This window comes from Panthera pardus, unplaced genomic scaffold (genome assembly GCF_024362965.1).
Source record: "Panthera pardus isolate Hobbes unplaced genomic scaffold, ASM2436296v1 HiC_scaffold_13, whole genome shotgun sequence".
Taxonomy (NCBI): Eukaryota; Metazoa; Chordata; class Mammalia; order Carnivora; family Felidae; genus Panthera; species Panthera pardus.
This window is the reverse complement of record NW_026526688.1, coordinates 53,641,003-53,785,181: the sequence shown is the minus strand read 5'-3', so window position 1 is coordinate 53,785,181 and position 144,179 is coordinate 53,641,003. Positions and strand designations below refer to the sequence as shown.

General features: G+C 35.6%; 1 protein-coding gene across 2 annotated transcripts; it reads left to right on the top strand.

Moving 5' to 3' along the window:
- Window positions 1-33,300: 33,300 nt before the first annotated feature.
- Window positions 33,301-110,344, top strand: ADAM29 (ADAM metallopeptidase domain 29). 2 transcript variants are annotated; one of them, XM_019440960.2, is made up of 3 exons: window positions 33,329-33,385; window positions 50,963-51,068; window positions 107,508-110,344. In XM_019440960.2, exon 3 carries the CDS (start codon window positions 107,634-107,636, stop codon window positions 110,313-110,315), a length of 2,682 nt encoding a protein of 893 aa, XP_019296505.2. In that variant the 5' UTR covers window positions 33,329-33,385; window positions 50,963-51,068; window positions 107,508-107,633; the 3' UTR covers window positions 110,316-110,344. The 2 variants fall into 2 exon arrangements, with proteins under 2 accessions (XP_019296506.2, XP_019296505.2); XM_019440961.2 differs by lacking the exon at window positions 50,963-51,068 and having other exon boundaries at window positions 33,301-33,385.
- Window positions 110,345-144,179: the final 33,835 nt, after the last annotated feature.

Genomic DNA, 144,179 nt, shown 5'->3' with positions numbered 1-144,179 from the left:
TCAACAAATGTGAGTGGCCAGACAACATACACATGAGGACTTCTGAAAATGTTTGGTAAAACCAGCTATAGATGAGCGCCTTAGGCAGCAGAAGGTAGGGATGGGGTGTGGGGGGGATTCTGTTGACTCATCTGCCAAGTTCTACGCCTGTAATTGCAAGGCCTAAAAATCCCATAGCCCCCAAATTTCTCTTCAAGTTTGGTATCTTGTACCTGCTAGATCCCTGAGCATTATTCTAAACTCTGATGAGCAATGAAGGACTTGCCTGGGTATCATTGAGTTTCCCCTAGAAAATGCTGTTCCCACAGGTCTAGTTTATGTATTGTCTAGGAATTCATCTTGGTTTTTGTTTTGTTTTGTTTTGTTTTTTGCTTGTTTGCTTGTTTTTAATGTTTATTTATTTTTGGGAGACAGAGAAAAAGACAGAGTGTGAGCAAGCAAAGGGCAGAGAAGGAGACACAGAATCTGAAGCAGGCTCCAGGCTGCATACATCCTGACATGGGGCTCGAAATCACAAACTGTGAGATCATGACCTGAGCTGAAGTTGGATGCTTAATGGACTGAGACACCCAGGCACCCCTCATCTTTGTTGATTTATTATTTCACACATATTTATGATTACTCAATTTAGCATAGAAATAGTACTAGATGAGGGGTGTTATTGCAATTAATCATAGACATATGTGGCAATTTATCAATGGTTGAGCAACAGACTAAGAAACAATATTTCAGGATAGAATTGTTGGATAACTGTTATATTGTGACAAATACTTAGTAAAATCACTGCTTGCCATAATATAGAAACTGGACCAAGGTATCACTAGACCTGTAGCTCTTGGGAAAATTGACTCCAAAAATTAAAAGCATTAGTATAGTTGGCATTATTATTATTATTATTGTTATTCCTTTATAGTAAGATAAAGGACTAAAAAGAGATTTAAGGCAAGAAAGGCATAGTAAGATTTTTCTGTTAATACAAGTGACTCAAACCTGAAGCAAAGGTTTTACTTTCCCTTTTAATTCTATTATTTTAGATTGCCTCAAAATAGCCACAATTAAGTGATAGTAAAAGGTGTGGGGGAGAAACATCAAGACTTAAGACAAATTTGAATAGTATTTCTAAGACAAGACTTTGGTATGGTTCCTGGTACCTACAGCTGGCTAGAAGGAAAACCTACCCAGGTTGTAGATAATTTTATTGCCAAAGAAACCAAATCCCTGGCATAAAAAACTTTTGATATTTGTAAAAATGTCATTCCTTAAACTTGCCTAAGCAGAAAGCAGATTGCCAAAACTCTACAGCTGTCATGGAGGGTATAACACTAATACCCCCTTACCTATGTCTAGGCAGGAACGAAGTAGGAAAAACTATGCAGACTGCAGCCCAGGTTTATAAAGAATAATGTTCTGAGTTGTTAGTTTCAGGGACCAGAATCAGGGTCTAATCAAGTAACTTCTACCACGGCCAGAGCAGGATTTGATGACGCTCCTTCACAGGATTATATCTTTGGTGTGTTTTTACCATTCTTCTCTTCTCTGAATCTTTAGGTGTTTTTAATATGAATGTCTTGTTCCTGTCTTTAACTGTAAAATGGTCAGGCATATATTATCATCTTCTAGTTTATAAGACATAAGACCACAACAGTGTATCTGACAGCAAGATCCTGGATTTTGAGGAGAGGTCTCTGAGACCTTGGGGACTGTCTGAGCCAATATTTAGAAGCAGTCTGAGTGGAGGAAAACAAGGTCCACATGTCTACATAGGTGAGAAATAGAGTTCTATGGTGTTAAGCCACCAAAACTGAAGATTTCTTACAGTGTTACCCTAAATTGGTGATTCTCAAATTTGTGTTCATTTTCAGCTCCTAGAAGGCCTTTTTAGATATTCTTTTTTCCTAATCACTCCTCCTGTTAAATTTTGACATCTTAGATATACTCTGTATCTGCTTGTGTACTATACGTATATCTGTGCTTTATACATAGAGTAGGATTCACCCACCCTCTACCCACCAAGAACCAATTTTTGTCCCCTTGGGGGTGCTATTGCCCCAGTTGAGAATGCACCTCTCTTATTCAAATTCCTCACCTATCCCCTCATACTAATCATTTCAGCCTTGCTTCAATTCCTTGAACATACCAAACTCTTCTGAACTTTAAGAACTCTTTTGCTTACTTTTTTTTTTTCTGTGAGCACACTTCATTTCAATCTTTCCATTGCTGATTTCCTCTAATTTTTCAAAACATTTCCTAACATTTCCTTAAATATACTTCCACAGAGAAACCTGATTATAAAGTGGTTCTACCATTGTAATTCTGTACTCTTATTGTCTTTCACAGCACTTTTGACGATTTATAATAATATATTTGACTGTTTTGTCACTTAATGTTTGTCTCACTCACTATAGTGAGATATGGAAACTGAAGAGACCCTATGAAGAACTGCTCTTTTGCCCTTCTTCGTGCTTCTATTCTTGTTAGGACCTACACCCCTGCCTTACACACCCCTTATAGTACTGATAATGTATGTTCTCCTTATAAAAGGTCAAGGAGTTAGTGATTCCTTTGGAGTCTTCCACCACAATCTAAAGAGTGACTGGATGAGGTCATCATGTATGCTTTCCAAGACCATCGACTCCAGACCCTTGATGCCAAGATCCATGGCTCCAGGACATAAATGACTTATGGAGGACACCTGAGCCCTTGCCCTAATTTTGACCAGTTTCTGGATGCCTGAGAAGACATGTACACTGTACAATCCTCAATAAAAACCCTAGACCTCAAGCAAAGATACCCTTCTCTCTCATTTCCTTTCTGAGTCCCCCAGACACTCCAGCTTTTATACTCTATCACTTACACTACTCTATAAATTCTGTTCTCACTTTCTCTTGTTTTGCAATTGAATTCTACCCTGCACAGAGCTGAGAACCCTTTAGACTGGTCCTGCAGGACCCCCTCTGGGTCCTTGGACCCAGCCAGCCTACATCAATACGACATTCCATATATTCTCAGAACCTAGTGTTGAAATAAAATGTCTATGCTCAAGGTGGAGCCACTCCTGTCCAGTATACCATATCTTCAAATTGAAGCCTTGGTAAGTTTTATCCCCTTGTGAATGCTCCACTTGACCAGATATGCAGTATATACAGCCAGCCAATCCCCAACTTCCAAATACCTGTAATGATTTCCTTGTTCTAAATAAGGTCAGATATGCAAGCTCAGACAAACAATTTAAGCCAAATACTCTTTCCTTATTCCCTGATTGACCTGCTGGCCTTATAAGGAAATCCCCAACCTCCTACACAATCATGCTTTTTCTGCATTGCTGCTTCCAACACTACAAAACTCACTCTTGCCCAAACATTTTTGGGAAGAGTGCTCCCCTGCTTTGAAAGATCAGTATTCCCCCAATCCATGGATTGTTTTTTCTTGAATAAGAGACACCAAATTCATCACACAATTGCCTTATTTTTGTCATTTGACATTAGCCAATAAATACTGAAGAGTGGGTATAAAAAAGTATAAGTGAAACAAGGAGGAAAGGAAGGAAGGAAGGAAGGAAAGAAGGAAGGAAGGAAGGGAGGAGTCAACAGTAATCAATTCCATTCTTCTTTTTTTAACCTTCTTTTCCCCTGTACTTCCTCTTTTGTCCTCTAGAGTTCAAAGTTCATATCTAGTATGGGGAAGAAAAATAATTTTCCTTCCACCCTGCTGAGTTCATGGCTGAGACCTCTTGTAATAAAAGATTAGTTAACAAGAGGGAAAAAAAAACCCACAGAAGTTTATTAACCTGCATACCTCATGTATACATAAGAGATACCCAGGGAAACTGAGTAACTCTCTGAGATGGCCCAAGCCACCACCTTAAATACCATTTTCAACTAAACAAAAGAAACAAAAGTGTGTGTGTTTTGGAACAGTTATGGGAAGTTATTGGGAAAAGCACAATAAACAAGAGGAAGGTTTGTTAGCAGTTAGGTCAGTGCTTTCTCCATGGATAGAGTTTTAGGTGATTTGCACTCATCCTTCTCTTTCTGGTACAGAAAGGGAGACATTTTTAAACATAGAGATTTCTTTTATAAATGTAATTTTCCCTTATAAAAGGACAACTCCTACTCTTCTTTTCAGAGTTTCTCCTGTCTCTGTGTTTCCTTAAAAATAATCCTTGTGCCAAAAAGACATATTTGGGGTGGCATATCATGCTACCTTTCACAACTTATGGTAGTTTGTTGCTATGTGGCATGAACTTATGATTTAATAGATCTAACAATAATGAATGCATGCTGGATGCTTTTAATCACATGGCCATTTGATGCTTCACAATCAGGTACTCAGTTTCTATCTATTATGGCCCCAAATCCAGAAGTTGTACTGAAAGTAGTATACAGTTCCCTACTGAAGATGAGAAGGCCTCACAGTGCTCTGTGCTGTGACTCTATTATTGGAGCATTCCAAGGACTCTAAACAATGCGTGTGTGTGTGTGTGTGTGTGTGTGTGTGTGTGTTCCTGTAACGAGGTTCAGAATATTATAGCATGTGGGCCAAATCTAAGTCAGGGCCTGTTTTTGTAATTAAAGTTTTATTGGAACACAGCCATACTCATATGCTTATGTATCATCTATGGCTACATTTGCACTACAAATATGCAGCTGAATGGTTATACTATAATAGCAGGGGTGAACAGTTGCACTACATCAGCAGAGTTTAGTACTTGCAAAAGAGACGCTATGGCTCTCAAAGCCTAAAATATTTACCCTCTGGCCACTTTCAGAAACAGTTTGCTGACTCCTGCTCTACAACATTATTGGATCTGCTAGATTATACGACCCAAGTGGTAGAGCTGTTTGTACTGCAGCCTACACCTGCTGCTGAGCCTTTTTCTGCTCTGGGCCCCACTTGAAACTGGCAGCCTTGTAAGTCACCTGATAAATGAATCAGAAAAGTACTGTGACTCTTTCTTAGTGGTAGAAAGTTCCAATACCCTGACACATACAGGTCATTGGACCTTTAAAATTTCATGAATGTGGCAGGCCCTTTGTTTTAGCAAGGCCTTAACTTAACAAGGCATGTGGAGTACTTGATACTTCTGCTTACTAAGTCCTCAACAAAGAATCAGACAGATGTTCTGTAGAATGCCCAGACAATCAAGACCCCTTCAGACTATAAATTGACACAGTAGAGCAGAGTGAAGACAGTTCTTGGGCAAGGTCATGTACTATTTACTCTTCATTTCAGTGAATGCTTTTGATTTTCTCTCCGGACTGGGAATGAAATGTGTTTACTAAATTAACAGTTATTGTATTAATTTTCTGTTGCTGCTATAACTAATGACCATAAATTTAGTGGCTTAAGATAACCCAAATTTATCATCTCACCTTTCTGTAGATGATCAGTCCAACACAGATCTCACTGGGCTTAAGATTAATGGCAGGTGAAGGCATTCCTTTCTGGAGGCCCTTGAGAAGTTTCCTTTACTTTGTTTGCCTTTTCCAGTCTCTAGATTCTGCCCACTTTGTGGGGGCACATGGCCTCCTCCCTCTATTTTTAGAGCCAGTAATGTTAAACTAAGTCTTCTCACACTACCATCTCTCTGTTTCTCTTCCTCTTTACTCTTCTACTTTTTTTTTTTTTTTACATTTATTCATTTTTGAGAGAGAGAGAGACACAGAGTGCAAATGAGGGAGGGGCAGAGAGAGAGAGGGAGACACAGAATCCGAAGCAGAATCCAGGCTCTGAGTTATCAGCACAGAACCTGATGTGGGGCTCGAACCCACAAACCGTGAGATCATGACCTGACCCAAAGTCAGATGCCCAACTGACTGAGCCACCCAGGTGCTCCTTTACTCTTCTAGTTTTAAGGACTCTTTGGGCCCACTTGAATAATCCAGGATAATCTCCCCATTTTAAGATCTGCTGTTTAGCAACCTTAATTCGATCTGCAACCTTAATTCTCCTTTGCTTGAAACCTTGCATATTCCCAAGTTCTGGGGTTCAGGGCATACATCTTTGTGGGGACTTCACTATGCATACCACATCTACATACCAAGTGCAGAATCTGTGTGGTTCTATTCTAGAAGATATGCCAAATCTGGCACAGCAGCTATGAGAATGGGTCTGTCACTTAACTATGTGCAATTTCGGTGTCATCTGCCATGAGCTATCTGAATTTTCTTGCAGGTTACTATTAGTGAATTCAATAAGGATATAAAGGAGGATAGCAAAACTTATATATTTTTTTAAGTCTTTAAGTTTGGTGAAAACTTCTACCATTTGACTGGAAATTCAATGGCGTTTCTGATTTCTTTCAACCTCCATTAATGAAGTTTCCAAAAAGGAGGTATATCTGCTTTGTCAAGAGAGATATTTTTCTATGCAGACATTAGTGATATAGAACGTATTATTAACAATATACATTGTAGTAGGGAAGAATCCAAATTGGGCCTCAAGATTTCTGTCCTTTGGTGTATGCATCTTTGCATCATTCTCTTCCCTTGGGTAGGGAATCTTATTGGTTGACTTTGAATTAATCAAAAGGGAGATTATCTGGGTGGGGGACTGAGACTCTTCCAAAGAGACTGAAAGTATTGGAAGGTTCATGACAATCTCTGTGAATTAAAAGCAATGCCTGACCTACAGCAAGCAAGGAAAAGGGATCTCAGTCCTACAACCAAAGGGGACTAAATTCTGCAACACCTGGATTACATTGGACAAAGACCCCTAAATCTGGACGAGAACTGATTCCTGACAAACACCTTGACTTCAGTCTGATGAAACCCTGAACAGAGGACTCAGATAATCTGTGTAACACAGAAACATTGGGAAAACATAAAATTGTGTTAAGAAATGAAGTTTGTCATACTCTGTTATGCAGAATTAGCAAACTAATGCACATTTTACACATTTAGCCAGTGTTAATTTTCCTGCTAATGAACTAAGCAAAGTGTTATAAAAAGTTTCCACTAAAATTAAACAAAATTAGTCTGGCACTCTGTAAGTTATTAAGAATGTGTGTGTGTGTGTGTGTGTGTGTGTGTGTGTGTGTGATTTTAATTACTTTTTTATTAATCTTTTTAATTCATACAATTGCTATAGTCTAAATGTTTGTATCCCCTTCTCAAATTCATTTTTTCAAATCCTAACCCCAAAGATAATTAACAGGGAAGGTCTTTGGGAGGTGCTTAAGTCATGAGGATAGAACACTCATGAAGGGAACTAGTGCCTTATTAAAACGGCTCCAGCGGGATTCCTAGACCACTCCATGTGATGACGCAGTGAGAAGGTGTTGACTATGAACCAAGAAGGTCCTCACCAGAATGTGAATATGTTGGCTCCTTAATCCTGGACTTCTAGCCTCCAACTATGAGAAATACATTTCTGTTTATGAACTACCCAATCTAAGGTATTTTGTTATAGCAACTTGATATAATGATCATAATCAACATGATTGTGACATTTCTTAGTGGTCTTTATGAGCATATGAAATACTTGATTTCTATTTTCATATACTTTATTTTATTCATATATGTCAGAAGTAATAATGTTTAAAGATCTATTTTATATTTTAATTACCAACATTTTCCTGCATAATGAGTGCAATTGAGTGTGTGTGTATGTGTGTTTCTGCTATATCCAGCTATGAGTCAGATAAAATTGCCTACTTGTTTCAAGAAAAATATTTTGCTTTTTCATTTGTTATAGACATAGTTTAAGGAAAACTTGGGGGCTGCCTGGGTGGCTCAGTCAGTTAAGCGTCGGACTTCAAATCAGGTCATGATCTCACGGTTTATGAGTTCGAGCCCGGTGCTGGGATCTGTGCTGACAGCTCAGAGCCTGGATCCTGTTTCAGATTCTGTGTCTCTTTCTCTGTCTGCCCCTCCCCTGCTCGCATTTTATATCTCTCACTCTCTCTTTCTCAAAAATAAATAATAAAAATGTTTTAAACAAAAAGAAAACTTGGTATTATTTTATTTGTTCTAATTTTATAAGTAGGTATACAATATTCTACTTATATCAATTTATATATATAATTTTCAATCCTACAGTCTACTTATATATCTTTTTTGTTTTATTTTGTTTGCTTTTCCATAAACCTTTACTTTTAGATTATCTTTTATCTTTAAAAATTCTATGGCCAATAACTAGTCTGAAAGGAACATTTAATGCATACACTTTGTTCATTGACTTTACCCCCTACATCTCCTGTCTGGTGATTATAGGAATAATAACTGTTTAGAGTGACTTACCAAGGTAACACAACTAGTCAGTGGGAGAACCAGATGGCCTTAAACATAATCCATTACTTTTAGACCATATCAGTGGCTATTTTTTACATATATTTATAGGAATAAATCAAATGACAGAAAACTTCACTTATCTGTCCATGAAAGTCAGTCAGTATGCTATATAAAATAAAATGACCTTTGGAAATTGCAATGCTGATGCAAAACATAGCAAAATAAAACAAAATAAAACAAGGATTTTGAGTTTCCAGGTAAGGTCAATCAATCAGAAATCATGTAAAATACCTGAGGTGTCCTAGAAACTCAGAAGTATTAAATATTAATTATATGGAATATCCCTTATAGCTTCTAAAATAATCTTTTTTTTTAAATTGACTTATTTATTTTGAGTGAGCACAAGTGAAGGAGAACCAGACACAGAAAGAGAGAGAGAGAGAGAGAGAGAGAGAGAGAATCTCAAGCAGGCTCCATGCTGTCAATTCAGAGCCTGATTTGGGTCTTGATTTTACGAACCATTAGGTCTTGACCTGAGCTGAAATCAAGAGTTTAATACTTAACCAACTGAGCCACGCTGGTGCCCTGGAGTATCCCTTATAACTTCTAATTCATTATCTTACACATTTGCTCTATGCTGATTTTTTTCACTTTATTGAGAATGATAGAATGCATCGGTGCTTTTTCTTCTCCAAAATACAACTAGACAGAAATACAGATATCAGCAAGAATGTTTACAATATAAAAATTGGTTTTGCTTTGTATCGGTAAAAAAATTCCTATGAGATTTTATATATGCCATGACAGCCAGTGCAGAATTGAACTGGAAGTGATTGAAGGAGAAGACATTCACAGTAGAAAACACATATTTTATGAAGGCATAGATAGGTTTATAAAGCTCAAAGAAAATAAATGCCTTTGTTAACATCTGTGAGAAACAAGGAAAATTTGGAGACTAACAAGAGATGAAATTGTTTAATTAATAGTATATACTGGAACACGTGTTTGATAATGAGTTTGAATAATTAGGCAATTTAAAGTAATCCTCATGATTATTCCTGTCTCTGTCTCAGTTCATTTTTTGTTTTGTTTTGTTTTGTTTTATTATTATTATTTTTTTTGGAGATGACTTAAATGTACATAAGGTAAACATGTCATGAATGGTGGGAGTGGGGTTTGCAGGCTGTGTGTGGCTTCCACATTATGCTCTAAGAGGCAGCTCAGCAAACTGAGAGCATGGTCTCTAGAGCCAATCTCTCTGGTTTCTAATTCTAGTTTAAGCTCCGGTTAGTGTCTGATCTTGGAAAGTTAATTAACCTCTGATTGCTCATCTATAAAATATAGATTGTAGCATCTACGTCATAAGGTTATTATACGGCAAATGAGATAACACTTTCAATGCATGTAAAATAGTGCTGGGTGCATAATAACATCCATATTAAAAAAAAGGAAAGGAAAAGAAAAAAAGAAAAGAAACAGACCCTAAATTCAATCACTTGTGCTAAGCCCAATGAGGCTTACTACCCTACCTAAATGTAGTTACATTACCCTCAGGAATGTAATCTTCACTGGTTGGTGTGGACTCTTCTAGTCAGCACCAATGAGGTAATCTGCCACTAGCCCCCTTCTGTCTGCCGTAAGTGGGTTACCTAAGTCTGAAATAATCCTTTTGTTTGTTCATGACTTCCTTCTTCAGGTTTTAAAAACCTTTCCCTTTTTGTAGCTCTTTGGAGATCTTTTCTATTTGCTAGATGGAATCCTAACCAATTTGTGAATCATTCACTCAAACCAATCAGATTTTCAAATTTACTTGGCTGAATTTTTGTTATTTAATGGATTTGGTGGCAGCGTTGGGATGTGAAGTGAACATCTGGCAACATTAAGGGGCAATGAGAAACACAAGCATGGTACCCACACAAACTCCCTTTTCAGTCCTGTCTCTCTCACCATTTCTGAGGACTGTAACTAAGTTCTTCTTAGTTCTGAGCTCTGCTCTATTTGCATCGAGCTCCTTATCCATTTGGCTTTCTAATCAGTTCTCCATTTGTTTGGAATCACTGGCTCCACATCGGGAACTTCTGGTAGTTTGGACCACAATTCCCCATTTGATCTAATAGCCCAGCCCTTGGTTCTGTCCCCAGATTCCACATTGCAAACTGCTTTCTGCAGTTCTCCATTTGTTTAGAATCAGTCTGCAATCCTCATTTGTTTAGGTCTGATGGTTCAATCTGTTCCCCAGTCCCATCTTCCACATTTAGAATTATTGGAGGTGAAGAATTTAGAGTCATTGTTAGGGCCAAAATCTGTGGGCTGCTTCTAATACTGACATTGGGAGAATAAAAACTGCAGAGTCCATAAAGTTTTAGATAAATATGATTAAACCTCTTTCTAAATTGCCTCAATATCCATTAAAGCCTGAGTCTACACAAGGTCTCACTCTAATAACACAAGATCTAATTGCCTAGGGGCTAATCATTCCCTGTACCAGCTCCTGTAATAGACCCATCTTGCCAGTTGAGAAACCTAAAGTGAAGGGAAAGTAACTTCTCCAGGACTTGAGAGTTACTAACAACATAGTTATTCTCCATTTCCCAATTGTTCCAAACCTAAACACCCCTTTGTCTCAAATTCCACTGGACTCACAATGCTTAATTGTTGTGGTTCTTTGTTCAGCCTTTTTAGCATCACTTAGGCCTCCACAGGCAATATCTGTTTTTACCCGGAACAATTAATGATATACCTGGATAGTCAAACCTCAAGGGTTCACAGAGGACTCTATTTCTTCCAAGTACTCCACCTAGATTTAAACACCCTCCAATTCCCTGGGAAATAGACCCTTCTGCAATATGTAGACAACCTCTTGCTGTGCTGTTACCAAAGAGACATTCATAAAAGATTGCAATCATTTGCTGCAATAGTTAGGTGAAGAGGGACATAAGATCTTTAAGGAAAAATTATAATTATCTCCAGATACTGTTCATTACTTAGGTCATGATCTAAGCACTGAGTGAATCCAGCTATCCAAAAAGGATTAAACTAATCTAAAGTTTTCCTAGACCCACAACTAAGTGACAGCTCTTCTATTCTTGGCTAGTTTTTGCAGAGCATGGGTTCCTATCTTTTTGTTCATTGGCTTCTCCACTCTATGAACTTACTAAAATTTCAGTCCCTGAACTCTTTCCTTGGGAACATGAACATGCCTTCAGTCTTTGTAAGAACTGCTGGCTCAAGGGCTACCTTACTATTCAAAACCTTTCACCTTATTTATGTGTGAGAGAGATAACCAAGCCCTTGGAAGACTCACATGAGAACATGGTAATAAATACAGGCTTGCTGTCTATAACAGCATATAACTTGATTCAGTTTCTCCTGCCTATCCCAGTTGTCTTAAGGCCGTAGCCACAAAGTTAGTAGAAGCCTCAGCAGATTTAATCTTAGGAAATGGCATTTAGAAACCACAAACTGTTCAAACTCATAACTCTGAATTGACTCAACATTTCTCTGCAAGCTGACTAACCTCCTATGAGATCCTTTTACCACCTAATCTGCCTTTCAATATTACAAAATTCTTAATTCTGCTATGTTACTACCTCTACCTGACATAAGCAGGCCCAATAATTGTGAGGTGCTAACATCCAATTTTGTGATTCCATGTCTTGATTTACAAGGCACTCCTTTAATTTACCTGAATTTGATCCTGATTTTTGGTAAGTCATACTGAGACATGGGAAAGAAAATTTGTAAGCTAGTTATGCTATTACTACCCAATATGAACTACTTGAAAAAAGAAACTTTCCACAAGCTAAGTCAGCCTAGCAAGCAGAGCTTCAGGCCCTTACCAGAGCACACCAGTAATCAAAAGGATAAACTGTTACTATCTATATTGATACCTGGTATGCCTTTTGGGTCATCCATGATTTGGGGATTTTATGGAAACAGAGGGGTTTTATTATGTCCTCTGGGACCCCAGTAAAAATGGACAAGTAAATGATATTCTTACTGCCAATGTCTTACCTTCTGAAGTTGCTGTCATCAAAACTGGGGTTCACACTAAAAGGACTAAATCTGAGTATCAGGGGAATGCCCTAGCTGACTTTTATTCAAAGGCAGCAACAATAGAATCCATAAAGGTTGTGGCACATGTGGATAAAGTCCTCTCTTCTTCTGCAAAAAATGACTTCTTACTGTCAGACTTCTGCCATCCTGACATCCTTGCAACATGGTGACAGTCTGCTCTTGAATTAGATAAATTAAGATGGACAAAGAATGATTGTAAATTAGATAAACAGTTGGGGTTATGGAGAATCCAAGATGGCCACTTTGTTCTTCCTAGCTCTCTGGCAAAACCTATCTTTTGGTTTTCGCATTCTTCTACACACTATGGTGCATTCAAGATGACTCAAATTATGAACAGACGATGGTGGGGACATTTCTATAAAATTGCTAAGACAGTCTACTATCAACCTAACCAGTCAGGTCCACAATCCTAAAAAATCTATTTTTGTCCGTGGAGACCTCAGACCTCCCTCAAGGGTGGTTGAGCACTTGCAGTTAGACTTAATTTAACTGCCACTTAGGATAGGTTATAATATATTCTTACTGTGCATGTTTTCCTTTGCCATAAGGCTGATGCCCTCACAGTGGCAAAGAAACTGTTAGAAAATGTGTGTCTCACTTGAGGTATACCTTTCATAATCTCCAACGATTAAGGTATGCACTTCACTGGGAAAATCATATGAGCCTTAGCAAAAGCTTTAGAAACTTCTTGGAATTAACATTGTCCCTATCACCCTCAATCATCAGGCAAGGTCAGAAGAACTAATGGGATCCTCAAACTTAAAGTTTGTAAACTTGCTGGGGCAGCTGGGTGGCTCAGTAGTTTAAGCATCTGACTCTTGGTTTCAGCTCAGATCATGATCTCACAGTTCATGAGTTCAAGCCCTGTGTAGGGCTCCTTGCTGACAGCACAGACCCCACTTGGGATTCTCTTTCTGTCTGTCTCTCTCTTTCTCACTCTCTCTCAAAATAAATAAATAAACTTAAAAAAATCTCTAAACTTGCTGGAATTACTAGACTCCTTTGGCCTAAGGTACTGCCTCTGGTTTTTATGACTATTTTCGGTGTCCCCTTTGGAAAACATAAACTCCTTCCACATGAGATAGTCACTGGTAGAACAATGTTTATTGGTATACAATTTTCTGCTTATCTTTGGTGTCTCATGCTTGTATGACTAGCTACTGTGAGTCTTTAACATCCTCTGCTAAAGCCTATCATTAACAGTTTAAAGGAGCTTCCTGGGGACGTCTGGGTGGCTCAGTTGGTTAAGTGCCTGACTTCATCTCAGGTCATGATCTTGCAGTCTGTGAGTTCGAGCCCACGTTGGGCTGTGTTGGCAACTCAGAGCCTGGAGAATGCTTCAGATTCTGTGTCTCCCTCTCTCTGTTTCTCCCCCACTTTCTCTCTCTCTCTCTCAAAAATAAATAAACATGAAAAAACATTTATTTTTAAAAGGTTTCCTGGATCCCAATTCAAAGACTCTTGTTGGTCACAGATGGAGCCTAGCAATTGGGTATTCTGGAAACAGTCCTTGAGCCCCTGTAGAAGGAACCTTGCCAAGTGCTCCTGACAAGTGACACTGCTGTAAAACTAGATGGCATTGAATCTTGGGCACACATCTTACAGCTAAAGAGTCTTCATCTGACATCCAGCTGTCTACAAAAGCTAGAGACCTTGGAACCAAACTGATGAAAAAGAGAAGTAGCTGACATCAAGGTACACTGCTTCCACCCAAGACATCGGATTCATATTTTAACTAAATGTGAAACTCTTTCTTCTCTTCTTCCCTTTAGCGTTGGTCTGGGAAGATAATGCCCTCATCCTTATTTCCCAGGCAATTGCTCAAGTGGACTACCTTCCAGTAGCTGGATTTGTCATAGAAAATTCTGATCTATCCATGATTCAAGAGATCCTCTGGTCCTCCCTGTGATCAATATTTCTTCTATTTCCAATCTCACTGCAAACTACAATTGACCCCTCTGAGAAGTTTCTTACTGAGTTTAACTTATACAACCAGAATATCCAGTACCCTGTTTTTACTTTCTCTGATTATAACTGTACATCCTAAGTTAGACACAATTACTTATGTAAATCTTAGTACATTTGCACCCCCATGTTCCCATGATTATTTAGATCAGATCTGCCCCTATTCACTAAGATATCTCACCAGCAACACCCATCTTCACAAGGTATTTGGAATGACTCTTTCTTTCAGGCTAGAGATTTTCTTCCCTTATGTGCTAAAAACCTGACTGACCTCTGGCTAGAATGAGTAAATTCAGCAATCCTTGTGAATGGATCTATTAACAGTACCTCCTTAACAGGAATGGCTCATGTCCCAGCAGGGTTTGTCTTTGTTTTTGGTGGTTATCCTTTTCCTTGGACCTATGAGTGCTTGAATAGCTGGTGCACACCCAGACCGTGGCTCTTAGGTTATCTAACTGTGCCCCTAATTTTTCACAAGTGAACTAAGACATGCCATTGGTCAAACTCCCCTGGATTTACGTTATTGAGTTAGAAAGGACCTACCACGGGGGACGACTCAAGATTTGTTTCCTTTGGCAGAGTCATACTTCCTCCTTACAAGTAAATGTAAATGAGAATATGTTCAGAAACTTCTCCTTAATACTTGAAGAGATTACAGATTATATTGCTAAGACGATAGCTGCCCAACAAAGATCCTTAGACTCTGGCCAAAGTTACTCTTGATTATCTTTTAGCCGAGTAAGGAGGAATCTGTGCTGTGGTCAACACCACCTGCTGCCCCTGGATTAACATAGGGAATGTCAAACTCAATTACAAAACATCACTAAGCATGCCATTTGGCTTAAGAAGTTGATTCCTTCAGTTGGTTAAGCATCTGACTCTTGATTTCAGTCAGTGCAGAACCTGCTTGGGATTCTCTCTCCCCATGCCCCCCCCCCCAGCCTGACCCCCTTCTCTTTGGCCCTTGCCCATGCTTGTGCTGTCTCTCTCTTAAATATATATTATAAATATATAAATATTTATAATATATATATTTAAATTATATATATTTAATGCTATTCCTTCAACAGGGGTCTTTCTTTGACTTATTTGATTTTGGTTGGTTTGGGTTTTGGAGACCATGGCTCCAAAGTGTCCACTAAACACTGGGAATTATCCTGCTTATTATAATCATAATAATGCCCTGGGGCATTGTATTCTCTCAAAAGCTTCGAATTCATGTTTGCAGCCCCTAACCACCAAGTAAATTATTTCCTTAGGACTACAACATTAGAAAAGCAAAGAGAATGACCAACTTAAAGATTGTGAACTTGAAGCCATGACCTGTGAATATCACGGGGGTTAAGTAAAAACAGCATAACCTATAGATACCACATAAAGGAACAACAGAACTATGAGAACTGCAAGATGGTAACTGAGAGTGGTGTTAATGCCTCGAATTTTGATTACATCTTTCAATTAAGCTGTGAGTTTGATCAAAAGGGGGAAATTTTAAAAACAGAAATAACATGCCCCAAATGGAGTCACCTATGCTAAGCCCATGATGACCTAATACCTAACCTAATCACAGTTACAATCTTCTCCAGGAAGTAGTCTTAACTGGTCAGTCTGGAATTTTCTGGTTAGCACTAATGAGGTAATCTGCCACCTAGTCTCCTTCTGTCCCCCTAGGTAGGTTGCCTAAACCTGAATTTTTTTTTTTCTCTTTTGCATTTATGATTTCCTTTTCCAGACTTTAAACTTTTCCTTTTCTGTAGCTCTTTGGACCTCATTTCTACATCTTGGATGGAATGCTGCCTGAGTCATTAATCATTCAATAAAGCCAACTTGATCTTCAAATTTACTCAGTTGAATTGTTGCTATTTTACACATACAAGGATGTATTAAATGAAAATAAATAAATGTGCTCCTTTTACATTTAGTATACTGCACAGTCACCACATCAACTTCCCAGAAAGGGGATGATATGACATTTTGGGAAAGGTCATAGAATTTGAAATAACTCAGCATGAAATTAGCCAAATAAATTTGTGAATTGTCATAATTATTATATAACAATAGTAAATTTTCATCAAGATGCTATAAAGAAAGGAAAAAATTTTATCAAACCTCATGGTGCTACTCAGGTTTACCATTATTTTACCCTTTCTCATAAGTGCCTCATATACACATGGATAGAGACAGTGACCTCAGTCACATTAGCAGAACAATTTATAGTCACTAGATCTAAGTGGTATAAAATAGCAGGGAAAAACAAATCCAAAAAATGAGGATGCGTACATAGTTGCTTAATCTTTAAACCAAGAATACAAATGTTGTTAATATCTTTATGTATGTCTATATTTGAAAGTTATGTCACATTCTTGATAAACCATAAAGACAAACATTGAGAGCTTTGCAAGTTTACAGGCATTTGGAAGTTAAGATAATTTCTAAAAAGTGTTTCTATTATGTAACAGTGTTTTGGTAGTAACAGTAAACTCTGCTTAGTACAAAACAAAGATTTAATCATAGCCTAAGACTATTCTCTTCATTAAATTTCCACTAATGAGCAACTGCTAAGGCAATATTTCATTCCAAAACAGGAAGTTTCTACTTTCAAATTTAAATGCTTTTAAATTAGCATTTAAATGTATCCTATAAGCTTGTATCAGGCAGAGTTATTATTCAATAGCATGATCATTGTCGTGGTAATTATTATGTAGCATTTAATGAACACTCACTGTGTATTTGGAAGCTTGCTAAATATAGTGTGTTTTATTCTGTGGATTTCTGATGACTTTTTTTTCCTATTAGAACACAGAATATATATCTCACTTCAAGCCTAACACATAGTGATGAAAGGCTAAAGGAATCTGATGGGTTTTTAATTTTTGTTTCTTAACAGTTTCATCTATTCTTTAGAATTCAAGAACTCAAGAGAAATTACTTTTTAAAATTATAACTCATTCATTGGTTGGTTTGCTATTTGCGTGTGTGAATTTTGTGGGTCTTATTCTGAAATTATGTCGTTTTCAAAAAACAAAACATTTTTAATATTTTTTATATTTTATCCAGTTATTTGATTAGTGTTCTTTTTATAAAATGCAATTTCCTGTTTTTATCTGATATATTGTTTATATTCTATAATTTTAATTCAAGCACATTCTTACTAAAAACACTGCAGTTGCTATTATTACATAACATAACTCTACAAAGCAATATTGAATATCATAATTGAAACATTATTTTTTCTATCCAAAATTGCTCTTTATTTTGGTTAGATTATCAAATATTTTGCTTGGTAATCTTTCAGTGCTTTCCTTCAGTTGCATGGCTTTGATATCAATGCATTTATTGAGACAAAACCTCATTGAAGAGTTGAAACAACCACATTCAACCACTTCCCTTGTTCCTGTGAAAGTCTATAAAAAAACAATTGAGAAATAAACAAAAAGTCATCACAGAATTAATGTCATTGAACACCAACACTGTTCAATATTAAATATTGTAGTTGGAAGTATGTTACCTTGGACATTTCTTCAAAGTGAGGAAATTTGCTAACGTCAAATCATTTGATTGGAATTATTATCTTTCAAAAGTTTTTGTTTAAAAATAAAGAAATATTTATAAATACTGCTATTTTAAATAATCTTGGTGAAACAGTGATCACATGGCTTATGAATAAAATATTTTGTGGTATGAGATGTTAGGCTATAAAACCCACAAATTTAACAGATAGTAAGTAGTTCAATAAGACATTGAATTGTGTTAACATTATTGGTCATCTTGTAACCAAAAAATATTTATCACTGCATAAGGTACATTTCTCACAATATATGTGAATAAAAATAGATAATATAAAAGTACAGGTAAAGGGCATTAAAATTTTCTATTACTAGCTATTTTGCCCTCTGATATTTGAGTGATTTCCTATATAAATTCACATGGAAGTCCATTTGCAGAAAATTTGCTGAGAGTGAAACAATGTTTGCTAAAAGCCTTAGGGTAACTTTACACATTAATAAATATTCATTTAAATTCTAATAAGCTTCAGAAATGTGAATGCTAGGGGCATCTGGGTGTTGTAGTCAGTTAAGCGTCCAACTTTGGCTCAGGGCATGATCTCACAATTGGTGGGTTTGAGCCCCGCATTGGGCTCTGTGCTGACAGCTCAGAGCCTGGAGCCTGCTTTGGATTCTGTGTCTCCCTCTCTCTCTGCCCCTTCCCTGCTCGTGCTCTGTCTCTCTCCCTCTCTCTCTCTCAAAAAGAAATAAACATTAAAAAAATTTTTAAAGTAAATGTGAATCCTATAATTTACAAAAAAAAATTATGGAGATTATATTTTATTAACAAATAATTAGCTTTGTAAATGTTATTTTTTAAATATTTATTTGTTTATTTTGAAAGAGAGTGGGGAGGGGCATAGAGAGACGGAGAAGAGAATCCCAAGCAGGCTTGAAGCAGTGTTCAAAATCATAAATCATGAGATCATGACCTGAGCCAAAATCAAGAGTCAGTCGGTCACTTAACTGACTGAACCATACAGGCGCCCCTTTTGTAAACTTTGAATAACAAATATTTCTTTATTATTTTTTAATCTTTCTTACTGTCCCCTCCCATGGTAACAGTTTGCTGAACTGCGGTATTATCGCACAACCAGGATATTAACACTGATACAACCACCCATTTTTTTTCAATTTTCTCCAGTTTTGCTTGTACCCATCTGTGTGTGTGCATGTGTGTGTATGTGTGTGTGTGTGGGGGGGGAGGGATTTAGTTTACTACAATTTTATCACGTGTGTAGGCTCATGTTAAGACACTTAACAGCTCCAGCCTCACAAAGTCTTTCATGTTGCCCTTTTATAAGCACACCCACTTCTCTTCCACCCTCTCCCACTGTTCCCCAACTGAGTATTTCAAAAATGTTATTTAAATGGTGTCATATGGGGCGCCTGGGTGGCGCAGTCGGTTAAGCGTCCGACTTCAGCCAGGTCACGATCTCGCGGTCCGTGAGTTCGAGCCCCGCGTCGGGCTCTGGGCTGATGGCTCGGAGCCTGGAGCCTGTTTCCGATTCTGTGTCTCCCTCTCTCTCTGCCCCTCCCCCCGTTCATGCTCTGTCTCTCTCTGTCCCAAAAATAAATAAAAAACGTTGACAAAAAAAATTAAAAAAAAAAATAAATGGTGTCATACAGTATGTATATTTTGTAGATTGGTTTTTTTCACTCAGCATAATTCCCTGAAGAGTCATTCAAGTGATTGTATTTACACTTTTTATTGCTGAATGGGCTTCTCTGAAACGTATGGACCAGAGCTTTTTTTTAACCATTTTGCTGAAGAAGGACATCTGGGTTGATTCCAGTTTATGGCTATTATATATAAAGCTGCATTAAAAGATAAACTGGGGCATACTAAAAATTTGAAGAGTTTTTTGTTTGTTTGTTTGTTTGTTTGTTTTTAAGAACTTGAGTGTAAATAAATTCTAGTTGGGGAGCATGAAACCAGGAGTGGTTAGGAGTGCTCCACCAAGAAGAGCAAGGGGGATGACCTCTATGGGGAGAAGGGGCAAATGCAAAGAATTATCTGATTGGCTATAGCTCAAAGACCAGTTAGCTGTTTGTGATTGGTTGTCCTTAGGTTTTGATTTTTTAACCTTGAGATATTTACAGTCTTAGATGTCAGTTTGTCTATACTGACCACCATAGTATTTGAGATACCTCAGTCTAATGGTCTTCTTGTTCAATTAATTTAATAATTAAATTCATAGTGGTATAAGCACTACGCTTGGTCACCATCAGGTTTGAGTTATTCTTGTTTCATCATGGGAGAAAACGGTCTTGCTGTCCATCTTGCTCTTTATCTTTTTTTCTGTTTCTCCCAAGCACAACGAGACCATCTGTGGTACTGCTGATGTCTGTAAACATGCATTTAAGATCCTTGAGTCTTGGGGCCCCTGGGTGGCGCAGTCGGTTAAGCGTCCGACTTCAGCCAGGTCACGATCTTGCAGTCCGTGAGTTCGAGCCCCGCGTCAGGCTCTGGGCTGATGGCTCGGAGCCTGGAGCCTGTTTCCGATTCTGTGTCTCCCTCTCTCTCTGCCCCTCCCCCGTTCATGCTCTGTCTCTCTCTGTCCCAAAAATAAATAAAAAACGTTGAAAAAAAAAATTTAAAAAAGATCCTTGAGTCTTAACACAGCACACCAGAATGACTACAATAATGACTATTAGGAGGATAACACTAGGAATACAATAATGACTATTAGGAGGATAACACTAGGAAACTTTAGGATACTCCTTAGAGCTCCCATGAACTAAACCCGCGGATATCAAATAAATCAAACAATGTACTGGAAGGAGTACCAACCTGTTTTGGCCAACTGACTTTGTTAATTTCTTTCATTTGTTAGACTACTGGAGGTGTTGTTCCAGGCACCACAGGAGGTATTTGTTATAACACAGATTCCCCCTTCAGCCAGTAAGTAATCTAAGGCAATTCTATTATCTAAAGCTACCTTAGCAAGAAAAGCTAGGACTTTTGTTGTGCAGTCAGAGCCTTTAAAGTAGATTCAACAATAATTACCAGAGTTAAGGAGCATTGTCTTCCTGTGCATTAACAGAGAGAAAAAACACGTAGTAAAAAGACAAAAGGAGTAAAGATTTAATATTGGAGATGAAGATCTTGATCCATGATCTTTGGAGAGTCATTCACCTCAAGATGCCATCTGCTTCTGGGAAAGAACCTAGGGTCAATTTTAATTTTTGGTCTCTAGCTGGTGTGAAGTTCCAGGACTCTGGAGGACCCTTGTTAATCGGGAGATGTGAATCCAAGGTTCCAGTCCCTGTAATTTGGCTGCTATCTGGATAGTGTGAAGGGCCTGGGATGGCCCCTTCTAAGAAGGTTCAAGACAGTCTTTGTAAGTAAAGATCCCAAATCAGAAAGCTGGGAGAAAATCAAAAGTGTGGTTTAGAGACTCATAGCCAGATATTTGAGGAAACTGAAAGAATTCAGCATCCAGACCTCATTTCTAGCAAATATAATTACAAAACAACAACAACAACAACAACAAAACCCTAATTTTACAAAAAAAAAAAGTCTAGTCTCATTAAACTTGGTCTGATAATTTATATAAATGCAGCAAGAATACTTATTGACCATATAGGTTCTTTTTAAATCTGCTTTGCTGGAGCTTCTCATAAGGAATTTTAGATTGGACTTTTAAAGCCTCTCCAGACTAAGAAGCCAAGCCAAAGACTTGCCATCAGACTTCACCTGTAATGTCTACAATTTGGGGTTAATTCCTTTCATCTTGAGGTCCTCAAGATGCCCTGAGGTTCCTGGGCCTACCAAGAAGTAACTCACCTGATGAGGCTGCCAGGAACCCTATAAACAAGGTACCAGTCTGTTTTTTTCCAAGAGGTTTTATTAACTCCATAAAGTCATCTGTATCTTTTTAAAACTGTATGGTTATATCTCATTTTTTGCACATCCCCAAATATGACATTCCAGTTAAAGCCTTGGTTTCCAATTGTGTCCTGTTATAAGTAGAGAAAATTCTTGTTGAACTTATGCAAATAATAATATTGTCATGAAAATAAGACAAATCAATAAGTTTCTAAATTCTGGAGGGATCAGATAGGGAGAAAAAGTAAATGTTTCAATTCTATTTCCAAAGTATACTTTGGATACCTCAGAGCCTGGAGCCTGCTTCTGATTCTGTGTCTCCCTTGCTCTCTGACCCTCCCCCACTTATGCTGTCTGTCTGTCTCAAAAATAAATAAAAATTAAAAAAAATTTAAAAAACACAACTTTTTCCTTGAAACATTGCTCGTTCCTTAATGTATTGTTTTTTCCAAATTTAAGGAAACCTTTTTCTCTTAAGCCGACTATGACTTGCAGCAATTTGGTAAGTTAGCCTTTATGTTTTTTTGTTTTGTTTTGTTTTGTTTAACATTTATTTACTTATTATGAGAGAGAGTGAGAGAGAGAGAGAGAGCAGGAGAAGGGCAGAGAGAGAAGGAGAGAGGGAATCCTAAACAGGCTCCACACTTAGCACAGTCTCAACACAGGGCTTGATCTCAATGACTGTGAGATCATAACCTGAGCCAAAATCAAGAGTCAGATGCTTAACCAACTGAGCCATCCAAGTGCCCCTCAAGGAAAAAGTTGTAAGAAAATCTATAATCATGCTTACCAGTTTATTAAGTCCCATGTTATTAATTCTTATTCCACCTGAATTCTGGTTTTCCATTTGTTCTCGAGATTCTCGCCCATTTCAGTGGCATGATCTTACAGTTATCAGAAATCTATATTCTAGAGTACTTGTCAGAATCCTTCTCATAAATCTCTCTAAATATGAAGCACTTTTGCAAAAACAATAAAAACAATAACTATCTACAAATGACAAATGGCCATGATTAAAGATCTGATGATAGTTTATTTGGTAAGGAAATGCCATTATTTCTGTAGCATATTTATAACAATTGGACCATACAAGTATTGATAAATCTCTATGAACTTCAAACAATTTCTGCAATACCTACATTAGTAATGTATTTGCATATACATATAACTTGAGGTTTAAGACTACTTCTTATTGACAATGTTTCCCATGTAATTAAATATATTAAATAAACCTAATTAATTTTAACACTTCTCTTTTACAAGGTGGAGAGACAAATTCTTTGTAATTTTCCAGGGATCATCTGGGAAATCTCAAAGTTAGTTTGAGGTCAAAAAGACCCCATTTAGAAATTGATTTTGGGTAGTTGTCAAAACATCAAAAGGTTTGAACATTTGACTAAATTGAATCACAGATCATTATGAAATAATACTTATCTATGTAACCAAAGTGACAATAGAAGATTTTAAAGGCAAATGGAAAGTTACATGAGTGTGAACAAAACTTAGTTCTTTTAATACTGAGAAAACTCAGTTTTCCCGAGTAATCAAAGACCTGATAAAGACAACAGGAAGCATAGGAAATTATTTTGCTAAAACCTAAAATCTTTGCTTTCCAGGCAGATTACCCAAAAAGTAAAGAACAACTTTTTATACCTCTTACAACAATCACATCAAGATAGTCCAAGAAAACATTGTCCTTTTAACAGAGAGAAAACAAATTCTAATTTCACATAAGTGTACTTTCAATATTGACTCATTATTTAAACACTTAAATAAACCCATTTCAATCCTAGTCAGCTTGACCATACATGAAATTCCTTTTCCAAGATTCCTTTCCCACAAATCTACAACTTCTTAAAATAATCATTCAGGTTTTTCCTGTATTTTTCCTCTTTCTCACTCTGCAGAAAAACAAAAAGCAAAATAGTTATCCTTCATTAGGCCAAATTAGTCTTTTTCCCTTAACAAAAATATGTCCTTAATACTTTTCTTTATCCAAAAAACACAATTTAATTTCCTTACCTACTTTCATATACAGCTTTCTTTTAGCCTTGCTATTCCTAGTAATTTTAATTACATGGATTGATTAGAATTCTTAATGCTTAGAAACTTTAATTTCTATTGAAAAATAAGAAGTAAGCAATTTGGACTGCTGTTACACTAGAATTCTATGGATTTGCAGGTTTATGAATGCATTTCATAATTTCTAGAAGTATATTTTTTCTCATGGTAAATTTATCCATGTGGCACAAGACATGCTTACTGATAAATGAAATATCTTTATTTTCTTTGTAATAAGACACCAAAACTAGATAAACTTGAATTCAAAAGTTTTGTTCATCATTTAACTTAATTTACTATAACTTTAAGTTTTCAGATTACCAAAAAGATTTGGGAAATTATTTTTATTTTTTAATTTTTTTAATGTTTATTTTTGAAAGAGAGAGAGACAGAATGTGAGCAGAGGAAAGACAGAGAGAGAGGAAGACAATCTAAAGCAGTCTTCAGATTCTATCTTAAATTAGATACAGTTAAAAGTTTAGAGCCTTATCTTACTGGGTTTCATCTGAATTATAAAAATTAGAGCTAAAACTGGATTAGGTAACCACACTTTTTTTCTTTTTAAAAAATTTATCTAAGAGGGTTGAAATCAAGAGTAGGACACTCAATTTACTGAGCCACCAGATGCCCCAGGCTTTTTTGGTAAAATTTTGTCACAAAGTATTTGTCATGTTCGAACCAAGTAATGTTAGAACTTTCGTTATTCTCTGCAATATTCTGTAAATATTACAGAAGGTTATTGGGCAGCATCAAACATCATCATGAGACAGTTTGAGATAGCTAGTATGTTTTAGCTTTTGAGGAGAGTTTGCTGTTTTCAATAAATCCTTTTCAAACAGAATTCAGAGCGAGCAACTTCCTTTATATATCAAGTATATCATAACTACTGAGGGCTGTTGATTTCATTTTATTTTATTTAAAAAAAATTTTTAACGTTTATTTATTTTTGAGACAGAGAGAGACAGAGCATGAACGGGGGAGGGTCAGAGAGAGAGGGAGACACAGAATCTGAAACAGGCTCCAGGCTCTGAGCTGTCAGCACAGAGCCCGACGCAGGGCTTGAACTCACGGACTGCGAGATTCTGACCTGAGCGGAAGTCGGCCGCTTAACCGACTGAGCCACCCAGGCGCCCCATGAGGGCTGTTGATTTTAATAGTCAGCTAGGACATTGTTCTGAATATAGTCTTTAAACTAAATAATTGAGTTTCTTTGGATATTACTTTATATACCAGAAGTAAATATTTACTTTTAAATGTGTTGAGATATCTAAAAAATTAGAAAAAAAAAAAAAAAAAACCTTTCCTTAATAGTGTGCTGAAATTATGAACAACCTCAAGGCCCATCTAACTGCTCTTAGTAAAGATGTTAATTAATAAAACTGTTGTAAATGGCAAGCTTATATCAGCGCTGAATAGAATCAACAGAGATTAACACAGCATTTTGTAACACACAAAATTGGCATTAACCAATAAAAACATTGTGATGTTTTGATTAAAGTCTGCTTCCTTTAGCCTAGTTAGAGCTAGCTGTTAGGTCAGTGAGAGTTTGTCCTTACCATTATGTCTCTACCACGTGACAGAATTCGTGATACATACATGGTCAATAAACACTGAATGAATTCAATGTGTATCAGACATGGATTAGCTTCCATTCAGTGGATGAGTAACTATCTTTTGGGGGAAACAAATGGCTTTTTATTTACTAATCTAATTTTGTAATTTGTTTCAGTCATAAAATGTTTGGGACTTTTTTTTAGGAAAATTAAGAGGCAACTAAAAATGTCACACAACCATATTAAGAGTATCATGCTAGGCCTTGGCTCTAAGTAACCAAGAGGTAATAAAGAAATGAAGGGGTGCCTTGGTGGCTCATTCGGTTGAGTATCTGACTCTTGATGTTGGCTTAAAATCAAGGATCAGGATCGTGGGATCGAGCCCGGCGTTGGGCTCGCCACTGAGCATGGAGTTTGCGTAAGAGCTCAAGATATGCTCTCTCTCTCTCCGTCTGCCCCTGTACCCTGCTCCTTGCATGCTCTCTCTCTAAAAGAAAAAAAAAAAAAAAAATGAAGGAAAAGGAGGACCCCTCAGTAAAGGGACCAATAAAAAAAAAAAAAAAGCCAACAGGCAGCAGCAAAAGAGAGCACCTAGAGATAAAAGAGAATTGTTAAAAATTGTTCCTTGGGAATTATAAAATAAAGTCATAATTGATGTTTAAAAAAACATTATAGTGCAAACCATAAGTTCACTTTTTTTTACCGTGTAAACTGGAACAAATCACACGGTTTTTATGTTCAAAGTACTGCCATAACTCTTTCTCCTGTATCTTTAACTTTGTCAAGGAATTTAGGATTTAACAGAACTTTGCTGGTTAGCTATGAGGACAACTACTTCCTTGCTACACAGTGACAAAAGAAGAGACTCCAGTGTCTCCAAAGTGTTTATTGGTAGTACACAGTGCTGTCTAAAAGTTTTCACTGAGTGTTCAGGCTTCTTCTGCAGCAAAATGTCAATTCAATGGGAAAGATCATAGAAAAAGAGTATGAGTGGGCAACAAAGTGGCAGATGAGTTTGAATAACTGCAAAACACTGCATTTTGGTAAAAATAATTTTTAAAATGCTCCATATTGATTGAAGGAGCTGAGCAATACAATGTGACCCAACAGAAGACGTGTGACTGTAGATCACATCCAAGAGATTCTGGCCAGAGTGAGCCATTCAACCAAAAACGGCATGACAATTGCTTCTGCATCAAAAAAATTCAATCACATGTGGTACAAAACACCAAACCCCAATCTGGCATTGTATGTGGAACTCTGATAGTTAATCAAAAGTACATATACTGATATTGAAAAAAATTAAAAGGATAGAGAAATGGAGTTGTGGAGTATATTAATGTAAGAATAGACCAACATTTGTTATTTATTTCTGGTTTAATAAAAAAAAAAAGTCTGAAAATGGGTATAATGAAAATTGATAAACTCATCAAAGATGTAGAGTAAAATGCTTTTCCTTTTTACCTCTTTCACTTCTAGTCTGCTCACAACCCTTTGTAATTGGCTTAAATTCCTGTCATTCTAATAGAGTGAATGCCGCCTTATCTTGATATTACTCACCTTCTCAGAAAAATTTGATATAGTCCCCAGATCTCCTCTTGAAGCATCTTTTTTTTTTTTTTAATATAATTTATTGTCAAATTGGCTAACATACAGCGTGTAAAGTGTGCTCTTGGTTTTGGGGGTAGATTCCTGTGGTTGAAACATCTTTAATTCTAGTGACACAAGACTTAGCTGATTTCCCTTCTTCTCCATCTCTTGCTGTATTTCCCTCTTCTATTATTTGATTTCTTCATATTGGAATTCCCCAAGATTCCTAATGAGACACCTTCTCAGCTAACCACGTAGTCTTTGTGCAATGTCATCTAGTCCTCAAGACCAAGACTTTCAAATTTATGATTTTGGGCCTGATCTCCCAACTGAGATCTGGAATCATATTTTGTCAGGCTCCTTGACATATCCTCTTAGATATAGGTTGGTCTTAAAAAAAAAAAAAAAAAAAAAAAAGCTAACAAGTCCAGAAACACAACTGTTAACTACCTTCCCCATCCCTGCCAATTGTTTCTTCTCTTGATCACCTTTCAGACAATGGCACCGTCTAATATCCCAAACTTAAAAGATATTTCTGGTTCTCTTTCTCTCGACCCCAACATAAGACCCATCAGCAAATTCAGTTAATTTTACTTTCAGTAGACTCTAAATTCTATTGCTTCTCACTATCATTACAAATAGTATGTAGTGTAACATTATCACCTAGAACATTATAATAGCTTTTTAACTGGTCTATCCACTCTCATGTAACAACAGTGTTATCTAGTCTTTCCAGAATAATGAATAATGACAGAGTGAGGGGAAAATATATCATAAAAATGATAGAGCTTCTAAAAATATAAATGAAGTAATTTCACGCTCCTTCCTAAAAGAAACAGGATAAAACCTCCAATGTTACTTACAATCAAAGTAATTCCTTTTACCATGGCCTACCAGTTCCTACCAAATCTGGCTTCTGCTTATTTCGAGGCTTACTTTGTATCTGTCCTCCTGTTCACTATACTCTAGTCAAATCACCTTTTTTTCTGTTTTCAGAATATGTTATTTCCAACACAGTGTCATATTACATGTTTTTCCTCTTGTCCCAAAAGTTCTTCATGAAGATCTTTGCATTACAGCATTACAGTATTGCATTCAGGTAATGGCTCAAATGTAATAGTGGGCTTTACTGGGCACTCAATTTTAACTAGTACAAATACTCAGTTCTGGGACATGTTATATCAAATATTTAATTAAGGGTATTATTTTTTATAGCATTTATTTCCACTTAAATTATCTTTTTATTCACTTATTTTCTACAAGTTTGTTCTCTCTGTAAGTAACTTATTTTTCTCATTCACTGTCCTGCCCCACATAACTACAACCATTTGGGCTCTTTTAGTATTTACCTAGTAAATATTGTGAATATGCTCTTCAAAAAAATAAATGGTGTTATTTAGGAAATCATACCATTCCTGAACTAACAGCTATTTCTGGTTATTTGAGAGGCATTTTTTTTAGAGAATAGTGTATATTTATATGATGATATGTTATCACAATATTAATAAGCAAATATTGAAATAAAAAGTATTATTTCAATAAGTAATTGAAATAATAGGATGCTCATTTAGAGAAATTATAGAAGACTTTCTAAAACTTAATTTAAAATAAATGTTTTAGGTTAATAATAAGGCTGTATTTTCTTGACATACGATAAAATTCAGTTTATTCAAATGTATTTAAGAAATGATTCTTCATTGAAAAGACCTATAGATTAGAAAGCATACCTGTGACATAGAACTCATTTGAATTAGAATTTGTAAATAAACACTAATGGTGACAGACATAAAATAATAAAGCTTAAATGTTTTACATTTCTCTCCATATTTTGTAAGCTCATTATATAACTCAAAAGTTTCTTTATCTTTGCTCACACATTAAAATCATTCTAGATGATGTTATTACTCTGCAATACTTTGCAAACTATTGAACTACTGCAATAAGTAAATTAAAGGTAAGGAAAGTAAAAAATAGATTATAAACTTTCAATAAATGCTACTCTTTCACATTTACATTTATAATTATTCAACTTCATTATAAAAATCTTTAACTTTTACAAATTTGTCTCTTATCACTGCAGATGAAAAACTATTCCCTGTGATGACTACTACAGTTTTCATGGTAGCAAAATTTTGGTTAATTACTTATGCTCACGAAATATCTGCTGAGACCTTCTATTACAGGGACCAAAATATTTTTGCTATTTCAAAATACATGATCACATATGTACATATGTGCACATGTAAATATGTGTGTAAAATAATTGCCAAGATACTGAGTCAGGTTAGTGCCATCAAGTCATGTTGGAGCTTATGCTTTTTCATACTCCCACTTATGTACGGGGTGAAGGCCCTGTTCTCTGTTACCTAGGAGCTGTGAGCTTTATTATTTCAGCTGTCCATGTGGAGCTGTCAATATAGGAAGGAAGTGAAAGTTATTACTTTAAATGATCCATGGTCAATACGCAAAAATGTTGTTCTTAGAAAACCTACACTTTAAGATAAAACAGAAGAAGAATTCATATATGGCTGCCCCAACAAACAAAACAGGATGATCTTTGGCCAATTAGAGTCTATAAGAGCAGTGTCTTGGCCTCAGTATTTTGATTGATCCTCAGCAATGAATGTACTCGGGACTTTACAGTTCCCTGATAGTAACCAAGCATTTCTCCTGCCAGGGAGACTTAGGCCAGGCCAGATCCTTTTATGACTGCTATGTGCAACACCTCTTCTCAGTTTAACTCCATCTCTTTCCTTCCCCAGTTGAGAGGCTCTCTAATGCTCAAATATGGTTTGAAAGTAAAAAAAAAAAAAAATTCTGAATATTAATTGTTGCCGTACAATCTTATTTCTCCATAAAGTGAAATCTGAGTTGATCTGTGAGAAATGACCCTGCTAAATAATAAACTTAAGAGTTAGCAGGTGCAAATCAATTGGGAGGAAGAGATGGAAATAGATAGAATGTAAAATTGGGTCATGGAAGTGAATTGTTGGAGTTGCTACTGAATAAGAGATGCACCGCTCATTGTAGGCCTCGTCATTCTGCTTGTGACCATTCTGGACATTTATGCTTTTATTTTTTGAAGGATTTGAATATTTTCAATACTGAGGATGACTTTCAGTTACAGGAAGACAATTGTCTTTTGTTTTTTTGTGTGTGTGTTTTTTTATTTATTAGGATAATGATAACTGAGCACTGATGCATTAATTGAATTGTGACAAAAAAAAAACTGTATTCCTCTGAAGTTTCGTCTTCCTGTAGGATACACACTGTGAATTTTTAACACAAAAATAATTTAACACAAGCACATTTTATCTAGAATTTAAATGAGGATTTGTAGGGGTGCCTGGGTGGCTCAGTCAGTTAAGCGGCCGACTTTGGCTCAGGTCATGATCTCGCAGTCCGTGAGTTCGAGCCCCGCATCGGGCTCTGTGCTGACAGCTCAGAGCCTGGAGCCTGTTTCAGATTCTGTGTCTCCCTCTCTCTGACCCTCCCCTGTTCATGCTCTGTCTCTCCCTGTCTCAAAAATAAACGTTAAAAATAATTTTTTTTAAATAAATGAGGATTTGTTTCAACTAAGTTGGTAACACAAGATGCACGTTAAAATTTTTTTTTAATGTTTATTTCTGAGGCAGAGAGAGACAGAGCATGAGCGGGGGAGGGGCAGAGAGAGAGGGAGACACAGAATCCGAAGCAGGCTCCAGGCTCTGAGCTGTCAGCACAGAGCCTGACGCAGGGCTCGAACCCACAAACTGTGAGATCATGACCTGAGCTGAAGTCAGACGTTTAACTGACTGAGCCACCCAGGTGCCCCAAGATACACATTTTAAATAAACTATACTTCTCACTATACTCAGTGTTATTCTGGGCTGTATATTATAACAAAGAAGGAACTTTGTATAAACCATATCATTTAATATCATAACAGTATTAACTAAAATGATATTTGGCCTCATAAATATCCCTTAGCTTCACAAACCAACATTGGACAAGATTTGATAATTTGAGATAGATGATCTCCCTCACACACACCCACACACACACACATTTATGTTTCCCTTTGACTTTTTATATAAATTGTGGGCTGGTCAAGTTTGAGAAGTAAAATGGCAGAATTTAGTTCCTTTGAGGACTACTTCTTAGACTTTGAATTATTTAAGAAAAAGGAAATATAAACCTATTTGGATTACTATGTGTTTAACCTGAGAATAACCTCCCCACCCAACACCACCAAATAAACCAGAGATTGACTTACAGGTTTGTAGATATTTATATATGGATACAGATGTATATAAATTCACTGGTAGGATCAGTGGGAAGAGCTTTCAGTGCCTTGCCTATGATTTTAACCTGGAATGGCATTTTCCTTTCTGATATGAATATATATTATTGAGGTTAGGATCTTAGTCAAACTCTTAGTTTTATAGTGCTATTAATTTTAAAAGTTGATTTATTATATGGCCAGATATTCTCATAATAGGACCACTGTTGACAAATTATCCACAACCAAACATGAACCACAGAATTAAAGCATAAAATTATTATTGCTAGTTCCATCTAAACAAAGCAATTGCTTTTGAAATTAGTGTTGTGAGTCATATAATAAAAGACACACGAGTTATTGTTTTGACTTATAAGCATTTTGTTCATAAAAACTGATTACAATAATTATGCAAAAATGGAAATAGGAGCTTAGCATTTAGCTTTATTTTCTAATTAACTCTATGATTTATTACATCACCCAACTCTCTTACACAGCTGGTGGTCAAGGAATTTCCAGAGAAAATGGCTTTGTTTAAGACACAGGGTTGGAGGGGTGCCTGGATGGCTCAGTCTGTTAAGCCTTTGGCTCTTGTTTTCTGCTCAGGTCATGATCTCATGGTTCGTGTGATGGAGCCTTGCATCAGGCTCATGGAGCCTACTTGGGATTCTCTGTCTGCCCCTTTGCCATTACTCATGCTCTCTCTCCTTCCCTCTCTCTCTCAAAATAAATAAGTAAACTCAAAAAAAAGACACAGTATTGAAAAACACTTTAGATTTACTTCAACCAAAATGGTAGGAAAACTGCATACAAAAACAGCTCCTGGGTTCTGATGTCATATCAGAAATGTGGAGAATTGGATAGTGTTCCCTCTTACTTTACAATAAGAAAAACACCTTGAAAAACTGCAAGTTCACAATGTTCCCATCAGATAATGAAAGCTGCAAAGGGAAAAAAAATTAAAATAAAATCAGGAATGTTGGAAGCACTCTCAGGGAGAAACAAGATCCAGGAATTTGCTTACTTGAGACATAAAATATTGAACGGAGCGTAAGCTGGTAAAAAGGATCAGCTAGAAGATTTTAACTGATTGCTAACATCCGGGTGCGGGTGAGCATGAAAGCTGTAAGCCACATGGGACAAATATGTTCACACGCCTTTATAAGCTTTTCCTCCACACACCCCAACAGATACATACAGAGATGATTGGAGATGAGATATACATATTTTTCTTTTTTCTTAAGAAAGCTTCCCTGATGGTGCTGTCTGGGGAGTGAAAAAGCATGCACTGACTAATGGTCACCTAGTCTCATCTTCTCTGTTTCCTTCTGGAAGCAAAGCCTTAATATGCAAAACCTGTTGCCTGAGGGTACAGGTGGGAACCCAATGCAGTTGTGAGAGAATAAGGCCCTTACCCAAGGGCAAAACACATACTCAGCCCAACATTAGCTCTGGAGGAGGGGCATGGACCTTTGTGAAGGCCTCACATCTGGGACTTGTGTTTATATAGTACCTAACTAGAATTGCAGCTTAACCAGAACTTTCGAGAATGACCCCCACCTCTCTAGCTCCTGACCACCACACTAACAAGATTTGAGTAAAAATAAAAGTGGAATATATTTAGGAAAGATGTGAGAGATCTGTTCGGCTGAGCAGCACAGAGTGGAGAATAAATGTGAAATTTCATGTAGGAAAAGAGTAAAGCTAGAATTGACAGTGAAACTATTAAATCCTACTTAGCAAAGGCAGAAGGCTGTCCTTAAAAATCTTTCTTGCAGACTCTTTTTTAATTCATCAATTATATGTACTTTGAACAGAAAGAGTATTAGATAAATAACTGTACTCTGTTAGCTCAGAAATAACAGAGTCAAAAATAAAGGGGGGGGGCGGGAATTAATGAAGTTTCTCCAAGGGGAAATCAAGTGACCAGTTTTCTTTTACCTCATAGGGTCCAATTTCTCTAAATAGTTAAGGAAATCTTGAAAGTTTTTGATTGATATGCCCTATGACACCTGGCATCTATCCTAACACTTACTCAACTTCTCCCTGGGAGCCAGCAACTATCATACACTGGGTACCTGTAATAACCATCAAACATTTTGTATATCCCAGCCCAACTGTTACCATCAGACCTTTAACTGAGAAACATTCTTCCCTCCTTTGTGACATCACATCCACTAACTAAATAGGGTGGTGTAGGGGATTTACTGTAAAACAGATACTCTCCTGATGGCCTACTCCTGAACCTTCCTGAGGACTCTCATAATCAGGTCATAGATAATTTAAACATTGATTTACTTGTATTCTTAATGGAAGTTGAAAGTCTAAGGAGTAATCATATCTCTGGGCATAAATTATGCTGGTTTTCCAACATATTTGGACTGAACCAAATATTCAGACCGATCCCTGCTAACATCTACTTACATCCTTCCCTCTAAAACCAGAAACAAAAAAAGCACCAAAATCAATGCAATGAAAATCTAATAGAGAGATTAGTCATTGGATACCTTGTACTTTTCCTTATAATGCTTGTATTGTCTGGGGTAAAAAAAATCCAAAGGTCAGAGATACATATTTATTCAGAATCTCAGCAGTATAAATGTAATAATCATTTCCTACTTACCTATAGTACCAAATCCAAATATTCTCTTATCTTTAGTTTACCATAAGGCTGCATATTTCATAGCTTTAAGTCTGTTTTCTGTTCTTTTAGCATCTTTTTTTTATTCAAAGAGTCATTTCTTTCCTTCCTCCTGGGAAAGCCAAAGTCCTCGACGAGGATTTCAAGAGTATTTTCAATATTTTATTTTTTATCTCATGTATCAATTATCTTTTGTTATATACTCTAAAATTCAGTTGAGCTCTGGAACCAATTCTATCTATCTATTTATTGTTTTATCTCTAGTAGGCTATACACTTTCTGAAGAGAAGTTAGTATTTTGTTAAAGTTTATTCTTTGGAACATAATGTATCCCAAAGAGAGGTATTTCTCACTCTTGAAAAATTGTAACACGTCAGAAATTTCCTAGGTTTGTAACTAAGAGATCACACAGATGATTCCTAAGTCTCACTGGAAGGCAATGTGTTCCAAGGGTGTTCATTTCCTATTGCTGCACAACGAATTAGCACAAATGTAGGTGCTTAAATCAACATACACATATGTCACAATGCCCATGGGTCAGAAGTCCAGACAAGGCTAGATGGGACCTTTGCTCATGACTTTGAGAACTGAAATCAAGACATTAGCTACATTACAGTTCTCTTCTGAAGCTTGAGGTGCTCCTCCCAGCTCATTAGGTTATTGACAGAATTTAGTTCCTTGTGGTTATCGCATTAAGGTCCTCTGCTTTTAAAAGCTGCTGCTACCCACTGGCAGCTCTAAATCCTACTTCTCTTCTTCCAAAGAAGAAGGGAAGCTTATGACTCCTTAAACACTGTTTCTTAAGTATCTAATAGATTTATTAAAACACCCATTAAAAAGTTTATTACAATATCCCTAGACATCTAGATTTAATCGTGTTTGTTAATTAAATCTTAAGATGAAAACCAGAAAATATCAGGCAGGATACATTGTAACAGATCTCAACTCACCACTAGAATATGACTACTTCCCAGAGGCAAAAATATGCCCAAGTGACAGAATTTGTTGTGGTCCCAATAGCTTCCTGGCTAGGTAAAAAGAAGAGGGTTTATATGTACAGTAATAGTAGAAAAACTTTTGGGATGGTTTATCATTTCAGAAAGCTTTAGAGAAAATAAAAGTGCTTCACCTAAGAAAGGATCCTAATTTAGAATGGTCAGCAAATTGTAGGCATTTAATAGCTCTAATGGTTTTCAATAAACTGGCTATTTTCAAGATAGAAGTCCCTTCAAAAAGATATTAAAGCAAAAGAAAATGCCCTGGTTAATCATTATGCCAAACAGCCTGTCTTCACCAAAATCTCACTTCTCTCTCTCTCTCCCTCCCTCTCTCTCTCTCTCTCTCTCTCTCTCTCTCTCTCTCACACACACACACACATACACACACAGACACACACACATCTATGCAGAAATTCAAAAAGAATATTATGAAATATTATACACTGCCATCCTTTTGTTCCAGAGTTACAAAAAGACATTTATTAATGGCTGCTTGTGACCTCAAATGAAATCTTGAAAAAATTTTACATGTCACTACCCACACATTTAGGACAAATTGCTCACTGTACTCAATCAACATTAGTGAAGAAACAGACTTCATTGCCTATTGTTGATGAGTGATGCCAAAAATGTACGATACTATTGACAAACCTGTGAGGAAATTTTAACCAAAAACAGATCATTGGGTGGTCCCCAATAACTGATATTCAGTTGGCAGTACAAAAGTTTACTGGCTATCATCCAAAAGCTAGACAAGTATGTGTTACCTTGTTAAATGGTTATCTACCTTAAGGTTAGTAGCTGGGGACATCATCCATTTTCTCCCATCACTTTTAACTCTCAAAAGAAGAGTTAAATGAATTCAAGAATGAGATAAACTAGGTGTGCCTGGGTGCCTCAGTTGGTTTAGGGTCTGACTTCGGTTCAGGTCATGATCTCATAGTGAGTTTGAGCACCTCGTGGGGCTCTGTGCTGACAGTCAGAGCCTGGAGCCTGCTTCGGATTCTGCGTCTCCCTCCATCTCTGCCCCTTTTCTGCTTGCACTTTGTCTCTCACTCTCTCTTTCAAAAAAAAAATAAAAAATAAAATAAATGAGATAAACTAGACCTTAATTTTAGGAAGCAAATCCTAACCACTTAAAGGAAATTCTGGATTTTTGTTTTCTGTTGAAGCCTATGCACTTCATTTTTAAATAAAAGAACCTGAAATAGGGTGGATTCTACATGCTGTGGTTCAGAGACTAGACAGTGAGAGCTAGACAATGCCACCAACTCTTGGCCAAAATTATTACTTAATTGGACAGAAGCAGTAGTTCAGAATAGACCCATTTTAGATATAATACTGACTTTTGAGAGTGAATATATGTAATTTTAGGAGAAGACTATAGTGCTTGCAGGCCTAGAGGTTTCTCTGGCATTTTATTTTATTTTATTTTACTTTATTTTATTTTACTTATTTTTATTTATTTATTTTTATTTATTTATTATTTTTTAAATGAAATTTATTGTCAAATTGGTTTCCATACAATACCCAGTGCTCATCCCAACAGGTGCCCTCCTCAATGCCCATCACCCACTTCCCCCTCCCTCCCACCTCCATCAACCCTCAGTTTATTCTCAGTTTCTAAGAGTCTCTTATGATTTGGCTCCCTGCCTCCCTGGTTTTTTTTTCCTTCCCCTCCCCCATGGTCTTCTGTTAAGTTTCTCAGGATCCACATAGGAGTGAAAACGTATGGTATCTGCCTTTCTCTGTATGACTTATTTCACTTAACATAACACTCCAGTTCCATCCATGTTGCTACAAAGTAGTATTCCATTGTGTATATAAACCACAATTTCTTTATCCATTCATCAGTTGATGGACATTTAGGTTCTTCCCATAGTTTGGCTATTGTTGAAAGTGCTGCTATAAACATTGGGGTACAAGTGCCGCTATGCATCAGCGCTCCTGTATCCCTTGGGTAAATTCCTAGCAGTGCTATTGCTGGGTCACAGGGTAGATCTATTTTTAATTTTTTGAGGAACCTCCACACTGTTTTCCAGAGTGGCTGCACCAGTTTGCATTCCCACCAACAGTGCAAGAGGGTTCCCATTTCTCCACATCCTCTCCAGCATCTATAGTCTCCTGATTTGTTCATTTTAGCCACTCTGATTGGCGAAAGGTGGTATCTCAGTGTGGTTTTAATTTGTATTTCCCTGATGAAGAGTGACATTGAACATCTTTTCATGTGCCTGTTGGCCATCCAGATGTCTTCTTTAGAGAAGTGTCTATTCATGTTTTCTGCCCATTTCTTCACTGGATTATTTGTTTTTCAGGTGTGAAGTTTGGTGAGTTCTTTATAGATTTTGGATACTAGCCCTTTGTCCGATATGTCATTTGCAAATATCTTTTCCCATCCATCAGTTGCCTTTTAGTTTTGTTGGTTGTTTCCTTTGCTGTGCAGAAGCTTTTTATCTTCATGAGGTCCCAATAGCTCATTTTTGCTTTTAATTCCCTTGCCTTTGGAGATGTGTCAAGTAAGAAATTGCTGTAGCTGAGGTCAGAGAGGTCTTTCCTGCTTTCTCCTCTAGGGTTTTGATGCTTTCCTGTCTCACATTCAGGTCCTTTATCCATTTTGAGTTTATTTTTGTGAATGGTGTGAGAAAGTGGTCTAGTTTCAACCTTCTGCATGTTGCTGTCCAGTTCTCCCAGCACCATTTGTTAAAGAGACTGTCTTTTTTCCATTGGATGTTCTTTCCTGCTTTGTCAAAGATGAGTTGGCCATACTTTTGTGGGTCCAGTTCTGGGGTTTCTATTTTATTCCATTGGTCTATATGTCTGTTTTTGTGCCAATACCATGCTGTCTTGATGATTACTGTTTTGTAGTAGAGGCTAAAGTCTGGGATTGTGATGCCTCCCGCTTTGGTCTTCTTCTTTAATATTACTTTGGCCATTTGGGGTCTTTTGTGGTTCCATACAAATTTTACAATTGCTTGCTCTAGCTTCGAGAAGAATGCTGGTGCAATTTTGATTGGGATTGCATTGAATGTGTAGATAGCTTTGGGTAGTATTGACATTTTGACAATATTTATTCTTCCAATCCATGAGCACAGAATGTTTTTCCATTTCTTTATATCTTCTTCAATTTCCTTCATAAGCTTTCTATAGTTTTCAGCATACAGACCTTTTACATCTTTGGTTAGATTTGTTCCTAGGTATTTTATGGTTCTTGGTGCAATTGTGAATGGGATTAGTTTCTTTATTTGTCTTTCTGTTGCTTCATTATTAGTGTATAAGAATGCAACTGATTTCTATACATTAATTTTGTATCCTGCGACTTTGCTGAATTTATGTATCAGTTCTAAAAGACTTTTGGTGGAGTCTATCGGATTTTCCATGTATAATATCATGTCATCTGTAAAGTGTGAAAGCTTGACTTCATATTTGCCAATTTTGATGCCTTTGATTTCCTTTTGTTGTCTGATTGCTGATGCTAGAACTTCCAACACTATGTTAAACAACAGCGGTGAGAGTGGACATCCCTGTTGTGTTCCTGATTCAGGGGGAAAGCTCTCAGTTTTTCCCCATTGAGAATGATATTAGCTGTGTGCTTTTCATGAATGGCTTTTATGATGTTTAAGTATGTTCCTTCTATCCCGACTTTCTTGAGGGGTTTTATTAACAAAGGATGCTGAATTTTGTCAAATGCTTTTTCTGCATCGATTGACAGGATCATATGGTTCTGTTCTTTTATTAATGTGATGTATTGCATTGATTGATTTGCTAATGTTGAACCAGCCCTGCAGCCCAGGAATGAATCCCACTTTATCATGGTGAACAATTCTTTTTGTATGCTGTGAATTTGATTTGCTAGTATCTTACTGAGAATTTTTGCATCCATATTCATCAGGGATATTGACCTGTAGTTCTCTTTTTTTGCTGGGTCTCTGTCTGGTTTGGGAATCAAAGTAATGCTGACTTCATAGAACGAGTCTGGAAGTTGTCCTTCCCTTTCTATTTTTTGGGATAGCTTGAGAAGTATAGGTATTATCTCTGCTATAAATGTCTGGTAGAGTTCCCCTGGGAAGTGATCTGGTCCTGGACTCTTATTTGTTGGGAGATTTTTGATAACTGATTCAATTTCTTTGCTGGTTATGGGTCTGTTCAAGTTTTCTATTTCTTGTTGTTTGAGTTTTGGAAGAGTGTGGGTGCTTAGGAATTTGTCCATTTCTTCCTGGTTGTCCAGTTTGTTGGCATATAACTTCTCATAGTAGTCCCTGATAATTGCTTGTATTTCTGAGGGATTGGTTGTCATAATTCCATTCTCATTCATGATTTTATCTATTTGGGTCATCTCCCTTTTCTTTTTGAGAAGCCTGGCTAGAGGTTTATCAATTTCGTTTTTCAAAAAACCAACTCTTGGTTTCATTGACCTGCTCTACAGTGTTTTTAGATTCTATGTTGTTTATTTCTGCTCGGATCTTTATTATTTCTCTTCTTCCGCTGGGTTTGGAGTATCTTTGCTGTTCTCCTTGTAGTTCCTTTAGGTGTGCTGTTAGATTTTGTATTTGGGATTTTTCTTGTTTCTTGAGATGGGCCTGGATTGCAAAGTATTTTCCTCTCAGGTCTGCCTTCACTGCATCCCAAAGCATTTGGATGGTTGTATTTTCATTTTCATTTGTTTCCATATATTTTTTAATTTCTTCTCTAATTACCTGGTTGACCCATTCATTCTTTAGTAGGGTGTTCTTTAACATCCATGCTTTTGGAGGGTTTCCAGACTTTTCTCTGTGGTTGATTTCAAGTTCATAGCATTGTGGTCTGAAAGTGTGCATGGTATGATCTCCTTTATACTTATTAAGGGCTGTTTTGTGACCCAGTATGTGACCTATCTTGGAGAATGTTGCATGTGCACTCCAGAAGAAAGTATATTCTGTTGCTTTGGGATGCAGAGTTCTAAATATATCTGTCAAGTCCATCTGATCTAATGTTATCATTCAGGGCCCTTGTTTCTTAATTGATCCTTTGTCTAGATGATCTGTCCATTGTTGTAAGTGGAATATTAAAGTTCCGTGCGATTACCACATTCTTATCAATAAGGTTGCTTATGTTTGGGATTAATTGTTTTATGTATTTGGGTGCTCCCATATTTGGCACATAGACTTTTATAATTGTTAGCTCTTCCTGATGGATAGAGCTGTAATTATTATATAATGCCCTTCTTCATCTTTTGTTACAGCCCTTAATTTAAAGTCTTGTTTGTCTTATATAACTATGGCTACTCCAGCTTTCTTTTGACTTCCAGTAGCATGATAGTTAGCTCTCCATCCCCTCACTTTCAATCTGAAGGTGTCCTCAGATCTAAAATGAGTCTCTAGTAGACAGCAAATAGATGGGTCTTGTTATTTTATCCATTCGGATACCCTATGTCTTTTGGTTGGAGCATTTAGTCCATTTACATTCAGTGTTATTATAGAAAGATATGGGTTTAGAGTCTTTGTGATGTCTGTAGGTTTCATGCTTGTAGTGATGTCTCTGGTACTTTGTGGTCCTTGCAACATTTCACTCACAGAATCCCCCTTAGGATCTCTTGTAGGCCTGGTTCAGTGGTCATGAATTCCTTCAGTTTTTGTTTGTTTGGGAAGACCTTTATCTCTCCTTCTATTCTGAATGACAGACTTGCTGGATAAAGGATTCTTGGCTGCATAATTTTTCTGTTCATCACATTGAAGATTTCCTGCCATTCCTTTCTGGCCTGCCAAGTTTCAGTAGATAGGTCTGCCACTAGTCTTATCAGTCTCCCTTTAAATGTTAGAGTGTGTTTATCCTTAGCTGCTTTCAGAATTTTCTCTTTATCCTTGTATTTTGCCAGTTTCACTATATATCATGCAGAAGATCGATTCAAGTTACATCTGAAGGGAGTTCTCTGTGCCTCTTGGATTTCAATGCCTTTTTCCTTCCCCAGATCAGGGAAGTTCTCAGCTATGATTTGTTCAAGTATACCTTCAGCCCCTTTCTCTCTCTCTCTCTTCTTCTGGAATTCCTAGGATATGTATATTGTTCCATTTGATTGCATCACTTAGTTCTCTAATTCTTCCCTCATGGTCCTGGATGTTTTTATCTCTCTTTTTCCCAGCTTCCTCTTTTTCCATAATTTTATCTTCTAATTCACCCATTCTCCCCTCTGCCTCTTCAATCCGTGCTATGGCTGCCTCCATTTTATTTTGTACCTCATCTATAGCTTTTTTTAGCTCCTCATGACTATTTCTTAGTCCCTTGATCTGTGTAGCAATAGATTCTCTGCTGTCCTCGATGCTTTTTTCAAGCCCAGAGATTAATTTTATGACTAATATTCTAAATTTTTGTTCCGTTATATTGCTTAAATAGTTTTTGATCAATTTGTTAGCTGTCGCTACTTCCTGGAGTTTCTTTTGAGGAGAATTTTTCTGTTTTGTCATTGGGTAGTCCCTGCAGTGGCTCCAAACTGCAGGGCCCTTCCCCTGTGCTGTCCATAGAAACTTGTGTTGGTGGGTGGGGCCACAGTCAGACCAATGTCTTCCCCTAGCCCACACTGGGGCCACAGTCAAACTGGTGTGTACCTTGTCTTCCCCTCTCACAGGGGCAGGACTCACTGTGGAGTGGTGTGGCCCCTGTCTGGGCTACTTGCACACTGCCAGGCTTGTGGTGCTGCTTCAATGGGACCCACAAGGTGCACAGGGACAGGAGGGGCAGGCTTATTCCCTTTTGCCTTCAGTGGTCCCCTGTGGGAGGGGCCCTGCAGCACTGGGAAGGAGGAAGACCTGTGGGAGGGATTGACCCACAGAAGCACAGCATTGGGCATTCACGCAGTGCAAGCAAGTTTGGTGACAGGAACTGGTTTCCTTTGGATGTTCTGCTGGAGGATGGGAGAGGGAAATGGTGCTTGCCAGCGCCTTTGTTCCCCTGCCGAGCTGAGCTCTGTCTTCAGTGTCTCAACAACTCTCCCTCCTGGCGTCCTCTCGACCTCCCCACTCTCTCAGAGCAGAGCTGTTGACTATAACATTCCAGATGTTAAGTCCCGCTGGCTATCAGAACACACTCCATCTGGCCCCGCCGCCTTTGCAAGCCAGACTCGGGGGCTCTGCCTTGCTTGGTGGGCTGCCCCTCCACCACCCCGGCTTCCTCCCACCAGTCCTTGTAGCACGCACAGACTCTCCACCCTTCGTACCCTCTTCCAAGGGCCTCTTGTCTACCTCTTTGGCATTTTTAATATTACTAAGAATGTTCTGGGGAACAAGGAATTATTAAATTGAGTACTTCAGCTAAAACTCCCGTATTGGTTCTTCAGACTCTTTGGATTAGGAAACAATGAGGTGAGTAGTTGCATATTGATGATGACACAATTGTTTGTTTGTTCATAAGCAAGAAATTCAGCAACAACTTAGATCCTGCTCCAGGAATATATTTGTCAAAGTGCTGTTGTAACTACCCAACTTAAGCATAATAGTAGAGAACAGTGTTTAAAGAACTATTGTTGAAAACTAGCATCTCTGGTAGTAGTACCCATCATTTTGTGTTTTTAACAAGTTTAATAAGAGACTAGTAGGCAAACTTAAGTTTGAGGATCATTGGTATACAAAAGATAACAATGTGTTTTTTTTTCCACAGAAGGCAATTATTGCCCTTTTATACTCTAGCAATATCAACAACAGTACATTGTTTTTCATGTACTAAGCTAAAAGTGAGGAAGACAATAGATCAATATTGTCAACTTAGATAAATCAAATATAAGCAATTACAAATAACTAAGTAATCAATGTCTATATCTTTAGAATCTAAAAGTGAACTTAAAAACATCAAAGAAATGTTCTAAAAAATGTAAACTGCAGGGCGCCTGGGTGGCTCGGTCGGTTAAGCGTCCGACTTTGGCTCAGGTCATGATCTCACGGTCCGTGGGTTCAAGCCCCGCATCGGGCTCTGTGCTGACAGCTCAGAGCCTGAAGCCTGTTTCAGATTCTGTGTCTCCCTCTCTCTCTGCTCCTCCCCTGTTCATGCTCTGTCTCTCTCTGTCTCAAAAATAAATAAACATTAAAAAAAAATTAAAAAAAAAATGTAAACTGCTCTGCTAGTTTTCAAGAAAATAATTTTTGGGGTATACATTATACATACTTGACATGGTCTTCTGCAATAATAGAATATCCAAAATTGTTATCTAATTAAGTAAAGATATTTCAATGGGCCATGAAATGACAGGCTGTGGAACAGGGGTTGAATAATAATTATGTATATATAGAGTGCATATCTATAGATTGATCTTAGAAAACATATAGACAAAAATATCAATAGACATTAATATATAGGATTCCCTTCAATCATAAACAAACATTGACACTTAAACATTATGTTTACATCACAGATATGTAAAAGGAGAACATTCACTGTCACATTAAAATGAATGATACTCATAGGAGATAAGAATAAAATAAAGATATATGTCACTACCAATGTGATCAGTGAAGTACAAACTTCATGTCTGAGTGTTGTATATTCAACCTGTGTAATCTATGTTAACTTAGGATCTATATTTAATCTTTGACAGGTATGAAAACTCACAAAACAAGTACTATACAAATATAATCTATGGGACAAATAACTGAATAGATACACATAATCCTGTTAATAATTGTCACTACTGGGAAGAAGTATGAGATTAAGGATAAGAAAAGAGTTTTCATTCTTTAGAAATATGAATTGTTTAAAAATGAGCATGTATCCTTGAGTTACTTTTTAAAATTTTAATGACAATTAAAATATAATTATGATTTAGATATCCAAATATATTTACATAGATACTTGGTAATGTTCCAAGAAAATATTTAGTCAATTTAAAAAGATATCTGTGTTAGGGGTGTCTGGGTGGCTCAGTAGGTTAAGCATCTGAATCTTGATTTTGGTTCAGGTCACGATGCCAGGGTCATGGAATGGAGCCCCTCATGGGGCACTATGCCCAGTGTGGAGACTATTTGGGATTCTCTCTCTCCCTCCTTCTGCCCCTTTCCCCTATTCATGTTCTCTCAAGATATCTCTGTTAAATACCATAAAAATCAATGCAATATCTGTCTTTCTGTCTGTCTCTATCACACTCTCTGAACACACACACACACACACACACACACACACACTAAATAAAATGATTTTTTCTTAATCTTCAAAACATATACAAAATAATTATATTATGAAACTTTTGTTTGAAAACCAGTTAAATTTGTCTCTAATATTTTTATAGCTTTCAATGGTATAAATGAATACAATCCAGAAATTATTTCCTATGAAAATAAGATTTATACATGAGAATTGCTCTGGAAGAACACCTATCTTTTCACAATGGGGATGATTATAAAGTTAAAAGTACAACATTGTTGAAAATGGAATTATGAAGAATAAGGGTAAAATAAGAGTAAAAAAGTGCTTAAATGAATGGTAATATGAGATCATTTTCAAACATAGGATTTTTAACTCCCAGAAGCCACTTTAAGGAGAAATGATTAATGGTCCTTAAAATTCATTTTATGTAGTGTTATATTGTTATACACTTAACTATAATACCTCTTTTTTCATATTAATATATAACAAAAGATAAAAATGTTAAATGATGCTTTTCCACAGAGTACTAAAAGATATATACAGAGCGACATCAAAAAGGAGAGTTACAGAAACAACTATTTATATAATAATTACATATATTTTCCTGCAGGAGTAGCTGTGGTGTTTTTGATAATTATTTATTAGTAACTAACACGGGCCATAGAACAACCAGGGCCATCCCTAAATGTATCTTTGTCTCATACACCAGTAGCAACTCTCTTTATGCTTAGTACACCCATTTTGTATTGCCATACTTAAATATTTCCAATGAGCTATTCTTATGTTTTTAAATGTGGAAAAATTTCTTCAGTTTTTTAATTGAAGTATAGTGGCATATAACATTATGTTAGTTTCATGTGTACAATATGATGATTCAATATTGCAAAATAACCACTGCAATAAGTCTGTCATCTGTCACCATCTGTCACCATACATAAGCAAACTAGTGTGAGTGTGTGTGTGTTTGTGTGTGTGTGTGTGTGTATGTGATGAGAACTTTTAAGAAATACTTTCTTAGCAACTTTCAAATGTGTAGTTCAGTGTTATAAAATATAACCACCATGCAGTGCATTACATCCTCATGACTATTTTATAAATGAAAGTTTGTATCTTTGGACGCACTTCATCCATTTCACCCATCCCATACCTCTGGAAACCATCAGTTTGTTGTCTTTATCTATGAGCTTTTTTGTTTGTTTTGGGAGATTTTAAATTTTTATTATTGTTAGTGTTTATTATTATTATTATTCCACATACAAATGAGAATAATATGGTTTATCTTTCTTTGTCTAACTTATTTCACCTAGCATAAAGCTGTCAAGGTCTATCCGTGTTGTTAAAAATAGCAATGTGTGTGTATGTGTATAGACCACATTTTCTTTACCCATTAATTCATTGATGGACACTTAGGCTGTTTCCATATCTTGGCTATTATAATTAATACTACAATGAACATAGGGGTGCATGAATATTTTTGAGTTAGTGTTTTTGTTTTCTTTGGATAAAAGTTCAGAAGTGGAATTGCTATATCATATGGTAATTCTATTTTTAATTTTTTTGAGGAAACTTCACATTTTTTTCTATAGTGGTCGCACCAGTTTACATTCATACCCACAATGCATAAGGGTTCCCTTCTCTCCACATCCTTGTCAACAGCTTTTTATTTCTTGTCACTTTGATAAAACCATTCTAACAGGTGTGAGGTAATATCTCTTGGTTTTGATTTCCATTTCCCTGATAATTAGTGATGTTGAGCACTTTTCCATGTACCTATTGGCCATCTGTATGTCTTCTTTGGAAAAATGTTCACTCAGGTCTTCTGCACTTTTTTAAATGTGATTGTTTTTTGCTATTGAGTTGTATGGATTCTTTATATATTTTGTATGTTAACTCCTTATCAAATATATAAAAAAATATTTCATCCCATTCCAGTTTTCCTTTTCATTTTGTCGATGTTTTCTTTTCCAGTGAAGAAGCTTCTTAGTTTGATGTGGTTCCACTTGTTATTTTCTGCTTTTGTTGCCTTTACTTTTTAGTCATATCCAAAAAAACCACTGCCGATACTATATCAAAGAACTTACAGCCTATGTTTTCCTCTAGGAGTTTTATGATTTCAAAGTATACATCCAAGTCTTAAACCCATCATGAATTATTTGTGTATGCTTAAGATATGGGCCCAGGTTCATTCTTTGGCACGTGGCCGCCAAGTTTTGCTGACATCATTTATTGAAGAAACTGTCCTTTTCTCAGCGTATATTCTTAATTCCTTAATCATAAATTAATTACCCATATATGCATGGGCTTCTGAACTCTATTCTGTTCCATTGATCTATGTGCCTATTTTTATGCCAATATCATATTGTTTTGAGTCTATGGATTTGTAAATATAGTTTGAAATCAAGGAATGTGATACCTCTAGTTTTGTTCTTTTTCAAGATTGCTCTGGCTATTTGGAGTCTTTTGTGAGAGAAGATATTTGCAAATGACATATCTGATAAAGAGTTAGCATTCAAAATATATAAAGAACTTATACAATTTAATGCTTCAAAAAACGAATAATCCAATTGAAAGCTGTTTTTAAATATATATGAACAATATTGACAAGGCTCTAGCTAGATTCGCCAAGAGTCTTGGTTCTCTATCCTGTTACATTGATCCTATATGTTTGCTTTTGTGCCAGTACCACACTGTTTTGATTACTACAGCTTTGTAATATAACTTGAAGTCTGGAATTGTGACACCTTCAGCTTTGCTTTTCTTCTTCAAAGTCACTTTGGCCATTTGGGGTCTTTTGTTGTTCCATATAAATTTTAGTGTTTTTTTGTTCTATTGTGAAAAATGCTGTTGGTATTTTGATAGGGATTACATTAAACCTGATTGCTTTTGTAGCATAAACATTTAAAAAAAATATTTGTTCCTTCAATCCATGAGTATGGAATATCTTTCCATTTCTTTGTGTCGTCTTCAATTTCTTAAGAAATAGGCAGCAGAAATGAACAGACATTTCTCCAAAGAAGACATCCAGATGGCCAACAGACAAATAAAAAGATGCTCAACATCATTTATCATCAGGGAAATGTAAGTGAGATATCACTTCACACCTGTCAGAATGGATAAAATCAAACACACACACACACACAAAACAGTACATGTTGACAAGGATGTGGAGAAAAAGAAACTCTTGTACTGTTGGTGCAGTCACTCTGGAAAACAGTATGGAGGTTCCTCAAAAAGTTAAAAATAGAACTTCCCTATGATGTAGCAATTGCACTAATTCACCCCAAAATACAAAAACAGTAATTCAAAAGGATACATATACCCTTATGTTTATAGCAACATTATTTATAATAGCAAAATTATGGAAGCAGCCCAAGTCTCCATCGATAGATGAATGGATAAAGAAGATGTGATATATACACATAATGAAATATTATTCAGCCATAAAAAGAATGAAATCTTGCCATTTGCAATGACATGGATGGAGCTAGAGAGTATAATGCTAAGCAAAGTCAGTCAGTCAGAGAAAGACAAATACCATATGATTTTACTCATATGTGGAATCTAAGAATAAACAAACAAATGAGCAAAGGAAAAAAGAGAGAGAGAACCAAGAAATGGACCCTTAGCTATAGAGAACAAACTGACGGCTACCAGAAGGGAGGTTGGTAAGAAGGGATGGGTGAAATAAGCAATGGGGATTGAGGACTACACTTGTCATGGTGCACACTGGGTGTTGTATGGAATTGTTGAATCACTATACTGTATGCCTGAAACTAAGATAACACTGTAAACTATACTGGAATTTAAAATAAAATTTAAAAAGACCCAACTTTTAGTTTAATCGATTTTTTTAGTTTCTATTTTGTATATTTATGCTCTAATCTTTGTTAATCCCTTCCTTCTGCCAACTTTGAATTTCACTTGTTCTTATCCTACTTCCATTAGATGTAAAGTTAAGTTGTTTGTGATTTTTCTAGTTTCTTGAGGCAGGCATTTATTGCTATGAATGTAACTCTCAGAATTGCTTTTGCTGCATTCCATAAGTTTTGGTATGTTTCATTTCCATTTTCATTTGTCTTAGGGTATTTTTATTTACCTTTTGACTTGATGTTGACATATATTTAGATTTTACAGTTTTGTTTGTTTGTTTTGGAACTGATTTCTACTTTCATACCACTGTGGTCAGAAAAGATATTTAATATAATTTCAGGATTCTTAAATTTATTAAGACTTGCTTTGTGGCCTAACCTGTGATATATCCTGGAGAATGTTCCAGGCTGACTTGAGAAGAATGTATATTCAGTTCTTTGGGATGGAATGTTTTGTAAATATCTGTTACATCTATCTGGTCCAACATGTTATTTGAGGCTGATATTTCCTTATTGATTATCTATCTGGACTACCTCTCCATTGACATAAGTGAAGTATTAAAGTCCCATACTACCATTGTATTGCTGTCTTTTTCTCTTTTTAGTCCTGTTAACATTTATGTATGTAGGTGCTTCTGTGTTGGATGCATAAATGTATACAAATGTAATATCGTCTTGTTGGATTGACAGCTTTATCATTATATAATATCCTTCTTTGTCTCTTATTACAGTTTCGTTTCAAAGTCTATTTTGTCTGATGTAAGTATAGCTACCCCAGCATTCTTTTGGTTTTCATTTGCATCGAAGATATTTTTCCATACCTTCACTTTCAGTCTGTGTGTGTCCTTAAATCTGATGTGAGATTTTTGTAGACAGCATATAGATATAGACAGGTCTTTTTTTTTTTTTTCCAGCCATTAAGCTGCACTATGTCTTTTGATTGCAGAATTTAGTCCATATACATTTAAAGTAATTATTGATAGGTATACACTTACTTTTTGTTCATTGTTTTCTGAATGTATTGTAGTTTCTCTCTGTTTCTTTCTTCTTGTTCTCTTCATTTGTGGTTTTATGGACTTCTTTAGTGGTATGCTAAGATTCCTTTCATTTTATCTTTGTGTGACTGCTATAGGTTTTATGTCATCATCATGAGGATTATGTACAACATTTATTACAGTCCATTTTAAATTGATAACAATTTAAGTTTGAATGAATTCTAAAGCTTTACATTTTTACTCTCTCCAACACTTTAGGTTTTTGATGTCACATTTTGCATTTTTTATCTTGTGGATGCCTTAACTCATTATTGTAGTTATAGTTATTTTTGCGACTTTTATCTTTTAACCTTTATATTAGCTTTATATGTAATTAATTTACTACCTTTACTATATATTTACCTTTACCAATGAGATTTATACTTTCATATATTTTCTTGATACTAGTTAACATCCTTTCTTTTTTAGCTTAAAGAAGTTCCTTTAACATTAATGGTGATGAACTCCTCTAACTTTCTTGTCTGAAAATTTCTTTTATCTTCCTTTCAATTCTGAATGATAACTTTTCTAGGTAGAGTATTCTTGGCTGGAAGTTTTTTGTTTTTTGTTTTTTTTTTCCTCAGTATTTTGAATATATTGTGCCACTCCCTTTGGCTTGTAAAGTTTCTGCTGAAAAATCTGATATTAGCCTTATGACCTTTCCCTTGTTCATAAAAAATTATTTTTCCCTTACTGGTTTAAGATTCTCTCCCTGTCTTTAACTTTTGACATTTTAATTATAAGGTGCCTTGGTGTGGATCTCCTCAGGTTCATCTTATTTAGAATAGTCTGGGCTTTCTGGATGGATGTCTGTTTCCTTCTCCAGGCTAGGGAATTTTTCCATCATTATTTCTTCAGATAAGGTTGTTTTTTTCTTTTTTTGTTTTTTTTTTTTTTGTCTCTTTCTCTCTCTTTTCTCCTTTTGACATCTCTATAAGCCTTGTTGTTATCCCATAAAGTTTTCTTTCTTTCTTTCTTTCCTTTTATTTTTTCTTTTTTTTAATTTTTTTTGTGTGAAAGAACACAAAGTAAAAAAAAAAAAAAAAAACAACTACCATTTTGCCAGATGTAATGAAATTATTGGTTTAGAAAGGATTATCATTTAGTCCAAAAACTATTAGAAGAGTGATTTGTAATAAAAAAAAGACTTTTGTATGGTTCTAAAACCATTCTACAAAGAGTACTTTTGTTAGATTCTGTTTCGACAAGCTTGTTACAAAGAACATTTTGAGGATAAGTGGGAATTTGAATATGCACTGGATATTAGATGGTTTAAAAATAATAATAATTGATTTTGTTACATCTAATGTTATTTTGACTATGTAGGAAAATACTTCTTCAGAGATGCTTATAAAAGTATATGGAATGTAATGTCATATTTTCCATAATTTGCTTTAAAAAAAAGTTTTAAAAAATTTTTAGAAATTTAAAAGCCCTTGTTATATATGCAACGGTAGCATATTTAAAAATAAAAACTATAACACTCATACAAAACAAACAAGAAAATAACTTTACAGTTTAGCTCTGAAAAAAATGATGATTACATGTCATCCAAAATGGATGGAAGTTCAAGGAAATTTGTTTGTTTTTTTTTTTAAAGTGAAAAATGAATAAACTAGATAAGAAAAGAAACAATAAAAAAGAAGAGACAAAATAGTAGGTAAAAGGTACTAATTAAGGAAGTAAGATAAAAGATCTTTTATCTTAGGTACTAATTGAGGAAGTAAGATAAAAGATAAGGTAAAAGATAGTAGATAGTTTCTATAAAGTAAGAAGAGGAAACAGTCTTTGAAAGCTGATCATCTGTATCTGACCTTCTGAAACATAGAAGCAGAGGATATTGATGTACAATATACAAAAGATGATTTGTCTCATGGCACTGTGATATGTGTATAGGTAGCTAATGTTCTGAACAAAAACACAGAATAATGGCATTATTTTCACTCTTAAACGCTCTTCTTGTAAAACCCATTTGTATAGGAATCAATTCCTTTATAGTATAGCTCTCACAAGACCTTCTCATGGACCTCTGCCAGCCCAGTGAAGTAGATATTTTCCTTTATGCACAACATATGTTCCTATTCCCTTTTCCCAAATATGCTGGGTTTGTAGAGAAAATCACATAATGCTTACCCTAAAACGTGTTGTTTACATACTATACATATCTCATTTCATACCAAATGTTCTTATCTATTCCTCATAGAGTGGTGCAACCCTCCTCAGCTCTCCTCCCACCGCTTCCCTAAGATATCTCTTTGATCCTATCTTGAGACACTTTCAAGAAAAGAAGTTATCAAGATAATCATGAGGTAACATTTTATGAAATAGTTTCCAAATTTTTCTTCCCCAAATTTTTTTTCCTCCAGTCCTCCAATGAATTGTCAATTTAAATCACAGAAGTTACTTAGAAAGTACTCTGTTTTACATTCATTGTTTATATCTGGAGTCAAGCCAGTTTCATTTTCCAACCTGGTAGAATTTTGGTAGAATCTAACCCAGTCTTGTGCAAACAATATATATATTTTTTCTGTATCGTATAAAACATTTTTAAAAATTTTTTTTAAATGTTTATTTATTATTGAGAGAGAGAGACAGAGCATGACTGGGGGAGGGGCAGAGAGAAAGGGAGACACAAAATCAGAAGAAGGCTCCAGACTCCAAGCTGTCAGCACAGAGCCTGACGTGGGGTTGGAACTCACAAACCGTGAGATCATGACCTGAGCTGAAGTCAGACATTTAACTGACTGAGCCACCCAGGTGCCCCTCTTATGAAACTTTTCTTGATGTAAGATATTTTTTTAACAATAATGTATTTTCTCTATGTAAGTTTTAGAGCATGAAATCATTTATATACTTCAGGTTAAAAGGAAGATTATTATAAATCTTTAATCCAATATGGTAAATAAATACCTTTTCTGCATATTTTGAGAATAATACTCTTAGTTAATTGAAATCGTTCTTTTGGTTTTATTAGTCACATTGTAAAGTGCTTAAGTATTCTGTATTTAAATAAAAATAAAAATAATAATAATAATAATAATAATAATAATAATAATTTTAAGAAATAAAATGGTAAAGTACATCGGTCATTTCTACGAACCAAAAATATACAATGTGATTCATTTTTGATGGAGCAACTTCTAGTCAAACCATAAAGAAAACAGTGTGAGAATTTTAGTATTGTATTTTCCTGCTGATGTTTTGAGTATTTTAGAATATTGAAGTCTAAAGTTGTTTTCAAATAAATAGTAAATGGATATGTTTTTGAAAAAATAATTGAAGAAATATGTTACCCTGTTATAGTATTTAAGTAGGATCCATGATCTAAAATGAATTGGTAAATGCTAAAATGAAAGCATTAAATGTAAAAAAAAATGTCTTTTGTAACAATAAAATTATATGTTTTAAAATTAGTTGATTGCTTATATTTCTCTCTAAAATGCTTGCCCCAGGATGATATTTTTTCTGTAAAAAATATGTAAAATTTATTAGTTGTACCCAGACATAATATGAGATATTTATTAATTTTTCCTAATTATATTTAATTTTAAAATAGAAAATGTAAATTCTCTACATAGTGCATGTAAAATTGCAGATAATTTTACAAATAGCAGAGATAAAATGAGATTTTGAATGTACATGTATAAATAACATTTACATAGTATTTGGTGCTTCATTTTATGAGTGTAATCATTAGAGACATATATATGTGATATCTAAAATAACCTTAGTTATAATTTTGAAATAAACTAAGCAAATACTTAAATATAATACAGTGCTTTTTAATTAAAAAAATTTCTTTTTAATCTTTATTTATTTTTGAGAGAGATAGAGACAGAGCATGAGCAGGGGAGGGACAGAGAGAGAAGGAGACACAGAATCTGAAGCAGACTCCAGGCTCTGAGCTGTCAGCACAAAGCCCCATGTGGGGCCTGAAACCACAAAACCAAGTTCATGACCTGAGCTGAAATTAGATGCCCACTGACTGGGCCACCCAGGCGCCCCAAATATAATACAGTTTTTAAATTAGATTTACATCTAATTTGGATATGCACATAGCATGATTCTGTTATTTGGCAAGAAATAGTATTCCATATCATATATTATAACTTATGTGATACTAATATATTTTCTTGGGATATTTTATATGTATTGAACATTTAATAAAGGTTTGTTAATAAAGGTTCCACACATTGAAGGCATGTTATTAACTGTTATAGTGGATATATATGGAAATAATTCCTATGTGTGTGCTTGTGTGCATGCTCCCCTGTGGTCAAATTTTAAAAGAGCTTCTAAGCTACAAGAGTCAAAGGAAGGTTTCAATAAAAGGATTTTAATTTTCACATGGAGTTCTAAATATACAATAAAAATAGAAATAAATAAATCCACTAGATAGCCAGACTCAAGCAGTTATGGTAACAATTAATTTGAATATGAGACCCAAATGGGATCACTCTATTAATTGTCCAACTAATACATTAACCCATGATTCTTCTTTCTAACCTTTAGGACCTTGATTTGGTAGAAGTGAATGTAAGTATCAAATTCCTTAAATATTTCAAAATGTGAAGACAAATTCAAACCATATATAAACTTTAAATAAAGAACTGAAATGTAACTGTCACCAGGGAATATTAATAAACACAATGTAAATAAAACACAATGTTTCCATTTAAGTCTGTTAACAGTGGTAGCTAATTAGTTGAAATGTCCCTACAGATCAGATCATAAGCAGCTTAAGTTCTAAAAATTTCATGGCAGACTTGTGGCTTTGTTTCTAGCATATTAAGAACCTAAAAGTTGTCACACACGATTTTTCAACAAGAAAAAAGATTAAAAAAAGATAAACAAACTGAAATCAGTGACTTTTTTGGGAGCCATCAGAGAGTTGTAGTCACAGAACAAATTGTCATCTGAACTCCACAGGCAAATATAGGGGGTCACACCTAGGATCTGCTTACTTGGAGCAGAAGTTACTTAAGCCATAAACTGGTAGGAACATTTTAAGAGTAATTTTGATGAATTCTAGGGCCTTATTTTGAGAGAGACAGAGAAAGTGCGAGCAGGGGAGGGGCAGATAAAGAGGGAGAATCTCAAGCAAGCTCTGCACTGTCAAAGCCTCAATGGGAAAAAAAAAAATATTTGAACAGTCTCATCAAAGCAAATACAAATAGCAAACAACCAGAGGAAAATATTCTCAACAACTCTTGTCATTAGGAAGTTGCAGATTGGGGTGCCTGAGTGGCTCAGTCGGTTAAGCGTCCGACTTTGGCTTGGGTCATGATCTCAGGGTTTGTGAGTTCCAGCCCCACATCGGGCTCTGTGCTGACAGCTCGGGGCCTGGAGCCCCCTTCAGATTCTGTGTCTCCCCCTGTCTGCCCCTCTGCACTCTGTCTCTCACATTGTCTCAAAAATAAATAAACATTGAAAAAAAAAAAAAAAAAGGAAGTTGCAGATGAAAACAAAAAAAATACTGTTACATACATCTAAGAATGGGTAAAATCCAGGGGCACCTGGGTGGCTCAGTCTGTTAAGCATCCGACTCTTGATTTCAGCTAGGTCATGATCTCATGGTTTGTGAATCCAAGCCTTGTATCAGGCTCTGTGCTGACAGTATGGATCCTGCTTGTGATTCTCTCTCTTCCTGTTTCTATGTCCCTCCCATACTCTCTCACTCTTTCTGTCTCTCAAAAAGTAAACAAACAAACAAACAAACAAACAAAGGTAAAATCCAAAAACTGACACTATCAGTTGCTGGTAAGAATGCAGAGCAAGAGGAACTCTCATTAATTACTGGTAAAGGACAATGGCACAAACACTTTGAAAGGTATTTTGTAAGTTTCTTACAAAACTAAATATAATTTTGCCATAAAATCCAGCAATCATACTCCTGAGTGTTTATGCAAACAATCTGAAAATTTGTCGGTATAATTACCATCACATGAATGTGGCAAACAGATTTATTCTTAATCACCAAAAACTAGAAATGACCTTCAATATGTAAATGAATAAACAAACTGTGTTATATCACTATAAGGGATATCATTCAGTAATTAAAATAAACAAGCAAAAACTATTAAGCAATGAAAAGACATGGATGAACCTTAAGTACATACTGCTAAGTGAATGAAGTCAGTCTGAAAAGTTTACATAGTATTTGACTTCGTTTAAATGAGATTCTGGAGAAGGCAGGAAAAAGACAATAAGAAGACTAGTGGGTGGTAGGAATTTGTGGCAAGTGCATTGTTCCCCATGTCTTAGATGTGGGCCGTGCAAAGGGACATACTGCCAAAGAGTATAGTATAAAAAAGGGGAAGGAGTAACTTTACAGTGAAGAAATTGGACAAATGCTATCAAGACAGTTGATCAAAGTCAACATCAATTGTAATAAGTCATGTTAATAGTAGGTACCCTTTACATGATATGATGAAATGGTATGCTATTTTCGTGGCTGTCCTCACAAAAATGCATACTCTCGGTCTAATTATGAAAAGAATCAGATAAGCCTTAATTCAGGGATATTCTACAAAACACCTGACCAGAAATACACGAAAGTTTTTGTCATCAAAAACAATCCCACCGGGGCCCCTGGGTGACTCCGTTGCTTAAGTGTCTGACTTTAGCTCAGGTCATGATCTCACAGTTAGTCAGTTCCAGTTCTGAGCTGTCAGTGCAGAGCCTGCTTTGGATTTTCTCTCTCCCTCTCTCTCTCTGTCCCTCCCCCACTCTCTCTTTCTCAAAACAAATAAATAAACTTAGAAAAAAAAGTCCCACAGACAAAAGACCCTAAGAAGGCATGGGGGTTTATTGTAATGTGGAATCCTGGATAGAATCTTGGAACTAAAAATAGACATTAGATAAAAATGCTAAAGTCTGAAAAAAGCATAGACTTTGTTTAATAACCTGTCATTATTGGTTCATTAACCATGTAAATATACCATATAATGCAAGATGTTATAGGGAAAAAATGGGCATGGGAGTATATGGGAACTCTCTGCACCGTATTTGCAATTTTTCTGTAAATCTAAACCTTGCCTAAAAAAAGTTGATATTAAAAAAATGATTAAAATATCATGGCAATCTTGCGCCTTTCATATATTTATGCCTCCAATGCTACTAAATATAGAATTAATGAAATGGCTCTTCTGTTAAAGATAGGAAGAAAGAAAACACCTTACAAGGAAGTGACTTTATGCAGTTTTCTTTTTTAAACTATTCAATACAAATGTTCTCTGACAGAATTTGTTTTACATTATTAAATCTGAAAGTGTTTTCATACCTCTTATACTAATGCCAAAATTAAGGAGCCAGAAAAGGTATCCATTTCAAAGGAAAAAGGAAGTGGTTATCTAGTTTCTTATGCAAAAGCTTGTGTTCCCGAAAAACAGAAGTGAATCAGACAGAAGATAAAATGTTAGATTAAAATTGATGACAAAAATTACTTTGAAAGACTTAGAAAAAAATCTAGAAATTCATGATGTGTGTTTTCTGTTTTTCTTGCTTGCTGGGAGACAAATGAAAGCAAAGTTACCATACACATGTTTCTAAAGATATGGGATCACACAAAGAAACACTGTTTCAAACACTCTAAACACTCAGCTTCCCTCCAAACCCATTTATTTAGAAAATTGTTTCCTGTTCGGTGTAGAAGAAAATATATTTTGTTGTTAAAAAGAATAAACTGAAAATTAAAGAAACCATTTGTTGTCTTTAAAAATAATAATAACTATCATTTATTAAATACATAGGGTATGGAAGGCATTGCCCTAAATATTTAAGCTGGGATATCCCATGTAACCATCAAAACCTTAGTAGGGCATAGACATTACTATTTTATTTCATTCTTATTTTACAAAAAAAGAAACCAAATGTATGATCATTTACCTACATATCTAGTATGTATGAGTGCTGGTATTAGAATTTAGGAATAATGCTTCAGACTGATGCCTACTTTGCCCTCTAGTCATAAGTCAACAAGACAACTTAGCCTACAGAAAAACTTTTCCTCAATCCGGGAGGACATGATATTTGTAAATATTTATGCATCCACCTAAAAATATAAAACGACCTAAAGATAACAGACCTAAAGATAGAGCAGACATATATAGCAGACTTAAAGATTGAAAAAGACAGCAAAGAATAAGAGTTGGAATTATTAAAAGATAAGATCGAGAAGCCTTTAGTAGGCTCACTAAGAAAAAGAACGTAAATAAAGTCAGAAATGAAACAGGAAATGTTACAACTGATACCACAGAAATACAAAAGATCATAAGGGACTACTCTAAACAATTATGCACTAACAAGTTGGACAACCTAGAAGAAATTGATAAATTCTTAGAAACATGCACTCTCCCAAGCCTGAATCATGAAGAAACAGAAAATCAGCATATACCAATAGTAGTAAGGAGATTGAATCAGTAATCAAAAACCTCCCAACAACAGTGCAGAAACAGATCATTTCACTGATGAATTCCGCCAAACATTTAAAGAGTTAATACCAATCCTTCTCACACTCTTCCAAAAAATAGGGCAAAAGGGAACATATCCCGTGAAACCAAAACTAGATAAGGACACTACAAGAAACCAAACCAAAACAAAACAAAACTACAGGCCAAAATCCCTGGTGAACATAGATGCAAAAGTCTTCAACAAAATATTAATAAACTAAATTCAACAATACATTGGAAGAATCATACACCATGATCAAGTGGACTTAATTCTTATGATGCAAGGATGGTTCAACACACACAAATCAATCAATATTATACACCACATTGAAAAAAATGAAGGATAAAAATCATACAATTAACTTAGATGAAGAAAAGGAATGTGAAAAAGTTTAATATTCATTCATTATAAAAACTCAACAAACTGGGTATAGAGGAAAAATACCTCAACATAATAAAGACCATATATAACAAGCCCATAGCGAGCATCAAACTTGGTGAAAAACTGAACACTTTTCCTCTAAAATCAGGAACAAGACAGATATGTCCATTTTGCCGCTTTTATTCAACATAATGTTAGAAGCAATTAGGCATAAAAAAGACATAAAATGAATCCAACTGAGAGAGGAGGATGTAAAACTGTCACTATTTACAAATAACCTGATTTTATATATAGAAAAGCCTAAAGACTCCATCAAAAAACTGTTAGAATAAATGAATTCAGTAACATTGCAAGATAGAAAGTCAAGATATAAAAATCAGTTGCATTTCTATCCACTATCAATGAACTATCAGAAAAAGAAATTAACAATCCCATTTGTAATTTTATCACAAAGTATAAAATACCCAGGAATAAATTTAATTAAAACGGTGAGACACTTATGCTCTAAAAACCAGAACACAATAATGAAAGAAATTGAAGAGGACACAAATAAAAAAAGAGATATCATGCTCATGGATTGGAAGAATTAATATCATCAGAATGTCCATACTACCCAAAGCAACCTATAGATTCACTGCAATCCCAAGCAGAATTCCAATGGCATTTTTTACAGGTATGGAAAACAATCCTAAAATTTGTATAGAAACACGAAGACCCCAAATAGTGAAAACAGTCTTAAGAAAAACCATAGCTGGAGGTATTACGTTCCTGATTTCAAACTGTATTACAAAGCCTTAGTATTCAAAAGTTTATGCTATTGTCATAAAAACAGACACATAAATCAGTGGAACAGAATAGAGAGACCAGAAATAAGCCCAAGCATAGATGCGAAGTTAATTTGTGACAAGGGTCCCAAGAATACACTGGTGAAAGGATAGTCTATTTAATAAACAGTGCTGGAGAAACTGGGCAGGCAGCTGCAAAAGAGTGAAACTGGACCATATCCTGTCTTATACCAAACACTAAAACAACTCAAATTGGACTGAATTCTTAAAGATTAAAGACTTAAAGATTAAACACTTGACTCTAAGACCTTAAACCATAAAACTCCTAGAAGAAATAATAGAGGGTAAGATCCTACACATTGGTTTTGGCAGTGATTTTGGGGTGTGTGTGGGGGGGGGGGTTGACACTAAAAGCAAAACCAAACAAAAGAAGAATAAACAAATGGGACTATATTACAGTAAACAGCAAAAGAAACCAACGAAATGAAAAGATTACCTACTGAATGGTATAAAATATTTACAAATCATGTATCTGATAAGGGGTTAATATGCAAAATATATGAAGAACTCACGAAGCTCAATATGTAAATATCCAAGTAGTTCAATTAAAAAATGGGTAGAGGAACTGAATGCATGCCTTTCCAAAGAACACATACAGATAACTAACAGGTACTTGACAAGGTGTCCAACATCAGTAATCATAAGGGAAATACATATAAAAACAACAGTGAGATATTATTACCTCATAACCTGTTAGAATGGCTATTATCCAAAAGATGAGAAATAAAAAGCACTGGCAATGATGTGGAGAGAAAAGGGACCCCTTGTATGTTGTTGGTGAGAATGTAAACTGATGCAACCACTATGGAAAACAGTATGAAATTTTCTCAAAAAATTAAAAATAGAATGACAATATGATCCAGTAATTCCACTATTGGGTATTTATCTGAAGAAAACAAAATCACTATCTTGATAAGAAATATTCACTTTCATGTTCATTGCAGCATTATTTACAATAGTTAATATATGGAAACAACTTAAAGTGCCCATCCATGGATGAATGGATAAAGAAAATATGATTATATATATTTTTAACTACAATATTTATTAAAATATTGTAGGTAAATATATAATTATTAAAAAAATACAAAAAGATCACATTTACCCTTTACCTAGTTTCCAGAAACAGTAACTTCTTACAAAAACTATAGAACAATGGCACAAACAAAATATTGATGCTGATATAATCCATGATTTTATTCAGATTTCTTCAGTTTTATTTGTACTCATTCATGTGTGTAGATGTATTTAATTCTATCAATTTTATCATATGTGCAGATTTGTATATTCATTATCAGAGTCAATAAATAGAGTCAAGATGATGGATAAGAGGTTCCTGACTTTCCCTCCTCCTCCTGACTGATGCTAAATATGCAGCCGCACATGAATCAATTCTGTTTGATAGAAATCTGGAAACTAGTGGAATCATTCTAACATATTGGGTAACTGAGAAAACACCCACATTGAAATGGGTAAGAAAGGTTGAGATACACTCTAAACCTGACCCCAGCACAGTGCCTTACAGTTGGAAGGGAATATTAACTTCCAATTTTTTTCTTTGTAGTGAAGGGTTTGGATCACACGTTTATACTCCAATTTCTAAGGCTTTGAAGGAATGGATGGGCCTCCATTACCTACCTGTGATAGCTGTGATAAGGCTCAGCATTCACAATTCCCATAGGACCAAACTATCCAAAGAAGAAGTTTTTGAATGGTGTGCAAACAATTCTCACACCTATAACCTGTTCTTAGTGTAGAAAGAACAGGCAAAACCACTCATCACCCCTTTCTCTGTGGAAGGAATCTGTCTACTTTCATAGCTTCTGCCTAAGGATCTGCCTTCTAATTAGCCTTTACCTATTTGGGTGCTGACTGGAATCTTCCTGGGAGCATGAAAACGCTAATAAGCACTTCGCCTATAATCTCTCTCCAGCTTCTTCCAACAATAAAACAAAGTCACCAGCTTCTCCCCAAAAGGATGTCCACACAACCAGCACCCCAACTTTAATGGCTGCCATCCAAAGGACAGGCTCCCAAATCAGCTAGCTCCCACCACCGACAGGTCTTGAATTCAGTACCTGTGGGACTCTAGCAAACAAAGAAGCAGTGTTTAAATGGGAGTATGTGTACTTCCTGCAGATAAACACTGAGCTCAGAGAAGAGGAGGGAGATAAAAACACCCATCTCCCAGTTTCTCTCTGGAAGAGACATGGTGCATACTTTTTCATCTGTTGCCTGAAGCTCTGGCTTCCAATAAGCCTACATGTGAGAGCTTACTGGGATCCTTCTAGGAACATGAAAGAGCTGGTGGGCATCCAAACCAAGTTTCCAGCTGCTCCCTAGCAGAAGCTTTTTACACACCTAGCACCCCAAATGTTGGGGCTGTCAAACAAGAAACTGGTTCCTCAATCCCCTAGCTCTGGTAGCTGATGGAACTTGGCATATTAAAGAGGCAGTCTGTATGGGTGCACAAGCATTCCCAGTAACTATGGCCTCTGGCTCAGCATAGAATGAGGAAGCAAAGCCACACAGCCCTTGATTTCTCCCTGATAGGGTTAGGCTGCATAGCTAACATCAAGAATTTCTCAGCTGCTGACTAAAGGTCAGGATCCCAATTAGTTTGTATCAGAGAGCTAAAGGCAGGCAATTAGTTGCTGTACAGGAACGCAAACAGGTATGTGGATATTTCCCAAACCTTTGGGACAGTAACAGGTATTAGCACTCCCTAATCTACCGAGAGCCGCAAAGAACAGACACAGCATCTTGGACAAACACAAAGGTTGGAGAGACAACCGAGAGCGTAGGCTGGCTGATTGACGAGGTTCATCTCCTACAGAAGCCACTCTGTCAAGGCTGGGAGAGGTGGCTATTTTATGTAATGGGTAAAAACCAATGCAGAGAGTGTCAAGGAAAATCAAGAATCAGGGAAACATGTTCCAAACAAAAGAACAAAATAAATCTTCAGAAACTGACCATAAAGAAGCAGAGATGAGTGCTTTACCCAAAAGAGAGTTCAAAATAACATACATATAAACATAATAAATAACATACCGATGATCACTGAGATAAGGAGAGCAGTATATAAGTCAAATGAGAATTTCACCAAGAGACAGAGAATATTTTTTTTTTTTAATGTTTGAAAGTCTTTATTCATCATTGCAAAAAGTGCCCATTATTTTACATTTTAAAAGTGTTATTTTAAATTAAAAAAAACCTTATAGTTATAATTGTAGACACGTGATCATAGAGATAAATATTATACATCTTGCTAATTATGACATATAAGAGGCAAAATCTTATTTTTTTTTTTAATTTTCCTCTTTAGTTTATTTGCTTTCGAGAAAGACAATGATTATTAAGCAGTTTTACAGATTTTTTTTTTTTTTTGCTTTTTAATTTTTTAACGTTTATTTATTTATTTATTTATTTATTTTTTTTTTAATATATGAAATTTACTGTCAAATTGGTTTCCATACAACACCCAGTGCTCATCCCAAAAGGTGCCCTCCTCAATACCCATCACCCACCCTGCCCTCCCTCCCACCCTGCCCTCCCTCCCCCCCCCCATCAACCCTCAGTTTGTTCTCAGTTTTTAACAGTCTCTAATGCTTTGGCTCTCTCCCACTCTAACCTCTTTTTTTTTTTTTTTTTTTTTTCCTTCCCCTCCCCCATGGGTTTCTGTTATGTTTCTCAGGATCCACATAAGAGTGAAACCATATGGTATCTGTCTTTCTCGAGACAGAGAATATTAAAAAGTACCAGAGATCATAGAGTTGAAGAATATAATTACTGAAGTGAAAAATTGAGGAGAAGTGTCCCACAGCTAACTAGGTCAAATGGAAGAAAAGACCAGTGAATTTAAAGATAAGAGAATAGAAGTCATACAATCAGAAAATCAAAAAGAAAAGAAGAATGAAAAATAGCGATGACAGCTTAAGGGACTTATGGGACATAATACATGCTTTACAGGTTTAACAGGAAGAGAAGAGAGAGGGAAAGGGTGCAGAAAGCTTATGCAAAGAAATAATGGCTAAAAACTTCCCCAAACTGTACAGACATCCAAATGCAGGAAGACCAAACAATATCAAAAAGGAGAATCTAGAGACTTGTAGAAACACAGACTATAATTAAATTGTCAAAAGTTAAAGACAATCTTAAAAGTAGCAAGAAAAAAAGTGGCTTGCTATGTACAAAGGAACCCCATAAGATGAGTACCAGTGGATTTTTCAGCAAAAACCTAGCAAGTGAGAGGCAATGGGATGCTATATTCAAAATGCTCGGGGTGGGGGTGGGGAATGCCAAAAGAATATTTTACCCAGCAAAGTTGTCCTTCAGAATTGAAAGAAAGCTAGATACTTTCCCCAAAACAAGCTGAAGGAGTTCATCACCAATATGCCAGCCTTACAACAAATGGAGTAAAGGGAGTTCTTTAAGCTGAAACTAAAAGGATGTTAATTAAGAATATTAGGTGAATATATAGTTAAATTTAGAAAACACTAACATTGGAATAGACGTATGGAAATCACTTATAATTTATAAAAAGTTTAAAAGACAAAAGCATGAAATTACAATAGCTACAAAATTTGTTAATAGAGACATAATATAAAAAGATATAAATTGTGATATCAAAAACATTAATGAGGAAGAAAATAAAAATGTAGAGTTTTGTAGGCAATTAAGTTGTTACCAGCTTAAAATAGGCTGTTATAAGATGTTTTATGTAAGCATCCTAATACTTTAAAATAAAAAGCTCTATACATACACAAAAGATAAAGAGAACTGTATCAAAGCATACATGAAAAAAATCATCTAATCATAAAGAAATCAAGGAAGAGAGGAAGAAAGGAAAAAATAATACTACAAACCAGCCAGAAAGCAATTAACAAAATGATAGCAGTAAATCCACACCTATTAATAATTATTTTAAAAGTAAATGGACTAAATTCCCCAATCAAAATACACAGAGTGATTGAATGGTTAAAAAAATAAAAAGCAAGATCCAATTATAGCTACCTACAAGAGACTCACTTAAGCTTTAAGGACACACATAGACTAAAGTGAAAAGATGCGAAAAATATTCAATGAAAATGCAAACAAAAAGAGAGCAGAGGTGGCTATACTTATCCAGACAAAATAGAATTTAAGTCAAACTGTAATAAGAGACAGAGAAGGTTATTACATAATGATAAAAGTGTCAATTCTAACAATTACAAATATGTATACATCCAACATCTGAGAAGCTAAACAAATAAAGGATATATTAAAAGATTTGAAGGGTGGGGCACCTGGGTGGCTCAGTCGGTTAAGCGGCCGACTTCGGCTCAGGTTATGATCTCACGGTCCGTGCGTTCGAGCCCCGCGTCGGGCTCTGTGCTGACAGCTCAGAGCCTGAAGCCTATTTCGGATTCTGTGTCTCCCTCTCTCTGACCCTCCCGTGTTCATGCTCTGTCTCTCCCTGTCTCAAAAATAAATAAAACGTTAAAAAAAAATAAAAAATAAAAAAGATTTGAAGGGAGAAATACACAACAATACATAATAGGGGACTATAATACTTAACTTTTGATAATGGATAGATGATTCAGACAGAGAATCAACAAGGAAATAGTGGACTTGACTATGTGTTAGACTAGATTAACCTAACAGACACACAGAATATTTCATCCAGTAGCAGCAGAATACATATTCTTCTGAAGTAGACACAAAACATACTCCAAGGTAGGTTGTATGTTAGGCCACAAGTCTTAACAAATTTAAGATTGAAGTCATACCAAATATCTTTTCTGACCACAACGGTATGAAATTAGAAATAGGCAAGAGGAAAATTGAAAAATTTACAAATACATGGAGATTAGACAACATATTCCTGAATAAACAATGGGTCAAGGATGAAGTTAGTAGGGAAATTTAAAAATCCTAAGACACGAAAACAGAAACATAACATACTAAAATGGGATGCAACAAAGGAGTTCTAAGAGGGAAGTGTGTAGCATCAAATATATACATTAAATAAATAAATCTCAAATAAATCTCAAATAATCTAAAAAACCACAAGGAACTAGAGAAAGAAGAACAAACTAAGTCTAAAGTCAGCAGAACTAAGGAAATAACAAATAACAGAGTGGAAATAAATGAAGTAGGAGGGTGATAGAAAAGATTACCGGAACGAGGAACTGTTATTTTTTTTTCAAACATAAACCAAATTGATGACCCTTTAGCAAGACTAACAGAAAAAAAGAGAAGACTCAAATAAAATCATAAATAAAAGAGAAGACATTACAACTGAAATAACAGAAATACTGAGAATCATAAAAAAATACCCTACTATGTACAATTATACACCAACATTTTGGACACCCTAGAAGAAATGAGTAAATTTTTAGAAACATACAACCTACCAACACAGAATCATGAAGCAGTATAAGATCAAAACAGACCAATTCCAAGGAGGGAGATTGAATCAGTAATCAAAAACCTCCTAACAAAGAGAAGCCCAGCAGCAGATTGCTCCCCTGGTGAATTTTACCAAATATTTAAAGAAGAATTAATATCATTCCTTCTCAAATCATTCCCCAAAATTGGAGAGGATGGAACACTGTCAAACTCATTTTACAAGGGCAGCATTACCCTAATATCAAAGCCAGAAAGGGACATTGCAAGCAAAGAGGATTATAGGCCAACTTTCCTGATGAACATAGATGCAAAACTTCTCAGCAAAATATTAGCAAATAGAAGTGAACAATACATTAAAACGATCATACACCCAATCAGAATTTATTCCTGGGGGGAGAGCGGATGCAAGGATGGTTCAACATATACAAATCAATAAAACTGATATATTACATTAACAAAACGAAGGATGAGAATCATATAGTCATCTCAATAGATGTAGAAAATTATTTAACAGAATTTAACACCATTTCATGACAAAACTCTCAATAAGTTGCACATGGATGGGATGTACTTCAACATAATAAAAGTCATATAAGCCAAATCCACAACACGCTCAATAATAAAAAGCTAAAAGTTTTCCCTCTAAGATCAGGAAGAAAACAACAATGTCGCCCTTGCCATTTCCATTTGACATTGTACTACAAGTCCTAGCTAGAGCAATGAGGCAAGACAAAAAAGCAAAATGCATCCAAAGTGGAAACGAAGAAGTAAAATTGTCTGTTTGCAGATGACATAACATTATATACATAAAACCATAAAGACAGCACCAAAAAACTGTTGCAGCTAATAAACTAGTTGAGTAAAGTTAGTTGAAGGATACAAAATCAATACAAAAAATCAGTTGTATTTCTATACACTACTATAAATGATCAGAAAGAGAAATTAAGAAAATAATCTGACTTATAATAGCACCTGCCAAAATAAGCTATCAGGAATAAAATTAACCAAGGGGGTGAAAGATGTGTACACTGACAATTATACACATTGATGAAGAAGACACAAATAAATGGGAAGATATTCTGTGTTTATGATTTGAATGAATTAGTATTTTTCAATTCCAAAACAGCCAAAGTGATCTACAGATTCAGCTTAGCTCCTATCAGAATTTCAATGGCACTTTTTACAGAAATAGAAAGAAAACAAAAATTCATTTGAAGCTAAAAGACCCCAAATAGATAAAGCAATCTCAAGAAAAAGCAAGAAAAAGCAAATCTCAAGAACAAAGCAAGAAGCATCATACTTCCGTATTTGATATATGTTACAACATAAGTGGACCTTTACAAAATTTTCCTTATCGAAAAAAAGGAAACTTTGTGCACAGTTTGTGGGAATGTAAACTTGTGCAGCCACTGTGGAAAAGAGTATGAAGTTTCCTCAGAAATTCTAAAAAAGAATACTATACGATCCAGTAATTCCACAGCTGAGTATTTATCCAAAGAAAATGAAAACATTAATTTGAAAAGATACATGCACGCTTATGTTTATTGCAGCATTATTTACAAGAGCCAAGATATAGAATTAAGCCAAGTCCATCAATAAACTAATAGACTAATAAGTGAGGTATATACATTCAATGGAATATTACTCAGCCATGAAAAAAGAATGAGATCTGCAACAACATTTACAACAGCATGGATGGAACTAGGGGTATTATGCTAAATGAACTATTTCAGAGAAAAACAAATGCCATATGATTTCATCTATATGTGTAATCTAAAAAACAAAACAAATGAGGAAAGAAGCAAATAAGCAAGCAAACAAAAAAGTAGACTCTTAAAAGCAGGGAACAAACTGGTGGTGGCCAGAGGGGAGGTGAGTAGGGGCATAGGTAAAATGGATAAAGGAGATGAAGACATACAAACATCCAGTTATTAAAAAAGGAAATCACTGGGACTCCTAGTAAATCACTCCACTGGGTGGCTCAGTCGGCTGGGCATCCGACTTTGGCTCAGGTCATGATCTTGCAATTTGTGAGTTTGAGCCCCATGTCCGGCTCTGTGTTGACACCTCGGAGCATGGAACCTGCTTCGGATTCTGTGTCTCCCTCCCTCTCTGCCCCTCCCCTGCTCATGCTCTGTCTCTCTCTCTCTCAAAAATAAATAAATGTTAAAAAAAAGAGTAAATCACAGAGATGAATAATACAGCACAGGTAATACAGTCAATAATATTGTAATGATAATGGTCGATGGCTCCACTTATTAGAGGTCAACACTGAGTAATGTACAGAATTGGTGAATCATGTTGTATACCTGAAAGTACTATAACACTGTATTTTATAGTTCAATAAAAAATAAAAAATTACAATAACAACATTTTTTGCTTAGTGAAATAAGCTAAGACACAAAAGGACAAATATTTATGATTCCATTTATATGAAGAACTCAGAATAGCCAAATCATAGAGACAAAGTAGACTGTTACCCTAAGTTGGGACCGGGGAAAAGGGAAGTTACTATTATTATTATTTTTTTAACATCTATTTATTTTTGAGAGAGAGAAACAGAACACAAGCAGGGGAGAGGCAGAGAGAGAGGGAGACACAGAATACGAAGCAGGCTCCAGGCTCCAGACTCCGAGTTGTCAGCACAGAGCTCCATGCAGGCCTTCAACTCATGAACTGCGAGATCATGACCCAAGCCAAAGTCAGATATTTAACCAACTGAACTACTCAGGCGTCCCAGGGGAAGTTACTTATTTAGTGGGTACTGAGTCTATGTTGGAGATTATGAAAAGATTTTGGATGTAGGTAGTGGTGATGGTTATACAACATTGTGAAAGTAATTAATGCCACCAGATTGTGTACTTACAGATGGCTAAAAATGATATTATGTTATGTATAGTTTACCGTACTAAAAAATACAGATAAAAAGCAGAAAATCGTTCCATGACCTGTACTCATTTCTCATGTTGCCTTTTTATAACCACACCAGACTTTCTCTCCCTCCATCACTGCCCCATCCCTCCCCTCCTACCCCAGTCCCTAAACACTGGAAACCACAAATCTGCTCTCTATTTCTAGAATTTTGTCATTTCAAAAATACTAAAGATGTGGAATCATACAGCATGAAGCCTCTGGTATTGGCTTTTTTCACTCAGCATAATTCCTTGCAGATACTTTCAAGTTGTGTGAATTGTTAATTGATAGTCTTGTTCTTTTATTGCCAAATAGTATTGTGGAGTTATATATATCACATTTTGTTTAACAATTCATCCTTGAAAGACATCTGGACCTTTCTGATTTTTTGCTCTAATAAAAAATAGCTTGTATGAACATTCCTGTATAGGTGCTTATATGAATATGTTTTTATTTCTCTGGGATAAATGCCCAAGAGCGAAATTTCTGGGTCATATAGTAATTGTATGTTTAGTTTCAAAAGAAACTGCATTTTTTTTTTCCAGAGTGGCTGCACCATTTTCCATTTCCACTAGCAATATATAAGACAGTTTCTCCACATTCTCTCAAGCATTTGCTGTTATTACTTTTTATTTTCACCATTCAATGAGAACCTGATGAATATTTTGGGATTCTCCTGTTCCCTTGACCATAGAATCTCCTTTTGCACCCCTCTGCTTGCTTTTGCACAGAGGTGAGGCAACAGTGCACAGGTCTTAACAGCCATTGGTGATTTTCCTACCTTGTTATACAGGGATGTATATGGGATATTTTGTCACTTAGTTTTGTTTTTTTTTTTTATAGATATTTATCATGGCTTTTGGAGTTTACTATCCTAGCTGCTCTGTTTTTACAAGGAAGTTAGGGGAGATAATCTTATCCTATGCCTCTACCATATTCCAAGAGTTATTTATATGGAGCTGCATCTAAATGCCATGAAAGTCATTGAAACTGCACTACATTCTTATACGTGCACATATGCAACCCTTTGTGATGGTCTAATCTGAAGATTTCACCTGACTTTTACTTGCATGGATTGAGAGTTTTGCTCATTTATAATCCCGGAGACTTTCAAATGATTTTTGTTATATTTTTCTCAATCATAAATTATCTCCCTAGTAATCAGAGCACATCTTTGAAAAATAATTTTAAAATAAACAGGTAAGATGATGTATCTTCTGAAATGTTACATATTTCAGAAATCTTCCTGTTAACTTGGTCCACAAATGAATGAAATTCTTGGTTCTCAACATTTTTCGGTGTAATAGTCCCCACAATTCTCAATTGAATTGGGAATTTGAAATTCTAGAGAACACTAAGGTCAGCATTATTTTATTTTTCTTTATACATTCTGTCCTTTTTAGAGATCTTGAAAATCTAGATTTTTAAGGAATATTTTAACTTTGGCAATTTAACATTTTCCATACCAATTTTTCTTAAAGGACCTGTAGGTTATAGTGAAACATATTTTTATGAATCACCATGGGTCTTTTGTCAGCTCAGTAGAATTTTAATTACCTTTTTCAGAGTTGCTTAGTTTCAGATGTGATATTTTCTTTCTTAGAAATTTCTACTTGAGTTTTAGTTTTATCTCTATTTCTCCCATATTTCCCATTTTCTTTCTTTGCATTTTATTTCCACTTTAAAAAAAATGTGCATTACTATAGTTAAAACATTTGCTTGGCTTTTTCCAGAATAATTCTAATTGTAATTTCAACTGTTGCAAATTTTAATTCAGATATTGCGTTTCAGTTTCCTATGAACACATCTCTTCTTTTTTAGTTAATCTCTCTTTTTTCATCTATTTATATTCCATTTCATAATCTTTGGCTACAAAAAAGTAATTGATCAACTTATTTTTGTAAATGTGCTGAAAGTGGCTTCTGTAAAGAGAAACATTCTCTTCGCCTTGTAATACAGACTTTTTGGACTCCCTTATAAGGAGCAATCTATACACACATAGCATTTCCCTTTATAAAGTTTGTCTTCCACATCATACTATCTACTTGGGTCTGATCAAATTTGCACCTGAGAGATGCATTTGAAAAGTCTGATTAATGTGCCTCATTCTAACCCATTGCTTTTTTACTGTGGGCTGCACAACTGTTGAGATGTTTTAAAGTAATTTAGTTAAGCTTCATCTCCAGAGATTCTGACTCAGAAGTTCTGGGGTTTTATGTATTCTACAGGAGATGTTGACGCATAGATAAAATTGGAAGCCATTGTTAGAGTTCAATTTATCAGCATTTTATCTAGTGAGTCTGTTCTTTGGAAATGAGATCTTCAGCTTGGCCCACAACTAACGTTTCTGATAGTAGATGCAAAAAGATAGGCTAAAAGTGACATAAACAATACCCTATTTCCTTAGAAAGATGTACCTGCTAAGTAGAAGTAATCCTTTCAATTTACCTATTTACTATATATTAAATTACTTGAATGTATAGATAAGGAAAAATAGATGGACACATACATACATACACACATACTATAGTTTATAAATATATTTGCATATCAGAGGCTTCATAGACATGAAGAGAAAGGATTGCCGGATCTGTGGATTTTTTTTTCTTTAGTTTCCAAAGTACCTCAGCTACACCACAAGGCGTCCTTATCTGGAAAAGCCAGTTAATCTCCTGGATAAGGTCTCTATTTTGTCACCTCTCAACTGAAACAGTTTTATAACACATACATAATAGAAGTGTCTGCATGTAGTACAAGACATATCATAAGAAATGCATTGAATGCCTATTATATGCCAAGGTACCTTCCCATAGGAAATTCAGTTCATAGTGAGAGTAAAATATGTAAATAAGGAAAAAAATAAGCAAAATAAGCACATGTACACACAGTACATTTTTAAGGCGCTTTAAGATTTGGAACCACAGGGAACAATTCTTGGAAGAGGTTACAAATGGATTTCCTTTCTGTCATATTTCTTTATTCAAATGTAATATAATACAATCTAACGTTGATAACAGTTACGTCTTTTGTGAAAAACCAGACCCCAGAGAACAACGCAGGCTGAGTAATATAGCATGGAATTTGTGCAGCATTCCAAAGAATTAAAGTACATGCTTCATTATCATCAAAACTCTACATAGTAAAACAAAACAAAACAAAAACAAAAACAAAAAATAACAAAAAAAAAACCTATAAATAAAATCTTACAATTGGAGTTTATCTCTCACAATAAATATATTTTTATAAAAATTATATTTTGATTAGTGGGCAAGCACAGAATAAGTACAGGATTTAATGTTATGATTAAAAATACATTTTGTAGTGTCAATTCTCCATTTCAGAGAAGCACATTGATTTTTCAATATTAGGTATGCAAATACGTTGGGACAAAAGCCATGTCAATACTCATAGATGTATTTTTGTTGAATACCTATGTTCCCTTTGAAATGGGAGCATCAGAAATGAATGAGATATAGGCCCACCTCTTAAGGAGCTTGCTTATACTTCTTACTGAATTAAAATGTTTTCCCTTAAAATAAGCCTATTACCTTATGCATAGTTAGAAATAAGATTTTTTTTTCCCGTTTGCTACTTTCCAATACACTTGAAGATTAGGGTATCTGGGAAACAAAATAAAATTTACAAAATTTGGCAGGTTAATCTGGTTGTCCTAATACATATAGAGGGTTTTATTAAATGGGTTCAAGTGTGGCAGTCCCGTTGATTACTCCCTTCTTTGAATGTCTAATACACTATTTTGCTTCATCATCCATTCAATAATTATTAGAAATGCTGTATAGCACTTTGATAAAAAAAAAATGGACTTCTGAGTCATGATATTTGGGTTTGGTTTTCGACTGTATGAATCACATAGTTAGGTGAAGTAATGTGAAGACTTAGTTTCATCATCTGGAAGATGGGCATAGTCATAGAACTTTTAAGATTGCCTGGGAGAATCAATTCAATAACCTACATTGGACTCATTTCAAAGTTACTCTTCATCTCCCTGCTCACGTTCTCTAACTAGAGACTTGCATTCTATGTATTGTTAGTGGCACAATCACTAACCTAGTCTCTCAACCTACACCTAGGAACTCTTTAAGTCTCTGAATTCCCTACTGGGCTTACCAACTAGTTAAAATTAAATCAATTTTTAATATCGCTTGGCAATGTCTTCTCTTCTCTGTTCTTATAACTCCTCTTGTACATTTCCTCAAATGTGAATTACTGAAGAAGCCTTCATACACATTGTTTAAAATGAATGGTCTAAAATACCTATCTTAAGAGATTTGTCTTAGTCCATTTGGGCTCCTGGAACATAATTACCAGTTTAAACAACAAATATTTATTTCCCACATTTCTTGAGGCTGAGAAGTTTAATAAGGATGCCAGCAGATTCAGTGTCTAGTGAGAGCCTGCTTTCTGTTTCACAGATGGTGTCTTCCCTTAATGTTCTCACATGGTGGAAAAAAACAGCTCTCAGGGGTTTCTTTTATAAGGGCACTAATCCCATTCTTGAGGGCTCCACTTCCAATGCCTAATTACCTCCTACACACCATCACATTAGGGGCTATGATTTCAACATATGCATGTTGGGGAAACAAATAATCCATCACATTCCATACATAGCCCCCCCCCAAATTTATTCTTTCTCACGTGAAAAATACATTCATTTTATTCTAGTAGTTCCAAAAGGTTTAACTCTTTTTAGCATTAACTCTAAATTTCCAAATGTCATCTAAATATCATCTAAGTTAGATGGTGTGAGACTCAGGGCATGATTTGTCCTGAGGCAAATTTTCTCTTCAGCTGTGAATGCATGATATCAAACAAGTTATGTACTTCCAAAATACAGTGTGCTGCAGTCATAAAATATGGCATTCCCATTCCAAAATGATGAAATAAGAAAGAAGAAAGGGATCATGGATCTCAAGTAAATATAAAACCTAATAGAGGAAATTCTACTAACTTCCATTAAAACTTAAGGCTCAAAAACAATCCTCTTTGGCTAAATGTTCTGCCTTTCAGACTCAGTGGGGCAGAGATCCCATTGTGGACCCACTGGAGTGGAGAACCTGTTTTTTGGACCCACTGGACAGCATGTCACTCCCACATCCCAGTGGGGTGCTGTTCATGCGGTGGTTTTCTTGTTTTCTTTTTTCTTTTCTTTTCTTTTCTTTTCTTTTCTTTTCTTTTCTTTTCTTTTCTTTTCTTTCCTTTTCTTTTTTTACCTTTTTTTAATGTTTATTTATTTTTGAGAGAGAGAGAGAGAGAGAGACAGACCATGAATAAGGGAGACACAGAACCTAAAGCAGGCTCCAGGCTCTGAGCTGTCAGCACAGAGCCCCAAGCAGGACTCAAACCCAAGAAATTTGGAGATCATGACCTGAGCCAAAGTCAGATGCCTAACTGACTGAGCCACCATGGCGTTCCCATGAAGTGGTTTTCTGAGGTGACCTCACCCCTGCATGCTTCTGTTGTCAGGATGGGAGTTGAGCTGGATCCCCATAGCTCCCTTGGATGTTGGCCCCATCCTTTGAAACTAAGATGGACGTAGCCCTGTACCTGGGGCCTGTGTACTCTAGGTCTTTGATGGGAATGACAGCCACGATGATCTCTGAATCACCTTTGGCATCCTTCTCTTGCCTTGAAGAATAGTGTATGTTTACATGCAAATAGCTTTATGAGCCCCCAGGTGCCCCACAAATATTATAGTTCATCCACTCTACTAGTGAGAAAAAAAATTTTTTTTTCCAGTTGGGGCAATTTTAAATAATGCTGCTGTAAGCATTTTTGTAGTTGTTTTTGGTTGAGATAAGCACTTGAACTTGATGAATGCAATCCATCTCTGAATACTAAATATTTTTCTGAATTAATATAGAATTCTATACTAATAAGAATTGTTTTAAAAGTTTTCTTCTGTTACTGAATTATCTCAATTCCCTTCAGTATTATCAACTGTTGCCACATTGGTCTTTTTAGTATTGTAAGTTTTTCTCATACCTCAGGTCACCTTTAGTTATCTGTACTTACTTTTGAATGCAGGATATATAAGTTTAGTACAGATAGTTTTAAAGGGTTATTTTTGTAGACACTTATCAAATTTCTTCATTGTACAATTGCATGGTTGATATGTCAACAATAATGTACTCATAACTCTAGTGTGAGTAGAAAACCAATAGGCATAAAAAGGAAAGCTTTGACATGTTAAATCATGGAAGACTTACTCTGGGCATTATATCCACATTAGGGTGTCCTGACCTTACCATGTGGTCAGTCAGTCTTCAACCAGTTCTTTGGTTCCAACCTGTGGTATATATTCCCCCGTTCACACTGAAGTGAGCCAGTAGTTATTGGGAACACATATACAGATAGATATTTGTTTACATATCATTATTATTTCTATCTCAATTTTCACTTTTTTTCTTCCTCTTTCTGGAACTTTTAATGAGAGTGTGGTTTTGATTGCCCACTTTGACTTTGCTTTGAGTTCTGGCTATAACACTATGGCTACGTATATATTCTGTTTTTCAAAAATTTATTATTTTGGTCTTTTTTAAAATAAGTTTTTGTTTCTTTTTTAAGTAAGTTTTCATTTAAATTCTAGTTAGTTAGCATACAGGGTAGTATTAGTTTCAGGTGTACAATTTAGTGATGTAACACTTACATACAACACCCGGTGCTCATCACAAGTGCCCTCCTTAATGGTCATCACCTATTTAAACCACCCCCCCACCTTCCCTCTGGTAGCCATCAGGTTTTTTTCTCTATATTTAAGAGTCTGTTTTATGGTTTGCCTCTCTTTTTCTCCTATGATCATTTGCTTTCTTTCTTAAATTCCACATATGAGTGAAATCATATGATACTTGTCTTTCTCTGACTAACTTATTTCACTTAGCCTAATACACTCTAGCTCCATCCGTGTCATTGCAAATGGTGAGATTTCATTCTTTTTGATGGCTGAGTATATATACACCACTTCTTTATCCTTTTTTCAGTTGATGGACATTTGGGCTCTTTCCATAATTTGGCTATTGTAGATAATGCAGTTATAAACATCAAAAATCTCCCACCCCAGTGGGTCCTGAAGGTGTAACTGTAGAGACAGCTTTTAGGCAACAGGCTTGAGCAATGGAAACTTGATCAAGGCAAAAGGTCCCTCAGTGACCACCAAGCCGAATGCAAATAGGCTGATTAAGTGACCTACCTGGAAATAGCCATACGACCTAACTAACCAATGGGCTACTTACAACCAGACATAGTTACAAAAATAGGGAAAATTCCATACCTTCCCATACTCCCTCACTGCCCCCTACAACTGTGGCCCTTACCACTGCCTCCTAGTAGACAATCTCAGCCTTGCTATCCTGCCCACCTTCTCCCACATGGTGTATTTAATAAACCTCTATCTCCTTTGTTCTGCTTCCAGTGAATTCTTTCACTGCCCTCATTGCTGGCTCCCACCTGATTGGGTAGCTCCACATTTGGGGGCCCCCATCTGATCAGGAGAGATACCACAGTAACTGCCACCCCAATTTTCAAAACTCAGAACCTAAATGAAAATAGATCCTCTACCTGAGCACCTTGAAATGTTCTTGACTCTGATATTCTCTATTCTCTATTTAGAACTGGTAGTTTCTTCCTTAATGTGCCCAAGACTAACTATTGATGCTTTAGACCATTTCTTAAGGCATGTCATAATCTAGTATCACATTCTACAGCCAATTACCTTTAGACTCACCTCAACATTCTCTTCAGCATCCCCTTTGTACTAGAAGTCATTCCTCTCAACCAAATGCCTTCTCTCAACCTCTCCCAATGGATATTCAATGTCTCATTCTTCGAAAGTCATTCCATCATTCAAACTTAAGCACACATCTTTCCCTTACCAGTTTTCTGCAGCTATATTAATGGTTGCTTCTTCAGCATTTGTATATATTGCATTCAGGAATCGATTTGATCTCATTAATATATATTTACTTGTGCTTTTGTTTAATATTTTCATAAATATTTATTCAAATGTCTAAAAAGAGATTTTATTTACTGTGACATATAAGACCCAATAAGAAAAAATGCCCATAGATAAATCTCTCCAAATCCATATATGTTTTTTAAAAATGGGGAGTGCCGTGGGGCTCTGTGCTGACAGCTCAGAACCTACTTGGGATTCTCTCTCTCCCTCTCTCTCTGCCCCTCCCCTGCTCATGCTCTCTCTTTCTCTCTCTAAATAAATATACCTTTAAAAAAATGTTTTAGGGGCACCTGGGTGGCTCAGTCGATTAAAGGTCCAACTTCAGCCCAGGTCTCATGATGTCCTGTTGGTGGGTTGGAGCCCTCCTCCCGCTCTGTGCTGATAGCTCAGAGCCTGGAGCCTCCTTTGGATTCTGTATCTTCCTCTCTTTCTATGACTCCCCCACTCGTGCTCTGTCACTTTCTCTCAAAAAATAAATAAACATTAAAAAAAAGTGCTTTAAAAATATGGGGAGGGAGTGTGTGAAAATGAGTTAGGACTATAGCTTTCTTTTGATTTATGTTTGCATACTATATATTTTTCCATTCTTTCACTTTGAGTTTGCTAGTGTCTTTAGGTTTGAAGTGAATTTCTTATAGACAGCATATTGAGAGTCTTGTTTTCTATTCATTCAGCCACTTTGTCTTTTCATTATAGAATCCAGCCCATTTTCTTGTGTGTGTGTGTGTGTGTGTGTGTGTGTGTGTGTGTGTGTGTGTGTGTTTTAGTGTAATGTTTAGATTCTTTCCTCATTTTCTTTTGTGTATTTACTATCAATTTTTTTTCTCTGTAGCTACCATGAGTTTTTTTCTGAAAGATTGCCACCATCCTAGCTTACATTTTTTTCCACTGCATTTGTGTAATATTTTGATGACTACATAAAGAGTTTGCACGGCTGTAATGTCTCTCTGAGCTTACCCTTAACATTTAGATAAACTTAAGGTTTTTTCCCGCCCAATTTTAGTACTTCATAAATAATCAAATAAAATTGTGGGAAATTTACTTAAATCTAGGCATAGTTAACATCAGGCTCTGTCAGATATTTTACAATTTTGTGGCTATCAGGCTGATTACAGCAAGATATATTTGCTGATCTTCTTTGGGCTAATAATCTAGATAATTAGTCAGCTAGTGGTATGTAAATATTAATACTATTCATATAATTCTTTAGGAAAAAACTCTATAGGAGGAAAATGGTGAATTTTGAAAGGAACAGGGGAAACATGTTATAATAATAATATTGTTATTATTTTGTAATTGATAACATAGGCTTTCAAATGACAACAGAAGATATTTCTGGAAATACTGGTTTCAGAGTCTATGAAATAGAGCTTTTGTAATGAAAATAGTTGATGTAGTTTAGGGAAAACCTTCATAGAAAAGTATTTATTATTTATTAAATGTAATAACTGTTATGCCTTTCACTCATGTATTCTAATTTACTAATCAGGGACTTTCAAATTCATGTTTGTCAATATCTACTAGAAAATATATAAATTTGAAGAAAAAGGTTTATCTATTATAAAGTTTTAAAAACTAAATGCTTTGATTAGTCATTGATTATTCCTATATAAAAAAGGCAGCTTAATGTTTTAAACATGAAAGTGTAATTTATTAAGGTTTATTTTTATTTTTCAAAATAATTTTTATTTCTGTTTTATTTATATATCCATCTATTGTTTATATATTTTGTATTTATAGATAACATTGATTAATAGATTTGAAAGGGAAAACTTACAAGATTACAAGCTTTTAAATAAAATCCAAAGTTTTTTTAATGTCATTTAATTTTGATAAAGAGAGTGCATGCAGGGGCAGGGCAGAGAGAGATTGAGAGAAAGCATCCCATGCAGGCTCTGCACTGTCAGCACAGAGCCTGACTCGGGGCTCGAGATCATGAACTGTGAGATCATGACCTGAGCTAAAATCGAGTTGGACGCTTAACCGGCTGAGCCACCCAGGCATCCCAACAAAGTCCAAATTTTTAAAAGGGTATGTTTGCATTATACATCAATGTCATTGAGATAATAGCTGATATGTATGTACTTTTACTCATTTTTAAATTACTTTTCAATCTTATGTTATCATAGGTCATTGGGATTTCCCTTTCTCCAGAGTGAGACTCACAAGTAGGTTAAATCACAAGACGTTGAATCATAACCATTCATATAACTGTTACATGTACTGAATTTTGACGTTCCAATTTATATGTTGAAACCCTAATATCAGATATGATGGTACTTGGAGATAAGCCCTTGGGAGGTAATTAGGTTTAGATGAGTTCTTGAGGGTGGGATTCTCAGGATAGGATTAGTGCTTTTAAGAGAAGAGATGTGAGAGAGCTGTTTTTGATCTGTCTCTGTGAACACTCAGTGAGAAGGTGGTCTTCTGCAAGCCAGGAAGAAAGCTCTGACCATGTTGAACATGTTGGCACCTTGATCCTAGACTTCCTAGTTTCTAGAATTGTCAGCAATTGGTTTCTCTTATTTCAGTTACCCAGTCTTTGGTATTTTGCTCTAACAACCTGAGGGAAGACAGATTTTGGTACTGAGAAGTAGGAGTGCTAAAAAAAAAAATACCTCAAAATGTGGAAGCAGCTTTGGTACCAGGAAATGATTAGAATCTGGAAGAATTTTGAGAACCATGCTAGAAATGTGGACATTAAGAGAGAGCCTGAGGAGAACTCAACATACATGCATTTATCAATCAATAAAAAGCATTAAAGAGAAAGTTTCCATCTTCCTCAATAATACATAAATAATAATGTATAGTATGTTGGTTAGAAATATAGTTGTAAATGTTACAGGCCACTCTGGTGAGGTCTTACATGGAAATGAGAAACGTTATTGAAAACTGTTGGAAAGGCAATTTTGTTATAAAATGGTAAAGATCTCTATGGAATTGTGTATGTATTTTGGTGTTTACTGGAAGGTAAAACTTGGGTGATGAAATTAGATATTTATCCTACAGAGTTATAAGCATTTCTAAGCACCGAAGGAGTGACTTGGTTTCTCCTGACTACTTAAGTAAAATAAGAGAAGAGGGACTATTAAGGGAAGAAGAGATTGTTAAGCAAAAAGAAACCATTATTTAAATGTTTCAAAAATTCTCAGGACACCTGGGTGGTTCAGTGTATTAAATGTTTGACTCTTGATTTTGGCTCAGATCATGATCACATGGTCGTGGGATTGAACCCCCAAGTTGGGCTCTGCACTGAGTATGGAGCCTGCTTAGGATTCTCTCTCTCCCTCTCTCTGTTCCCCTCAAAATAAATAAACATTTGAAAAAAAATAAAATAAATATTTAAAAAATTCTCAGCCTGTACATATTGCAAAAACATGAGGTAGCATTTTCAGAAAACACTTGGAATGTGGCTGGAATATCACTTGATAAGGAGATTATGAGGTCATATAAGCAGTAACATTGCCACTTGAACTGAACAGGATTAAGAGAAAAAATGCACTTGATCTTAGCCAAAATGCCAAGAAGTGATTAAGAGAAAAAATGCATGAAGGCTGCAAGATTTCTAGATTCTGCAGGACTAAACTGTGGAACTATTTGGTGTGAACATTTTCTTTCTTGCTCTTTCTTTCTTTCTTTTTTTCTTCCTTCCTTCCTCCTCCCTCCCTCCCTCCCTCCCTCTCTCTTTTTTTTTTTTTTCTTCTTTATTTCTTTTTTAACATATGCTTTCTTCTCAACTTGCTGATGTCTACCTCTGGCTGTTCCTCACATGACATTTTATTTATGCATGTACATTCATGGTTTTTCTGTATGTCTTATTTATTTTCTTTTTATACATACAATCACATGGTATTAGGACTCACACTAAGGGCCTCATTTTAACTTAGTTAACTCCTTAAATTTTTTTTAAAAATTGTAGTTGCAGTATAGTTAACCGTGTTAAGTTAGTTTCAGGTGTACAATATAGCAATTTAACACTCCCATATATTACTTGGTGCTCTTCAAGATAAGTGTACTTTTTTTTAACTTAATTTTTTTTTTAATTTACATCCAAATTAGCATATAGTGCAACAATGATTTCAGGGGTAGATTCCTTAGTGCCCCTTACCCATTTAGCCCATCCCCCCTCCCAAAACCCCTCCAGTAACCCTCTGTTTGCTCTCCATATTTATGAGTCTCTTCTGTTTTGTCCCCTTCCCTGTTTTTATATTATTTTTGTTTCTCTTCCCTTATGTTCATCTGTTTTGTCTCTTAAAGTCCTCTTATGAGTGAAGTCATATGATTTTTGTCTTTCTCTGACTAATTTCACTTAGCATTAATACGTTCCAGTTCCATCCACGTAGTTGCAAATGGCAAGATTTCATTCTTTTTGATTGCCAAGTAATACTACATTGTATACATATACCACATCTTCTTTATCCATTCATCCATCGATGGACATTTGGGCTCTTTCCATACTTTGGCTATTCTTGATAGTACTGCTCTAAATATTGGGGTGCATGTGTCCCTTCGAAACAGCACATCTGTATCCCTTGGATAAATACCTAGTAGTGCAATTGCTGGGTCATAGGGTAGTTGTATTTTCAGTTTTGAGGAACCTCCATACTGTTTTCCAGAGTGGCTGCACCAGCTTGCATTCTCACCAACAATGCAAAAGAGATCCTCAAGATAAGTATACTCTTAATTCCCTTCTATTTCACCCATCTACCTACCCACCTCCCCTCTGGAGTCTGAGAAAGACAAAAACCATATGGTTTCACTCATATGCAGAATTTAAGAAGCAAAACAAATGAACAAAGGGACAAACCAAAATACAGACTCTTAATTAAGTTTTTAAAAGCCAAATGTTTAAATATAATCACCTTCAAAGGTACTGAGGGTTAGGACTTCAACATGTGAATTTTAAGACATATTTCAGTTTATAACAAGTTCCTTTAATTTTTAAAAACATAGTTTATGGAAAAAATATTATATGGGACAATACTAGTATTTAATCAACAAATAACATATTACATCCCACTTCCATCAGATGGTCTGCTAATTTAGTTACAAAAAGTAGTTGAAAGGGAAGAATAAATAAGGCCAAATCATGTTTTAATTTTTATTATTTTTCTCTAAACAATTTTTTTCATTTTGTTTCTGCTATTGAAAACATCATACTTAACAAAATTATTATACAGTTTTAAAAGTATATTTGAAACAGTGATATAAGTACAATGTACCCCCTTATTACCTAAATTATCAAGATTCTGTTATATGTAATTTACATATACCTTTCTTTGCTCTAAAGCATTTAAACAAATTCCACACATCAGTTTACAAGTGAACTCTGAAAAAAGTGTACATTCGTATACAACAGTAAAACTAGTATTATTTCAAACAAAATTATCAAGTGGTTCGTTGATTTGAACTAATACTGAATCAATAATCAAATTTTTCTGAGGTCATAAAAATATACCATTTGTTTATGTGCATCAGGACCCATGGTGGTCCATATATTATATTTACATTAGGTTGTATCCCTTAAGTTTCTTGTATTTTAATTCTGTCTCCCCTCCCTACTTTTGGTGTTGTTGCTGTCAATGCCATTGATTTATTGAAGAAACCAACACAGTTGTCCTATAGAATATATCATGTCCTGGGGCACCTGAGTGGTTATTCAGTTGAACATCTGACTCTTGATTTCAGCTCAGGTCATGATGCCAGAGTGGTGGGATCAAACCCTGCATAGAGCCCCACATTGGGCTCTGTGCTGAGTGTGGAGCCTGCTCAGGATTCTCTCTGTCCCTCTGCCCCACTCACTTTCTGTCTTTCTCTAAAAGAAAGAAAGAGAAAGAAAGAAAGAAAGAAAGAAAGAAAGAAAGAAAGAAAGAAAGAAAGAAAGGGAGAAAGAAAGAAAGAAAGAAAGAAAGGAAAAAGGAAGGAAGGAAGGAAGAAGGAAGGAAGGAAGGAAGGAAGAAGGGAAGAAAGAAAAGAAAGAAAGAAAATATATATATATCTCACATCCTGCATGTGCTGTTAATTTTTTCAGGTGCATTTAAAATTTTTCCTGTTCATCTGTTTTTTCCATGTAAATTGAAATTGACTCTCATTCATTGTTAATTCTAATTTTGCCAGATGGAGTGAAGGCATAACCCTTTCCATGAGGCCCGTTAGAATTCTGACATGAAGTTTTAAAAATAGTAAACAGTTACAGTTAGGGTTTCTTCCTTAGGAATCATCTCTGTCACCAACATCTGTAGTTGCAGCCCTGGTCCTGTGAGCACCACCTCAAGAAGGAGGAAATTTTAAAAGTTGAGGTGACGTAGGGGAGAAAGAAAAAAAACAGTTGTTATAATACGTGTGTCCTCCCCAACTTGGCGTGAACTGCCTAGTCATATAGCTCCTGGTGCTCTTCCAAAGTCAGTCCTAGGGGAAAAGAGTCTCCCTGCTTGTGAATTTCTCCTTTTTGCATTTCCCAGGTATGTACCTTCCATGAGACTGTATAGACCATTGCCATTTTATTTTGTACCTCTTCTAGGCATTGTCATTCCTATGAGAGCATTTCTCTGACATCACCCAAAACATTATAGGTATTTCAGGTTTCAAGATCATTTATGTACTTCAGTCATAAGGGCATCTTCAATTAATGTCTGATAGCAAGGTAATAAATGTCCATCAAATGGAAATTCTTTAGTCCAGAGTTCCAGCGATTGATCATTGTTGGGAGACACTAACAAGCTTTTGCCGTAATCCCCATTCTTAGCTCCACAAAGGGCTATCACAGAGAATTTGTTCCTACCAGCATGCCAGCTTTTATTCTGTTTGGGCTCAGGCAATTATACTGGTTCCCATTTAGCATGTCCAATTAATATTGCTTGAAGGGCAGAATTCATGCCTTCTGTTTTATAATACTAGGTAAGGGAATCATTCCGCAGTCACATGCAATGTCTATCCCCATAATACAATTAGGTTAAAAAAAAAAAAAAAAGACACAATTACTTCACATAAAGCCTGTTCACATGGCCAATTATCTTACAAACCTTACCTTAATTCCATCAATCCTTACATTCCTAACTATAGAATAGAACTTCATCAATAGATTTTGATTTTATAGTAGGAGATAGGGGAAATGCTCCTCAGCCAGACATAGTATTCCATTCCCATAAGAACTTATTTCCATACATTCAGGTAAAAGAAACACTACATGTTTACATAAAACCTACTTAAACATTCCCACTTTTGTAATGCTATCAACCCATATAATTTTTGGTTCTTTTAACCTAATCGTAGCCTGAGTCAAGGCGCATACAATGGATTTTGTACCACAGTGCATGGAGCTCCTATATCAAGGAATCCTGGGAACTTCTCTTCTCCATCCCCTGACCATTTAATCCTCTCACCAGCAAAAGGCTTTAGGTTCCCAGCTAGGGGTGGAGCCAAGAGACCCTGGCTCTTTTGTCAATCTTTATCTGGTCAATCTGTCCTACCACTATCCCAAGCAAGTGCTGGTCAGGTTTCTCATTGTAATCTCTGCCTCTGGCTTTTTAAATTTCTCCAAGCTGGGGTAAAAATAGCAGACTTGTTTGGGGACCCTTAATATTAGGGAACCTGTTACGGGCCTGTCCAACCTTTGTTAATGCTGTATTAAAACCTTTGCTTTAACCCCATCAATGTCTGCATTACTCATTGCATTATTTTGTTTTTAAATTAATGTTTGTTTATATATTTATTTGGAGAGAGGGAGAGAGAGCATGAGCACGCACGTGCACATACGCATGCAAGCTGGGGAGGAGCAGAACTTTGAGATCATGACCTGAGCCAAAATGAACTTCACCACCCAAGCCACCCAGGAACCAGGAACCCCACTCATGACATCTTTCTTTCTTTCTTTCTTTCTTTCTTTCTTTCTTTCTTTCTTTCTTTCTTTCTTCGTTTCTCTCTTTCTAATGTTTATTTTTGAGAGAGAGAGAGAGAGAGAGAGAGCAGGGGAGGGGCAGAGAGAGAAGGATACACAGAATCGGAAGCAGGCTCCAGGCTCTGAGCTGTCAGCACAGAGACCGATGTGGGCCTGGAACTCACCAACTGGGAGATCATGATCTGAGCGGAAGTGGGCCGCTTAAGGACTGAGCCACCCAGGTACCCCTCATCGCGTTTCTTAATAACTATCTAAAGGTTTCCATCCTTCTGGGGTAAGACTCCTGACTATTCCTTTTCTGTTTCCCCTTTGCTACATTCTTACCAGTATTTGCTTTATTCACTTTCGTTAGTAATAGCTGTTTTATTCCACATTGTTAAAAATAATCCCTTGACTTTCTTCTCTCCTTTCTCTTTTCTCCTGTTAATCAACCTAATGATTTTGTTGGTATCTGAAGATCCAGGAGAAGAAGCTCAGAGAGAAACTTTCATAAAGGTTTCTGAACTGCCTTTCAGTTGTGCTGTAAAGTTTCATGGGGTCTCTCTTAACCACAGCATTTATCATGGCCTGTGTAATGGGCATATTTGGTGGGTGATTATCCCAATTATCACAGAGCGTGGTACACCTGGCTTGCTACATATGAACCATATCAGCTGCTTCATCTGGAGTGTTCCACTTGGCATTTATAGGGGTAGACAGTTTCCCCTCTAAGGGTAAACAGACCTTATGGTGGCTTTTGTCCAGCCTATCAAGCTGGCTGTTTCCTTGGGAATAACCTGCTCTATACCTAGATCATGTAAAGTCATCTATGATTGTTCCATAATGAGCTGTGGATCTTGTATCAACCCAAGCATACTCTTCCATCCTGTCGCATTCAACACCGGAGAAAATCCCCCTGAATTACTCTTAAAATCCATTTTGGTAAATGTTCTGATTGCAATACACAAAATGAAACAACTCCTTCACACCATATCCCTGATTTTAATAGTTGGTTTTGCTCCCACCTGACGTGGACCATTTTCCTGATAATCAGAGGTCTTACGGATACATTCCATTGACCCTAATAATTTTTTTTCCCACAGAAGCCAGCTTTAAGGTTAGTGGCTGAAGCTTATATTAAAATCTGAATATGGTCTAGCATCCATATTTGAGCCAACACTCTCTTTTAATTTCATTTTAGCTATTATGGATACCAGTAACCAAGGGATTAAATTTTTCTCCTTTTTCTTGTTATTTTGCATTTCCTTAGGCATCTGGTGAACCAACTCCCCAGGAGTCTGATCCATCTCTAAGTTCGATTAGTAACTTTTACCTTTATGGTAATCCGTTATGGATTGCTGCACAGCTGGTGCTGTATACCCGGGGGGAGAGGGGGGACCACGTGGCCACCCAGGAATTAAAGATTCCTCATTTCTTGTCCTTTTATCTTTCTCTTCCCAAACCTCATATTTCTGTTAGCTAGGGCCATGCTAATAAACACTACCTCTCTGATATCAAATGTAAAGGAAACAAAACAGAACAAAACACTCCCCTACCATCAATACTCTATTCACAGAATAGTCTATTTCACTTCTTCTGATCACCAAATATGTGGGCTTAATTCTCACACCAAGCAACTCTGCAACGCCAACTGAGTGTTCTCCAATTTAACTTAACTCTGATGCTGTCTACCCAGAGATAGTATCAGATCCCACAGATTATGTGCTCAGTTCCACAAGACATCCCCCTCCCTACCCTCCTCATAGTCAACACCAATCTCAAGTTCTGGTTATCATGTGTGTTTTGGACCAATGGACTATAAATCAGAAATTTCCATGGACACCCCCTTGTACTTGATTTATGTGCTAAAGAAACTCACAGAACTCAGGAGAACATTTTACTTACTAGGTCATGAGTTTATTATAAAGGATATAACTCAGGAATTGTCAGATTGAAGAGCTGTGTAAGGCAAAGTATGTGGAGAATTGCATGGAGCTTCCATGTCCCTTCTGGCCATGCCACTTTTCCACCTCCATCTGACCAATAACCTGGAAACTGAGTGGTATCATTTTTATTGTATGATGTTTTGATGGGTACAAGAGAAAAATGATAAGAACTTTACATTTCAAGAAGAAAAATTCACCAAGAAAGAGAATAGGTACAGATTATAAGATAATGGAATGAGTTCCTAGAAAGATGAATGGAATAAGAAGAGTGTGGTGGGTAGAATAATTGCCTTCCCAAAATATTTGTGTCCTAAACTCTGAAGCCTGAAAATATGCTAATCTACTTAGGAAAGGAAAAGTAAGGTTGCATATGCAATCAAAATTGGTAATCAAATGATCTCAAAATAGATTATCTTGCAAAGCTACAAAACTTTCCATAATATATTTCCATTGCACTATACTTATCCCATCCTTCTTATGTTTGGCATCATATAAATCCCACTCTTCCCTATCACAAAAATGTCCTCATGTATTTATCCTTCTGGAAATCTATGATAATTTAAGTATACTTATCAGGGAGCATGATTTCTAGATCTGACAGTGTATATATATGTGATTTTACAAAGTACAGCACCATTGTTTCACCCAAATCAGAAAAGAAAGGATTATCAGCCTATATTATTCAGAATATTCTAGATATATATGCTGTCTCTACATACGATCTTCCTAGCCCTGGAAAGAAAACTACATATTCCCCCCAAAACATCCCATCCATGAATTAAAAGTATAACTTCAAAAAAAAAGGGAAGTCTGTATCCTTTTATGTAACCATATTAACAAAAAAAAAACTGATTATTGAAAATATTCTAATTATTAACTATCTGGTAAGATCATATTATCATTGCAATTAACAATCAGTAGGACTTACTGTGGTGTGTGGAATACAAAAGATTTGGCATCTAGGGACATTTTGTCCGTTGGTTTGAGTTATTTTGAAAATGATACTTATAAGCCTTAACTGATGAAGAACTGATGAAGAATTTGGTATAGAAAGATTTTTTTGACCACTACATTAAGAATTATTAGTTCCCTAGCTGCTTTCTCCAATAGTTGTACCCAGAATATTTTTAACACATAACTTCTCCTTAAGATTTAGATTATTGCTCTTCACATACATTTGAACTTCCTTATCTCTTTCCCTTATTTCATTTTAGTTTATTAATTTAGGCTTCTCCAATCTTTCAGATTAGTCACAGTAATGTTTTCTTCTGTAGCTTAAATTAGGGTAAATGTAAAATTGCATAATTACCCCATCCCTTATTGGAAATCTAGAATATATTTGACTCTAAAATCTCTGGGCAAAAAACTATATTGATATCTAGAAATGAATCTAAAATGTAGTTCAGTTAGGCATCATTTAGATCACAATAACTCATGAACTGTAAAACTGATATTTGAGCTCTTAAATATGACTTCTAAGGGTTTTGTAAATTTCCAATAATTATGTAATTAAAAGCTTTCTCAGGTTTAACCTACTAATCTATTTCTCAGGTTTTACTATTAAAAGAGCAAAAAAGATAAAATGGTTCAATTTGATCTTAATGAAAATAATAAACATAAAATATTCCATTATAATTTATAATTTATAATACTTGTTTCTATGGTTATCGTGAGTCTTTTGTAATAGCAGAGACAATTTTGTAAGGATATAGTTTCTACATAAGCGTTAGTCCCTTTAATTAAAATTCAACTACACATTTTTTGATTTATGGATTCACAAGGATTTAATACTGGTGAAATCCCAAACCTTATGGCTTTTATTATGTTGATTTATGCTCATTCACACCCAGTTTATTGACAGCTTTTATTACGAATCATTCTTGAATTTTCTTAAATTATTTTTCTGCATCATGAGAGGATTGTGTCACTTTTCTCTTTCATTTTATGAATGTGATGTTACACATATATTGATTTGCATTTGTTGAACCATACTTGCACCCCAGGGATGAACACACTGTGATCATGGTGTATATTTTCAATGTGATGTTTAATTCAATTTGCTAGTATCTTTTTGAAACTTTTTGCAACTATGTACTTCAGGGATATTGGCCTAGAGTTTTCTTTTCTTGTAGTGTCCCACCAGACCTTGATATCAAGTTTGGCCTAGTAAAACAGTTTGGGGACTATTCCCTGGTTTTCAACTTTTCTAATAGTTTGAGAAGGATTAGTATTAATTCTCCACATGTTTGCTAGAATTCACCAGTGAAAACATCTGGCCCTGGGATATTATTTGGTTGGAAGGTTTTTGATTATTGCTTTAGTAATTAGGTATTATCCTTATTTAATGGTCTGCTCAGATTTTCTATTTCTTCATAATTCAGTGTTGGTAGATTGTATGTTTCTACAAATATATCTATTTCTTCTAGGTTATATAATTGTGGGTGTAGAGTTATTCATGGTGATTTTTAAAGATCCTTAGTATTTCTGTGGTATCAGTGATATTGTCTCTTCTTTTATTTCTGATTTTATTTACTTGAATCTTCTCTCCTTATCTTTTTAATGGAAACCTCTTTATCATTATATAATAATTTTTTTGTCTGTTTTTATCAATTTTAACTTAAGGTCCATTTCTTCTGATATAAGCATAACCATCCCTGCTTTCTTTTGGTTACCATTGCTTGAAATATATTTTTCCATTCCTCCACTCTGTGCATGTGTGTCCTTAAAGCTAAAGAAGGTCTTTTGTATGCAGCATACCATTGAATCTTTTTTTTAAAAATAACTTCAGCTATTCTATTTCTTAATTAGGAACTTAATCCATTTATACTAAAGCAATTATTCATAAGTAAAGATTTACTGTTGCCATTTTATTGTCTTCTGTTTTGTAGATCCTTTGTTTCTTGCCTTCTTTCTTGCTCTCTTCCTTTGTGATTTGATAACATTTTCTAGTGGTATGATTTTACTCCTTTATCATAATCTTTTTGTGTATCTGCAGGTGTTTCCTTTGTGGTTACCATGAGGCTTACATAAAATATACTTGTAACATTCTAATTTAGACCAGATCAGGCATGTTCAGGGTGGTATGGCTGTAGACTATAACATTCTATTTTAAGCATATAATAACTTTAATAGCATACAGAAACTTTATACTTTCATGTCTGCACTACCCCTTCATATGTTAGGTTATTGATGCTACATTTTACATTTTATTTATATTATAGATTGAGCAACAAAGTATTGTTGTTATGTTTACTTTTAATATTAACAATTTTTAGATCAAAGAGTCAACACCGTGGAGAAGTAGGGGGACTTGAAGATCCCTCATTCTTCAAACACAGTAGTACTGAGACCAGAAGACAGAATTCCAGGAATCTGGGTTACAGAGTAACAGAAACATCTCCAGGGACCCACAGGAATAACTTGACAGGCCACAGACATTTTTAATCTATTCTTTTTACACCTTTTCTGTATCTCCTTCTTTTTTTTCCCCTCTCTTTCTCTCTGGATTAAACTATACAGTTTCTCTGATTCTCTGCCTGGTCAAATTTTTTTTTCTCTTCCTTTCCCTTGCCCCTATCATTTCTCTCTTTGTATGAGATAAGACTTCTTCCACCACCACCCCTTTTAAAAATGTTTTCCAGGGTTACTTTGATGAACAAATCAAAGCACACCTGATGGAAGGTCCAAACCACCACTACAAGTAAGGAGATAAAGCAACAACAATAGAGAGCACTCAATGGACTCCAAAAACACCTTTTGAAGGGCCAGGCCCTAAACTGAGTATTACCTCTTTTTACTATAGTAGTACTCACAGGAGCAGGACTGATAACAAAACAATAAAATACATACAGGACAGAAAACTAGCCAAAAATGATGAAACAGAAGAATTCTTCTCAAAAGAAGTTCAAAGAAGAAATGACAGCTAGAGAGTTGCTCAAAATAGATATGAACAATATATCTGATCAAGAATTTAGAATAATAGTCATAAGATTAATAGCTGGGTTTGAAAAAAGCATAGAAGATAGCAGGGAATCTATTGCTGCAGAGATCAAGGAACTAAGAAATAGTCACCATGAATAAGAAATGCTGTAAATGAGGCAGAAAATAAACTAGTTGCACTGACAGCAAGGATGGAGGAAACAGAACAGAGGATAAGTGAAATAGATGATAGGATTATGGACAATTATGAAGCCAAGAAAAGGAGAGATAAGAAAATACTAGACCATGAGGGAAGAATTAGAGAACTAAGTGATTCTGTGAGACATAATAATATCTGTATCAAGGAGTTCCAGAAGAAGAAGAGAGAGAGAGAAAGGGGAAGAGGGTTTACTTGAACAAATTATAGCTGAGAACCTCCCTAATCTGGGAAAGGAAGTAGACATCTAAATTCAGAAGGCACAGAGAATTCCCTTAAGATTTAACAAGAATAGGTCTTCACCATGGCATATCTTAGTGAAACTGGCAAAATACAAACATAACAAGAGAATTCTGAAAGCAGCTAGGGAAAAATTAGTCTTTTTTTAAATTTATTTATTTAAAAAAATTTTTTTAATGTTTATTTATTTTTGAGAGAGACAGAGACAGAATGTGAGTGGGTTAGGGGCAGAGAGAGAGGGAGACACAGAAGCAGAAGCAGGCTCCAGGCTCTGAGCTGTCAGCACAGAGCCCGACGTGGGGCTCGAACTCACAAGCTGTGAGATCATGACCTGAGCCAAAGTCGGATGCTCAACCGACTGAGCCACCCAGGCGCCCCGGAAAAATTAGTCTTAACCTACAAGGTTAGATACATAAGGGTAGTGGCAGACCTGTCCACTGAAACTTGTCAGGCCAGAAAGGAGTGGCAGGAAATAATCAATATGCTGAATGGGAAAAATAGACAGCAAGAATCCTTTATCCAGCAAGGCTGTCATTCAGAATAGAAGGAGAGATAGAAGCTTCCCCAGACAAACAAAAACTGAAAGTGTTCATGACCACTAAATCAGCCCTGCAAGAGAGTCTAAGGGGTCTCTGTGAGTGAAATACTGCAAAGACTACAAAGGACTAGAGACATCTCCACAAGCATGAAACCTACAGATAACACAAGGACCCTGAATCCATATCTTTCAGTAATAACTCTAAGTGTAAATGGACTAAATGCCCTAATCAAAAGGCATAGAGTATCAGAATGGATAAAAAAAAAAAAAAAAAAAAACCAAAAAAAAAAAACAAGATTCATCTATATGCTGTCTACCAGAGACCCATTTTAGACCTAAGGACACCTTCAGATTGAAAGTGAGGGGAGGCAGAGCCATCTATCGTGCTACAGGAAGTCAAAATAAAGCTGGAGTAGCCATACTTATACCAGACAAACTAGATTTTAAACTAAAGGCTGTAACAAGAGATGAAGAAGGGCATTATATCATAATTACAGGGTCTATCCATCAAGATCTAACATTTGTAAATGTTTATTCCCCCAACTTGAGAGCACCCAAGTATGTAAATCAATTAATCACAAACATAAGCAATCTATTGATAACAATACGGTAATTGCAGGGGACTTTAATACTCCATTTACAACAATGGACATATCTAGGTAGAACATCAATAAAGAAACCATGACCTTGAATGATACACTGGACCAGATAGACTTGACAGATACATTCAGAACTTTTCATCCAAAAGCAGCAGAATACACATTCTTCTCGAGTACACATGGAACATTTTTCATGATAGATCACATACTGGGTCACAAAACAGCCCTCAATATATATAACAGAATTGATATCTTACCATGCACACTTTCAGATCACAGTTTCAGAAACTTGAAATCAACGACAAGAAAAAACTTGGAAAGCCTCCAAATGCGTGGAGGTTAAAAGAATGAATGGGCCAACCAGACATTTAAGAAGAAATTTAAAAATATATGGAAGTAAATGAAAATGAAAACACAACAAATCCAGGCCTATCTCAAGAAACAAGAAAAATCCCAAATATTAAATCTAAAAGCACACTTAAAGAAACTAGAAGCAGAACAGCAAAGAAACCACAAAGCCAGGAGAAAAAGAGAGATAATAAAGGTTAGAGCAGAAATAAACATTATATAATTTTTTAAAAAGAGTAGAACAGATCAATGAATCTAAAAATTTGTTTAAAAATAAATAAATAAAATGGATAAACCCTTAGCCAAACTTCTCAAAATGAAAAGAGAGAGAATCCAAGTGGGTGAAATCATGAGTGAAAGAGGAGAGATCACAATAAACACCACAGAAATACAAACAATTATTAGAGAATACTATGAAAAATTATATGCCAACAAACTGGACAACCTGGAAGAAATGGACAAATTCCTAGACATGCACATACTACCAAAGCTCAAATGGGAAGAATCAGAAAATTTGAACAGACTTATAACCAGTAAATAAACTGAATCAATTATCAAAAATCTCCCAACAAATAAGAGTCCTGGGCCAGATGGCTTCCCAATGGAATTCTACCAGATATTTAAAGCAGAGTTAATACCTATCCTTCTCAATCTGTTCCAAAAAATAGAAATGGAAGGAAAGCTTCTGGACTCACTCTGTGAAGCCAGCATTACCTTGATTCCCAAACCAGACAGAGATCCCATATAAAAGGAGACTCACAGGCCAATATCCTTGATGAACATGGATGCAAAAATTCTCAACAAGATACCAGCAAATTAAATTGAACAGCATATAAAAAGAATTATCCGCCATGATCAAGTGGAATTCACTCCTGGGCTGTAGGACGGGTTCAATATTTGCAAATCAATCAGTGTGATACATCACATAAATAAAATAAAGGATAAGAACCATATAATCCTGTCAATAAATGCAGAAAAAGCATTTGACAAAATATAGCATCTTTTCTTTCTTTTTTTTTTTTTTAATTTATTTATTTATTTATTTATTATTTTTTTTAATATATGAAATTTACTGTCAAATTGGTTTCCATACAACACCCAGTGCTCATCCCAAAAGGTGCCCTCCTCAATACCCATCACCCACCCTGCCCTCCCTCCCACCCCCCATCAACCCTCAGTTTGTTCTCAGTTTTTAACAGTCTCTAATAGCATCTTTTCTTAATAAAAACCCTCAAGAATGTCAGGATAGAAGAAACATACCTTAACACCACAAAAGCCATGTATGAAAAGCCCATAGCTAATATCATCCTCTATGAGGAAAACCTGAGAGCTTTCCCCCTGAGATCAGGAATATGACAGGGATGTCCACTCTCACCACTGTTGTTTAAGATAGTGTTGGAAGTCCTAGCCTTAGCAATCAGAAAACAAAATGAAATAAAGGCATCAAAATTGGCAAAGAAGTCAAACTTCCACTTTGTACAGAGGATATGATACTCTACATGAAAAACCTGAAAGACTCCACCAAAAAGCTGCTAGAACTGATACAAGAATTCAGCAAAGCTGCAGGATACAAAATCAATGTATATAAACATATAAAATATCTATATGCTGAAAACTATAGAAAACTTATAAAAGAAAATGAAGAAGACCCAAATAAATGGAAAAACCTTCCATGCTCATGGATTGGAAGAACAAATATTGTTAAAATGTCAATACTACCCAAAGCAATCTACGCATTCAATGCAAACCCAATCAAAATTGTACCGGCATTCTTCTCAAAGCTAGAACAAACAATCCTAAAATTTGTATAGAGCCACAAAAGACCCTGAACAGCCAAAGTAGTGTTGGAAAAGAAAACCAAAGCAAGAGGCATCACAATCCTGGATGTTAGCCTCTACTACAAAGCTGTAATCATCAAGATAGTATGGTATTGGCACAAAAACAGACACAAAGGCCAATGGAATAGAGTAGAGAACCCAGAATTGGACCCACAAATGTATGACCAACTAATCTTTGACAAAGCAGGAAAGAGTATCCAATGGAGAAAAGACAGTCTCTTTAGCAAATGGTGCTAGGAGAACCGGACAGCAACATGCAGAAGAATGAAACTGGACCACTTTCTTACACCATACACAAAAATAAACTCAAAATGGATGAAGGACCTAAATGTGAGACATGAAACCATCAAAACCCTAGAGGAGAAAACAGGTAACAACCACTTTGACCTTAGCCGCAGTAATTTCTTACTCCACACGTCTCTGAAGGCAAGGGAAATAAAAGCAAAAATGAACTGTTGGGACCTCATCAAGATAAAAAGCTTCCACTGCAAGGAAACAATCAACAAAACTAAAAGACAACCTACAGAATGGGAGAAAATATTTGCAATGACATATCTGATAAAGGGTTAATATCCAAAATCTATAAAGAACTTACCAAACTCAACACCTGAAAAACAAATAATCCAGTGAAGAAATGGGCAGAAGACATGAAAAGACACTCTTCCAAAGAAGACATCCAGATGCTCACCATCAGGGAAACACAAATCAAAACCACATTGAGATAACACCTCTTGCCTGTCAGAGTTGCTAAAATCAATAACTCAGGAAGCAACAGACGTTGGCAAGGATGTGGAGAAACAGGAACCCTCTTGCACTGTTGGTGGGAATACAATTTGGTGCAGTTGCTCTAAAAAGCAGGGTGGAGTTTCCTCAAAAAATTAACAATATAATTACCCTACAACCCAGAAATATCACTACTAGCAATTTATACAAAGTATACAGGAGTGCTAATTCATATAAACATGTATCCCAATGTTTATAGTAGTGCTTTCAACAATAACCAAAGTATGGAAAGAGCCCAAATGTCCATCAATGATGAATGGATAAAGAAGATGTGGTTTACATATACAATGGAATACTACTTGGCAATGAGAAAGAATAAAATCTTGCCATTTGCGGCAGTGTGGATGGAACTGGAGGATATTATGCTAAGTGAAATAAGTCAGTCGGAGAAAGACAGATATCATATGCTTTCACTCACATGTGGAACTTGAGAAACTTAACAGAAGACCATGGGGAAAGAGAAGGGGAAAAATAGTTTCAAACAGAGAGGGAGGCAAACCATAAAAGACTCTGAAATACAGAAAACAAACTGAGAGTTGGTGGGGGTTGCGGGGGAGAGGGGAAAATGGGTAATGGGCATTGAGGAGGGCACTTGTTCAGATGAGCATTGGGTGTTGTACATGAGTAATGAATCATGGGAATCTACCCCCAAAGCCAAGAGCACACTGTATAAATTTTATGTTAGCTAACTTGACAATAAATTATATTTTAAAAAATAAATAAATAAATTACACAAATAAATAAAAGGCAGGAAAAGAAAAAATATTAAAAAAAACTTTAAATATAGATTTGTAAGTTATTTATGTACCATCATTACAATATTAGAGTTTATGTCTCAGACTACATATATATCACCAGTGACTTTTACACATTCCTATATTTTTGTAAGAATAATTAACATCTTTTTATTTCCACTTGAAGAACACCCTTTATCATTTGTCAGATAGTTCATGGATCTGTGTTTCAGGAGATGACCAGTTTTTGGAGATTTATTAGTTTTCTTTGTTGATGTCACGTTTATCTGATTCTTCATGAGTTAATTCCTTGCACTTGTATCTTCACACTTGAGTAAGCAATCTCTTCCTCTAGACTTCACAGATTTGCTTTGGCAGGGATAATCCTTCACCAGTCACTTTAGCTTGGGACTCTATATGCATCAGCAGATCATGTCCTTGGGCAGCCAAGGCTGGCTATTGTAGTTTTCGTTTGGGTGAGGTTATTGCCCATTCTCTGAGCCCGGGGGGCTGTTGCTGGCTGGGCTCCATAGTTGGATGGGCATGGCAACTGGGTTTTGTTTTCAGGCAGGGTACTGCTGGTTTGTTTCTCTTTCCAAGTGTGACTATAGGATTGGCTCTGTGGCTACCCCAGAATTTCTGGTCATACTTTCTGGTCAGGTGAGACTGGAAGTTATATTAAGCAGTCAGGCTAGACTTCAAATTTGCTTCTCTGTGCAAGGCCGTAGGATGGGCTCTGTGGCCACTACAGCTCATTTGCTGGGGATGTGAATGGGAACTGCCCAAAGATCCTTGTTTAGATGGGGCTACCAGCTTGGCCCTACAGATGAACAGAACTACTGATTGAGTTCTCTCTTTGGGTGCTGCCACAAGTGTAGCTGTAGAATGAACTACACAGTTGCCTGGATTCTCTGGTTAAGTTTTTTGGTCGGTGGAGTTGGGGCTCTCTCCAGCAGTAGGTGGAACTTGAAATGTATTTTACTGCCTGCGTGGGGCCATAGCACAAGATCCATATCTGGCATATCTGATGAATCAAACCAGGTAAAATTGCACACTGAGCTCTCTGGCTAGATACAGTCACTGGCTTGGCTCTACAGATGGGATGAGATGCTAACCGGCATCTCTGCTCAAGTGGAGTTGCCTAGATGAATGTATTTTGCAAAGGTCTTAGTACTGGTTGCTGTAATCCCTGCTCCCTTCTCTATTTCTATCTTATCCTCAGTGACCAAGTCCCACAGATTTCCCCAGTGATCCTTATGAGGTAAGACAAAAGTGGCTTCCTGGGAATTACCCTGCAATGCTTGTGGAGCTTGATGTACACCTTGGACTCCTTAATCCCTACTAGAGAAAATGTAGGCCCAAGTGGGCCTTCTCTGGAAAATGTGCTGGCCCAGGGTAAGGATTGCTGGCCAAGGGTCAAGGTAATTTAGTAAGAGTGTAGCCACTGCTCTTTGTTTTATAATGTGGTCTCTCTTGGTCTCTGTGTTCTAAGGGGTTGCTTCAGCCTCAGCCCTTGGTTCTGAAACTTTTGCAATGGTGTTTTGTCTTTGGATAGTTGCTAGTTGGTTTTCTTGTGAGGGGAGCCGAAGTCAGAAACAACCCATGTCTCCACTTAATAATATCAGCTCCTAAATAATAATATCAACTCCTAAAATGCATTTTCAAGATAACTTTTGTATATAGTGTGCAGTAAGGGTTTAAATTCACCTTTTTGTATGTGTACTATTGTTCTAATATCATTTTCTGAATATATAGCCTTGGCAACTTTTACTTGCCAATCAAAGATTAAATGACTATAGGGGTAGGGGCACCCGGGTGACTCAGTTGGCTGAACATCCCACTTCAGCTCAAGTCAGGATCTCATGGTTCTTGAGTACAAGCCCGCATTGATCTCACTGTTGTCAGGGTAGAGCCTGCTTCATATCTTCTGTCTTCCTCTCTCTCTGCCCCTCCCCTCCTGTGCTCCCTTTCTCAAAAGTAAATAAACCCTTAAAAATAAAACCCTAAAAAAGGATTATAGGGGTTAATATTTATCTCTACATCTTCAATTCTGTTTTATTTATCTACATGTCTATCCTCACACCTTTACCACACTTTTTTGATAGCTGCAGGTTTATATTTTCGAATCAGGAAGTGGTAATCCTCCAACCTTGTTTTTTCTCCAAATTGTTTTGACTATTTCAGGTGTTTTGTTTTTCCATGTAAATTTTAGAATTACTCAATATCTAAAAAAAATCCCTGATGAAATTTTGAAAGGGATTGAGGTGACTCTATACATTAATTGAGAATGATTTCCACCTTAATAGTAGTGAATCTACTAGCCAATGAACATAGAATATCTATTTTATTTAAATCTTCTTTTGCTTCACTCAGGAAAGATTTGTAATTTTTAGTGTACAAATCTTGATTTTTTTTTTCCTGTCTTTGTTAAATGTTTCTAAGTACTTAAATTTTTTTATGCTACTGTTACACAAATTGTGTTCTTAATGTCAATTTTTGATTGTTCATTGCTCATAGAAATGTATTTAACTTTTTTATATTGATCTTGTATCCTGTGGTATTTCTGTACTTAGTTTAAGTTTTTAGTGTGTTTCCTAGTACTTTTGGTATACAGGATCATGCCATTCACAAGAAGTTTTACTTCTTCTTTCCAATCTAAATGCCTTTTATTTCCTTTTTTGCTTAATTGCACTATGCTTGTTGCATTATGCTAAATTATTTCCATATAGTAAGTATGCTTTTTCCAGGCAAATTACATGGGAGGAGTTCTAAATTTGGGTTTTCTCATTTTTCTTTATATTTCCTGTTTTCATTGCATAATCAGTGAATTATCATAATTTTAAAAATTTTATTTTTCTCTTATCCATATTCTTTTGATTATTTTCCAATTATTTCAATGGAAATTACTCCAGATGTTGTATATGGGAAGGAAAATGGTACTCGTGCTGAAGAAAAAAGTGTTTTATATGGTATAAATCAATTTATGTTATATGTGTACAAGTAACATATTTATACATGTGTGTAAACAAACACACACACATAACTAAATGGTAATAAATAACTTGCTAATTTGCATATAAACTCAATCTGTTTATTAGCTTTTTTGCTTCAGAATTTACATTCTTGTTCTTAACATGATAGTATACTATTGTAGGATGAATTACACCACTAAAAAAGTCATACGTTGGTCCAAACTCCAAGTACGTCATAATGTGACTATATTTGGAGATCCTTTAAGGATCCTTAAAGATCCTTGAAAAGAGGCCATTAAGGTGTGCCCTAATCCAATATGACTGGTATCCTTATAAGAAAGGGAAATTTGACACAGACATTTACAGAGTGAAGGTAATGTGAAAATTCAGCCAGAAGAGAGCTTAAAGGTAGCTTGGGAGAGAAATGATCCAGAACCTTCCCTCATGCCCCTCAGCAGAATCAACCCTGCCAATACCTTGATCTCAGATTTCCAGCCTCCAGAACTGTGAGAAAATAAATTTCCATTGTTTTAGCCCCCAGTCTGTAGTACTTTAATATGGCAGCCCTGGCAGACTAACACATACTTGAATCCCAGCAGAGTAGTGTACATCTGTCTGAAAAGAATTATATTTTTGTCACTTTAATTTCTTTAATAACTAGGACAGTGATGGTTCTTCAGCCCTTAATTGAAAGTCATCAAGTGTCAGAGAAGGGATTCTCTGCTGTTCCTCTAATTCTAGATGTTCCAATTGATGTGTAGAAACTATTGTCATATCTTTAATGCTAAGAAATTTTTGTAATTGCATTGGTTTTCTTATATATTACATCTATATATTATTATACATCTATATATAATGTATATTATATATATCTCCATATATAGAGAGATATAGATATAGATATAGATATAGATATAGATATAGATATAGATACAGATATAGATAGATATAGATATGCAGGTCAGACTTAAAGAATCACAGAGTCAAGGCAACCTCTCCATGCTCTACACTTAGCTTTGAGATAACCCTCTAGGCTTTATACCATAATTTTCTGGGAAGATAGGCAATTATCAGACTTTCTGATGCAATCATTTCTTGTCCACAGCATAAAATTAGTTACTCAAGTATAATAAGACTGTGCTTAGTAACTCAAGCTTCTTAATTCATAACAACTAATTAAGTAATTGACAGAATAAACAGACATGTAAATGTTAGGTGTGACTCAGCCCAACTCAGTGCATTCATATGTATTTCTAGACAGTCGTTATTTGTAAGATATTTTGTGTGGCATAATGGTTCTGGGAAAAGGATACCTTAACTGGGAGAAATAAAAATCATGATCTTTTACTTCATGTAATATAAATTAGTTTGAGAGATAAGGTTATAGATCTAAGTAAGTTTATACTTATTTGCTTAAATAAGATTTATGTAAACCTTGCTATACAAGAGAGGCTATGGTGAAAGAGATAAATAAGTCACCAATGTGGTATCTAAATGATGTTTTTAGCCTCTTTGAACTTCCCACATTCTCTTCATTGTTCTGTTAGGTGACAACCTTGCTTCAGAATTTACTAAGAAATATCCAACAGAGAAGAAAATCTCTCATAGTACCACAGATAAATCTATAAATAAAAGGTCTGAGGATTTCTTCACCCTAGCAAAAAACATTTTATTTCATTTGGTTTGATATTTCATTTTAAAACATCATTCTGTTTGGTTTTCTCCAATATCCTCTCCAGTTTTTTTCGAAGATTTTTTCCTTTGAGTATATGACTCTGACCCCCTCATCCCCTTCTCCACTTTACTGGCTCCCTGGTCCAACATTATAATTTGTCCTTTCTCTACTGGATCAATCTTTTCTGTACACACTATGCTGTGTCTCCAACATCTAAAATCACAGCCTTTACTACAAACACTCCTCTTCCTATAGTCTTTCATAACCTTGACAGTACAATTGCTCTAAGGGATATCTTTACACCTGTGCTCTCTTCTTTCTTTCATGCCCTACGGTGCCTATCAAAAAGGTAAAACTCTTCTTATCAAGGTACTGCATAATTTCTAATCCATCATGTCAAAGGGGCAGTCCACTCTTCATCTTCCTGACATGGAAGACTTTTTTTTCCTGGTTTTCACGAAAACACACTCTCTCATTACTAATCCATTGTCTGCTTTGTTGCTTCTTCTCCTTTGCTTTCTTTTTTTTTTCTTCAATATATGAAATTTATTGCCAAATTGGTTTCCATACAACACCCAATGGTCATCCCAAAAGGTGCCCTCCTCAATACCCATCACCCACCCTACCCTCCCTCCCACCCCCCATCAACCCTCAGTTTGTTCTCAGTTTTTAACAGTCTCTTATGCTTTGGCTCTCTCCCACTCTAACCTCTTTTTTTTTCCTTCCCCTCCCCCATGGTTTTCTGTTAAGTTTCTCAGGATCCACATAAGAGTGAAAACATATGGTATCTGTCTTTCTCTGTATGGCTTATTTCACTTAGCATCACACTCTCCAGTTCCATCCATGTTGCTACAAAGGGCCATATTTCATTCTTTCTCATTGCCACATAGTACTCCATTGTGTATATATACCACAATTTCTTTATCCATTCATCAGTTGATGGACATTTAGGCTCTTTCCATAATTTGGCTATTGTTGAGAGTGCTGCTATAAACATTGGGGTACAAGTGCCCCTATGCATCAGTACTCCTGTATCCCTTGGGTCAATTCCTAGCAGTGCTATTGCTGGGTCATAGGGTAGGTCTATTTTTAATTTTTTGAGGAACCTTCACACTGTTTTCCAGAGTGGCTGCACCAATTTGCATTACACCAACAGTGCAAGAGGGTTCCTGTTTCTCCACATCCTCTCCAGCATCTATAGTCTGATTTGTTCATTTTGGCCACTCTGATTGGCGTGAGGTGATATCTGAGTGTGGTTTCGATTTGTATTTCCCTGATGAGGAGCGACGTTGAGCATCTTTTCCTGTGCCTGTTGGCCATCCGGATGTCTTCTTTAGAGAAGTGTCTATTCATGTTTTCTGCCCATTTCTTCACTGGGTTATTTGTTTTTCGGGTGTGGAGTTTGGTGAGCTCTTTATAGATTTTGGATACTAGCCGTTTGTCCGATAGGTCATGTGCAAATATCTTTTCCCATTCCGTTGGTTGCCTTTCAGTTTTGTTGATTGTTTCCTTTGCTGTGCAGAAGCTTTTTATCTTCAGAAGGTCCCAGTAGTTCATTTTTGCTTTTAATTCCCTTGCCTTTGGGGATGTGTCAAGTAAGAGATTGCTACGGCTGAGGTCAGAGAGGTCTTTTCCTGCTTTCTCCTCTAGGGTTTTGATGGTTTCCTGTCTCACATTCAGGTCCTTATCCTTTTTGAGTTTATTTTTGTGAATGGTGTGAGAAAGTGGTCTAGTTTCAACCTTCTGCATGTTGCTGTCCAGTTCTCCCAGCTCCATTTGTTAAAGAGACTGTCTTTTTTCATTGGATGTTCTTTCCTGCTTTGTCAAAGATTAGTTGGCCATACGTTTGTGGGTCTATTTCTGGGGTTTCTATTCTATTCCATTGGTCTATGTGTCTGTTTTTGTGCCAATACCATGCTGTCTTGATGATGACAGCTTTGTAGTAGAGGCTAAAGTCTGGGATTGTGATGCCTCCCGCTTTGGTCTTCTTCAAAATTACTTTGGCTATTCAGTGCCTTTTGTGGTTCCATACAAATTTTAGGATTGCTTGTTCTAGTTTTGAGAAGAATGCTGGTGCAATTTTGATTGGGATTGCATTGAATGTGTAGATAGCTTTGGGTAGTATTGACATTTTAACAATATTTTTTCTTCCAATCCATGAGCACGGAATGTTTTTCCATTTCTTTAAATCTTCTTCAATTTCCTTCATAAGCTTTCTATAGTTTTCAGCATACAGATCTTTTACATCTTTGGTTAGGTTTATTCCTAGGTATTTTATGCTTCTTGGTGCAATTGTGAATGGGATCAGTTTCTTTATTTGTCTTTCTGTTGCTTCATTGTTAGTGTATAAGAATGAAACTGATTTCTGTACATTAATTTTGTATCCTGCAACTTTGCTGAATTCATGTATCAGTTCTAGCAGACTTTCGTTGGAGTCTATCGGATTTTCCACATATAGTATCATGTCATCTGCAAAAAATGAAAGCTTGACTTCATCTTTGCCAATTTTGATGCCTTCGATTTCCTTTTGTTGTCTGATTGGTGATGCTAGAACTTCCAACACTATGTTAAACAACAGCAGTCACAGTGGACATCCCTGTCGTGTTCCTGATATCAGGGAAAAAGCTCTCAGTGTTTCCCCATTGAGGATGATGTTAGCTGTGGGCTTTTCATGAATGGCTTTTATGATGTTTAAGTATGTTCCTTCTATCCTGACTTTCTTGAGGGTTTTTATTAAGAAAGGATGCTGAATTTTGTCAAATGCTTTTTCTGCATAGATTGACAGGATCATATGGTTCTTATCTTTTCTTTTATTAATGTGATGTATCACGTTGATTGATTTGCGAATGTTGAACCAGCCCTGCAGCCCAGGAATGAATCCCACTTGATCACGGTGAATAATTCTTTTTATATGCTGTTGAATTCGATTTGCTAGTATCTTATTGAGAATTTTTGCATCAATATTCATCAGGGATATTGGCCTGTAGTTCTCTTTTTTACTGGGTCTTTGTCTGGTTTAGGAATCAAAGTAATACTGGCTTCATAGAAGGAGTCTGGAAGTTTTCCTTCCCTTTCTATTTTTTGGAATAGCTTGAGAAGGATAGGTATTATGTCTGCTTTAAACATCTGGTAGAACTCCCCTGGGAAGCCATCTGGTCCTGGACTCTTATTTGTTGGGAGATTTTTGATAACTGATTCATTTTCCTCGCTGGTTATGGGTCTGTTCAAGCTTTCTATTTCCTCCTGATTGAGTTTAGGAAGTGTGTGGGTGCTTAGGAATTTGTCCATTTCTTCCAGGTTGTACAGTTTGTTGGCATATAGTTTTTCATAGTATTCCCTGATAATTGTTTGTATCTCTGAGGGATTGGTTGTAATCATTCCATTTTCATTCATGATTTTATCTATTTGGGTCATCTCCCTTTTCTTTTTGAGAAGCCTGGCTAGAGGTTTATCAATTTTGTTTATTTTTTCAAAACACCAACTCTTGGTTTCATTGATCTGCTCTACAGTTTTTTTAGATTGTACATTGTTTATTTCTGCTCTGATCTTTATTATTTCTGTTCTTCTGCTGGATTTAGGCTGTCTTTGCTGTTCTGCTTCTATTTCCTTCAGGTGTGCTGTTAGATTTTGTATTTGGGATTTTTCCCGTTTCTTGAGATAGGCCTGGATTGCAATGTATTTTCCTCTCAGGACTGCCTTCGCTGCATCCCAAAGCATTTGGATTGTTGTATTTTCATTTTCATTTGTTTCCGTATATTTTTAAATTTCTTCTCTAATTGCCTGGTTGACCCATTCATTCTTTAGTAGGGTGTTCTTTAACCTCCATGCTTTTGGAGGTTTTCCAGACTTTTTCCTGTGGCTGATTTCAAGCTTCATAGAATTCTGGTCTGAAAGTATGCATGGTATGATCTCAAATCTTGTATACTTATGAAGGGCTGTTTTGTGACCCAGTATGTGATCTATCTTGGAGAATGTTGCATGTGCACTCGAGAAGAAAGTATATTCTGTTGCTTTGGGATGCAGAGTTCTAAATATATCTGTCAAGTCCATCTGATCCAATGTATCATTCGGGGCCCTTGTTTCTTTTTTGACCGTGTGTCTAGATGATCTATCCATTTCTGTAAGTGGAGTGTTAAAGTCCCCTGCAATTACCATATTGTGATCAATAAGGATGCTTATGTTTGTGAGCAATTATTTTATATATTTGGGGGCTCCCATATTCGGTACATAGACCTTTATAATTGTTAGCTCTTCCTCGTGGATAGACCCTGTAATGATTATATAATGCCCTTCTTCATCTCTTGTTACAGCCTTAATTTAAAGTCTAGTTTGTCTGATATAAGTATGGCTACTCCAGCTTTCTTTTGACTTCCAGTTGCGTGATAAATAGTTCTCCATCCCCTCACTTTCAATCTGAAGGTGTCCTCAGGTCTAAAATGGGTCTCTTGTAGACAGTAAATAGATTGGTCTTGTTTTTTATCCATTCTGATACCCTATGTCTTTTGATTGGCGCATTTAGTCTATTTACGTTCAGTGTTATTTATAGGAAGTTATGGGTTTAGAGTCATTGTGATGTCTGTAGGTTTCATGCTTGTAGCGATGTTTCTGGTAGTTTGTCTCACAGGATCTCCCTTAGGATCTCTTGTAGGGCTGGTTTAGTGGTGACGAATTCCTTCAGTTTTTGTTTGTTTGGGAAGACCTTTATCTCTCCTTCTGTTCTGAATGACAGACTTGCTGGATAAAGGATTTTGGGCGCATATTTTTTTCTGTTCATCACATTGAAGATTTCCTGCCATTCCTTTCTGGCCTGCCAAGTTTCAGTAGAGAGATCGGTCACAAATCTTATCGGTCTGTTTATATGTTAGAGAATGTTTCTCCCTAGCTGCTTTCAGAATTTTCTCTTTATCCTTGTATTTGGCAGTTTCCCTATGATATGTCGTGCAGAAGATCGATTCAAGTTACATCTGAAGGGAGTTCTCTGTGCCTCTTGGATATCAATGCCTTTTTCCTTCCCCAGATCAGGGAAGTTCTCAGCTGTGATTTGTTCAAGTACACCTTCAGCCCCTTTCTCTCTCTCTTCTTCTGGAATTCCTATGATACGGATATTGTTCCATTTGATTGCATCACTTAGTTTTCTAATTCTCCCCTCAGGATCCTGGATTTTTTTTTTATCTCTCTTTTTCTCAGCTTCCTCTTTTTCCATAACTTTATCTTCTAATTCACCTATTTGCCCCTCTGCCTCTTCAATCCACACTGTGGCTGCCTCCCTTTTATTTTGCATTTCATTTATAGCATCTTTTAATTCATCATGATTGTTTTTTAGTTCCTTGATCTCTGCAGTAATAGATTTTCTGCTGTCTTCTATGCCTTTTTCAAATCCAATGATTAATCTTATGACTATTATTCTAAATTCTTGTTCCGTTATATTGCTTATATCTGCTTTGATCATTTCTTTAGCTGTCACTTCTTTCTGGAATTTCTTTTGAGGGAATTCTCCCATTTCATAATTTTGGCTGGTTTTCTGTCCATTATGAGTTTTAAAAGCTTGTTATGTGCTCTGCATCTGTGAGCAATGCTGTATTAAAGGGTGATCATCTACTATCCAGGGCCTGGCCCTTTAGGAGGGGTTTTTTGGAGAGTGTTACTTTCTTTCTGTTGTTGTGTCTTTGGTTATTTTATTTCTTTACTCGTAATGATGTTTTGGACCCACCACGAGGTGTGCTTTGATTTTTTTTCCTTGAAGTAACCCTAGAAAGGAAAACAAACAGATGAACACGAAACAAAGACACGCAAACACACAAATAAAACAAACAAGTTAACAGATACACACACACACACACACACACACACACACACACAAAGCACACACACAACCAAAAACAATCCAAACGCAAAAAAACAGAAACAAGTACAAGTAAAGAACAGAGTAGAGGCAGTGCTGATGGAAGAACACATAGAAAGAGAGAAATGACAGGGGCAGGGACAAAGAGAAAATAAACATTGACAGGCCGAGAGACTAAATGGCTTAAACCAAGGAGAGAAAGGAAAATAAAGAAGGAGGGAGCGGGGACGAAGGTAAACGTACCCAGACAGAGAAACTATACGGCTTGATTATTCCAGAGAGAGAGAAAGGAAAGCACAGAAGGAGGTGTAGAACATGTATGAAGAGAATGGATTCAATATGTCTGCTTAAACAAACCAACAACCAGTGTAACCAGCTAGAGGAGGGAAGAGAGAAGAAGGGAGAATACATCTAAATAACAAAAATTGTCCTGGAATTAATCCAGGCTAGGCAGCATCACTGGTCTGGATGATGGAGCCATCTGGTTGCACAGCATCTATCTGCTACAGCAGATGCACAGTTACCCAGCATGGAGGGGAGTGCTTTGCTGTAGGCTGGTCCCACCTCCACTATAGGTCCTGCCTTGGTGGTGGTGGGGGTGGAGGGGGGGAAATGGCGATACCCAGTCCATTCTCCATGACCTGGTGGACTCCGTTCAAATTGTCCTTACTGTGTTGCAGGTGCAAAGGGGGGCAGTCCTTCTGGCTTCACTGACTCCCCTGACCCTGTGCTTTGTTAGAATTCAAAGTCCCACTCTGTGCACTCTCGCACTGGGGAGGTGCCTCTCTGTGCAGCTTGAGATGTGGTCCCAGCTGGCTTTTCCTATGCCGCAGCACTTCAGGGAGCACTTCCAGCTGTGGACTGCACCGCTGACATAGCTGCCAAGCCTGGGGGTGGCAGACACAGCAGGCTTTGTTCTATCCCACAGCACTCCAGGGAGGGGACCACTTTCTCCTACTGCAGCCTGCACCCTGACCTACCACAGAACCTGGGTCCCCTCCCCAGGTGCGCCAATGGGGCAGCTGGCCCCAGTCCAAAGAAAGCCCCACAGTTAACTATGGGATCTCTCTCAGTCCCAGTCCAAGGTTTATCTCTTGTCCAGATACAGTCCTATGCTTCCCCAGCCACTCTTTCTCTTCCCTTTGTTTTTCCACAAAAGGGGATCCTTCCCCTTGATGCCTATGCAGCCCGTTTTATCTCCTCCAGTTCACAATCACCCACCTATATCCCATCAAGGATGTCCCGGTATCTCCTTTTAAGACTCAGTCTCTTTTCCTCCCAGACTTCTGGGGTTCAAAGTCCTTTAGCTTGAGTACTTCTTTGTTTGAGAGATGCGGGAAGTACAGATACCTCTATTTCCCTGCCATGTTGGCCCACCTTCTCCCTCTCATTGAATGTTTTCATGGTATTTAGTTACATTTAGAGGGAACAAGCAGAGAAACTGAGTTTATATGACCTTGTTGCAGAAATTAAATTGGCCAATTTTTTTGAATGATGTTCTATATTAAAAATGTAATAAAGTATAAACACTATTGAGTAACATTCCAAAGAACAATAAAAGTCAAGTCAACCATTTTTTATTATGTAAAGAATTAAGATAGGCATTATAGGAGATACCAACATTTGTGAAAGGCACAAATAATGCTCTTGAGTATTTCTAGTCTGATAAGCCTAGTAAGAATAATTTAAGGAAGAAAAAAGAAATAAACCTTTTTGCTTCAGGGAGGTATGTGGTAAGCACCATGAAAAATATTAAAATTAATATTAAATTAATATTAAATTATATTTATATTAAATTAATATTAAAATATCATAATATTAAAAAATATTATAAGTGCTTTTTACAAAAAAAAATGTCTCTTAACTAATCAGTTGAGTTTGAAAAACAGAAAGAGGTATTACTATTTATGCCAATTTAACATGTGTAAATTGAGACAATCTCAGCAATATATGGTCACCTAACCCTAAGACCCTTCTGTTTTAACTATTAATTTTGGAAATGTTCATGCATATGCATATTTATAGAATAGTACAATAAATCCTTATTTTCCCATCATCTAGGTTTAATAACTATAAATATGTAGCCAGTTTTCATTCTTCTATATACCCTGAGTCCCTTTTTGCTGGATTAATTCTTAAGAGCAAATTCTAGGAAGTTTCCTGGGTTATTCCTTGAGCAAACACTAATTACTTTTATTGCATGCCTTTTTCTTTTTCTTCACCAGGCATAACCACTTCCATCCACATGTTGCTTTTTGTTTTACTTATAGGGGTGATACTGTAATGGTTCAACTCTGCCAGAACACAGATCCCAAATGATTAGCCCTTCATATTGACCAGCTCAGGATAAGAAGCCAGAGCATCTGGACCAATATTTTCATAATGGTGGCTTCATAATGACTGTGATTAAAGGTCTGCTATACATGAGGATCATATTTCTGCTACACTGGTTTGGGGTGTGTCTGTTCTTTTGTGGACACACCCAGGCTGAGCACCCCCAATATAATAGTCCTCCAGAAGTGGTGATTCCTTTGAGGATACCTGGCACTGGAAGAGGCATGAAGCCTTCAGGCTGGCTCTCTTACAGCCTGCATTTTGGGGGCAAGAGACACATTGTCCATATAAAGGTCAAGAAGCATTTGCTGTCCAGACACCTCCCAGTGTTCACCTATACAGACCAGGGTGCTCTCCTTGAGGACCAACCTTTTGTTCAGAATGACTGCTACTATCATGGTTATGTGGAGGGAGACCCAGAATCCCTGGTCGCCCTCAGTTACTGTTTTGGTGGTTTTCGAGGATTGTTACAGATAAATGACATTGCTTATGAAATTGAGCCCATGACTTTTTCTACTAAATTTGAACATCTGGTATATAAAATGGAGAGTGAGGAGACCCAATTCCCAATCATGAACTCTGACTTTATTCGAGAGAAAATTGTACCCCAATGGGAGTCTCAAGAGATTAATAATTCTACTCAGAAACAAAGTTCTTATATGGGCTGGTGGCTCCATATGTTTGTTATTGAAATAGCAGTGGTGGTGGACCATAGTTTATATCTTCATATAAATAAGAACGTTTCAAAGTTTAATGAAGACCTGTATACTATTGTAAATATAGTGGATTCCATTTATGACATCTTGGGTCTTAAATTGCTATTGTTTGGTTTGGAGTTCTGGACTGAAAAAAACTACATTGAAGTAAATGATATAAGGAGATCTCTGAAATATTTTTGCCTTTGGAAAAAGGAAAACCTTGATATCCGCCTACCACATGATACTATACATCTTTTTATAAATAAGACAGTACGAGGAATGAGTGGCTTAGGCTACGTTCAAGGACTGTGTCAATCACACATTAATTGTGCAATTGTTACTAATGTAGAAAAAACCTTGGGCACTGTTGCAATTGCAATGGCTCATCATATTGGTCATAATTTGGGTATGATTCACGATACTGACTTTTGTACATGTGCAGTGCCTAAATGCATAATGCATTTTTCAAACCCACCAATAACTAAATTTAGCAATTGTAGTTATTCTTATTTTTGGAGATATTCTATACACCAGGTAAAATGTTTGTTCTACACTATACACACAAAGGACATATTTTCACAGACACGTTGTGGGAATGGTATTGTTGAAGATGAAGAGGAGTGTGACTGTGGACCTTTACAGAGTTGTGCAAAAGATGCCTGCTGTCTGTCAAACTGCACTTTGAGCTTTGGGTCTACGTGTGCTTTTGGGCTTTGTTGCAAGGACTGCCAGTTATTACCATCAGGAAAAATATGTAGAAAGCAGGTCAATGAATGTGATCTTCCAGAGTGGTGCGATGGCATATCCTACATGTGCCCAGATGATGTCTATGTGGAGGATGGAATTCCTTGTAACGAAAGTGCCTATTGCTATGAGAAGAACTGTAATGACCGCAATGAACAGTGTAAGCAGCTTTTTGGACAAGAGGCAACGAGTGCAAGTCAGAGTTGCTACAAAAAAATAAACACTCTTGGTGATCGTTTTGGTAACTGTGGTCTCAAAAACGGTGTATATATAAAATGTAATATCTCAGACAGCCTGTGTGGCAGAGTTCAGTGTAAGAATGTGACAGAAATTCCCACTCTGCACGAACATTATACTGTGCATCAATTTCACTCCAATGACGGCGTCTGCTGGGGTATTGACTACCACTCTGGGATGCCCATACCTGATATTGGTGAAGTGAAAGATGGCACAGAGTGTGGCCCAGAACATCTCTGCATTGACAGGCAGTGTGTCCATATATCTCGCTTGGATAGTAGTTGTTCACCTAAATTCTGTAACTTGAGGGGAATTTGCAACAATAAACATCACTGCCATTGCAACTATTTGTGGGATCCACCCAACTGCCTAAAACGGGGCAATGGAGGTAGTGTTGATAGTGGACCACCCCCGAAGAGAGAAAAAATAAAGAGGGGTTACTTGCTAGCATTCTCACTTCTTTGGTTACTTCTCTTATTATGTTGTCTTATTTGTCTTTGCATGAAGAAAAAATCAAAGGAAAAGGAAGCTGAAAGTGCAAAACAAACACAAAAGTTTCCTTTAAAACAAGTGCAAAAGGTTCCTTCAAAACAGATGCTAAATGTTCCTACTCAACCTGCAAAACCAGAACAAAATGTTCCTCCAAAACCAGAGAGTAAGGCTCCTTCACGACAAGAGAGTGAGGCTCCTTCAAGACAAGAGAGTAAGGCTCCTTCAAGACAAGAGAGTAGGCCCCCTTCAAGACAAGAGAGTAGGGCTCCTTCAAGACAAGAGAGTAGGCCCCCTTCAAGACAAGAGAGTAGGGCTCCTTCAAGACAAGAGAGTAGGGCTCCTTCAAGACAAGAGAGTAGGGCTCCTTCAAGACAAGAGAGTAAGGCTACTTTAAGACAAGAGAGTACGGCTCCTTCAAGACAAGTGAGTAAGGTTTCAACTCAATCTGCAAAACAACAAAAAGCTCAACCCTCAAAACCACCACAAAGACTTCAAAGTCAAGCTAGCCTATCACTTCAACAGGGTAAAGGTGGGAAACAAAGGCCATCACTAGTAAAAAATGTACCCAAATAAGTATGCATTAAACAAGGTTCTTCCTGGAATGTTTCTACTTGTTCTTCATTATTTTAAACAATTAGAAGATCCATTTTGCCTAAAATTTCTTTCTTTATATTTTCTGGGAAAAAGCATGGCACATGGGTTGTGTACCAGTTTTCAAGTTACACAGCTTCAAATCCCCTTCCCATTTTGTACACTTCATCACAGGGACCGTATTCTGCTGTACCAGGCCCTCTTCCTATAGGGATCTGCAATAAGGGGAATGAGTGAGAGTTTGGAAACCTGGGAGATCTGTTTGCTTCCTGTATGTCAATAACACTTCAATAACATATTTTACACTGTCAGTTATACTTCGTTTACATATTTTTTCACTAAAATATTTATTGAAAATACTTATTTCTTTACTTATTTATGTATATTTTTTAAGTTCACTGCAGACCAACTTCACTGTCATCCAGCATCAGTGTGTTATCCTGAGAGGTCCGAGTTGCAGATCGTTGAGCTTCCTACCAGTATCCCAAATCTTCTGCACCAGCTTAGCACTACCTACTGTCAGAGTTCTGGGTCTCAGATCCACGCAGTCAGACCTACAGTCTTCTAGATTTCAGTAACCCTCAAGCTCTTCCCTTTGCTCCTTAGCTCCTTGAAAGAAATCACCTTTTAACAGTTAGTATTTCATACCTGCTAACAAGTTAGTAGCACATGACTCCCTTTTCTTGTTCTTCAATATCTATTTACCCAATTCTTGTACTTAATTCTATCCCTCTAAAATTACTGATGTGTTTTTACTTTTTCTTTTTGTAATGTAATTTATTTTTGAGAAAGTGTGAGAGACAGAGTGCGAGCTTGGGAGGATTAGAAAGAGAGAGAGAGAGAGACAGAATCCAAACCAGACTCCAGGCTCTGAGCTGTCAGCACAGAGCCTGATGTGGGGCTCAAACCCACAGACCATGAGATCATGACCTGAGCCAAAGTCAGATGCCCAACTGACTGAGCCACCCAGGTGCTCCTAAAATTGCTGATGTGGTTTTACTTTTTCTGACTCAATCCTGACTGTTATAGTACTAATCTTTGTGTAATGAGGAAAGTGAAAGTCAGGAGGTGCCAGTTTTTGTTTGTTTGAGCTTTTCTTTACCACTGACCTTTCCCATCATTAAATTACTTAAATGTACCTCAATTTTCCAAACAAAAAAAAGAAAGAACAGGATGATAATAAGAATTGTCTCTCAACCTTTGGTGTTTCTTTGGTTATAAAATGAGATAAAGAAAATGCTTTCATTTCTAGGTAGGTCTTGGTAGATAAGTTTTTTCCCCCACTGAAAACAACAATAAAAACAATTGTGCAATACCAAACACATTTTTTAATTATATGTTTAAAGTATCAGAGAACTATGAAGGAAATGAAGATTAAAAGACTTAAAAACTACAAGGAAAGGAAAACAATGAGAAATATCAGTACTTTTTCCCCGGGAACAAAAGTGATTGTTCCCTGTAATGTGATGATTCTGAATACAAATTGAGGATCAACTTGGCCATCCCAGTTAGAAAGCCTCTGTTGGAGAACGAGAAGCCTGAAGCTTCTTAGTGTATACAGGAGACCAGATTGATAGATGAGACACTAAATGAGCATCAAATTAAAAATCAGTTTTCTCTATAACACATTTGCTGGATTTAGGTCCTCTCTGGGAGGCTGGGGAGACAGGTTGAAGCCTTTAAAGGAAGAAATCTCTATAATCTGTTGTACTCAAGTATCAAAGATTTGGTGGAAAAGGAGGATTTCCTTAGGACATGTCCTACCTTCCCTTTACAATGTTAGCCTGATTTTGAAGGAGGTTGGAAATAGGTTAGAGAATTGAGTTTTGAAGATTTGAATATCAGAACATAATCACCAATTGCTTTTAGAGCTGAAAAAATAGAGGCATATGGGCTCTCAAAAGAAAGTACAGTAAGATATATGTGTCTTACTAAAACTACACTATTTGCTGACCAACTCAGTTGCTAATTGTATTGGAATTATCAGTCAGCCTATCTTCCAAATGTAAGACAGATGAAAACTTCTCAAGTCAAAGGTAATATCAAAGTTTACCCTGAACCTCTAGGGTTCTTTATACATAACATGGAGCAGACTATAAAAAACAATTATCACATATATCAAGAGGGAAAAATTATGGCCAATGGTAAAGAGAAAACACCAACAATGACAGTAAAAGATTTGCTAGAAACCATCTAAAAGATGATTCAGAGAGTGGAAAAGATAATAATGAACAAAACCCCACCATGATTACTATTTTAGAGAAAATAGAAGAAAAATAAACTATGTGAAAGAAGATAGATAAATTTCACCAGAAAATTAGAACCCTATTCAAAGTTATCAAAAAGATATTCTAGAACTAAAAAAATAAAGTAACTAAATACAGGGAATTAGGGAACATTTTGAATTATAGACTGCTTTCTTCAATTAACTGCATTAGTTAACTAGAAGAGCAGTCAGTGAAAAATATCAGTTACACACATAGTGAAAAATATTAAAGATTAGGATACAGATTAGTGATATGTGAAACAGATCAATAAACCTACAATTAGTAAAATAGAGCCCCAGTTGAGGAGGAGAAAGATAATTGAATAGAAATAATAAAAAAGATATGTCAGAGAATTTCCTAAAAGCATGGAAACATACCATCTCACTACTTCAAAAAACTGAATGAATTTTAAGCAGTATAAATACACAAACGCACACCTAAGAGTAACTTGAAAACCAGACACTAAGAAATCTTAAGAGCAGCCAGATATATATTTCTATTATGTATTTTATTGTCAATAAAATAGTCAACTTTATTGACAATAAAATAGATGGCTGACCTGAACAAAATGTTTGAATGTAGAAGATAACGGAATAAGATATTTGCTTGGTAAATATAATTACCACATTAGAATTACTTTGTAAAAACAACCTTCAAGAATGAAGGAGAACAAAACTTTCCTTTGGCAAACAAATCATTGCCAGCAGTTAGCACTCAAATATTGAAATTTCTTTTTTGGTAGGTAGAAACATAATACCAGAAAGAAGCATGAATGTGCAGGTGGGTATAAAATGCACAAGAAACACTAAATATGTGAATATAATAATTAAAAATAATGTACCAAACAATACTAATAGTATCTTATGGATTATAAAGATGTGCAGAACAAAACGCAAACGTATTTATCACAAAAGCTGGGAGGTATGCAAATAGTTAACAGGTCTAAGCATCTAGCAGTACGGGGAAGAGGTAAATTAATGATATGCATAGTAGTACATGACATTGAGAACACATGCTGCAATCTTTAAAGTAACCATTAAGGGGTGCCTGAGTCACTCAGTTGGTTAAACGTCAGACTTAGGCACAGGTCATGATCTCACGGTTTGTGGGTTTGAGCCCCTTGTCAGGATCTGTGCTGACAGCTCAGAGGCTGGAGCCTGGATTGGGTTCTTTGTCTCCCTCTCTCTCTGCCCCTTCCCTTCTTGCGCTCTGTCTCTCACTCTCAAAAACAAACAAGAACGAAAGGGAACCATTAAAATGATAAGATATGTAAATATAAGAAATAAAAGAAAAAAAAAGCAAAATAAATGGTATTTGATTACTAAAGATATGGGCCAGTGAAGAAGGAAACAAACATAATGCAGGTATGTGAAAATAGAAAAAAAAAAAACCTATGGTAGATATAAGGCCTATGTAAAATGAATTACATTAAGAAATTAAAAGACTGACATGTTTCAGAGTGTAAAAATCTAGTATTATAAAACCTAGTAGTGGGGCGCCTGGGTGGCTCAGTTGGTTAAGCTTCCGACTTCAGCTCAGGTCACGATCTCCCGGTCTGTGAGTTCGAGCCCCGCGTCAGGCTCTGGAATGATGGCTCAGAGCCTGGAGCCTGTTTCGGATTCTGTGTCTCCCTCTCTCTCTGCCCCTCCCCCATTCACGCTCTGTCTCTCTCTGTCTCAAAAATAAATAAATGTTAAAATTAAAAAAAAAAAAACAAAAACCTAGTAGTATGCTGTTTACTAAAAACACAATTTAAAAATAAAGACCTAGAGGGTGTAAAAACTTGAAAAATAATTTTTTATGCAAGATTAACCAAATTAATTTAGTGTTAATTCTCTTATTTGATAATGAAGACTGGGGAACAAAGCATTACTAGAAATAAAGGGGGATATTTTGTAATGATAAAAGGCAAATCATTAGGAGATAGGATGTCCTTAATATGTGAGCACCCACTAATATAACTTCAAATATATAAGGGGGGGGGGACATCTGGGTGGCTCAGTTGATTAAGTGTCTGACTCTTGGCTTTGGCTTATGGCATGATCTCATAGTCATGAGATCAAGCCCCGTGTCCAGCTCCGGAGAGATTCTCTCTCCCTCCCCCCAAGCCCTTCCCTCACTTGCACAGGTGCGCGCTCTCTCTCTCTCTCTCTCTCTCTCTCTCTCAAAGTTTAAAAGACAAATAAAAAACAAAGATATAAGGAGAAATATGGAGGTAGAGAAATCCACAATAAACAAGAGGGAAAATTTTAACCCAATTCTCTTAATAGTGATAAAAAAGATAAACAGCAAATCTGCTGAATAAGATTTTCGGTATAAAATTAACAAACTGGATCTATTATATATATAAAGAAAAGAAATACTAAACTCAAAATGGCTAAATTGACTTTGATTCATCCACACATAAACTATTACCAAAAGCCACCTTATGGTGGGCCAGAAAGTCCCAACAAATTTCATATGGTTTTAATCAAGAAGAGTCGTTTCCTAAACCTTATATATTTAATCTACAAGTCAATCGCATTAAAGATAACAGGAAAAATTCCAATTACCTGGGACAATTGTGACACTGGTCTCACGTCTGGTTACCAACCAAGATTTTGCACCTAGTTCTAAGGTAGAGCCGTGGTACCCCCACACCATCAAATAATTCTCTTACACCATCTGGGTATTCTACAGTTTAACTCAATCCTAACACTGTCTCCTGAGAGATAGCTCCAGGTGACACAGGTTAAGGGCTCAGGCCAATAAGACTGCTTGTCCCCTCGTTTGTCATCTGTACTTCTGACAGACCAGCTATAATTTGGAGGTTATAATGACCATCTCCTTGGGTTTGATTAATTTGCTAGAGTTGCTTACAGAACTCAGAGAAACTTTTTACTGATTGTCTTATGGTTTTATTATAAAAGGATATAATCCAGAAAGGGATAGATGGAAGGGATGCACGGGGCAAGGTATGTAGGAAGGGAAAAGGAATGTTCTTCTCGGGAATGTTACTCTCTCCAGGTCTCACCATTCATTCACCAATCCAGAAGCTCTCCAAACCCTGTCCTTTTGGAGTTTTATGGAGGCTTTATTACCTAGGCATGATTCATTTTGGTAACTGAACTCAATCTCCAGATCCTCTCTCCTCTACAGACGTGATGGTGGGGGACAAGGTGAGACTGGAAGTTCTAACTCTCTAATCACATTGTTGGCTCCACTGGCAGCCGACCACCATCCTTAAGTGGTTTCCAAAAGTAGCCTCATTAATGTAACAAAAGACAACTGTATTGCTTTCTTAATTTGGGAGATTTAAGGGTTTAGGAGCTCTGCCGAAAAGGATGGATGATGACCAAACATTTTTCTTATTAATAAATCACAATATAATATCCTACCTTATATATATTTTTGATAATCTATATGTCAATGAAGATTCAAAACAAAAATTAGGAAATATTTTGAACTGAAATACAAATAACTACAATATATTAAGTTACATAGTATTTAACCTAAAGCAGTCTTTTAGGGAAAATGTAGTCATATACCTATGTTAACAACAACAACAACAAAAAAGTGAAGATACATTGATTTAACTTTCCATGTCAAAAAACTGGGAAAATAACCACACTTTAGATCTATGGCAATTAGAAGTCATAACAAAACTAGGAGAAAGAGTCAATGAAACTAAAACAAATGCACAATGGAGAAAATCAGCAAAGATAAAATTTGATTAAATGAATTAAAACATTATAAAACCTTCATTTGACTGAGGAAAAAAGTAAAAGCAAGAAAATACAGGTTACCATGAGCAGAAATGAAAATGGGTATTGCAAAGGGCATGTGTAATGAAAAAAAATAGGAAGTTTTTTACCAATAAACTTGGCAATTTAGACAATTAAACAAGTTTATTGAACAATCTAAATTACCAGCCCAACAGTAGAAATAAATACTAAAGAGATTGAATTAGCGTTCAAAGACTCAGCCAGTCCCAGATAACTTTTCAGTGAAATCTTCCATAAATATAATTTTTTCAGAGAAATCTTCCAAAAAATATTTTTCAAGAACTTTGGAGACAAAAAGGAATGGCTCAAACTCTTTTTATGAGTTTTGGGTTATCTTAATTCGCAAACCTGACAAGGGCAAAATTTTCAAAGCAATTTATTTTATGAGAGTAGATCTAATATTCTTAAAATGTTTCTATGGCAAATAAATTTCAACATGTTTTTATAAACAATAATGTATCATTGTGATCAAATTTTTAAAGTATTTCTGACTCAAAAAAAATCTTTATGATTGATATTAACAGAGTACCTGAGAAAATTATATCTCAATAGGTACAAAAATTATTTCATCAAGGTCAGCACTTTGATGTGACTATTGGTGGGAATATAAATTGAGGGTAGGCACCATGGAAAACAGTAGAAAAGTTCTTCAAAAAATTGAAATAGAACTATCATTTAGCAATTCACTTTCAGATGCAGGCATGTCTTGTTTTATTGCACATTGCTTCATTGCATTTTGTATATATTCCATGTTTTACAAATTGAAGGTTTGTGACAACCTTGAGTCAAGCAAGAATATTGGCACCATTTTTCCAACAGCATATGTTCACTTCATGTTTCTGTGTCACATTTTTGGTAACTCTCACAATATTTCAAACTTTTTCATTATTATAATATTTGACTTGCTGTGATCTCATGATAAAACATTAACAGATAAGGAATTGCTTCTTATGGATGAATGAAGAAAGTGGTTTGTTAAGATGGAACCTACTTCTGGTGAAGACAGTGTGAAGATTATTAAAATAACAACAAAGGGCTTAGAATATTACATAAACATCGTTGATGAAGCAGTAGCAGGGTTTGAAAGGATTGAGTACAATTTTGAAAGAAGCTCTTGTGGATAAAATGCTTTCATGCAACATTGCATTCTATAGAGAAATTGTTTGTGAAAGGAAGAGTCGATTGATGTTGAAAACTTCATTGCTGTCTTATTTTAAGAAATTGCCACAGCCACCCCAGCCTTCAGCAACCACCACCCTGATCAGTCGGCAGCCATGAGCACTGAGGTAAGATCCTCCACCAATAAAAGGATTATGACTCACTGAAAACTCATATGATGGTTAGCGTTTTTTAGCAATATAGTATCTTTAAAATAAGGTATGTACATTGTTTGTTTAGACTTGATGCTACTATATACTTTAAATAGAGTGTATGATAGTATAAACATAATATGTACCAGAAACTAAAAAATTCATTTTTGATCTATTGTGATATTTTCTTTATTGTGGCAGTTTGGAACTGAACCCAGAATATTTCTGAGGCACACTTGTATTTATCCAAAGGAAAGGAAAACATTATGTTAAAGAGGTATCTGCATTCCAGTGTTCATTGCAGCATTACTTATAAAAAGCTAAACATGTAAGCAACCTAAGTGTCCATCAATGGATGGATGAATAAAAGAGAGGTGGTGTGTGTGTGTGTGTGTGCACGTGTGTGTGTATCCCTAAAGTTATCTGATGACTAATATTTCCAATATCCACAAAGAGATCCAAAGACATCAGAAAATAAAGGGAGAAGAAACTAATTATAGAAATTAGAGCCCAACTATTTTTTTATAAAACCATACAAAACCATTGCATGATTTGTTCAACTTCCCCAAGATTAATTTTTTCCTTCTGAGTCAGATCTATTAAATGTAGATAATTGTTCCTTACTGTAGGCATAAGCATACATTTTTGTCTCCTCAGTGTAAAACTCCTCCAATATACCCCTTAACTAATCAAAAGAACTTCTTGTGTTTATCATATAAACATGTGTTCTGTATATGGACAGGTGGTCTTTGTAAGTACTTATGCAATGCCCTCAGTTTCTCACATATATTAAAAGCCAAATATAGTTACTTATCAGGAGTGATCTGAGACATTAGATTTTATCTCTGCATATCAAGGTTTTACTCTGGCCTAAATTTTCTAGATTAAAATATGTGATACACAATTTCTGTAACTGTCCTCCTCCAAAAATGAAACAAATTAAACGTTAGAGACTCAACAGACACATATAACATCAATGGCTAAAATAATCTTAAACAAATGAATAGTTCTCAACTATTTATTGGTCACCAAAACAAAAAACAACTAATACATCTTTTATACCTGGCTAAAGGCTTGCAAGATGAAATAAAAGTAAACTATGAAAAGAAATCCATGCAATTAAAGTTAGTCAAATTAACCCTTCATCTTATCTATCTGATTAAGACTAGAGTGTATAGAAAATTTGATAAAGCCAAATTTTTCACACAATGCATATTGCTATTCCCATACATGTATCCCTCCTACCCATCTAATATCCAGGTAAATTTAATGTTCCTATAGAGGCTTAAATTAAGCTGAAAAGATTAAAACCCTCTTGGTCAAATTTTGTCCCTTTGCAAACTGGTTGTGACCAAAGCTATGGAAAAATGAGAAACTCCACTTATGGAAAAGGTATACGTCCATACTTATTTAGATGGAATGGTAAAGGATATTTTCTTTATTGTGGCAGTTTGGAACTGAACCCAGAATATTTCTGAGGTTCTCAAATCATACTGGCAGAGAATACCAGAGAAAACCTCCTCTCTGTCTCAAAGCTAAACCCTCAAAGATAAGACATAGCTAAACTTGTTTCTGTGATTTATCCAACCAAATTGCTAAATGTAGACTTCCCAGATTAGCATTTTTAACTGCTAGCAAGTCCATTTACCTATTAAATTTATTCCCACACTATTTTTTTGTTCGCCTCTCTTCTGAATTTTATTTTTGGTTTTTCTTGCTGACAATTCAACAGTTCTCCTTAGAGATGAAGCATATTTGTGTGCAGATACCTAATGTCTCTGAAATATTGTTTGAGAGTAAAAAGAAAAGTAGAGAAGATTATTGATGTCTGTTTTCTTTAGAGAAAGCTTAATAGTGGGGGCAAACTTTTTTTCTAGACCTTCCAGTGTTTTATGATATGATTTAATCTTAAGGAAACAATCTGGGAATAGGAGAACAGTATGAGTGAAAGTACTAAACTGAAGTGCTTAAATAAGCATATAAGATGAGGGTAAGAAAGTTAGTTGGATTTATTCATATTGAGAAGAAATTAGAAGTAAAGCTTGGATGGGGGTGGTGAAGTCACAATTGGGAGGGACTTTAGCCAGTTGCCATGGTGTGTGAAACTGAGAAAGTCTTGTTGCTAAGCAGCTAAATCTTGATCTTAATCAAATGAGAGGCACAGGGGAAGATATTTATATTTCCCTTTGCCATGTGAGGTCTCCAATAAAAATCTTTGTCCATAAGATTGGTGAGACAAACTAAGTATAAGGACTATAGTTGGAAGGGATCATGAAAACCTCACTAATTTTTCTTCTGCTAAGTTATGTAAGAAGTTTAGCTGTGAAGGAGAGAAGCATCTAGTATTTGGTCATGCATGAATATATGCATGCATGAATATATTTGTGCATATATGAATATATGAACACATGCACACATACACACATACAACAGTATTCTTTCTTGCCAAGTGGTGACATCCTGTTTAGGATTCATGCCATTTAATGTATCTTATTCAGTTGTATTTTAGTTTGTTGAGATGGACAAAAATGTGTTTTAGGAGGAGTTAGTTTAGAAAACACTGATTTAGGCTATGAATGAGAATAAGAGGGAGGTGGTAATTAGAGTACAGATATTGATGAATTTGAAGAAACTGTTGGAAGGAAAAAGCATTTATACAAGATGCATAGAAAATCTAGCAGCGTAATTTGAAGTCACTATACTATGTCATTATTACACTTACTAATGCAAACGTTATACTGCTTCAGAAGCTTTGGTTTCTGGAGTCATCAAATACAATAATTAATGAGGACAAAGATTCTGGCTCATGATCTTGAGTTATTTTTATGTGTTCTTGGCATTTTGTATGGTGCCTACCCATTAGTACTTGGAAAGTACTGGGGTAAACCAGGTACTTTGTCACCTTAATGATGAGGATGATGTTTACCTGAAGCACGTCCTTTTTTCCTATCTACAATCTGATAGTAAAGTTTAATACAAATATTGAATCCTGTATTTAAAACAAGGGTAATGAGGAATTCTTGGTTTAAACATTTAAACAACCATGATCAAAAGCCAACAGTAATAAGTTGTGACGACAAAAAAAAATGTAGAGTTTCAGCACAGCACTCTGTGCATTAATGAAGAAATTTAGAAATTCAGGAAGTTAAAAAACTTGTGGACAACAAAAGACAAAGTATTAATGTATAAGAGTTTTTGAAATAAATATTCATAATTTCAACCTTTTGACTGGGGTATCAAGGTATCATTCTAATTCTGATTGCATTACTTTCTTTTAAGCATCTTCCTAAACATAGCATGACATTTTCCCAGGAGTGATGGCAGTTTGTTGTAGTAGTGAAGGAATCAGTCCATTTTAGGTTGAGGAGTTGGGAAAATGGTGGTTGAATTAATGGACTCCACAAAAGGCTGTGAAAATGGAAGGGGAAATAATGTGTTCCTGAAAACAGTGCAATAGAATGGAAAGAGCAGTTATTTAAGTCCTCTATGAATTTGATGAGTTAATTTAGATTAAAAGTAAAAATCGTGGTAAGCTATTTAAGATGGAAGAACCAGGAGAGTTGAGAGTGTGATAATATAATATAGGTCATGGCCATGGGTTGATGGCTAGGGATCAATGAAATTGCGTTTTGAAGGTAAAATAAGCTAGATGTTATATACGTTGTCCACTTGCTTGCTAAACATAGTCAGAGTATGGATAAGATGGTGGAGAAGAAATCTATAAAACAGGGATAAAATTCCTTGAGCTGTAAGAGTTTGTTGTTGTTGTTGTTGTTTAAAGAGTAAATAGTGATTTAATGAGATAGCTACCAAGTTGAGTGGTTTGCAAGTGGCTTTGGTAATCAAAGAAAATTATGACCATCTGTCTACTCTGTATGGTATATGGGGATTCTGATTATGGGAATCTTTCCCTCTGCAGGGCTTCAGATTGTTGAGATATAAGTTTTAGTAGGATTAAGTAGGAATAAGGAATTCTCCACGAAGAATAAAGAAGCAATTGTTGCTTTTCATAAAAGGAAGTGACAGGAAAATGATTTCAGAGAGAGAAGTCAAGGCACACTGAATCAAGGTATAAAAAGTAAACCGACATGAATAAAGCATTCAGGAGATGGTAGGTGCTGAATCAGGCATCTTTCATTTTTATATCATCTTCTATGAGAAGTGATTTTTGAGTGGTGTGTTAGATCTCTCATAACAGACTTTTCTTTTTTTTTTTTTTTAACTGGGCTAGAGATTCTTACAGTCATTACCTTAAATAATCACATATCATTATAACCTGATAAAGACTGTGGAGCCTTTCACCACAAAAATAAAACAGGCACCTTATAGGTAAAATATTGAACACAATTTTACAAGCCCTTCAAGTCTATTCATATCCCAATTACTCTGCCCAAATTTGTATGCTAGGCCTATATCATTCATTTGTTTTTCCCAAGGGTGTAACAGTGTCTGCACCACTTTGTGGCTTTTATTAATTCTTTCACAAAGCAAGAATGTAATGAGAGAATATTCCAGCTAATGTTGTGCCAGTGCCAGATTTCTCACTTTCACAAATATGAGATAAACGCATTTGAAAGTCAATCTCTGGAGCAGGTTAGCTTGCAATTTGAAAAATGCTAGAGTTTAATGATTTTGCCCCAGAAAGACAACCACACCTTCCCCCAACTTTCCCTCGCTCCTTTTTGGATTCATTAATTTTCTCTTCAGTTTTTTTTTTTTTTTAATTTTTTTTTTAACGTTTATTTATTTTTGAGACAGAGAGAGACACAGCATGAACGGGGGAGGGGCAGAGAGAGAGGGAGACACAGAATCGGAAGCAGGCTCCAGGCTCTGAGCCATCAGCCCAGAGCCGGATGCGGGCTCGAACTCGCGGACCGCGAGATCGTGACCTGAGCTGAAGTCTGACGCTTAACCGACTGAGCTACCCAGGCGCCCCTCTCTTCAGTTTTAAAGACACTTCCTTTTGTCTACACTATCCCTCGATCTCCAACTTTTCTTTTTTTTTATAATTTTTTTAATGTTGATTTATATTTGAGAGAGAGCAAGAGACAGTGCGTGAGTGGGGGAGGGGCAGAGAGAGGGAGGCAGAATCCAAAGCAGGCTTCATACTCCAAGCTGTCAGCACAGAGCCTAGTTCAGGGCTTGAACTCAGGAACTGTGAGATCATGACCTGAGCTGAATTAGGACGCTTATCGACTGACCCACCCAGGCACCCCTCCAATTTTTCTTAACTAAGTTAATTTGTTTTATATTTCATATGGCCAGAGGATTTGAAACATGTTCTTTTTTTTTTTTTTTTGTGGCAGAAGGAGAGAATCATAGGTTTTATTTTTAATAAAAAGTAAACACTTTTTCCTAATTACAAAAGCAAAACATATTCATTGTAAAATGAAACATGTGATTTTTCTTAAGAAAAAAATCAATCATATGGGGTGCCTGGGTGGCTCAATGGGTTGAGTGTCTGAGTCTTGACTTCAGCTCAGGTCATTATCTCCTGTTTGTGAGTTCACTGCTGACAGTGCAGAGCCTGCTTGGGATTCTCTCTCTCTCACTCTCTCTGCCCCTCCCCACCCCTCTCAAAGTAAATAAGTAAACTTAAAAAAAAAGAATAAAATTAATCATAAACACAGTTTGGTAACACACATCTAACACCTCAAAATATTTCCCATTCAAATTCTACCATTGTTTATTATTACTTGAAGTAACCAAGCATTACAATGGATACTAATAGTTGACTCTTTGCAATTAACACATTACAGTTTGACAGGGTTAGAAGAGAGAGCATGGGGAAAACAAGTAAATACATAATTGTGCCATATAGTATATGTGAACCACCATGAAAGATTTTGTAATATAATTTATGATTAATTTTTGCATATACATCTCTTGAGTAGTGTGACCAAGTAATTTATCATTTGAAATTTAAAGGAAAAACTATTAGTATTTATGTGAAGTCAACATATGTAAATTGAAATATCCCCAGAAAACTAAGATTTATGTTCATCTTTTCCCCAAGGCCTTTTTGCTTTAAATGTCAGCTGTGGAAATGTTCACAGATATTTATGTATTAGAGAGCAGTAAAATAATCCATATGTGTTCATTTTTCAGATTTAATAATTATCAATCTCCAGTTAATCACCATTCTCTCCTACTCTTCCAATATCATTCAGCTTCACCAATGTTAAGAACATATCCAAGGCAATACATTGAGTGATGTCTTGGGCCAAACGCTAATCACTTTTATCTTGGATCCTTCTCTTTCTTCTCCACTCCAGTATGCTCATAACCATCTTCATTCTATACTTCTTTTAATTTTTATAGTGTTTCTTCTCTGATAGTTCAATCTTTCGAAAGAAACACCCTTAAAAATCAGCACTGTATATGGCCAGCTCAGAGGGAGAAGATGAAAAGTGATGTTTACTGACCTGTCCTCTTTTGTTTTCATCAATAGATCCATATGATTGCTCCATAAGACCTTGGTGCATGTGAGATTATTCTCCCGTTCTGGCAGGAGGTGTTTTTGGTCCTTTCTGGGTGGTCTTTGGTTGGGTGCTCCCAATACCATGGTCTCCAGAAGTGGTAATTCCCTTGAGGGTAAAGGGAATGGGCAGGGGCTTAATGAAGCCTCCATGTTGGCACTCTTACAGTCTGTGTTTTGGGGGTCAGAGACATGTTCTCCATTTGAAAGTCAAGAAACTTTTGCTGTCCAGACACCTCCCAGTGTTCACTTACACAGATCAAGGTTCTTTTTTTCAAGGACTAGCTTTTGTCCAAAATGATTACTATTGTGGTTATGTGACGAAGGACCTGGAACCCTTGGTTGCCCTCAACTCCTGTTTTGGTTGCCTTCGAGAAATGTTATAGATAAATGATATTGCTTATGAAATCAAGCCCAAAAGGCTTTTTACATTTAAACATCTGGTGTATACTATTGCCAGTGAAGAGACAAAAATTCTACCCACAAACTGTGGCTTAACAGAAGAAGAACAATGAATGAAGTTTTAAGAAAGGGATAATTCCTCTTTGAAATATAGTTCTTATGAGGGATGGTGGAACCACATATATCTTGTTAAACAGACAGTGGTGGTAGACCACAATTGATTTCTTTATTCAGAAAGTAATATCTCATAGATGCAAGAGGAAACCTGCACTGTAGCCAATATAGCAATTCTTATTTTGATTCATTGGCAATTGATGTGGTTTTAATTAAGGTTGTGATCTAGAGTCAAGAAAATCCCATGGAATACATGACAAAGTCAACTATGGAAGAATCTTTGTACTTGGAAGATAATCATCTTTAATTCTCACGTGCATCCTAATGTGGCTCATCTTTTTGTAAATAAATATTTTAACATTACTTTGAGTATCACTTACATGCAGGGACATGTAAGCATCAGGTTGATTGTGTATTTGAAAGTTTCCAAGGGGTCAGTCTGAGAGATTTTGCATTCACTGTGACTCATGAGCTCAATCATAATTTGAGTATGAAACAGGATGAAAAAATGTGTACATATGAGTAAACAGTGTGTGTAACATATCCAACAAAGTTAAAGACCAGTCGATTCAGTAAATGCTGTTATGCTGATTTTTGTAACACTATTGCATAAAAAGAATGCATGAACAACTCTTAAAATTCAGGGGACATCTTTCTATGGAAGCACAGTGGGAACAGTGTGGTTGAAGGAGAGAAGCTTGACTGCAGATCCTTATAACATTGGGAAAAGGATATGTGTTCTTTCAAACTGCACTGAGTCCTGAGGCTGATTGGGCTTTTGAGTATTTTTTACAAATACTGCAAATTCATGCCATCAGATGAAATTTTAGAAATGAAGACAATAAATGTGGCTTTCCAGAATGGTGCAATGGGACATCTTATCAGTGGCCAGAAGATGTCTATGTGCAGGACAGGATCCCATGCAGGGGTTGTTATAAAAAGGGATGTAACAGCCATGATGAATAATGTAGGGAGACTTTTGGCCATGGGACAGAGTGCAACTCAAAGTTGCAACAGGGAATTAAATGCCCCAAATTGGTCACTGTGGTATGTGTGGTTTTACATATGTAAAATGTGATATCTAAGATATCTGTATTGAAGAGGTCAGCATGAGAAAAAAGGAATTCACTTTTTAAGAGATCATTCTACTGTGCATTAGACTCACTTCAGTGGCTTTAATTGGACTCACTTCAATGCTAAGATACAGACTACCATTTTGGGATGATGTTGGTGAAGTGAAAGACGGCACAGAATGTGGTCCAGAATATATCTGCATCCATATGATGAAGATCCATATGTCTTTTTTGAAAAGGGGTTGTTATCCTCAGACTTATAATATGAGGGAGATCTAAAGCAATAAATATCAAGGCAATGTCCAGTGGCCCTTCCAAGTGACAAGAAAGGTAATGGAGATAGTGCTGACAGTGGCCCTCCCCTGCCCCCTGACCCTGTCCCCAGAGAAAGAAGGCAGAGTTATCTGCTGATTGGGAACCATTTACCATTTGGTTAATTCCTTTCTTTGTTTTATGTTTATTTTCCTTTTTAAAAAGTGAATGAAACAACCAGAGGAAGAAAAGCAAACATGTTCAGATTTATTTTAAGAAAGAAGAGAACAAATTTATGAGTATAGAAAATAAACCCAATAAATCTCCCCACACCTTAAGTTTTAGTTTGCTGGCCATAAAAATGTTAGCACACATTTGTACTAACAGGTAATTGATAAACATTATTTCCATTTCTGGCTTTGTTCATTGTTTCCTGCATATTTTAAATGATGTCTATCCTTATTCTAACACAATGTCAGTCTTACTCTTCTTTTTTGTGTTGCTATTGTCAAATATATTACATTTCTATGTTATAGGTCTAACAATACAACTTTATTATTTATGTTTTGTGCAAATGATTTTTAAATCATGGAAGAGATGGGAAAAATATGTAACTACACTATCTTTTATCATTATCTGAAAAATTACCTTTAGTGATATTCTTTGTTTTTTTCACATGGAAATGACTATTGATGCTATCATTTCCTTTCAGTATAAAGAATTTATTTTGGTATTTCTTCTAAGGCAGTTCTTCTGAAAATAATTTCTCTCCACTTTTTTTGTGTTTTTTGCTTTATTTTGCTTGTTTTGTTTTTAAGCTGAAGACATCATTGTTTATCCTTGGATTTTGAGGGGTATCTTTGACGGATGTAGGATATTTATTTGCCTTTGTTTTGTCAGCATGCTATGTCATTCCACTACCTTCTGAATTTTATTGTTTTTGATGAGAAGTCAGCTGTCAAGCTTACTGTGCTTTCCTTAGATGTGATAAGTCATTTTTCTCTTTTTGCTTTCAAGGTTTTCTCTATTACCTTTGCTTTCAGAAGTTTTAGTATGATGTGTCTGCATATGGAACTTTTTGTGTTTGTTTTACTTGGAGTTCACTGAATTTCTAATATGTGTAGATTAATGGCTTTCGTCATAGTTGGAGAGTTTTCAGTCATTATTACTGTGAATATCTATTTTCCCCACTTCTTTTTTTCTCCTCTGCTTCTGAAACTCTCATTGTGGGTATGTTGGTACATTTAATAATGTCTTACATGACTTAATTGCAATATGTATTTGGCTTCATTTTTTTGATAAGGGGAGGGACAGAGAGAGAGAGTATCTCAAGCAGGCTCCATGCCCAGCACAGAGTCCAATGTGGGGCTCAGTCTCATGGTGGTGAGACCATGACCCGAACTGAAATCAAGAGTCAGATGCTTAACCAACTAAGCCACCCAGGAGCCCTTATTTTTCTTCATTTTTGATTATTTCTTTTGTTCATATTGTAAATATTTTTTTATGCCAACTCAAATCTACTGTTTTATTATTTTAGGGATTTTTCATTGGGCTCATTACCTTTTTAATTCTGGAATTTACATGTGATCTTTTTAATAATTTTTATCATTTATTGATATTCTCTATTTGATGAGTTTTTATTATTATTACATTTTTCTCTTTTCATAAAAGTAGTTTCTTTTAGTTCTTGGAACAGATTTGTAATAGCTGCTTAGAATTCTCTGCTAATTCTAGCATCCAAGTCAAAAGGAGACATTTAGTTAAAATAGTTTATGCCTTTCTCTGACTTATTTCACTTAGCACTATAGTCTCTAGATCCATCCATGTTGTTGCAAATGTTATATAATACATATACATACACACACACACACATATATATATATATATATATATATATATATATATTCACACACACACATATATATATACACCAACAGTGTACAAGGGTTTCCTTTTTATCCACATCCTCACCAATACTCATTGTGGTTTTGATTTGCATTTCCCTGATAATTAGTAATGTTGACCATCTTTTCAGGTGTCTTGGCTATCTGTATGTCTTCTATGACTTCATTCATATATGGAATTTAAGAAACAAAACAAACAAAGGGAAAAAAGAGACAAACTAAAAAAACCAGACTCCTAAATATAAAGAACAAACTGGTGGTTGCCAGAGGGTTGGTGAGTGGGGGATGGGTGAAATAGGTGAAGGGAATTAAGAGTATACTTACTGTGATGAGCACTAAGTAATGTGTATGAATATTGAATCACTATATTGTAGCTATTCTCATGGCCAAGTTCTTGCCTGGGCAGTACATCTATGCCTTGATGTTTGGATGTTTGGAATAATGGTCTACCTCTTCTTCTTCTCAAAAAAAAAAAATTTATTGTTATTTATTTTTGAGAGAGAGGGAGAGAGTGTGTGTGAGCAGGTGAGGGGCAGAGAGGGAGGGAGACACAGAATCTGAAGCAGGCTCCAGGCTCTGAGCTGTCAGCAGAGAGCCCCATGTGGGTCTTGAACCCATAACTGGGTAATCATGACCTGAGCCGAAGTCAGACACTTTTCCAACTGAGCCACCCAGGCGCCCCATGTGGCCTACTTCTTCTGAAGTGACTTTGCCACTCTACAAGAGGGCCTGGTATACCATATCTTCTTAGTTTACTAGTCCTGACATAAAATCTTGGTATGAGCAATCTGGGACAGATTGGGAAAATTACATCTTCAATATTTAGGTCTGCTGTACCTAGAGCAGAACCCATAGCCTATGAGTGGAAGATGGGTGGTTGGGCTGAGCCATGAAATCAGTTTCTTGCACCTTTTGCATGCTTACATAAAATCAGAGTTCCAGAGGTGGAGCTGAGAGTTGAAATAGGCACCATAATTTTGGCCATACCTGTTCAGAATAGAATTTACATGACATAGAACCTGAGAGGCATAGGAGAAGATTGTAGTTGAAAGGCCACAGATTATTGATGTTCTTCTAAAGATTTAGTATGTTTTCTGGGTAAATGTTTCTCCATTTGTTATATCCATTTGTTATAGGTAACAGACATTTTTTTAAAAATAACTTTTACCAGTTAAGTGGTTGGTGGGCTGGCAAAGAGGGTACCCTGAGCTTCTGATACAATCAATCCAAAACTTCTACTCCTATGGTAATTTGAAAGAGAAAAAAGCAGGGGATTATACTACCAGATATCCTGAACTATGATAAAGCTGTAGAATTTAAGAGAGTGTGGCACTGACTGATGAAACAGAATGGAGAGCAAAATAGTCTTTTCAATAACTTGTTCTGGGCTAATTGGTTATCCATATAGAAATGATGTATCTTTTTCTCTGCTCACACTAAATACTTAAAACAATTCCAGATGAATTTCAAATTTAAATGCCAGAGAGAAATTTTAAAAATATTGGAAAAAAATAACATAGGTGAACTTTATAATGTTGGTAATGGAAAAGATTATTCAAACAAAAAGAAAATCTATAAATTTAAAAGAAAAACTTAATCAGACTCTGAAATTAAGAGGTTCTCTTTTTAATTAATAAACAGGTTTCATTAAACCAATGAAAATACATGCCATTAGCATTTTTGGAAAATATATTTGCAAAACATGTATATAAAAAGGGTATATATCCATAATACAGAAGTGTTTCAAACCAATGAAGTAAAAGAAAGATCACCCAATAGAAAATTGGGCAAATAACTCAGACACTTGATTGCCAATAAACATGAGAAGGTGCTTAACTTTAATAGTTAAGGAAATGGAAACAAAACTGCAAATTAAAACTGATACCACATTACACACAACAATATGACTAAAATAAAAATTTTGGAACTGTCAAATGTTAGTAAGGATATGGACTAATTAGAACTCTCATATATGATGTTAGATACATAAATTTTTGCCTCCACTTAGAACATTGCTTTGAAGTATTTAATAAGTTTGATTGCACACATTCGGATTAAGCAATCCAATTCAAGTTATAGACCCAATGCAAGTGTTTCCATATTTTCCGGTATGACATGTAATAAAGCATTCATAGACAAACTAATTACGATGGCCAAAAAACTAGAAACTACCAAAAGTCCATCAGCAGTAGCCTGGGTAAACAACTTGTGCTATATTCAAATACTGGAGTAATATACAGGAATGAGAAAGAATGACGTAAAATCATGTAAAAATGTGAATGAATTTTACAAACAAAATGAATAAAATAACCAGTCACAAGAGAATGCATATTGTAGAACTGCAGTTATATGAGTCACAAAATAAGTGAAACTACTTTATGCTCTTAGAAATCAACATAGAGACTACTCTCCAAGGAGAAAGAAAAGGGGAGGTTGAGTGGCTCAGTCAGTTAAGTATCTGACTTCGACTTAGGTCATGATCTCATGGTTTGTTGAATTCAAGCCCTGTGTCAGACTCTGGGATTCTCTCTCTCCCCCTCTTTGCCTCTCCCCTACTTGTGCACACGCTCATGCTCTCTCTCTCTCTCTCAAAATAAACCAACTTAAAGAAAAATTTTTTTGAAGGAGGAATATAAAATATGTCTTTGGCATGTTGGTAATTTTAGGATTCTTGAACTCAATATTGGTTAAATAGGCATATTTCACTACGAAAATCCTTTGATCTATATTTCTGTGATATGTTCATTTTTTCATGCATATTATACTTTAAACAAAATTAAAACCAATAATTCAATGCACTCAAAGTCTTAGACATTTTTTTAAAAACAGTTTTAAAACAAAATCTTCTGAAAACTGTTCTGTTTGCTTCATGGCCAAGCTCGATGGAACTAACCTCTCGCCTTTGGTTTATAAAGAAAAGTCAAAATTTTTACCCTTAATACATGGTGTCAATACTAAAGCATATGTTTCATTAGGGTAGACAGGAAGTTTTGCCTGTTTTGTTCCATTGTATATATATTAAGTATTAAAATAAAAAAATTTTAAGAAATAAATGGAAAAACTAAGAAAAAAAGGCAAAATCAATTGGGAAATTCCTTTTATAGAATGAAAGTGAATCTCATTTTAAACATATAATGGGAATTGTATTAGTGCAGAGGGGACAACTTTTGAATATTAAGAACAAAAGCCTTTTTAGTTAGCAGGATTCAAAGCTTATTAATTAATAGCACTGATATTTTGAAATAAAGATTGACTTGGGAAAGGAGCTCTTTATAAAAGGAAAATTTTCTGGAGTGCCTGGCCGGCTCAGTCATTTAAATATCTGACTTGTGATTTTGGCTCAGACTATGATATCATGGTTCGTTGGTTCGAGGCCTGTATTGCGCTCTGCACTGGCAGTGCTGAGCCTGCTTGAGAGTCTTTCTCTCTCTCTCTCTTCCCCTCCCTTGCTCTCTCACGCTCTCTCTCAAAATAAATAAATAAACAAAAAATGAAAATTTGCTAATAATTTTTAAATCATTTTTATTGTAAGTAGGGGAAATTAATCATTGCATATTACTCCAGCAATTAATAAATCCTATGTGTTCTATATTCAATAATATTATAGGAGACATTCTTTGTACCATCAATCAGCATGATTAAATCAACATAACTTAATATTATAGCTATTTAATGTGAATTTCATTAGGAAAATTAGAAGGAAGAGGAAGATACAGTACAGATGACCCTTGAGCAACATGGGTCTGCATGGGTCCACTTACACAGATTTTTTGATAAATGTAATATCTATAATTTTCTCTTTCTTATTATTTTCTTAATAACATTTTCTTTTCTCTCAAAATATGTGCTCTCTTTTCTCACAAAATATGTGCTACTCGACTACTTATGGGTAAGATTTCCAGTCAACAGTAGGGCATTAGTAGTTAAGTTTTGGGGAATCAGATGTTAATGTGTGTATTTTCTACTGCACAAGAGTCAGGGTCCCTAACTCCCATGTTGTTCAAAGGTCAACTGTACTTGGAATAATTATAATCAAACATGGGACCACTAAGCAAAATGTGAGATGAAAATACGATAATCTCACTATTTGACTTAGGAATATGCTTACCTCAGATCACAGCTGCCTAACTCAATATTGATCTAAACTTTTTTGTTGGTTTGTTATACTAATAATGATGAAAGAAAAATAGTTGTGAGTCTTTATTTTACTTTTTGCCATATAGACTCAGTGTTTGTAAAAAGAACATCTGTATTTCCTTTAATAATGCAGCATCAGTGTATGATTTTATAACTCCATTAATAAATTTTAATTATTTTTACAGGTATTAATCTTGTGACTTTCATTATTTCTCTTTAACCCTAAAATTCTATACCAAATATAATAGCTATGATTTCAAAGAAGCATACAGTAGAAAGTACAAATTTTGTAAAACTATTATTGGAACTTAGTTTAAAATAATCATACAAGGAGACTTAAACTTACAAAAATCACACAAAAAGAGTATATAAAGGAGAGATTAAAAGCCAGTGTCATTTCTGAACATGCATGGTATTAAGCAGTAACTCAAAAGTTGTCGGTTATTTTCCCCTGAGGCAGTCTTGAGAACAAAAATTAAATGTAAAATTGATCTAACTCCCTACTTCTATGTTAGAGTGATAAGGTAAACTTTGTTTTCTTTTTTTTTTTTTTTTGCTTATTTAAATAAATTATTTAAAAATTGTTTTATTCTATTTTTTAATGTTTATTAATTTTGAAAGAGAGAGAGAGAGAACAGGGTAGGGGCAGAGAGAGAGAGGCAGACAGAGTTCCGAGCAGTCAGCACTGTCAGCTCAGAGCCTGAGGTACAGTTGCATCTCAGGAACCATGAAATCAGGACCTGAGCCGAAATCAAGAGTTGGCAGCTTAACCGCCTGAGGCACCCAGGCGCCCCTAAAATTAATTTTATTTCATTTTTCAAAAAATGTTTATTTATTTATGAAAAAGAGAGAGACAGACAGAGTGCAAGTGGGAGAGGGACAGAAAAAGAGAGAAGGAGACAGAGAATCTGAAGCAGGCTCCAGGCTCAGAGTTGTCAGCACAGAGCCTGAGATCATGACCTGAGCTGAAGTTGGGTTGCTTAACCCACTGAGCCACCCAGGTGTCCCTTAGATTAGAGAAATATTGCAAAGTTGGTTAGAGTTCCTGGAAACAAAATCCTACACTGAGTTTACACTGTCATTAACTGTTACATTACTTTGGTAGATTTGTTACAATTAATTTAAAAAAATACTGATACAATATTATTTATTAAAGCCCATATTTTTTTTAAAAAAAATCTAATTTTACCTGACTTTTTTTTTTCCTGTTCCAGCTTTCTAGATGAGATATCACAGTGTATTTAGTGTCATATCTTCTTAATTCCCCTTGGCTGAGACTCTCAGACTTCCCTTATTTTTGATGACCTTGAAATTTTTGAGGTGTATTGGTCTATCATTTTGTGGACAGTCCCTCAGTTTGGGTTTTTCTGATGTTTTTTCATGATTCAACCAGGATTATGGGTTTTAGACCACAGAAGTAAACTGCCATTTTCATTACGATGCTGTCAAGAATACATGCTATCAGCGAGACTTATCAATGATGATGTTAACCTTAATTACCTTGCTGAGTTAATGTTTGGTTTCTACATACAATGTTACTTCCTTTATCCTATCTCTTTTTTAAAATTTTTTTTATTATTAGAACATTTTTTTAATGTTTATTTATTTTTGAGAGACGAAGAGACAGAGTGCAAGTAGGAGAGGAGCAGAGAGAGAGAGGGAGACATAGAATCCAGAGCAGACTCCAGGCTCTGAGCTGTAAGCACAGAGCCCGACGCAGGGCTCAAACCCACAAACCATGAGATCATGACCTGAGCTGAAGTCAGATGCTTAACCGACTGAGCCACCCAGGCACCCCTCTTTTAGCCTATTTCTAAACTGTACTCTTTGAAAACTATATGTAGCCCACAGTTACAGGGTGAGGAAACACACTCTAACTCCTTGGGAGAATATCTATATAAATTATTTAGAATTATTCTGTAGAGGAGATTGGTCTTATCCCAATTTCTTTCTTTCTTCAGTAATTTATTCCTATCAGTATGTTCTCAAGGATATTTATTTTACACTTTGTCACTCAAATTGTTCTGGCCATTGAGGGATTTTCAGTTAGTTGCTATGTCCCTTTGACATAAGATGCCATCTTTTATTTGAGCACTTCCTTACTCTCTGGCATTATTAGATGCACTGGGCTCATTTTGTATACTACCTGTCTCAGTCCTAGAACTAGTCATCTTTCCAAGAAATCATAATCTCTTTTATTGCAGAATAGTATTAGAAACTAAGATATATATATATATATATATATATATATATATATATATATATATTAAAAAAAAGAAACTAAGATATAGGCTTTGGGTTTGCAAACACACATGCACACATGCACACGCACACACACGAATGTAAAGATGTATTAACTTAATCCACATTAAGCTACAAATGAGTTCATTCTGAGGTGCTGATGTGTCTCATTGTATTCTATTACCACATGGTTTATTCTAATCTCTACCTCTTGATTACCTGTATTCTCTCACCTCAACCAATGCAATACTGAGGGATCTCATTCATAGCATTCTCTGTTTATTTACTTACTAGCTCAGAATCACTGTATACACAGTGGTTTCAGGATTAATAACATTTATCCTCATTAAGAAACAAATTTACCACACAGTGTTTGTCTTATAGTTTGTCCACCCTTTTCAAAAGTTATTTGGGTCACCACCATTGTTTTCCTTCTCACTTCAGTCAAATTATGTCAGTTTGCAATACAATTAATTTTTTTTTGCTACTGTCTGTATTCCATTATAGAATTCTACATCTTAATATTGATTTTTGAAAGTTTCATGCATTAAGTTTTACTCATGTCATAAAGTTCCATGAGTGTTGATACATTCAAGTATCATGTATCCTCCATTATAATATCATACAGAATAGTTTCACTATTAAAAAAAAATCCCCTATGCTTCATGTTTTTATTTCTCCAATCCTATCTAACGCTTAGGGTTTTTAAACCACTGCTCTGTTTTCCATCTGTATGATTCTGACTTGCCAGAATATCATAAACTAGACTGGACTATCACACAATGTGTTGCCTTTCCAGACTTCCTTTTCTCAGTTAACATTACGAAATTAAGTTTCATCCATGTTTCTTGGATTGATAGTTTATTACTTTCATCACTGAAAAGTATTGCATTGTATGTATGTACCATAGTTTGTTTAAACAGGCACCTATTCAAACCTACTTCTGGGTTTTGGTAATTATGAATAAAGCTGCAATAAACATACGAATGAATTTTGTGTGAACATATGTTTTAAGTTTGCTAAATATCTAGAAGCATGATTGGTGTGGTAAAGGTATAAAATAAATTTAATAGGCGTATTCCCAATAAAATTAATGTGTGCATTCTTTACACTCTTATTTGCAGTATGCATATCTTCTTAATGAGGTATCTTCTCAGATCTTTAGCCCAGTTTTATTGGGTTGTTTGTTTTCTTATTGTTGAGTTGTAAGAGTTCTTTGTATATATTCAATGTATCTTTTATCAGGTATATGATATACAAATTTTTTTTCTGTCCTAAATTTGTGTTTTTATTATTTTAACATTGCCTTTCTTATACGTTTTTTAAAAAAATATTTATTTATTTTTGAGACAGAGAGAGATAGAGTGCAAGTGAAGGAGGAGCAGAGAGAGAGGGAGACAGAATCCGAAGCAGACTCCAGGCTCTGAGCTGTCAGCACAGAGCCTGATGCGGGGCTCGAATTCATGGACCGTGAGATCATGACCTGAGCTGAAGTTGGATGCTTAACTGACTTAGCCACCCAGGCACCCAATATAAATTTTTAATTTAAATAAAGTTTTAACATCAATTTTTCTTTCTTGGATTGTGTTTTTTGTGTTGTATCTAAATATTTATCACCAAACCCATGAAAATCCATATTTTCTCCTAGAAGTTTTTTCAGTTTTGCATTTTACATATAGCTTTATGACTCATTTTGAAATTTGGTGTAAGGTGTAAGGTCTCTGGATGATGATGATGATGATTACATATGGATTTCCAATTGATCCAGCATCATTTTCCTTTATCAAATTGTCTTTGTGATTTCACCAAACTTAGTTGACAATATTTGTGTATGACAATATTTGTTTATGTACCTCTAGACATATATTATGTACATTCATAGACACTACATTATGTTCCATTGGTTAGTCTTTTTTTTTTTTTTTTTTTTTTTTTTTTTTTGCCAGAACCACTGTCTGGATTAAAATTGCTTAACAGTAACTCTTAAAACCAGCCAATGTTAGTCTGGAACTTTTGTTCTTCCTTTTCTGAATTGTGTTGGCTATTTTTGTTCCTCTGTTTTCTGTATATTAGATTTAGTTTGTTGCTATTTCTAAAAACCTTGCTATGATTTTGATGAGGCATGCACTACATCTACAGATCATATTTAAAAAAAACTGAAATTTTAATAATATTGAGTCTTTTTGATACGTGAATATGAAATACAATTTCCATGTATTTATGTCTTCTCTTATTTATGTCATCAATTTTTTTTTGTAGATTTCTACTTATAATTCCTGCACATAGTTTGTTAGATTTATTACTAAGTAATTTTTTTGGTGTTTTGTAAATGGTATTTAAAAATGTATAAACTGTTTTAGAGGGAAGTTTTAGGTTGACAACAAAATGAAGAGGAAGCTATAGACATATCCCGTTATTATCCCTGCTTCTACACATAGCTTCCCTCATTATTAACATCACCCAACAGAGTGGTACATTTGTTATAATTGATGAACCTACATTGACACAGCATTATCATGCAAAGTCCATAATTGACATTAGGATCCACCTTTGGTGCTATACATCATAGGAGTTTTGAAAGATGTACAATGACATTCTCTATACTGGTATCATACACAGTTTCACTGGGCTTCAATTCTTGTGCGCTCTGCCAGCTCATTATTTTCTGCCCCACTGTCCCTGGCAACCACTAACTTTTTTACTGTCTCTATAGTTTTGTCTTCCAAAATGCCATATAGTTGGAATTATATAGTATGTAGCCTTTTCAGATTGGTTTCTTTCAGTTAGTAATATGCCTTCATAGTTCATTTCCTTTTAGCATTCAATAATATTCCTTTGTCTGGATGTACCACAGTTTATTTATCCATCCACCTACTGAGGGACATCTTGATTGCTTCTGAGTTTTGACAATTATGAATGACGCTGCTGTAAACATCACATGCAGGATTTTGTGTACATAATTTTCAGATACTTAGGGTAAATACCAATAAGCATAATTGCTGGATTGTTTGATGACAGTATGTTTAGTTCTGTAAGAAACTGCCAAAATGTCTTTCCAAGTGGATGTATATCAGTTTTCATTTTTATCAACAGTTCCTATTGTTTCACATCCTCACCAGCATTTGATATTGTCAAATGGTGATTTGGATTTGGGCCATTGTAATAGATGTGCAGTGGTATCTTATTATTGTTTTAATTTGTGTTTCTCTGAACATATGATCTGAAGCATCTTTTCATGTGTTTATTTGCCATCTGTATATTTTCCTTAGTAAGAAGATATTTTTCTTTCACTTTTGAAGGAGAAGTCTTCTGTGTGTAGAATTATAGGTTGGCAGTGCTTATGTTTATTAAGAAACTTAGTGTACTTCTTTACCTGGTTCCTCTGTAAGGTGTCCCTGTCCATCAACTTATTTCAGAATTTTCTATTTGTCTTTATGTCTCATTTTATTATGCTTTTTTTTTCTTCTTACAGATATCGCATTATTTTACAAATTGAACGTTTGTGGCAACCTTGTGTTAAGCAAATCTATCGACACCATTTTTCCAACAGCATTTGCTCACTTTGCTTTTCTATATTACCATGTGGTGATTCTTGCAGTATTTCAAACTTTTTCATTATTAGTATATTTATTATAGTGATCTCTGATCAGTGATCACTTATTTTACTATTGCTATTGTTTTGGATTGCCATGATCAGTACCTATATAAGACAGTGAACTAAGGAAGCTATGTTGAAGCCAATGCATTCATTTGTCATTTTGAAAACAATAGGCCTCTTAAGAATTATGCAAAATCTACTTTGCCTGTGCTCTATAAAGAGAACAACAAAGCCTGAATGACTGCACTTCCCTTTACAACACAGTTTACTGAATATTTTAAGCCCACTGTTGAGACTTCTCAGAAAAAAAGATTCCGTTCAAAACTCATTGACAATGCACATGGTCACCCAAGAGCTCTGATGAAAATGTATAGTGAGAGTAATGTTTTCATGCCAGCTAACACAGCATCCATGCTGCAGTTCATAAATCAGGGAGTAATTTTGACTTTCAAGTCTTATTATAAGAAACACATTTAATATGCCTCTAGCTACCACAGATAGTGATTCTTACGATGGATCTGGGCAAAGTAAATTGAAAACCTCCTGCAAAGGATTCACTATCTGATTATCATTAAGAACATTCATGATTCATGGGAAAAGGTCAAAATATCAACCTTAACAGGAATGTGGAAGAAATTGATTCAACCCTTGCTGATGACTTTGAGGGATTAAACACTTCGGTGGAGGAAGTGACTACAGATGTGGTGGAAATAGAAAGAAAACCAAAATTATAAATGGAGGCTGGAGATGTGACTGAATTGTCGTAACCTCATGATAATACTTTAACCAATGAGGAGTTGATTCTAATGGAATGGCAAAGCAAGTGGTTTCTTGAAATACAATGTACTTCTGATGAAGATTCTGTGAAGATTATTGAAATGACAACAAACAATTTATAATATTGCATAAATATAGTTGACAAAGCACTAGCCTGGTTTGAGAGAATTTACTCCAATTTTGAAAGAAGTTCTACTGTGAGTAAAATGCTATCAAACATCATGGCATGCTACCAAGAAATTATTTGTGGAAGGAAGAGCCAATAAGTGTGACAAACTTTATTGTTGTTTTCTTTTAAAAAATTGCCACAGGAATGCCTGGGTGACTCAGTAGGTCAAGTGTCCAACTTTAGCTCAGGTCATGATCTTACAGCTCATGAGTTTGAGCTCCGTGTCGGGCTCTGTGTTGACTCTGTCTCCCTCTCTCTCTGGCCCTTCCCCACTCATGCTCTCTCTCTCTCTCTCTCTCTCTCTCTCTCTCTCAAAAATAAATAAACATTATTTCTTTTTAATTGCCACAGCCCCCTCAACCTTCAGCAATCACCAACTTGATCAGTCAGCAACCAAGAAAATCAAGGTAAGACTTCACCAACAAAAGTATTTCAGCTCTTTGATGGTTAACATTTTTTAGCATTAAGTATTTGTTAAATAAGTTATTGACATTGTTTTTTTTTTTTACACATAAGACTATTGCACACTTAATAGACTACACTGTAGTGTAAACTTTTGTATGGGGGAACCAAAAAATTCAACTGACTGAGTTTCATATATACATCCTATCTACATAGTAGTCTATTTTAAGTTGATGGTCACTTAAGTTTGAACACATTCTGAAAGAACTACGTTTTTACTCCATTGCTCCGTGTTATATGAATATGACATATTTTATATCTTTTTATTTTGTGTATCCCTTAAATAACTTTTTTAGATATAACTGATTTTACTATTTTTGTCTTTTAGCCTTCATACTACATAAGTGATACTACATAACTACATACTACATATTACATAACTACATACTACATAAGTGATAAAAGTGTTTACCTTTTATTTCACTGGTTATTCCTTCTGCATATTCTCAGCTGGTTACTCTCCTTATCCACAATCAATGCACTTAATTTGCCCCAGTTTTTGATTCTCTTCTAGTCCTTATTTATTTTCTTGCTCCCTCTCCTTCTTCCTCCTTCCTTTTGTGATATCATGGCTATTAATGTCATCAGTGTATCAGTCATTGGTATATCCCCAGCCCATATCTCACATCCGTCTATATCTACATTGATCTGCATATTGGGTACTTTTAATTAATTAATTAATTTGTTTTTGGCATGGACTGCTTATTCAAGTAATTAGTATTATATTTATAATAAGGAATAATCATATTTACCATATATTTATACAGGCCTCACAAATGTATAATATTGTCCATTGTAGTATGTCTGTATATGTCTGCATACACATATATAAAGGAAAAACAAAATTTAAATACTCCATAAGGGAGGTGAACTAAATTACTTTTAGCTTCTTTTCCAAAATTCAGTATTTCTTTTTTTTAATTTATTTAATGATTAATCACTTACATATAACACCCAGTGTATATTAACTGGCTGGAATTTAAATAAAAACTGGGAAAAATATACATATATATATTTGAGGGATGAAGGAAAATATAGTGAAAGCTTTTATTACTTAAATTGTCAGGGTTCCCTTTTATTTTATATGTGGTTTACATATTTCTTTTTCTTCTTTTTCTTTGCTAAAACCTTGAGAGAAAACCACAAATTATATCTACACCTGAAACTCCAAAAAACAGACACCATTAAACCATTATCATATCAGACAAACTAAACAGATGTTTTTATATATCAGCTAATAATAATCAATTTCTCTGATGTTATAACAAAATAACAATATCACTCCACACATTTATGTAAATAAAGATCCATCCCAGGTTCACATTGCATCGGACTTGGTTGTGTTTCTTAAGTTTATTTTGTATTAGAACAGTTGCTCTCTGCATACTGTTTTTGTATTTGGTGTTGTTATTATCTTTACTTTATTACAGAAACTAAATTGGTTGACCTGAAGAAAATATCATTCTTGGATAAGTGTTTTTGGAGGTATACTAAATTTTTTTTATCACTTGACTTCCATCTAAGTTCAATTAGACTGTCAAGTTTTGATAAGATACAGGCCAAGTTTTGTTTTAGAAAGATTACATAATAGATTGTTCCAGTTGCTTAATATTAAATTATATCGGGAAGCACACAAAAATTGGTTGTCTCACTTTTGCAGATGCTGAAGTTAATGCATATATTTAGGTGCTAATAGCTAACTGATTCTATTGGTGAAGTACACCAATTAATTTTTCATGTCATGAGTTTCCCACTGATGACATTAATCAATTATCAAAGTGAAATTTCGCTGCACTGAAATTATTAGGCAATCATGATTAACACAATTATTGTGAATAAGAACTCAATGTTTTCCTATTTTTGAACTTTCTACTTTGATATGACAAAATTTGATTATATCAAATGAAACTTTACATATGAAATTAAATAATATATGCCAAGAAAGCTTTATGGATTGATCTCAATTCCAAATTGTTATTTCAAAGCTGATTTTCCCACCACTTCCCACACAGAAAAACTGACTACAAGTGCTTCTCTGAAAAATGGCACCAGCTAGAATATAATCATTAACTTAATAGAGAGAAAGCAATACTAAACACACTATATGTTTTAAGTAAGCAATATTGTAATGATATTTAAAGATAGAAAGTGTCCTGGTAAAGCTGAAGAACCCAATGAAATCTTTTTTTTTTTTTTTAATCTTTATTTATTTTTGAGAGAGAGACAGAGTGTGAGCAGGGGAGGAGCAGAGATAGAGGGAGACACAGAATCCGAAGCAGGCTCCAGGCCCTGAGCTGTCAGCACAGAGCCTGACACGGGGCTCAAACTCACAAACCGTGAGATCATGACCTGAACCGAAGTCAGACGCTCAACTGACTGAGCCACCCAGGCACACCAGAAGCCAATGAAATCTTATGGAGTCACAGGATTCACATGTAGTATATGATTTAACTACAGAGGTTGTATCACAATACATTAAACATAAATTCTCTACAATATAAGTAAAAAAAGGTAAAATGATTTTTAGCATAGCATTTATTTGGGACCCAGTGATAATAATTTTATTATTTTGTTTTCTTTTCTATTCATAAATGACCTGGGACAGTTTTCTATGGCATATTGGTCTTAGATTGTCAAGATATAAAATGGATGTCAAAGATACATAATTTCTAAAATTTTCTTTGAAATTAAAAATGTTTTTTTTATTTTCTCCCCAAGTTATCAAACTATTATTGAAATATAAAATACACAAATTTAAGCTATACTATGTGATGTCAATACATGTATATATTGAAAAATAATTACAGTAAGTTAGTTGGCACTTCCATCCCCTGATGTATCTAGTTTTTTGTATATGTGTGGTGATTTGACATTTCAGGTCTTCTCTCTTAAGTATTTTCAAGTATCCAATATGGTTTTGCTAATTATAGTGACCATGTTGTATGTTAGATTCCCAGAACATATTCATCTTACAACTGTAAGTTCATACCCTTTGACCAACATGTCCCAATTTCCCCCACTTCTCAGGCGCAATCACCAACCACCCTATTCACTCTTGCTATGAGGGTAGCTTTTTCAGATTCCATATAGTGATATATCATACAGCATTTGTCTTTCTCTGTCTGATCTATACCCTCAAAGTTCATTCATGATGTCAAGAAAGGTAGGATTGATTTCATCTTTTCACTGAATACTATTATTTTATATATGCATTGAATCTTCTTTAACCATTCATACATTAATGGACACTTGTAACTTGGGTCATTTCCATATCTTAGCCATTGTGAATAATGCTGAAAGAACCATGAGAGCACAGATATCTCTTCAAAATAGTGATTGCATCTCCTTCCAACTTATACCCAGAAATCAGTTTGCTAGAACATAAGGTTGTTCTATTTTAAAATTTTAAGAACCTTCATACTGTTTTCAGTAGTGTCTGTACCAATTTACATCCCCATCAACAGTGCACTAGTGTTCCCTTTCTCCAATTCTTGCCAACTTGTTATATCTTATCTTCTTGATGATAGCCCTTTTAACAGGTGTGAGATGATATCTCACTGTGGTTTTGATTTGTATTTCCTTGATGATAAGTGATGTTGAGTCTCTTCTCATGTACTAATTGATTATTTACAAAATGTTTATTCAAGTCCTTTACCAATGTTTTAATCAGATTTTTTTAAATGATATGTATGAGTTCTTTATATGAATTACACAATAATCTCTCATCAGATAAATGGTTTGCAACTATTATCTTCTATTTCTTTGGTTGGCATTTCAGTTTGTTGATTATTTCTTTTGCTTTGTAGAATCTTTGTAGTTTGATGTAATCATATTTATTTATTTTGTCAATTGTTGATTATCCTTTTGATTGTCATATTTTAAAAAATGTTGCCAAAACCAAAGTCAAAGATCTTTTTTTCCTGTTTTCTTCTAGGAGTTTGCAATTTGGGACTTCCATTTATATCCTAAATTTATTTTGATTTAAATTTTGTGTCTGGTATAATACAAGTTTCCAAGTTCATTATTTTGGATGTTAATATCCAGTTTTCCCAACATCATTTATTGAAGAGACTATTCTTTCCCCACTGTATATTCTTTATTCCCTTGTTAAATATCAGTTGACCATACAGGCATGGGTTTATTTCTATCCTTTTGGTTATGTTCTTTTAGTCTATGTGTCTGATTTTATGCAGTATCATACTATTTTGAATACTGTAGGTTTTTAATAAAATTTAAAGTCAGGAATGTGGTGACTACCTTTATTATTCCTTCTCAGGACACTTTACCTTTTTTGGGGTCTTTTGTGGCTCCATATAAAATTTTAGGATTACTTTATGTCTGTGAAAAATATTATTGAAATTTTAATAAAGATTTTATTGAATCTATACATAGCTTTAGATATATGACATCTTAAAATATTAATTTTTTGATCCATGAATATGAGATATCTTTCCACTTATTTGCGTTTCTTCAGTTTCTTCAATGTCTCATTTTCATTGTACAGATATTTCATGTTTTAATTAAATTTATTGTAAGAATTTTATTGTTTTTAAGACTGTTTTCTTTCTCTTTCAGATTTGTTAGTATATGGAAATGTGATCCTGGAGAATGTTCCATGTGCACTTGAGAATGTGTATTCTGCTCTCTTGGGTGAAATGTTCATTTATTGCTGGTGGGAATGAAAAATGAGGAAGACTATGCATGTGTGGAGGAAAGAGGTTATGGGAAATTTCTGTATCTTCAGCTTATTTTCATAGTAAACCTTAAACTGCTCAAAAGATCAGGTTTATCTTAAAAAATAGCTTACCACTCCAGATTAATTTTTGGAGTTAGTGGGAGAACTGAAGTATCTTATATCCACTATGAGTGTCATTAATGTCTTCTTTTCCTCTACATAA

Excerpts from the sequence above, each read along its gene's own strand:
- ADAM29 (XM_019440961.2), top strand. The coding sequence starts at position 107,634 with ATGACTGTGATTAAAGGTCTGCTATACATGAGGATCATATTTCTGCTA.